The sequence below is a fragment of the Brassica rapa genome, chromosome A08 (genome assembly GCF_000309985.2).
Source record: "Brassica rapa cultivar Chiifu-401-42 chromosome A08, CAAS_Brap_v3.01, whole genome shotgun sequence".
Lineage (NCBI taxonomy): Eukaryota > Viridiplantae > Streptophyta > Magnoliopsida > Brassicales > Brassicaceae > Brassica > Brassica rapa.
In genome coordinates this window covers 10,410,189-10,532,084 of record NC_024802.2, presented here as the reverse complement: position 1 = coordinate 10,532,084, position 121,896 = coordinate 10,410,189, and the positions used below count along the sequence as shown (strand labels likewise).

Here is a 121,896-nt window from a genome sequence, read left to right as displayed (position 1 = left end):
GACCTTTCAAAGCCGTGGGTAGTTTGTTCCCTTCCAACACGCAACTTTTATTAAGCCGTGGGTAGCAATATTGTCCAAGAACTCTTCATAAGGTGTGGGTATTTCAGTCTTTGTCTGAAGACGTTTTGTAAACTGTTGATCGCTTTAGCCATTCAACAGGTTCACATGAATTTATCTAAGCCGTGGGTATCACACAATCATTGCCTCAAAGACCACTTTTTTCTTCTTGTCTAAAGACATTTTGTTTATTGTTGATCGTTTTATCCATCCAACATATATCTGTAACCTTTGTCTAAAGACATTTTTGTTCATTAGCCGTGTTCGTTTCTTAGCCGCAAGACGCAGCGGCAGCAACCAAAAATTAAACGGGAATCACGTCAACACACAACACCCATGACCGCAGCGGCGATTAACAACACGCAACACCGATGACGCAGGAGCAGTAGAAGGGACGCTGAAAATTTTAGCGGCACCGGCGTCTCGTTTTTTGTGTCTCCGAAAATAGTTGGCGGTTACTTTAACTTAAGTTTCTATTATTTTGATCATCATCACCGTGCTTTTTCTTGCCGCAGCGGGAGCGTCTTGCGGTTAACAAACGAACACGGCTATTGTTGATCGTACTATCCATCCAACACAGTCATAATCTTTGTTTACAGAGACTTTATTGTAAACCGTTGGTCGTTTAGTCCATCCAACAAATTTACAGTCTTTATTTTCAAGTTGTTGGTCGCTTTCGTAATAAGCCGTGGGTACTATCCATCCCCAAACGCATGCACTACCAACCGACGGGACAAATAAGACCAATTCAGACATTGTCTTATGAATTTTTCTAAGCCGTGGGTATCACAATCATTGTCTCATCAAAGACCTCTTTTTAAGCCCTTTTTTTATCGCTTTTTTCCATTCCAACAATCTCATGGCCTTTTGTCTAAAGACATGTTGTTGTTCATTGTTGTTCGTTTTATCCATCCAACATGAACATATCTGTAACCTTTTGCTTAAAGACTTGGTCACAAGAGTCTTTGCCTTATTTTTTTTAAGCCGCTGGTCATTTTCTTAATAAGCCGTGGGTACTTAAAGTTTCATCCCCAAACATCGCATGCACTACCAACCGACGGGACAATGTCCCCAAATAAGAATCTAGCACAACACTATTAGATTAGTGTCAGCCTATATGATCTTTTTGGGGATTAAACTAAAACCAAATGTAAGAATCGGTAGAGCACAAGAGTCGTCTCTACCTAATATCAGGCGATAGTAGAGCTTCAGTGACTCTGTTCGGAGTTGTGGATGTAATGGAACCCTGTCAAGAAAAAGAGGAAAGCAAGAGACTTTATTACTTTAAAAAGTTGAAAATAGCTAACTCAAAAATAAAAACAAAGTAGATTCGAGTATATATATACCATTGTTGATCTACTTTGTTCGCTTTACATCAAGTAGCCCGCAAAGATTTGTTGTAGACAAAGACGTGCCTCGACGACGGTGGTTGGTTTCATGTGGAGTCGGGAAAGAAACCCTAAAAACAAAATTAAACACAGATACATGATCTAGAGAGAGATTGAGACAAGGATTTTCGAATCACAAAGAAGACGAGGAAACTTAATCCATCGCATCACAAAAAAAAAAACGAATTTAGGATCTAGAGATGTGACGAGGATTAGAGAAACCTTTGAATAAAATCGCAAATAAGAGGAAGAAAACTCAATCGATTGCGTCAATTTCATGATTAAGAACGGAAAATAAACAAATTAACGATCGGCAAAAAGAATACTCACTGTTGTATGAGTCGTCGTCGTCCAAGACATTTGGGGAGAAAACCTTAAAAATCCCTTTGGTATGTGTATTGTTGGATCTTTAAACCGTAACGGATATATGTTCAATCGGACGGTCACGATTTGTCTTCGTCCTCTTAAGTATTTTCAATCGGACGGTCCTCCCTCCTCCTCCTGTTAAAAATGTAAAGCCCCTTTAGACCCAATAAAGCCCATTAATTCATTTTATAATTTCCAAACTCAAAGCATAGGTATATACCTAGTAGACAAATATGACTTAATTCATTACTTTATGTGTTTAAATTAGGGTTTTTGAGTGAACAGTTTTCTTCATTTAGGAGATTAACTCCATATGCCCCATACCCCCTTAAATGAATTCTTACTGCCCCTTCTCTATTCTTCCTACCCTTTTATCCTTGCACTCCCCAAACTAGCCTTTCATTTATTCTCCAATTAAATAAACCAACCATAATTCAACAACCTATATGGCCCACAAAACAACCTTAACCAATCAGATTTCTCCTGACCCACATGTCTCCTTCTTCATCGTACAAGCTTCTTCCTCTCATCCTCCATTAGCGTTTTTTGAAGCTCAAAAAATAGGCAATTCAGGTTCGTTTTCGATGATTTTTTTTTGTGATATTACATTTAAAAATCGTGTATATGATAGGTAACGTTAAAAAAGTAAGATTTGATGAAAATTTGAGAGATTAAAAACGATTTCAAAAACTGTGTTTAGGGCTATCGGGTATTTTTAACGTCCGTTTTGGATGAATTTTTTTGCTGAAATGTTATTAAAAAAAGTGTATATCTCGGCTAGTGTAAAAAAAAAGAAGATCCAGTGAAAATTATGAGAGATTTAAAAAGATTTTGAAAACTGTGTTTATAGATTTTGGGTATTTTTATGTGTGTTTCGATGATTTTCTGTGTGTAATTTCATTTAAGATGAATTATACATCATGGTTGATGTAAAATACTAACAATAGGGTCCTAAAAGCGAATTAGTTAGTTCAAGGATAAGTTCTGGGTATTACTGGTATAACTAGTTTTACTAAAGAAAAAAGGTTTACTGGAAATACTAGGATTACTATATTGATATTTCTTACTGTAATTTCTAGTATTACTATGTATAGTACTGAATTAAATTAGTATTAGTAAGAGAAGATTGTACGGTGTGATAATTAATTCTAAACATCTTAATAATGAGAATTCTAATGATATTCTATTTTATTTCAGGAAAATGCAAAATCCGAATTGCACAATCATTTGTTTTGATTATGGGGGATATTATATGAAAGATGGGGCTGAAATAAAATGGATCTCAGGAGGTGGTGAAGGAGAAGATGAAATCCACACGATTGTGTTGAGGAAATCAATGGAAGATATCACTTACTATGCTTTGGTTGAGCGTATTTGCAGAAAGATAAGGGTAGATGAATCTAAGGTGCAAGTGAAGATTAGTTACTTTCCAATGGTATTGTATTCGTACAAGCCATCATACATCTGGAATGATGAAGACGTTTTTGGTTATCTACTGCAAGTAAATCATGAGAAGTGTAGAAGTGTTCTACATGTGGAGTTCATCAATGAAGAAGTGCAACTTTCAGAAGAGGATGATGAAACTGATAGATATGCCGGTTCTGTTTGTCTCAACCCGAGGCTCAGTGTCATCAACTTTGGGAGTTCCCTCTGACTGACTCCCATGTGGTGGTGTTGGAGTTTCACCGGTTCTGTTCGTCTCAACCCGAGGCTCAACCCGAGGCTCATTGTCATCATCTTTGGGAGTTCTCTCTGTCTGATTCCCACGTGGTGGTGTCGGAGTTCCTTTTTCTATCTCTGTCTCCCGTGCTTCAGATTCCACCTCCTCAGTCTCATTTTTCTCCTTTTCTTTCTCCCTGGTTTCAGACTCCTTTCCTTCAACTTCTTCTTCTTGATCCTCTTTCCCTCCAACCTCTACTTGATCATCTTCTCCTTCAGCCTCAGATTCCACCACTTTTTCTTCATCTTTCTCATCATTGTTCTCATCCTTTTCCTCACTGGTTTCAGCTTCTTTCTCTTCACTTTCTTCTTCATCATGTTTCCCTCCAATCTTTTCCTCATTCGCAATTTCCTTCCACAATTTAGCAGCTTGTCTTCTACTTCTCTCCTTCATTTGCTTCAACTCTTCACTTTCACTCTCACTGTCTTCTTCCTCATCAGCCTCACTATTTTCCTTCTCTTTCTCACCCTCTTGCTGAGCATTGTCATCAGCCTCTTTCTCACCCTCTTCCTCAGTATTCTCGATGTTATCCTTTTCTTTTCCAGCCTCGTGCTCAGCATTAGCTTTCTCCTTCTCAGAACAAGCTTTGTCCTTCTCTTCATATGTATCATTGTCCCACTGTCGAAAATCCATGTCTTCACCATGACTCGGCTCCACTTTACTCTCAATAGAAGTTAGCCTGTCTTCTATTTTCTTAGCCCTTCTTCTCAAAAGCCGCTGGTTCTTTTCAAGAACACTCATCCTTGAGCTTTGAGCCTCTAACATTGTCTCCACCGTGACGTGAAGTCCAGCAAATCTTTCTCCCATGAACTCCAAAATCCTCTCTTCCAGACCTTGCAACCTCGAATCTAATCCAGAATTAGAGGATGATCCTTCTGCAAACGTCACCTTCTCTTTGTCTTTCTTTTTTGGCAACACTCCTCGTGCAGCTTGATCCAACTCATATAGCTCTTCCCACCAAATATTCTTCTGCTTCACATTTAACCAGTAGTTCCAAGTATCACTTGGGCTGCCCTGACGGTCATACTCTCGCTCCTCATCAATGATACGAGCCAGCATAATTTGCTCACCAATAGTTGGAACTAAGACACTGTTGATAACCTGAAAATAAAACAAATGTTAGCTCAAATGAGTTTTTTGTTCTACTAGCTTCTACTATACATTTATACATGTACCTTTGTTTCTCCAACAGCAGCATATATGTCTTCCAAAGGATAACCCCTAAGACTGGACTTTGTAAACCGGCTCTTACACATCCTTGGACATTCTTCACTGGCGTCCTCTGAATAGATTCTAAACGTCTTCCCCAGATCCGGAATACACTCAAAAGCCAGAACCTAGAAAATCCATTGTCACAGTGTCAAATTTGAATTATAAAACAATTAAAATTTTTCTAAACTATATGCTTTACCTCTAAAGGGATGATGAAACCAGGAAAGGCGCATGCCTCTTTCACTTCACCCTTCAGATGGTTCATCACGTGCTTAATCTCCTTTATTGCATCCTCAAACGTTAGACGACCCCAGGGAAATGATCTGCAAGCATCTAAATCGTCCATCATCCTTAATATGAAGTCGTCTAAATTTCCAGCATCCTTCGGCTTTCCTCTGATAACCCGACCAAGAAAAAACAAGACTGTCATCTTCAATCTATCTGGACACGGCGGCATAGACAACATCTTCTGCTTCACATCAGTGATGGTGATCTTCTTTCTGTCATGGAAGTAATAATCCACAAACTTATAACCTCCCAACTTCTCATAGTTTGGTGGATAATCACCGCAGTCTAACCCAGAGATGAGGGCATGCTCCCTCATAGAATAGCGGATGGGTACACCATTAACCGCAAACCATGCAACATCATCTTCTGGAGTACAAATGGTGCGCAGTAGTAACATCCACATCCCCTGAAGCTTCAGGTTATCTTCGTCTGGCATGTGGAAGAAATGTCGAAACTGAGGATGGCTTGTGAACCACGCAGCCTCAGGCTTATCCCTGATGAGCTTTACTGTCCTGGTCACGAAGCACTTAGTTTGTATCTTCGAACTATGGGGGAACTCGCTGCTTTTGAAGTAGAACTCAAGGGGTTGATTCGGTTGCATTTCCTGCAATCAAAATAAATTTATACATGTTAGTAATGCTAGTAATACAAAAAGTACTTGTATTACTGCTAATTACTACTCAGCATTTCTCACAAACAATAACAATGAATACAAAATATATACCTCTCTTTCAGACCCCTCACTATCGGACCCCTCTCTTTCGGACTCATCTGAGACTGAGAGCGATTCTACACTCGGTGCTCTCGCTGGCTCTCTCACTGGCCTACTCTTCTTACTCTTCTTACTGCTTTTCTTGCTCTTCTGAACTCTCGGTTCTGGTTTTTTTGCAGCCGAGTCCGGTTTCCTGACTCTAAGAGACTGACGACGACTTTCATTGGGGACTACCTTTTGATTTTTCTTCATAATTTTCCTGTACAAGACATTACAACACTCAATCACTCTAAATTCAAACCGCAAAACAACAACACAACATCAACTAAGTTTCCCCAATACAATTTTATTAACAAAAGTTAAATACAATTTATAACTCAAATCGGAAACAATAGATTCTATGTAATATATACCTAAACAATAGATTTACCAAGTTCTTATCCAATTTCAAAACCAATATCTAAACATAAGACACATTCAAAGTTTTCCCCAAATTTGTTTTCAAATCTACATACAAATTCGACCAAATAACAACCAAATAAAGGGAAACTAATCACTTACCACAAGGAACAAAGATGGAGCCTCGATTTCGACAAAGGAGGATGAAGAAACGAAGCGGTCTCGACTTTAGGGTTTCAGACAAGAGAGACAAAGAGATAGTTGAGACACGAACCAACAAGGAAGAAGGAAGATGGATTTTCGATTTAGATAGAAAACAAACAAGGAAGAACGAAAATAGATACTCTAGGGTTTCAATCTCCGATTTTGCAATAGAGAGTGTCGCATGAGGAGAGACAGACCCGATGATTGAAAATTTTGGAGAAGAGAATGTTGAGTGATACAAAACGACATCGTTTTGGTTTAGATGGGTCGGGTTTTAGGGTTTGTATTGTATGGGTCGGATCTTTCTGGTTGGATCTTGTAAATAACTAAATTAGTTTAGGGCAATCTGTCTTTAGCCACGTTTTCTATTTAAAAAAAAATGAAAAAGAAATTATATTATAATAAAGGGATAAATGGGGATTTTTTTGGAGGGTAGAGGGCATATGGATTAATCTCCCTTGATTTAATCCCGACTGGTGATAATGTGTAATTAGGATGTGATCAGAAGCACAGTGATTCGGTCTTCGGGTCATCTCTCAAGATTAAGACTTTTGAGTTTGATGAACATTACCTAGGTCATGGCAGCTAGGAGTCCTAGTGTTCGTCTTCTTCGTAAAGCTTTTTACAGAAAGGACTTGAGGTTACATGAAAGTCAAACTATGAGACTTGTGTTTTATCTTTTTGTCACTGTAGTGTGTGTTTAACGTTACATGTTCTACATGCTTTTGTTATTACAGTGAGGATCCTCCCAAATTCCCCAACACGGTAACCTTCAAGATCACGAGTTTCTAGATTGGCTATGATCTCATCACTTCCTCACAAAGCTTATGGTGGTAAGTTGAGGCCAAGAGAAGTGAAAGCAGTTCCCACAAACAAGAATGCAACTCCAAAGTCATCACAAGGAATTAACTGAGGCATAAGAAGAGTCCAGCAGGGTTTAGGAGTTGTTGCAAAGGCTTTTGGTGTTTCATTCCCCAAAGAAGCTGGTTAAACTGAAGAGAAATATAGACGATCAACTCCAGGCCGGAGAAGATCCTGCTGTAATAAAGGATACATCAAAGCAGACGAAGGAAGCAATGACAAAGAAAATTCTTCAGCCTTTAAGAATAACAGGTGTGGAAAATATTGTTTATTTGCTTCAGTTATTCTTTTTTTTTCCTACCACCTCACCAGATATACTTTGTTTTGTCTGAATTTCACAGGAATGTCGACCAAGCAGCAACCTACCCCCTGTTGAAGAACAATGTCTTTGGCAATAAAGAAACTTGCAAAACCACTCAAAGGGTATCTCAGTTTCTTTGTGTATACTTTGTGTTTCTCCTATGTATCTATCTATCATGTGTTGCTCATGTACTTGTTACTAAACCAGGCAATGACAATACGGATAATTGTTTTAATGGCAAGACAGTTTCGGCTACTTCCCGCGTCAAGTATACTAAGCCTAAGCTCACGAATCCAAAGCCCTTTCAGACTAAGAACTGATGTATGATGTGCACTAGTAGTATGCAACTCTTGTTTGTTCTTTTCTTCTGAGGGAAGAATAATTTCATGTTTTTTAAGGAAAGAAGAAGAAACTACCAACATTCTTGGCTTCCATGGTGAAATCTTGGGTCCAAAACAAGAGCCAGCTCCAGTAAGTTCTCTCATATCCATGTATGGTCATCGTGGGGCTTTTTTCTTTCTTTATGTGACATACTAATTTCAACTGCAGCTTGAGAAGAACACAACTTCCAGGTCAAAATATTTAAGAGGAACATCCACAAAAACACTTGTTAGACACGATGCCTCTGAAGATATGGTGAACTGCAAGAGGTAGAAAACTGTTTTTTTTTTTAATCAGAAAACAAAGTAGTTGCAGTGTCTCACTTGAGAGAACCACGCTTGTTTTCCACATATAAACAACTGTTACCTTAATATCAGCATGTGATCTGATAATTTTATGCATTTCCTCAGGGTTGCCTCAGGTACAAAGAAGCAAGTGGGATCAAAAGAGTTGTAACCTCGATGATCAATGGAGAATCTAAGGAAGCTGCAGTCGTCGTCAAAAAACCTTCTGTTTGTGCTGCTGCTTCAGGGGAGAAAAGACCTTTAACTGTCCCAAAGGGACCAAACTTCCATTGCATTCATGTACCTAAGAGCTGTTGTTGTACAAATAGAATGGCATCACATGTCTATAAGTCTCCGGTTTAGTTCTCACACGAGAGTGTCTTGTAATTTGGGTTGATCTTTGAGAAGTAACAGAAGCGAGTTTGTTTGTTTTTACTGTTGTATAAAAACACTTGCTAATTTTTACAGACTGGTCAATTATTGTTAGTAGTATTAATGAGTTGAGAGAGAATTTGGGGCTGGAAAAAACATGTACTGATGTGTGTTACCATCACAGAAACTTCATCGACAAAGAGAACATGTACTGCAACATAATGTAGCTGATAGAATGTACAAGCTATTTGCTTGCAAACCACGGTATGCATCTCTTCTTCATGGCTGGACTTCCCCAAGAACATCCCAGCCACATCCGTGTTCTCACTTGCAGGGCTTGTAAACAACACCAATCTCAAATCCTACAAATATGTTGTACACATTTGACAGTCCATAGCTAACAAACAACACGCCGTAGGTTGATGATGTATCTACATTTATATTTTTACTAACCCAAAAAATCTGAGGCTTGTGGTCCTACGCCTACGCCTCATCAAACCTTGGCAAAAATGATTGACAAGAATGTTTGAAATCATCTCAGATTATTGACGCAATCCGATAATAATAGATTTGGAAACATTCTTTTATGTTGGTTTGGTAGCAGACGGTATCCTTTTGTATAGCTTATAACAGTAAAAACCATAGCACCTATGTACCACATGGCTTTTTGATGAATAAAGTTAACATTCATTCAAAAAATGATTTAAACATAGCACCTATGCACCACATGGCTTTAGATAAATAACTAACATGACTTAAAGACAATTAAACTGCGTTATGATTTCTAATAATACACATTGGAAAATGGTGGGGGCAAATGAAAAAGACAGTCATGTGAACGTCTCTTTCTTTTTAGCTGTCCTCTCGAGTCCTGCTTTATCCCTATTCCCTACAATTGTTATTCACTACCTCTTTCATATTCTTCCCATTCTTTTTTTGAATTTTCTTAATTTTCTTACAAATTCAAATCTTGTACATGTATTATTCCATGAAATAAAATAAATGTAACCTTGCTCAAAAAAATAAAAAAAATAAATGTTTTTTTTATTTTTTATTTTTTAAAATAAATGTAACCTACACAGAATTAAAAATAATTTATTCTATAGAAAAATCCAAGATGGCGACCTCTTTTTCTTTACATATGCGATTCTTATGACACACAGCTTGCAATTTTAGCTTTTTGCTTTATTCGTATTCGTTCTAGAAAGATAACATTTCTCACTAACGTATTTTATTTTATTTGCTACAAATAGTTACCTCAAGCTTGTTAAATATATACACATTTATCTCTTTTTTTTCCTTTTCTTGTGAACCACCATATGCATTGATAATTTGATATCATCCAACTAACAACGAGATATATATTGATAATACTGGTTATTGATAGTTCGTCTGTGAAAATTTGGATAAAAATGAATTTACATCACATGCATCAAATAGAGTCAACGATAAACTTATTAAGCAAACAAATGTCTGAATCGTACCATATCAAACACAAACCCAAATATATGATAAAACATGAAAACTAATGGCTCGAGAAAAAATGAAAGTAAATTACACAAACACGACGCTGGCCAATTTAATAATAATCTCAAACTAGGAGCAAATGAGCTGCAACAAGGAACGAAATTGCTACGACGTCGTTTCTTACATTGAATGCTCCGGAATCTGGAGAGGCCATTGCCGGTGGCATGGGTCCCGGAGAAGGAGAAGAATCCATTCCCGGCATCATCGGTGGCGAAGCCATATCAGGGACTGTTTCTGGACTTGGGGCCATAGTAGTTGGTGGGCTCATTGGACTTGAAGATGGAGCCATTGGCATCGGAGCCATGGGCATTGGTGGTGGAGTCATAGGCATAGGTGGTGGAGCCATAGCCATAGGTGGTGGAGCCATCATTGGCATAGGTGGTGGAGTCATCATTGGCATAGGTGGTGGAGTCATCATTGGCATTGGAGAGCCGCCGCTAGGCATTGGCGGCATGGACATGGAGCCAGAAGGAGCCATCATGGGAGATTGAGCTAAAGAGAAATGAACTAAAACCATAGACAATGTGAGCAAAAGGAAAGCTTGTGAAGAGGCCATGGTTATGTGTGTATTTGTGTTGTGAATAGTGGTTTATGTTAAGTAATATATAGAGAAAAAGGATGTGCAATGTGAGTTGTAAAAGAATGGGAGAGAAAAGTGAAGGTTCTTTGTGCTATTGGGGATATATATATATATATATATTAGAGTTTATTTGTTTTAAAAATTTTGACCGTTGGATATATAGTGTGAAACGTATCAGTCGATGGATAGGCATGAGATGCTGATTTATTTTCCTCCACATATCTCTTTGTAAGTACAGGTAGAATAATCAATAGACATGGAAACGGGGTTATTATTGTTATGGTGTCTTTTATTTTGATTCTTTATATTTTTGATTCAATCCGATTCACGGGTTGGTTTTAAGGGACCATCAAAATTATTAGCAAGGACATTAATGATGTTTGTTAGCCATTAATATAGTAGAACGATGTTCATATATATATATTTTGGGTTAGACTATATTATAACCAAGTCAAGTCAATATATATATAATTATATATATATATATCCTATAATATCATAATACGAAAATGGTGGAGTGGAGCATGTAGAGAGCTTTACAAAACGATTTGTCTATATATAATATCATTAAAATGCATTTATCGTTTTAATCAGTTAAAAAATTTCTAAAGTGAAATATGTTTGATTTAGTATAATTTAAGGGTGAATGATATATCAGAAATAATATTTAACGTCATACCGCATACGAATGAAAGAAAAACACAAGAACAGCACTAACTAATTAGAAAGTCACTAAACGAGTCATTTGAGTTAAAAAAAAAAAAACACAAGTCATTTGAGTCTTCCAAAATTAATGAATCAGCCATCTGGATCTGGCCATTACAAAAATCTAGTAGAAAAGGATAAAATACCATAATGCTAGGTTACAAAACAAACAACAAAAAGGGACCATACGTGTTGTATTAGGTAACGCATCTTAATAAACTCCACGGCCAAATATTATGTTCGCACTCACAAACCGCCATTTATGGTTGTCCCCATACTATTTTCTTTGTCTCACACCAGTACTCTGTGGCCCTCATTTACTATTTAACCATCTTCTTACATTAGACCATCACAACAACGCACATGTTCCATATATACTCTCGATCATCTCATATTTGCATAAAAGTGATTTGAATTTTAATCGACGAAGCTTGTACATTTAGTCGATTCATGAATTGCGACCGTTATTACACTTGAATGCTTGATCAAATGTATTCTCTTAAATCCTAACTCATTATAAGTCTATAAAATTAGGTGAAGTAAGGATAGGACAACACTTGAATTAAGTTTGATATCTTATTGTAATCACTAATCAGAATATCTAGGTTTGGGCATACGGTTTTTCAATTATGGATTAATTTATTTTCTGGTTTTTCGTACTTCTCCATATCATTTTAATTTTTATGACGGTTAATTATAATGGTACTCACAATTACTTCAAAATATTATATCTAATCGTCATTATTAAACCTTATTTCTTTATATTCTTTTCAAATAACATATATATAAACATTTATTATAGGAAACAATTATTAAATTTAAAAACAAATTATACATTATACATAATATGATTTATAAAAAAGGGAAAGTTCATAGAATGCTGATTAATAATTATCTTAAATACAATAATATAAATTTTAAATTAATAAATCTATTTTTATATCAAGCAATTTTCTCATATGACAAAATTAATTTAAATAACAAAATAATTTAAATAACACTTGATGAGATCGGTGATTTGAGTCTAGGTTAGTCTTATACCTGCTTTTGCGTTAGCTTTTTTGGTCCCTTGATATGAAGAGTGAATATTTAATCAATCGAAGTGAAGTTTTAAGTATGTTCTGCTTGAGAATGAGTTGATTAGCATTTGTCTGATTCCTGAATTTACTTGCAGTGAAGAAGATAATATGAAATATGGCTTTTTATTAGTTACATTAACCTAAACTTTTCTTATTTGATAGATTTTTAAAATATCTTAGGTTACAAGGGGAGAGAAGCGAGAGATTACGATGGGACCGACGAAATTGGCAAAGGTGTTGTGGGAAGGAATTCAGGTAACGGTCTCTTTTTTGTTTTTGTTTTTGTTTTTGTTTTTGAGCAAACAGGTAACGGTCTCTTAATCTTCATTACTAATGTTTTTGTGCATAGGAGGAGGAACTATTGGTCTTTTTTCATGTTGCTATTGCATCTCCTGATTGGCTAGTGTCACAAATTCCCAATAAAGTTTGATGGGGTGGTTAGGCTTAGGCTAAGCGAATATAAATGGGAAGATTTACGAAAGACTCTACCTAGGATTGGCTTGGGTTGAGATTACTAAAACTACTTCATTCATATATTTCCCTTTTTTTCTTCACATTCAACATCAACTAATGCATCTTTCATTTCTGTTTCCAGCTGCTTAAAGATCTAGTGTATATGGATTTGTCAGGATGCGAAAACCTGAAAGAAATTCCAGATCTTTCAGAGGCCACCAAACTCCAGAGATTGGAACTCAACGATTGCAAAAGCTTGGTTTTTCTTCCATCCTCATGAATTCGTAATCTAAATGAAATCAAGGTGTTGCGCATGAGTGGATGTATAAGACTCGAGTTTCTTCCGTCAGATGTCAACTTGGCATCTCTCCACTATCTTAATCTCACTGGATGCGCAAGGTTGAGAAGTTTCCCTCGGATTTCAAGTAACATTTCAAGGCTCTTACTAGGTGGAACTTCCATAGTAGAAGACGAAGACTGTTTCTTCATTGGCATTATTTCTAGGCTCACTGAACTTGTTTGGAGTGACTGTCCTATGAGATATATGCCTTCTGATTTCTGCGCAGAATATCTCGTTGAACTCATAATCCCAGGTAGTAAGCTTGTGCAAAGAATTGTGAATCTCTCCGGGTTTTATCTCACCCCTTCGTCAATCCAATGAGTCGTCTTGAATTCTATAACTGCTTCAATATGGATGAAAATGCGCGGGAACTCATTCTGCAATCAGATTTCGACTATGCCATCTCACCCGGTAGAGAAGTGCCAACATATTTCATGCATCGAGCTGGTGGAAGTAACCTAGTTATCTCTTTACCTCAGAGCTCTCTTTCTCAAAAGATTTGGGGATTCAAGGCTTGCATCATTCTTGAACCCCCAACTGACCCCAAGGATCGTTCTGTAAACATCGGGGTGCGCTGGTACGTCGGAGGCAAAAGCGGCGTGCATTATTTCTACCTTGACGTGGACTCATGTAAGATGGATCATCTGGTTATGTTCCACTTCGGGTTCCCGCTAGGAGAAGTCTATAGTCCTCCATCTAAACTAGGCTACAACCATGTGGAGTTTGAGTTTTTCCTCCATAACTATGCCTGTTCTTGCGTGAGATTTGGGCCTGGCTTGAACGGTACACGCAAACTTGTCCCTTGTCTCTGGAGAGGATAAAAGGATGTGGTGTAAGAGTCTTGAATCTCTCTCCATCACCAGGTGGAGCTGAAAGTGAAAACAATGGAGATGTGATGAAGCGACTGAGAGAAGCAAGAGGCGAATGCGGGTAAGCTTAAGTTTAAACTGATCAGTAAATTACAAAGCTACCCCTTTATTCCTTTTTCGATCTTTTCATTTTTAATGCAGATGACAGTAAGAACATCTGAAGAATCTTCCCACTTACTCTGTAGCCAAAGAACAGAAGAAAACGCATAATTGACGGCTCCAGGTCTGGATCTTTCATTAGGGGAGGGAGAAGCTTCTGCACAGGGTTCTTTTAGAAGTAGGAAGATACCGTCGTCATCAGTTTCTTCTAGCAACTTTCATGGCAAAGGAGCATCGTTGAACCTTCCACTTTCTCCTTGTTATCAAACCAGTCTCCTTCGCCAGCTTCTCCATCCCATGACCAATGAAACTCGACAGAAACACCAACACACCCGCCAAAGCCATGTTGGGATTGTGAAATCCCGTGTCCAACTCTATCTTATCTTATTAGTACGATATTGTCCACTTTGGGCCTTAGAGGCTGGCCCGCATGGATTTACTTTTGGTTTCCTTCCCAAAAGGCCTCATACTATTAGAGTTGGACATCTCTTTATATATTAGACACTCCTTGTCTAATTATCCAATGTGGGACTTTGATTGACATCTCTCATTCTCCCCCTCAAGCTAAGGACCACACACCTTGTGCCCTTTTTCCTCTAGCGAATCATCTCGGTGCCTTGTCGCATCTTCGACATTCGACACCCTTAGTCGCAAGGTTACTTTGAGTTGCTTTGAGAATGTTCTTCCCACAATTCCAGGATCTTCTGACTAATTTCTGCCGAACCTCCCTTTCCACCTTGAAGGGTCCCATTCCTACTCGAAGGGTATTTTGGTCTTCTTGCAGATTTCTCGTCAACCGCTCTGATACCAATTGTTGGGATTGCGAAATCCCGTGTCCAACTCTATCTTATCTTATTAGTACGATATTGTCCACTTTGGGCCTAGGAGGCTAGCCCGCATGGATTTACTTTTGGTTTCCTTCCCAAAAGGCCTCATACTATTAGAGTTGGACATCTCTTTATATATTAGACACTCCTTGTCTAATTATCCAATGTGGGACTTTGATTGACATCTCTCAAGCCAATCCTGTTATCCTCCTCCCTTTCATCAGAGCCGCTCCTTCTTTAACCGTATCTTTCTTCTACTACAGAGACGACAAGGCCAAGCCCTGTTATAGCCATTATGTATACGATCTCAATGCCGAGACAGAGAACTCTGATGAGGTGACGCAGTGTAGGTGTGTAACCGAAGAGAGCTGATAGAAATAAACATGGGAACTGGTGAGTAGAGGAAGAGGAGACCGTAGACAACAATGGAAGTTAATGTTACTCGCATCCACGAGGACTTCACTGAAGCAAAAGATGACTTCAGAGATGGGTTTAGGCCCTGGTGTGAGAAGAAGAAGAAACCAGGTCGCTTTACTTCAGCCATGATTGTCTTCAAAACTGAGTCGATATTTGTTTGAACTCTGAAATCTAATATGAGTAGGAATTGGTGCTTTCTTGTCAGATTAAATCACAGGTTTATCAATACGGTTGACTTGATTACGATCTAATCTAAGATTCCAGACAAACCTGGAAGATTTCTTGGAAGGATAGATTTCAAGTTTAACCACTTTATATGTAAGTAGTAACTCTTTGCTGGATTTGATTTAGATCCCAATTTATTTCCTTTTTTGTCACCAAATTGAAATATTATTTATTTATTTTTTTCTTTTACCCCAAACGTATTATATTAATCATAATAGTTTTCGGTTGACAAAAAAAAAATCATAATATTTTTCTTTATTAAAGAACAACCCCAATGGCACAACCTATAACTGGGTCCCAATCAGATTTCGGTTTTATCCAATAGAATCTCAATTTTTTGGATATATCAAAATTAGTTTCATTCGGATTATACAAAATTTTGGTTCGAACCGGTTCAGATTCGGGTTGGGTTAGCATAAAACGAAAACCAAGTTATGATAAAAACAAAGTCTAAAAAATCTTCAAACTTTAACCATCACCTTCAGCCATCAACTTTCATGTAATATATAATTATTTTAGATGTTCAATAATATTTGAGTGTACTTAGATACATATTATGAATTGAAATCATGTTTGGTACAAGTTTTTTTTTGGGATTTTGAATGTTTCGGGTTTTATCGGGTATTCGGGTTCGGTTTGGATAACACCCATAATCCGAAATACCATAAAACAAGATATATTTGATATTTATGTCGGGTTCGAATCAGTTCGGATTCATTTTTTATAGGATCGAATTCTGTTCGGGTTTTCAAGTTCGGCTTGTTTACCCATCTCTAATAAAGTACTATTATTTGAGTATACTCAATATGAGTATCTAAATAACAAAGTACTATTATTTTAAATTTTATTTTATTAACTAGTTAAATTTAAAGTATTTAAAAGAAAGTAACATTTGTTTTGTGGGTTTCTAAAAAGATTTTGGAAATTCTTTATGCAGAACCTGTATCTCAGTCATTTTTTCTATAGATATTTTTCTGAGATACTTTGGTTAAAAACCTTTTAGTGGAGGTGTTCTACAGAAAGTGTGTCTTATAGCATAGGGAATCATAAGATAATAAAAAACTTTATTCTCTTTGATTTAATTTAATTTAATTAAAACACGAATCCATATAACAATTTTATGAAATGCTCAATTAATAAAAAATTGTAAGACATACAAACTTTAGATTAGTGATTCGCTGAAAATGAGTTTGTATGTCTTACAATATTTGAGTATTGACGTAGAAATAGTATTACATAGTGAAATTTCACATTTATAACAAAATAATGTTATATAAATGAAGGCTGGTTTGTCGAAAAGAAAAAACAAAATTCAAAAAAAGAAAGGAAAAAAACATTTGCGTGGCGCCAGTCCTGGCAGTAAAAAGTTGGTTCTTTCCCAAAGGAAACAAGTAACAGCCTTTAGCTTCTTCAACCTCGACTCCTTAAAAGACAGCCGCTGACAAAAACCGAGATACATGACTGGTTTAGACAGAAAAGAATCAATCACATCGAACCAATTAAACCAAGCACGAATGGTTTACCTGAACGAGAGAAGAGCCAGAGGATTATAACACAGAGGAGAAGAAGAAGAGGGATGAAATGGACGACGTATTCAGCAGATCTCGACCGTGACTTCTCCTCTCTCTTACCCGATTGAGAGCTCGGGTCGTACCTTGGCAAATGCAGCTCGGCATCTTCAACAAGTCTAACACTCTGAGATCGACTCATAGACCGTGAGTGTGACGGCTTCGCCTGGGAAAATTGATCTGAAACTCTTGAGCCACTCGCGGATCTACGCATCTTCCTCTCCTTAAACGCAACTTGTCAAGTCAAAAGTGTCGAAACTTTTTAACGCACATGAACGCATTTAAATACTCTCGTCTCGTCACGTCAGATTTGTCCAGTAGAGAGTCAACGCTCTTCTCCTTTTTTTTTTTTAATAATAACAAGTAACCGACACAAGAGCAACACCCATCTATGAAATGGTGAAACCATGTGGTGTCTTTCACTATGATCTCTCGTCTCTCTTTCTCTGATCGTGATACAATTGATTACTATATGGCAATCACTATTAGATTAATTTATCAGGTTTTTGAACACTAGTCCAGCATGGTTACAGTCCAGTAAAACCGTAACAAAGATCCATATCATAGGCCACACTATCTATCTTCTTCTTCTTCTTTTTTTCTTTTAAAGAAAGAAAAGTGTTTTCAACTCTTTATCAGGAACTTTTGCATTTGTTAAATAGTCCTTTCCAGCGCGGATAGAACCCGAGCAGCGGAAGGCTACTAGCACTTCCGTCACCACAAGGCCAACTCTCAGTATCTCTCTTTTTCATTTTCTTGAAGTGTTTGAAAGCGTCACCAAGTTCTCCTCAACATTTGCACTTGCAGTATATACTGATCTGACAAAGTTTTATATTGTTACACGATGTAGATTTGCACTATCTGTACTGCTGATAACTCGCAGCATCCGAGCAGTACACTGCCCAGTCCAGAGGAGTAAGAACCAAATGCCTTCCTCTAGCATTGCTCTGTATAGTTTCAGTCCATCTTCTGGCCGAGAAAATTTCAGACATAACTGATGCATTCCAAGTTACCAGATTTGTCTTTGAAGACTTCAGCTAATTTAACCTTATTTCCTTTCATGTACCTTGTGATAATCACCGACCCACGGACGCCTCTAACCAGAGCCGTTTGGAAGAAACCTGATGCCATTTCCAAATTCCCGTAACCAGAGATCATGGCATTCCAAGAGATCAAAGTATTATAGATCTTGTAACATATGTAAGAGCAAATAGAGTGAACCCAAAGAAGACCCAAAGCATATAACATTAGAACTGTCTGTCTTTTCACAAACAACTATAAAGACTAAGTGGTAAAACCAAAATAGAAAAGGGTATTATTGTTCCAAACGTTAAAAAAAAAAGACCGGTCAGGCATAAGTTTTCAGAAACTCTAAAAACTGACAACAACTAACAATTTACACCTGACAACAACAGACCAGCAAACACTCAGCATGAAACACTTCAGTCATGATGAGGAAAACTGAAGGAGACAGCAGGAGTGTCCAAGGTTGGATCTTACTTTCCCCCAAGAGATGGGAACTGAGCAGTATCTCCGATGGCAGGCGCAGCTTCACTACGGTAACCATCAAATCCACCACCAGAAACAACTCCACGGTCACGACCACCACGTCCCCTTCCACGACCACCACCACGGCCTCCTCCTCGGTAGTAGTTCTCACCCTCAGCTGGTTTCAGAAACTCATTAATGCTCACAGCCTGCAAAACATAGAACACATCCATAGGTAAACTTATTAGGCTTCTACAAACGGTTTGATCCGGCACAAATGATGTAAACCTTCTTAGCCTTCTCTTCTTTGTCATCTTTGCGTTTGTCCTTATCAGAACCCTGGGAGATATATCAAAAGCAAGGCTCAGAACCGGTACAGAGTGTTTCTAGTCGACAAGACAGGGAGGTAATATGTCTTACCAGCTTGATGAAGATTTCATCGTTAGACTTCTTCTTGTTTGAGAGTTGTTGCATTGATTCAAACACTTTAGTATCAACTTTCCTCTCAGAGGTGGTCTGAGACTGAAGAGACTTTTTCTTTTCCTCGAGTATTTTCTCATACTCATCCAGAGTCATCTCCTACAGAAGCACAAGCCATAATAATGAGAATTTAAAAAAAAAAAAAAAAAAAAAGCGACAAGTGTAAGTTCAGTTCCATGTCCTATTATAGCAACTTAACATCTCTCTTAATTCCTCTGCTTACCTTATCTTCAGGCTCTTTCTGCTCCTCGACTTCAGCAGCGTTCTCCTTCTTAGCATCAGCAACAACCTCATCACCAGCAGGCTTCTCAATCTCAGCACCAGCAACTTCTTCAGTCTCCCTATAAGAGACAAATAGCTTCTTTTTTTTATTCCAAATTCACAAGCACTACTATCATAATAAAACATCAGAAATGCTTACACAACAAGAACTTCTTCTCCTGGTGTTCCCCAATTTCCACGACCAGCTCCTTCCCTTTTGAAGTCACCCCTTCACCAAAAAACATAAAGCTTAACCTTAAAAGAGACTAATGTATCAACAACAACAACAAAAACTGACTGAGGTTAGGACAGACCCTCGGCCAGTTCCACTACGACGCTCGAATGTCCTTCGAGGACGTTCACCTTCACCAGCTTCACCACGTCGACCACCACCACGAGGAGCACCGCCATATACACTACGTTTCTCAAAGAAAGGCTTTGAAACCCCTCCTTCCTCAGAGGGCTTATTGTATCCTCCACTGTTACCATCACCGCCTCTAAAATCACGGTTGTAACCACCACGACCACGGCTAGATCCTCGGTCTCCACCACCACCACGTCCACCGCCGCGTGGAGCATCACTCCTAGCCTCCCTCACTAATCAACATCATTTAAAAAACAACAATCAGATACCACGGATGGAATCAAATAGAGACGAAAGTTTAATAACTTGCTAATCGTGTGAAGCGAATCTCACCAGGTTGAGGAAGCTGCCTCGACGGAGCAGATGACTTAGCGGAAACAGGTGCAGGTTTCTTGGGCTTATCAGCAGAGATGGAGACGGCGATCTGGCTCGGATCCTCTGCGTCGTCACCCAACAGATCAAAAGGGTTCAAAGTTGCCATATCTTCAAATCAATCGAATTGATTACAGCCCTCGTTTTTTCTTTCCTTACCAAAATTATCACACAGACAGAACAGAACTAGTAATTATGTGAAGCCATGATGAATCAACGGACAGTACAGATCTAGAGGAGTAAAAGAAAAAAAAGACCAAATGGTATTTAGGACAGGAACTTAAGTTGGTGAGAGAAATGTAATGAATGAGAAGATAATAATAGGTGGCATTTTTTTTTGCAGTGGCGGCTGAGCAGAGATAGTTCAGTCTTTTACTAACTTTTCTTTTATTTACAGGTGATAAAAAGCTAAAGCCCAGCAAATCTTATTAAAGCCCAACAGCTTCTCAGTGTTAGCTAATTTAGTCCTATCATTTTTGTGGACCCCTCCTATTGTACTTTAATCAGTTTGGATTCACTAAATTTTTGCTATTGGTTTATCGTTTAAATATGTTTGTACTTCCTTATTCTAATTTAGGGTTTAGATTAGAGTTTAGTTTTTCTTCATATACATTCTTTTGAATGTTTTATCGTTTTCAATATGGGCAATTGTCAATAATAGCACCTTTTGAAGTTTATGTCTCAAAAATAGCACTAGAAGGAGAAAGTCACAAAAATAACATTCATTAAAGGGTAAAATATCCATAATACCCTTGGTTTAAAATTAAATAAACAAACAAAAATAAATAAAAATAAATAAAATAAAAATAAAAAAATGAAAAAAAGAATTTTTTTTTATAGTTTCAGATTATATGTTTTCAGATTCGAAATTTTTATAATTTTTTTTTTCAAAATTTTTTTTTTTTAATTTTTTTTTTCAAATTTTCTTTTTATATTTAAAAATACTTTTTGAAACTGTTTTTAAAATTTTTATTTTTTATTTTAGTATTTTTTTTTATAAAATTTTAAACCCTAATTCCAAAAACCCATCACTTAACTCTAAACCCTAATGTTTGGATTAATTAACCCAAGGGGTATAAGTGTATATTTACCTCTTTAATGAAACCTATTTTTGTGACTTTAAGCTTTGAGTGCTACTTTGGGAACATAAACTTGGTTTAGTGCTATTTTAGTCTTTTTCTCTTTCATTATTATCATCTTATTAATACAGTATGTTTCGAATTCACTCATTTAAATTTCAGATTTAATTTTTCTATATATATATATATATCTTCTATATGTATATATATATATATATATATATATATCTTCTATATGGATTGTCTAATTGAAAGTATTAATCAATTTAAGTTAACTAATTATGTACCATAATTTATGATATTTGTTATTCTGATGTTCAGTTTAAAGTTAACTAATTACGTACGAGAATTTAAGAACATCTTTTATGATTGTCTAAAAGTGTTGTTTATCAGAGAAATAGGCTAGTTGTGAACATATATTTATGTGAACTGGGAGTTGTTTTGGTGAATAATAACAATCAATTAATAATGTAACACCTCTCAAAACGAAACTGCCCTTTGGATTTCAACTTTCAAATGTTGTTGTTTATCATGTTTTCAACTTTTATTATTGTAAAGCGTTAGATTTCAGTTTTTTTTTTTAAATGTAAATTATATAATTGCTTACAAAAGAAACAAAAATTAGCAAAATAAATAAATAAAAAAAGGAAAAGAAAGTAGAAAAGGAGAAAGAGAAGATGGCGTGGCGATGACTCAGTGGCTTGCATCTACGCCTCATCCTCTCTCCTTCTTCTCCGGCACATCGAGCCTCTCCGATCAGGTTCCAGAGCTTCCCATGTTAGCTAATTCAGCTCTTGATTTCACTTTCTTCTTTTTAGGTTCAACTCCGGATCTGTTTAATTTTGATTTCAATTAATAATCCTAATTGCAGAAGATTAAGAGATCTAGCAGCTAATTGAGTAGAGGAGAGAGAATGTGTAGGCATAATTGTTGCGCGAAATCGTCACAAGAGGAGGAGGTGGTTTCACCACCTGATGAGAATCTCTTGATCTACTGTAAACCTGTTCGTCTCTACAACATTCTTCGCATTCGCTCCCTTTTCAACGTAAATCATTTTCTTTTAGCTCTGCTGATGATACTGCTTCATGGCTTGACTGTGATCCTCTTTAACTTTTGTTTCTTTCTTTGTGCAGCCATCGTTTCTTCCTAGATGCTTGAGTTACAATATTCGTGCAAAGGGCAAAACAAAGTAATGATTCTTTAATCCTCCTTTTCTCGGGTCTAATTATGGAAACTCATGAATGGCTTCTTCTCTTTAGGTCCGGATCTGCTGGGATTGTAGTTTTTAATTATAAGGATTGTAATAACACATTGCAGAAAACTGAAGGTGTGTGTGTGTGTGTGTTTTATTATGTTCTCTCATGTCTATTTCTCTCTACTTTTGTTTTTATTTCCTGAATTTTTTCACGCAGTGACGGAGAATTGTTCTTGTCCATTTTGCTATATGACATGTGTTAGCTTCAAGGTATGTGTTTCCTTTATCTTCTCGCTCTCTATAAATGGTTATCTGATTGATTGAGCTTACAGTCCATTGTTATTTTGTCTGCGCAGGGGCTGCAACTTCATTTGAATTCGTTCCATGACTTGTTTGAATTTGAGTTCATGGTATGTTGTTTTTTTTTATTCCAACTCTCTTGTTTTGCTATGAAATTCTAGTTACAACAAACATCTTTTCCTATTGTAGCTTTCAGAAGATGATTACCAGACAGTTAATGTCTCTGTAAGACTTGATGCATTCGAATCAGAGGTCAGTTACTTTAAACTTGGTTAACTTGGGAGCTGGTAGAAATTGTAGTTGATATTCATTCCTTCTTTGTACCAGGAAGAAGTCAACCATCAAGAGAAATATGAGCTTATCTCTTTTTGGTAACTTTCACAAGCCTACCTTAATAAGTTAAATATATATACATTAATAATAGCAGCAACTCCTTGTCAGAACATCTCTATTAACTAACCCCAACCAATAATGTTCTGCAGCTCGAAACCTCGTAAGCGTAGACAAAGAGGTGGTAAAAATAACGCCAGGCGACTAAACGTAACCTTTTTACCCATGGATTCACCTAGTTTAGCCAATGGCACTGATAATGGAACCTCCCTACTGAGTAATGGTAAACTCTCTTCTTCTCATGTGGGTGTCTTGATTATTCTGTTAATGTACTTGTCCTCTGATTCTTTTCAAAATATTTACCATGACTTATGTACATAAATGAATGGCATTCTACAGGAAACCATAGTTTAGGATATCCCGTGGCAACACAATTTGGGATGAACAATTCTTCACCAGCCATAGCTCAATGTTCGCTGGACTCGAATGCCAAAGCTGTGTTAGCAAGCGAAGCTGTGGTCTCGGCTGCTAAGTCAAGAAAGTTATCTGCTGAGCGATCAGAGGCTAGAAGGTTTGTTATCTTGTTCCAAATTGTTCTTCCTTATTATGAACTCTACTTCCGTATTGACTCGAGAATTTTTTCTTCCAGCAACCTACTTCTTCAGAAACGCCAGTTCTATCATTCTCACAGAGTTCAGGTGATTCAATAAGCTCTTTAACAGACTTAATAATGCTATCTCCATGTTGTTGTCACGGTTTTACTGTCACTAACCAAAAAAAACTACATGGGTTTGTGTGATAAAGCCAATGTCACTTGAGCAAGTAATGTCTGATCGAGATAGCGAAGATGAAGTGGATGATGACGTTGCAGATCTGGAAGATCGCCAGGTATTACCATGATTTCTTTCTGCGTTCATTAATACATGGTATATTGATGTAACGTGGTAAATGGATTATGAAATACTTAAAACAAAGCTGCAGATGCTTGATGATTTCGTGGATGTGAATAAGAACGAAAAGAGATTCATGCATCTTTGGAACTCTTTTGTAAGAAAACAAAGGTAAACTACTTTTCTTACAAGTTTAATGCGACATTTATGCCAACTATAAGAATAATTGATCTGGTAATATCCACCAGTAGCATGTCTGAATGATGGAACATTTTGTAAAATTAATGAGTTTTTGGTTACAGGGTTGTGGCGGATGGTCATATACCATGGGCATGTGAAGCTTTTTCCAAGTTTCACAAGGAAGAGTTGCTTCATTCCTCACCACTCTTCTGGTAAATTCATCTCGTAATTATACACAATAACAAGCATTTGTGTTTGGTTGTGTGATAAACCATAAACATGAGCAGGTGCTGGAGATTATTTATGATAAAACTATGGAACATTGGACTTGTAGACTCGGCCACCATCAACAACTGCAATATCATCCTCGAGAATTGTGATAGTAACTCAGACAACAAGAACAAGAACATGAGTGCGGACGTTGGCATCGACATTAACAGTAACGCCATGGATGTTGACGACGATGTCAATAACAGCAAAGCCAAGTGATAGGAAGATTTTCCTGACTTAAAAGAACCCGGCTGCAACCTTCATCTGTTTTATTAGTCTGCAAACTGATTTCATTTTTTTTTGTCATCAACTGACTCCAATCTATTAAATTTAAGTTTAGTAGGAAGAATGATAATTCGGATAGGTAATTTTTTTTTTTTTTTGCCAGTTGAGCATGCTCATCGCAAACTACAGTTAAAAAATAGATTCTGCTAAATTTTATCAGTAATAATTTAAGACTAAAATATGGGAGATTTTCCCAGATAAATAAGAGATATAACTAATTGTTTCTTTTTATTTTATTTATATTAAATGACCATTATATTGTTCAAATTTGAATTGGTTCGGGAAACCAAACTGTAGCCGGTTCCGGTCTATTCGGATTTTTGGGACTAAAAATTTTACAATGAAACTATGTCATTTCGATTTTATATCATGATTTAGCAACTTAAAAGTTAATTATAGTTATGAAAAGTTTACATTCACGTGACAATCCTATCTATCTTCAATATTTTTCATATTTTGTGTCGTTTTTTTTTTTTTTTTGGTTATTGCTCGATATAAATATTGATTTTTGAGTTTATTCTCATTTAATTATTTTGGTTTTGGCCTGAGATTTAGAAAATGTTTAAGATTTAAAATTATTAAAGAGATACATACTTAGATCAAGATCCGCGCCTTGTGCAGTATAAATATTTATTACTTATTTTATGGTTTTCTGCATATTTTGAAATAATAAAATAATAATTATATTAAATAACTAAGAAATCAGTTACTATTATGTAATAAATTGGCGTGCACATATAAATCAAACGACCGCTTTTGTTTATTCGCAATCATTTTAAGGTAAATAAATAAAAATAATCAATATCTATCGTATATGATATATAATTAAATTTAAATGATATTTTAACATAGATATAATATACTTTAATATGGATATTTATTAAATGAGGTTTCTACTCATATGATTTTATGATTATTTGCATATTTTTGTAACAAAATTATACACTAATGAGATTTTTTACTGTGGAATGTTTAGTGGTTTCAATAATTTAAAATCATTTAAAAGAAACAATGAAGATGTCAAAATTAAAATATTAACTTTTTATATATGTTCAACACATATCAAAATATAAGTATGTATATTCATATGATGTATAGTTTAACTTAAACGATATGAAATATATATATATATATATATATATATATATATATATATATATATATATATATATATATATATATATATATATTAACATAAACACCTATTAAAATAAAATTATTAAAATTAGTTATTCATATGATTTTATAATCATTGTATGTTATTATATAATAAAAATTTAAACCTTGATCACAAAAGTTTATATGAGACTTATAACAGTTTTAGTAATGTATACTCGTTTTGAAAAATTCAAAATACAACATATAGAAAAAAAAAATCTAACTTTTATTATATGATTAATGTAATAGTGTAATTTATTTTAATAATAAATAATTAAACATAAATGATATAAAGTATACTGATTTTTAGCAAATCTTTATTATTTAAAATCATTAATTATCATATATATCTTAATCACATTAGGTAATTCCGTCGGTTTTAGTTAATGAAATAAAATATAACAATTTCAATTTCATAAATGAATGGTCCATAATTGACATACTATATAATATAAGATTCTCTAGCAATTTAATTTTGGACTAACAAAATTCTCAATTGATTCTCAAGCCGCCACGTAAGCAAAATTAGCATTACAATTACTTGACAACTCAGCATGATACTTTTTTGATTAGTACAAACTGCAAGTTATAAATTTTTAAATGTTTCTCTATTAATATATAGGGGATATTTGTATATATTTTCAGGTATTTTTAACAATTTCAAAATATCCTTCAAATTTTAGATTTTTTAATTTATAAAATCTAAAAATAATTAATACATCTAGGTATATAAATCTTTTTTGGATACATACAGATATCCAAAATATTTATGTTCAGATTCAGTATTATTTTTTTTGGATCGGTTCGGTTTTTTCGGATTCAGATTTTTTTGTTGGACCCTAGATGGGTCAGTTTGCTTCGGTCATATATACTATGTCGTTTTTTGGTTAACAACCTATTTTATTATTGTTTGCTTAAATATCTATTGTTCTATCTTACAACATATATTTACTATTTGATTCATATTTTTTTATTCATAAATTTGTTTTAAAAATACAAAAAGTTAAATCCAACCGAACCGAACTCGACACAAAATACCTGAAAATCTGAAATACTCAAACCGAACGTGAATGTATATCCCCTATATATTATTTGAGAAGCATTGCAACACTTTTTTGTAGTCACGTGTCATCACTAGAATGATTCTTAGAATCCTTAGAGAAATATGTTAGTTCATCTAAATATATAATAAGCTTTTTATTAAACCATAATAAATACATTATTAATGTGCTTCATTATTTCTTTAAATAAGATTACGGAATTACCTATTGTGGCTAAAGTATATATGACAATTAATGATTTTGAAGAATAAATATTTGATAAAAATATGAGCGTATTATTATTATATTTTTTTTTTAATTTTAAGCTATTAAAATCAATTAAACAATCATAGTAGGGCAATTGTCAATAATAGCACATTTTGAAGTTTATGTCTCAAAAATAGCACTAGAAGGAGAAAGTCACAAAAATGACATTCATTAAAGGTAAAATATCTCTAATACCCTTTGTTTAAAATTAAATAAATAAACAAAAATAAATAAAATAAAAATAAAAAAAAGAAATTTTTTCTTAGTTTCAGATTATATGTTTTCAGATTAAAAATTTTTATAATTGTTTTTTTGAAATTTTTTTTTTAAAATTTATTTTTCAAATTTTTTTTTTCATATTTTTTTTTTATAATTTAAAAATACTTTTTGAAACTGTTTTTAAAATTTTTATTTTTTATTTTAGTATTTATTTTTTATAAAATTTTAAACCCTAATTCCAAAACCTCACCCCTTAACTCTAAACCCTAAGGTTTAGATTAATTAACCCAAGGGTATAAGTGTATATTTATCTCTTTAATGAAACCTATTTTTGTGACTTTGAGCCTTGAGTGCTAATTTGGGAACAAAAACTTGGTTTGGTGCTATCCTAGTCTTTTTCTCATCATAGTAACCATATAATAAAAATTAAAAAAAATTATTTATATATTATATTTTGAAATTTTAAAAACGAGTATAAATTACTAAAAGTGTTAAAAGTTTCACATTTAAATTTTGTGAACTATGATTTAAAACTTTTGTGATGACATGATACAAATAATTAAAAATAATAGAAGTTGAATGTCTCATTTAATAAGTATCAAAAATAAAAGATATTTAAATATATGTATCATTTTAAATTAAACTATATGCCATATAAAAATACATAAATATCTTAATTTTAAATTTACTTTGAACATTTTTTTGATAAAAAATTTGAACAAATATTGACAACTTAATTTTTTAAAATATTATAAATTTCTTAAACAATTAATCCCACCGTGAAAATTTTGTTATCACTAATTTAGACTTTTTGCTATAACAGATACAAATGATAAAAAAAAAATATGAGCAAAAAAATCATCTAATAAATATTAATATTAAAATATATCATATATATGTTAGGGCAATTGTCAATAATAGCACCTTTTGAAGTTTATGTCTCAAAAATAGCACTAGAAGGAGAAAGTCACAAAAATGACATTCATTAAAGGGTAAAATATCCCTAATACCCTTGATTTAAAATTAAATAAATAAACAAAAAAATTAAAAAAAATTAAAAAAATTAAAAAAAGAATTTTTTTATAGTTTCAGATTATATGTTTTCAGATTCGAAATTTTATTTTTTCGAATTTTTTTTTATTTTTTTTTTCAATTTTTTTTTTTATAATTTAAAAATACTTTTTAAAACAGTTTTTAAAATTTTTATTTTTTATTTTAATATTTATTTTTTATAAAATTTTAAACCCTAATTCCAAAACACCACCCCTTAACTCTAAACCATAAGGTTTGGATTAATTAACCCAAGGGGTATAAGTGTATATTTACCTCTTTAATGAAACCTATTTTTGTGACTTTGAGCCTTGAGTGCTACTTTGGGAACAAAAAGTTGGTTTAGTGCTATCCTAGTCTTTTTCTCTATATGTTACTATCATTTAAATTTAATTATATATCATATCAAATAGAAAAAATATTTTCTCGATTTTATCAAAATTATTTATATGTTCGCACGAATTTAATTATATAAGTAGTAGATAATGACTTTTTAATTATTCAATATATATTTATTATTTCATAATATACTATAAATATATAATATAAAAATAATATATAATATTTATCCCGTGCAAGTTTAATCTAGTTTAAATGTGTATTCGAACGCTCACACCGGTTTTATCGGAGCACCAACACATCTGCTGTTATGTGCTTCCAGATAATTTATATTCATCGTGTACCAAAAAAAAATCAAATATAGATATTGGGAAAGGTGTGTTGATCAATTTTGGTTTGCGAGCAAAGAGCCCATTGATATTAAAAGGCCCAGTATCATAATTTTGGTTTTCCGCTTCTCAGGAAAGAAGCGCGGGAAATCATAAAAATTGGAAAAAAGTAAAATAAACATCTCAGAATCCTGAGTGAGGAAGAAAAGCAAAGAGAGCAAGAGACGTCGTAATCTAATGGAAGAAGTTCACTCAGCGGCGGTGAGAAATTCATTTCTATCCTTATTTTTTTCTAATTTTTGTTCCTGAATTTCTGGGGAATTAGCGGAGAAATCGAGCTTTGTTTGAGTGTGGCAGGAACCTATTGGATACTCCGATTCTCCATTTACCATATCCCGTGAGTTATTTGAATTGAATGCTGCGAATTCTTCTAATTGCAATTTTCAAGTCTTGTTGTTGACATTTTTTATTTTTTATTTTTTTTTAATTTACAGAGCCGCCAGATATTACGAATTGGTTTTCAAGTTACGTCTATGAATCTCTTGCACTGAGTTCTTCAGGCAAGGACGACGGTGAAAGAGAACCGAACGGGTTTTCTGTTAGAGAGGAAGATAAATACATTCTTGGTGCGGACAAAGATCATAAACCTATGAACAAGAATGTGAGTCAGGTTACAATCGATTCACTCTTCTTTGATTTGTTTTTAAAATTCAATTTTTTTTTTTGTTTTTAACTTTTGTGGCAGATTCAAGAGACAAATAATCTCTATGAGTCACCACTCCTTTCTGGTATATACTCCTTTTGATTGTTAAACTTATGGATGAACGTGGAAAGTCTCTAGCTTTTTTTTTTTTTTTGATGGGTTATGTTTGTAACTTTTTATGTGTGTGCTTCTCAGAACCTCCTGATATAGGCAATTGGTTTTCTAGCTATGCTTATGAATCACCGCCCGTCCTGGATACAAATGATGCTCTTTGCTTTTCGGTTGGTGGAGAAGATAGTGAATGTGTAAAGGAGACGCAAGCAGAAGAAGAGACTAAAGACATTGAAGGAAAAGATGATGTTTGTCCTAGTTTGTTTGAGCAACAACTTGTCTCTTCTTCTGCAAAGGTACATAATTTTCTACTTCCTATGCCTTAGTGTTAGATTATCTTATATGAATCTATGTTTCTCTCTTAGCTCTCTGATGCTTCTTGCTACTAGTTAGGTTGCAGATTTCTCTCAGTCTCAGCATCTTCTTTCAGGTTGGTAAAAAACTAGTTTATTTGGTACATAAGTCATTACTGTTTCTGTTTTCTTAGCAATCTTATTTCTTTTATCAGAGCCTCCTGATGTTGGGAACTGGTTTTCAAGCTATGTGTATGAATCTCCTCAGCTTTCAGACACTCATGAAATTGAAGTTTGTTCTTCTGAGAAATATGATCAACTAATCATTGAGGAGAGTGACACTGAGGGAGAAAATAGTTCTGGTATTTTCCGAAAAACTAAGAGCAAGCAAGAGACTATTATTGCTCCTGGCTGGTTAAAATCAAATGACTGCACGGTAGGCTATCTTCTTGAACCTTGTAGTTCAAAGAAAGAGACTTGTGTGGGATCACTTTGAAAATCCATTGACACTTTCTCAATTTTGTACATGTTAGGAGGCCAAGGAGGTCTCTGCATATTCAAACCAAGAAAGGGAAAAGAAGTCAACGGTTATATTGTTCAATGCTTCAACCAAAAAAGAGGACAAAGATTCAAGCTTCAAGCAAGAACCATTGTTCAGTGAAACGAAAGAAGAAGCAAACTTTATCCCCAAAGGCTACAACCCAAAACCACAATCATTACAGGAGCTGAGACCAAAACATATCCAAGAAACCATTTCCAACAGGCAAATGTCTCCAAGAAAAGCTGCTCAAAAGGCTCGTCCAGAAGAAAATATGGAGTCAGTAAACCAAGAATCAGATGACAAGGAAAATGTTGACGCTGAAACTGGATTTGTAACTATGAAGAAGGCAAGATTTAGAGAATCAAGAGACCAAAGTTCCATGAAGAAACCAATCAGAGGAGTTCTGGGGGAGTGCTCGAGAAGTAAAAAGCTAAAGAAGATGGCCACAGAAGAAGATGAAGAAAGAAAGAAGAAGAAGAAGAAGAGAAGAATTTTGGGTGAAATGTGGAATCATCAGCTTTCTGGGGGAGAGGAGATTGCAGGAAAATGGAGTTGCCCTCAGAGAAAGAAAGGGAAATCAGGACCGCCATTGAAACAGCTTCGACTTGATGCGTGGGTGCATAAAGTCTGAGTCTTTTGAGGAGGAGGAGGAGGAGGCTTCACCAACAAACAATGTACTATTAACACTCTCTTTTCTTTTTTTTCTTGTTGTATTCTTCCTTCCATAGTAAGAAGAAAAACTCGGTAAATAACACAAACCGGATCAGACCGGATTCAATTTAGTTTAAAAAACCGAACCGGAAACCCAAACCAAAAAGAAAGAACTTGGTTGGATAAGCATTGACCACTACGGACTGACACAACCGGAATGTAAAGCCTGTCATTTTCAACCTAACAGGACTAAAAATCAAAACTTTGGAGTCAGAGACGGTGAAGATGAGCTTCGTTAAGTATCTCCGCCGTGATAGTTTGCTCCAGTTAGCCGGAAAACAATCTCTTAGCCGAAGTTTCATGCTTCAAACCTGCCGGACTCTCATTATTGAAACCGCTCTGCCTGAATCTGTCAAGCTTAACCGTCTCTCTGGTTCCGATTCTGGTAATTTTTGGGTTCTATTGTTAGGGTTAGTTAATACCGTTGTTGGATGTGTTATTTGCTTCTCTAGTTAATCCTTTTTTAGTCACCAATGAATCTTGTCTGAATTTGATATTGTCCTGAAAATCTGAGTCACGTTTTGTTTCTTATTTGTGTGTGTTTTGGATGTCTGAGCATTGTTACTGTCGGATTAATGTCTGGTCTGGTGACCTTTTTGTGTGTTGCACAAAAATATTCAAAAGGAAAGATGGCAAATGCAGCAGTGCTTAATGTGAGTTTGTGATTGATTTACAGGGATTGTCGAGGTCAATCTAGACAGGCCTGTGGCCAAAAATTCCATTAATAAAGAGATGCTCAAAGGTCTCCAGAACACATTTGAGACCATACATCAGGATAGTTCCGCTAGAGTTGTGATGATCACAAGTCTGGTTCCTGGAGTTTTCTGTGCAGGTGCAGATCTCAAGGTAGTTTTTCTGGAATGTTCGTATTCAATAGGGTTCGTCACCCATGCTTGAAACAATTTGTATGTTTTATTTCTTACTTATTTATTGCCATGTCAGGAACGTAGAACTATGAGTCCATCTGAGGTTCATACATATGTCAACTCTTTGCGCTACATGTTCTCCTTCATAGAGGTATTAATCCCTATTCAACAAACTCTTTTTCAAATCGACTACATTTGTAAACTTACTTTTACTTTATCAAGATATGGAAAATTTATTAGTCTTCGAACTTATATAAAAGAGAAGAGGAATGTATAAATAGTGACTTGTGTATTCTAGGCATTGAGTATCCCAACTATTGCTGCAATAGAAGGTGTGGCACTAGGAGGTGGACTCGAAATGGCTTTATCCTGTGATCTTCGAATCTGCGGTATTCTATTTTCACATGTCATCATTTTTCTTATTTAGAGTCTTTCTGCTATAATCTCCAGTTCTTGCTCGATATTTCAGGCGAAAATGCAGTATTTGGTTTGCCTGAAACAGGACTCGCTGTAATCCCTGGGTATATATATACTATAAGCTCCATCCATGACTCCCCATTTTATCAATCTTCTGATGATTTCTTCTTTCTCTCGGCTTCTATTCAGTGCTGGTGGGACACAGAGACTCTCAAGGCTGGTTGGAAGATCAGTTTCAAAGGAACTTATATTCACTGGTCGAAAGATTGATGCAAGAGAAGCTGCAAAGAAAGGTCTGTGACTATTAAAGTTGAATTGTGAACTTGTTTTTTTATGACATATACACCCACCAAATAGAGGATGATTCTTAATACCTACGTTACATGGAAACGGAAGCGGAAACGCGGAAGCGGAATCGTATGGAAGCGTAGAAACGATTTTTTTCAAAAAACTAGGAAGCGGATCCGTATTGGAAGCGTATATATATATATATATATATATATATATATATATATATATATATATATATATATACATATCATATAAACCCACATATAAAATAAAATTCTGAAAATTAAAAGTGTAAACTTTAAACCACACAAATCCAGCAAAGTATTAAATATCAAGCAACACAACTAAAAATAAAAACGTTCAATGTCAAAGATCAATTGTTTTACTCATCTTCATCTTCTCCATCAAACACAACAGCCTCTAGTTCTGGTTCATCAAGGGAAAGGTCTTCAAATTCAAGTCTTCCTATATTAATACTCTCTTTTTTGTTGTTGTTGTTGTCGTGTAGGGCTAGTTAACTTTTGTGTTGCGGCGGGTGAGGCTCATAAGAAAGCAATGGAAGTGGCTCAGCAGATAAATGAGAAAGGTCCAATGGCGATAAAGATGGCGAAGAAAGCGATTGATGAAGGAATAGAGACGAATATGGCTTCAGGATTAGAGCTAGAGGATATGTGTTATCAGAAGCTTCTAAACACTGAAGATCGTCTGGAAGGATTAGCTGCGTTTGCTGAGAAACGTAAGCCTCGTTACACTGGCAAGTGAAGCTCTTTTAGTTTCAATAACCGGGGGGAGATAACCATTGTATTGGATGTTAAGAACCGGGATGGTTTAGGATTATAATAATGTGTATGACACAGAAACCAAGTAAAAATAAACATTTGAATATCACTCGTTCTATTTGTGCATTCATTGGCTGTAATAAAATTAAATTCGGATGCAATCATGCAAGTTAAAAGCAATGGTTATATACATTGTGCGTATGATTTAAGCAAATTCTCTTCTTCTTTTTTTTCTCTTTTATCTTTTGCTATGAGTTTAAGCTAATGGTTTTAAATCAGACATTAACTTAAACTTGGTTTCATCTATACGTCATCTCTATTAGTTGCAGAAATGTTTCCTCGAATTTGAAGTATAGAGTAAAAGGAAAAAGCTTGAGAGATAATAAATGTAGCCGACCAGTGAGTCCACAGCTAGAGACGTCAATTGAACTGCCCAAATCCAAATGGGTTGTCCAAATGGACACAACAGTCCAAATGGACATTATTTTTTTAAGCCCAAATTGTATCAGACCAAATTGTCCAGACCAAATTGGCCCAAGTCCAAATGAACCTTCAAAAATGACCAAACTATATCAACTAAAGTAACTAACTAAAGTAATATTTTAATATTTTCATCTTCACAGATGTTAGGAAAGTTTTTCTGGTAAAAAGATTTAGACCATTTTCAAATCGTTTCTATATTTCTGTCTAAAATACAAAGATTATATATAAAAACATATAATAAAGTAAATCCACTTCTATAATATAATTTATTTATTTTAGAAGAAAATATAAAAAAAATGTAAAGATGGGTTAGATATGTTCTTACTAATAAGGTCGACTAGTTGATATTCACTTTGTACATGTAGAAGTCTTCTAAAAAAACACAAGTGATGCACTCAACAGTAGACCTGGGCATTCGGGTCCTCGAGTCGGGTTCGGATCGGAGTCGTTGTGGGTCCGGATCCTTCGGGTCTAAGAGTTTAAGACCCGATAGGGTAATTTGAAATTCTCGGTTCGGGTCTTCTCGGATCCGGGTCGGGTCGGGACTTAGATAGTTGGACCCAATAGGGTAATTAGAGTTTGTCGATTCGGCTCGGTTTCGGATCGGATTCGGTTCGGGTCATGTCGGGTCCAACAAAAAAAACCTAATACACACAGAAAATACCTGAAAATATTTAAATATGAGTAAATATGAGAAATGTTTTCTAAAATTTGATCCAAGGACATGAAAAATATCTGAAGTTTTATCTGATTATCCGAATTATATTTTTGAAAATCTAAATTTTTATCTGAAACCCAAAATCATACCCAAAAACTAAAATTTGAAACTTAAACAATACCCAGAATACCAAAAATAAAATGAAACACCCATATATACTTAATATATACTAGAAGTTTCAGGTTTCGAGTACCCCCAACTTGAATCAAATGCAAAAGTAACATAAAAAACTAGTGAAATTACAAGTATCCCTTATGACAAAAATAGACAGAATGTTCTTTTACGAATATAACCCCTGGAAGTTTTCTGGAGGCTTTATAAGTCTTCTCGGAGAAGATTTCTAGGAAGTCTTCTCATACTCTAGATCTTAGAAATAATTTATAAATTTTATTAAAATTATTTTGATGGGGGAAAATTTGAAAATATGGAAGCCTTCTGAAAGAATCTTCTAAAACATATAAATTTTGTTTTCAAGCTTATCTTCTCAGAAGACTTAAATTTCAAGCGGAAAAATAAAATGTAAACAGGAAATTTAAGAGGGAAATTAAAATTTAGGCGGAAATTTTAAGTGAAAATTAAAACTTTAAATCTCATGAAAATTAAAAAGTATATTTTATGATCTAAGAAGATATATTAAACCATTAAACTTGATAATATTGAAGTTACTTGACACTTTTGAAAGTTAAAAAAATATCTTAAAGTTACTTAATAAGTTTACAAAAAAAATGTGAGAGTCTTCTCGAACTAGCTAAAAACATTCATAAACATGAATGTTGCTAACCTCATAATTAAAATCAATTAATTTATGTATTTTATTCAGCAACCCTAATATCGATTAATATACATGAATCAACAAGAAAATTTTAAAAAGCATTTATAATTTTTGAGAAAATGAAAGTTTATGAAACATTGACGTAGAAGACTTCCACAGAAGTCGTCTGCCGGAAGACTTCTAGGAAGTCTTCCATTTAGGTCATTTTTGAAATTGAAAATTTACAAAGGAAGACTTCCATAGAAGTCTACTCTACAGCAGACTTCTTTGGAAGTCTTCCTTTGTAAATATCAGCTTACTTTTGTTTTTGAAAAAATCTCAAAAATATCAGAGAAGACTTACCGATAAGTCTTCTAGGATAAACATGTTAGTTTTGCAATTGACCGAACTATGTGAGAAATTTGATTTTTTTCTAGAAGACTTACATGGAAGTCTTCCACTAGAAAAACTAAACTTAAAGATTACATTTATCAAGACGACTTCTATGTAAGTCGTCTCATGTCTTTTGCAATTGACAAATAAAACTTAAATATTTAATTTTAATTAGACGACTTCGATGTAAGTCTTCCGGCATAAGATTTACCAGAATTTCTTCTGTGATAACCAAGGTTTGACCAGAATCTTGGAATAAATTTCTGGAAGACTTTCGTGTAAGTCGTCTCCCGGAAGACTTACATGGAATTTGTCTAATTAAAATTAAATATTTAATGTTTTACTTTTCAATTACAAAATAAACCGAGATGACTTTCACCGACAGTGAGAAGACTTCCACCGAAAGTCCGAAAGACTTACATGGAATTTGTCTAATTAAAATTAAATATTTAAGTTTTATTTTTCAATTGCAAAAATAACCTGAGACGACTTTCATCGACAGTGAAGAGACTTCTACTGAGAGTTCGGAAGACTTACAGGGAAGACTTCCGTGTAAGTTATCTAGAGAACATCAAAATTCTGTCATAATCCGGTCAATTGCAAAACTAACTTGTGTATCCTAGACGACTTTCTAGAAAGTCTTCTCTGGTATTTTCGAGATTTTGGTGTTAACTTCCAAAGAAGCCGTCTCTAAAAACACACTTAAAGTCAATTGCAAAATTAACCTATGTATTGAAGATAAGATTTCCGTATAAGTCTTCTACGACGAGAAAACTTAGACGGAAGTCTTCCGACGAACAAATCTGGAAAAAAATTAGTTTCATACTTTCAACCAACGAGATAACTTAATTAGCTTCTTCTATCACATATTATTTCACCATGAAACAAACCCACTTGTTAATGACCAAGAATTATGAGTTTGAACTTTACAAAGTTTAGAATCAAAATCTTGGTTTTTTTGATGAATATAGAGAAAAAATGAAAGAGATGTAATTTGTATGCATAAGTAATGAGATATGAAGGGTAAAAATCGAAACTTTGGTGCATTAAAAGCTTCAAATTGGTTGTTCATGGTGGATTGGTACTGATTGCAATGGTAATATTGTAAATACATGATGAAAATGATATAATAGAGTAAAATACTCATTTTCGGAAGAAAAAATAATAGTATTTTCGTGAATAATCCAAACTTTTGAAATGAATATGCCAAATGAAAATTCCAAAAAGAATCATGAGCTAGTTTTGTGGTTCACTTTTTGTTTTAAGTCATATTTGAAAAAAAAAACAAACTGCAAACCTTCAATGTAATCAACATTTGGATGTTCCGTTCCACAGAGCGATTCTCCAGTCGCTGTCAACCATCAAAAATAACGTTAGAATAGTATCAGAAACCCAAAAAAGTAAAGTTGGGAATGAATTCACACATCAACTTGGACATCAGATCTTGTTCTCTTCAATCTCTTTCTTCTTCTCATATTTTTTTCTAAACACCAAGAAAAAAAAAACAGAACTTAACCTTGAAGTCTTAGCACTTCCACTAACTTTGGTCTTTTAATCGTATTTTCAAACCATCTTTCATCACCAACCTAAAGTACAACTTACTTTCTCTCTAATGGTGGAAACAACAAGAAGCTCGAAGAAAACAACTCAATCGGGTGACAAAGAAGCTCAAAACCCTAGAAAATTCTCCTCTCGATTCCTCTTCAAAGCCCTAATCCTCGCCCTGTTATGCTCCCTCGTACCAGTCTTCCTTTCTCAGACGCCTGAGCTCGCTAACCAAACCAGACTCCTCGAGCTTCTCCATATGATTTTCGTCGGCATCGCCGTCTCCTACGGCCTCTTCAGCCGCCGGAACTACGAAGGAGGAGGAGAAAGCAATAACAATACTCATAACCCTCATCCCTATGTGCCTAAGATTCTCGAAGTATCATCCTCTGTTTTCAACGTGGATCATCACGAGAGTGGATCCGATGATTCCTCCCTCGACCACCGTAGGATTCAGACATGGAAGAACAAGTACCACACGAAAATTCCAGAGACCGTTCTGCCTCTGCTTTTGCCTGTTCGAAGCTTGAACTACTCTCGCGGTTCTGATTCCGGCAGATGGGAGAGAGTGAGATCAAAGAGACAGCTGTTAAAGACTCTCGTTGATGATAACAGCAGCGATGCGCTTCCTTCTCCGATTCCTTGGAGGTCAAGATCATCGTCGATGGAGATTGAATCTCAGCCGTTGATCAAGACGTCTTCTTCCTCTTCTTCGACGCCTTTACCTAAGCCTGGAGCTGAGGACACCGTGAGGAAGAAGGAGTTTCACACATCAACGTCACCTCCTCCGCCACCGCCGCCGTTGCCGGCGTTTTATAACTCGGCGCCGAGAAAGGATTATCCTCCTCCCCGAAGCTACAGAGAGTCAGTTCAGAAGAAGAATTATACTCCTCCACCGCCTCCGCCACCACCACCACCTCCGATGGACTACTATAAGTCGCCTCCGAGTAAACTCAGAGTAAGCGGCGAACGGAGAAAACTGTCGGAGCAAAAGATGAAACTCGATGAACGTTCAGCGACAAGAAACTCTCCTACAAAAGTCTGGTGGTCTGAGCCAATCGCGGAAACGAAAGAAGATATCAGAGAAGACATGAACAAGAATGATGGGAGAAGTTTCGTGGGGAGCAAGGCAACTGAAGAATCCGAGGATAAAGAAGATATGATAACAGAAAATGTAATCCACGAAGATGGTGAACATAGTGAGAAGAAGTTAGAAGAGGAAATAAATTGTGGGAACATCAGTGACGTGGACAAGAAGGCTGATGAGTTCATTGCAAAGTTCAGAGAACAGATAAGGTTACAAAGAATCGAATCCATCAAGAGATCTGCTTATAAGATCTCTACAAATTCATCGAGGTAGAGAACGTATTGACTGTTCTAATTACAGACGAAATAAATAACATTTTTTCAGTTTACTCTGCTTGTCTTCATAAACTTGTAAAAGACTTTTGTGTTATAGTTATTCAGGCTGAAAAAGATAGCAACTGGAATGCTGATTTATGTGAATATAAACTCAGATTGATTATACACACTACCATGTGTCATACTGATTATATATTTCACTACCTTGAACAATGTTTCCAATATCCATCTCAAAACTGGAATACAGTTTTGGACAACAGCATATGATAAAAACTACAAACCTAGTTGCCAGTTTACTGTTTAGTAATATGTTGTCACTTGTCAGTACACTATTTTTGCAAGGAGTCCCTGGTTGTACGGTAGCCATCTCCTTTGTTTATTCAAGATCTCTTCGTATAGGTATGCAGTCTAGGCCAAGCAAGTTAAAGTCTCATAAAACGTTTTCTCAAAACTATTTGACATCTCATCTCGGAGAACCCAGCAAATACTACAAATTTTTTCCTTATTGGATCATTCCTTTTTACTTCTTAATTACCTTAATGCATGTTCAGAATAATACAAATCAAGGTTCCAAACAGTTATAAAATAGGGCCCTTGAGACTTAACACCTAGCTCCTACAGAGACTCTCTCCTTTTTTTTTTATTCAAATCTGTTTAGGATGATTTTCTGCTTAAATCAGATTTAAAAAAAAAAAAATTATTTTGGGTTTAACCAATTTGCCGCCTACGCCGACTATAGAACATTGACATCAAGAGATGTGTAGTAAAAATAATTCCTAAAACTGTGTCAAAGCCTTCACCATCGCATCCGACTTCTCTATATACCCTTGCCTCGATGAAAATGATGTCTTCTACCGGAAGAAGTTTACTTTCTCTATTATTCGTTGTAGAAAAAGAGCTGAGCAATCTCAAAGGCATGATCAGCTAAACCTTTGCGATAGAATGCGTTACCATTCCAATAGCTCAACGTCTTTGAACGTTTCTTTACGCACATACATCGCTGGAGCAAGGGTTGTCTATAAATCTCATTAACTTGAAAGACCTAACTTTTTTCAATTATACATGGATATCTTGACCCCACAGAAGTAGTCAAGAATATATGTCATATTTTTTAATATTATTAAATAACTTTTTTCATCCACGTATTTGTTTATTGATTTTTGGTTTTATAATAAACATCTAGCTTATTTTTTCGGTACAACCAATTACAATTTTTTCTTTATATTTTAACATCTATTTTATACATTTAACATAATTTGTAAGTTAAACTTATGGACGCAAAAGATGTGGACAAGAGAAATGTCAACAAGAAAAAATTGAAAATATAGACAAACAAACCATAGACGATAAAAGAGTAACACATTTGAGTCTTAGACTAAAATGAGTAGACATTTGGTTTGTTTCTTAAAAGTTTTAGTGCTTGAGCTGAGTGAATTATGTGCATATGACTAATATTGTGGATATGGATGAAAAATTATCGACGAACAGGATATGGATATCAGATTTGTGGACATATATCATGTGGACACAAGTTATGAAGATTAGGTTTTGTACACGTTTAACCTAAGCATTCGGATCCTTACGTATGGTTCGGGTTAGTTTCTAGCAAGATCCGAACAAATCATTGCAGAGACAAACAAAATCATGATAAAGGATCCAGCTTTTCACGGTTTCCATCAACTTTGTTTGACGACTTCGAATTGAGGCAAGATCAGCTCTAAGACATTGTCTCTTCCGCCGTGGATTTCGTGTCTTCTCCGCCACTAATTTCATGTTTCATCCGCCGCGGGTTTCACCGGAGGTGAAAATTTCTTTAATTTGGTGATATGAGATGGTTGGTGGTGATAGATTGAGATGGTCTTCTTCTCTTAGTTTTTTTTTTTTTCTAACAAAGCTAACAAAATAAGATGGATTAGAAGGAAATAATATTTGAACAAAAAAAAAGAAGGGAAGGGATTAGGATATGAAGATTTGGGAAACTATATTGGAGTTATAGGAGAGAGGGTTGAGGTGGTTGTAGATTTGATTGAAAGGGAAGAACAATTGTGTGAGAGAAAATAAAGATGAGTCGGGGATCTAGAATTGAACTAATGTGAAGATGTTTGAGTTTTTGGCGGATTAGGGTAAAATTCACACACACGTGTGAGATAGTGTGTGTGTGTGTCTTTTGTGTGTAGTTGAACAATGAAACTCTAGTTTGGTTAGAGCATGAGCATTGGTGAACCCCACTTTGGGGTTCACCAAATTTTTTTAATATTTTTTTTGTGGGTCCATGAACAGTTATGAACCCGAATTTGTAGTTTTCTGCATCAGTGAATCCGAAGAAGGAGTTCATAGGAATAAAATAATAATATTTTTTTTTATTTTTTTTTTAAATTTAAAATTATTCAGAATACATGAATAAAATATTAAAATATATTATAAAATTTATGAAAACATTTTATTCAACCTATGTTTTAGTTTTGGAGTTTAAGTTTTGGTTTGTGTTTTCAAATGTATAAAAGCTATGTTTTAAAATTTTATGTTGTTTCTTAACTTAAATTCAATTCATAGAAACATTTTGTTCGATGATCAGTCTACGCATTCAACAAAGGAATTAAGTTCGAGAATGTTTAACTTAGGATAAAAGTTCACATAGAAAAACCATTCAAGTTTTACAAACCGAAATACATAAGTTGATAAGTTGCTAATGAAACAAAAAGAAACAAGTTAAGATGATAGAGAGGAAAGACCGCAAAAGAGCCATCTAATTTCGTGAGGTAGAAGCAATGCTACCTGTAGAAGAAGAGAACACAAGTTAAAGCAGAAGCAAAGTAGTAACATTGAAGATATAGACAACACAAACAAGTCAAATGAGAAGACTTACCATCGATTCTGCTGAAGTGCTTGATCAGTAGTTCAGTACACTCCTTCCTTTCCGGACATACACACAGTAATGGAGTTGTCGTCCCGTCTCCAACCACGTTGAACACAAACAAATCTCCGTTGGTGCATCTGTTATCACGACAAAACTTTCTCCACCCTCTGCTGATGTAATATGCGCCGTCTGATTCGCTAAATCCGAAGCGCGCAGTCCATGACTTTCCCTCCTTGTTGACAAGTTTGACCTCTTTGCATTGTTGGTTCAAAGCACCACACCTCATAGCTTCCACAGGAAGAAACTACAAACACATACATAACATCAGCCAAGAAGCAGTACTAGAATCACACAATAAATAACTAAATTTTACTCACCATTTTGTCGTCCTTTTGATTTGTAGGAGTAACCTCAGCCAAGAAGCAGTAGTCGTATGAGAAAGTAGGAGCATCATCCGCGTCGGACCACAGAATCTCACAACAGCTAGGACCAAAAGGAGTCACATGAAAGACCATGTCTCCTTCGTGTTTGAAGATGACAATGTCACCGATTCGAAGATCATGTGCTTCGGTGAACTCTTTCCAACCTTTGGTGAGTGTCCTGCCTTCTCGGATCACCTCCCAAATTTGATCCGAAGCGTCCGATCTTAGCTTCCATGGTTTATTGATCTCAGCCCCTTGTATGTGTTTTGAGTAGAAGTCAAGTGGTATTGCGACGCCACTTTGAAAACCAGGAAGAAGAGGCTTGAAGAAATGAGGTTCTCGGGGAGTTTCCATCTGCAACAATCGAGTTCCAATTACATGTATTAATCGAGTTCCAATTTAAAAAAATCGCATCAAACTACTATAGACCACACAAGACCACAGAACAATTCTAAAAGAGCCAAGTCCGGTTATATTCATGTCCTAAATTAAAACCCCCTTTTACATTTCGAACCCTTACACGAAACCCCCAAATCGAAATGAAATCCATGATAAACGAACCCTAAAAAGAAACCGTATGTCGATTTTGACCAAGAAATCGAAACCCCCTTCTCGATTTCCCACCCTAAGACGAAACCCCCAAATCGACTTCCTTAACCTAGAAACCTCTCGAGATCAAATCGAAGCTATCTCGTCCTCGGAGTGATTGAGACTCACCTGAGAGCGTTTACGAGTGACTCCGACGACGAATTGATCGAGAAAATCTCCGGCTCTGGACCCCGACACGAAATCGCCTCACAGACGGAGAAACCCTAGATTTCGAAGAGAGAAGGGAAAATGGGATCTTTCACGCGAAACCCATTTTTTCGCAGTCAACCCGCGCGATCGCGTAGCCACTCCCTCTGCGCCGCGTGGCATGACCCCGTATCATACGGGCTCACTTGGAAGACCCGGTTCACGGGTTGAAACCCATTTATTCATTTCTTTTAATCGATAAGGCCTATGATACCGAGCCCATGACTCTCTCATAAGTCATAAACCCCCGATGCGGGTGGTCTTAGGATCATACATTTTTGTGTCTTTACTCATGTATATAATGTGTGTCAAATATTAAATGTGTCTCCAGCAGTAATTGATAACTAGTAATTGATAACTGATAAAGTGTCTAGAAAAATAAAATTTTCAGTGATTAATGACATTGAATAGTTGAAATTTTCATATACCAAAAATTTCCATCGGAATTTTTGAAATTGTTATATTCAATTCATCTGAATTATAGGAGTTATTATATTTTTGTTCTAATGAGATATGAATAAGTCCAAAATTATAAACGACAACTTTTTATAATAATAAGTAGATATAAAGTAGGATTCTATTTTAACAAATGGGCCTTTAATTAAAGCCCACTTCTACAATCAAAACGACGGTCAGGGCGAAAATAGATTATGAAATGGAGACGTCACTTGTACTTCCTTTCATCGATATCTCTTCGCCGGAAAAGATATCCACCGCACAGTTGATTCGTAAGGTTCGTCTTCACCGTCGTTGTCTCTCTCTCTCTCTCTCTCTCTGTTTCCACAAGAGTAGAAACCTCTGCTGCTTCTTTATTATAATATACTAATAGCTCTGCTTGGTTGCTTGAGAGTTGAGACAATTCTCTCTGCTCCAGTTCTAAACTGTTTTGATGTTCTTTGTGTGTAATAAGGCATGTCTCGAACATGGATTCTTCTATGTCAAGAACCATGGCATCTCTGAAGAATTGATGGAAGAGGTTTTTAGGGAGAGCAAAAGCTTCTTTAATCTCCCACTAGATGAGAAGATGTCTTTACTCCGCCACGATCTTCTCGGTTATACTCCACTCTATGCTGAGAAACTTGACCCGTCCTTGTCCTCCTCCACAGGTGATGATGATGATGTGCTTCTTTTCTTGCTGAGTTCATCTCAAAGATTTTTTTCTTAGGTGATTCGAAGGAAAGCTTTTACTTTGGCTCTTTGGAAGGAGCTCTGGCTCAGCGTTATCCAAATCAATGGCCTCCTCAAGGTACTTATATATATATATTTCTTACTACCTGTTTCTCTGTTTTCATTTAACGGTTTCCATCTTATCTCTCACGGGTTGTGTGTAAAAGATCTCTTGCCATCATGGAGGCAAACCATGGAATGTTACTACAAGAATGTTCTGTAAGCATATATGTATTTCTTCTGCAAAGTGAATCTTAAACAAATACTGTCTTCTTTTCTTTACAACTTAAAAGTTGAAATATAGGTTTCAAGTTAATAATAATATATCAACAACAGTTAGTTTTGACAAATAGACTTGGTTACAAATGTACAATATTAGGTGTTCTTGATCAGTTTGCTAGTTGTGCCTGATATATTGATTTGCTGCCTCTAAGATCCGTCGGTCGAAAGTTGCTCGGCTTGATTGCCTTGGCGTTGGATTTAGATGAGGGTTTCTTCGAACAAATTGGAGCCTTGAATGATCCTACAGCAGTTGTTCGCCTCTTACGCTATCCAGGTATCTCTATGTACATCAATGAGACTCTCTGCACTTGCTATGTTGTATTAGGTGAAGTGATCAGTGGAAAGACCCATATTCAGGGAGTTCCAGTCTAGTTTTTGATCTCTACACTTGCTATGGATTTGATTATATAGGTGAAGTGATTTCGTCGGATGTAGAATCATATGGTGCTTCCGCCCACTCGGATTACGGGATGGTCACTCTTCTTTTAACTTATGGAGTCCCAGGACTTCAGGTAAAACATTTCTAAATTTCTATTTTAACTCTCCTCATACTCTTCTCTTTTGTTCTTACACACGTGTCTGAACTCTTAGGTTTGTAGAGACAAGTCAAGACAAACACGTGTTTGGGAAGATGTGCCTGGAATTAGAGGGTAAGTCTATCTTTTAGCTACATGATTTTTAGAGTCCGTTGATTATTAACAGCGGGGACTTTCTGTAACACTAGGGCGTTTATTGTCAACATTGGTGATATGATGGAGAGATGGAGCAATGGATTGTTCCGGTAAGCTAAACTCAGTTTTCTAGTAAGGAATTGAGTATGGTTTATGCGTTGTGTCTGAATCAAAACGTTTTGTGCTTTCTTTGTAATGGGAGTTTAGGTCTACATTGCACAGAGTGATGCCTGTTGGAAAAGAACGTTACTCGGTAGCTTACTTGTTCTTTCACATTTCTATACAAATCGATGGTAATTGGTAAAGAGTAACTCATATAAGTATTAGTTCTTTTTTTTTTGCCCAGGTGGTTTTCTTCTTAGATCCCAATCCAGATTGTAACGTGGTATGTTTGGAGAGTTGTTGCAGCGAAACTTGTCCACCAAGGTATGTAAGAAAACTTGACGTTTGATAAACCTTTTAGTCTTGGAAGGATGGAAGAACAAGACTTGAGTTCTTTCATATTACTTGGTTACTATTCGGTGCAGGTTCCCGCCTATCCTCGCCGGCGACTATATTAAGGAGCGTTTCAGGCTAACCTACGACTCTTAGTTCTAGTCTGTATGCTTCTTTTTATTTTGTTACGAAATGTAATATATATTAGCCCACTATCCCTTTCTCAAAAAAAAAAAAAAAATGTAATATGGTATTCAACATATAATGCATGAATTTATGGTATGAAAATAATCCTTACTAATAAAAAGGACCTTTTGAGGTTCCATAGAGCGTCCACATCAGCAAAAAAAACATCTCCCGAAAGATGACACGTGGCATAAAATATAGTTTTACATTTTAATATTACTAATTTTCAAAAATTATAAATAATATGTAAACATACAGCATAAAAAAAATAGAAAAACTACATTAAACATATGTAAGATTATCATTTTTCACTTAAAAAAAAGACGGCTTATCTCCATAATGTAATATTACCGTTTTATAAAAAACAAAAAACATTATACATAATTTGGAAAATAATAAATATATGTAAACATACAACATAAAAAATGCAAATACTACATTAAACATATGTACGATTACCATTTTACATTTTTATTTTAAAAAAATAATATGTAAACATACAACATAAAAAATGAAAAAACTACATTAAACATATGTAAGATTATCATTTTTCACTAAAAAAAGACGACTTATCTCCATAATGTAACATTACTATTTTGTAAAAAAAACATTATTTATAATTTTGAAAATAATAAATAATATGTAAACATACAACATAAAAAATAAAAATACTACATTAAACATATGCAAGATTACCATTTTACACTAGAAAAATAGAAAAAACGGCTTATCTCCATAATGTAACATTACCATTTTATAAAAAAATAAAAAAACATAAATATAACTATTTGACTATTTTTCCAAGTTCTTCTATTAAATATTACCATTTTACATTAGAAATAGAAAAATACATTAAGACTTAAATATAAAATATAGATATTAACTAAATATAAAGTATAAGAAAGAGAAATACTCAATTTATAGAAAAATAAATAATAATTAAACATTATAAATATATTAATATACGAATTATATATACAATAATAAGTAAATGCATAATTTAAAAAAAATGGAAAGAGTACATTAAATATTAAACATCTATCTTAAAATGTAAAATATAGATATTAAGTAAATAGAAAGTATAAGAAACAGAAATACACAACTTAAAAACAATGGAAAAAGTATATTAAGATTTAAACATCTATCTTAAAATGTAAAATATAGATATTATGCAAATAGAAAGTATAAGAAAAGGAAATACACAATTTGAAAAAATGGAAAAATTACATTAGTATTTAAACATATATCTTAAAATGTAAATCTATCCAAAATTATAAAAATTTTAGTAAATAGAAAGTATAAGAAATAGAAATACACAATATAAAGAAAAATAAATATTAAGTAAATATATAATATAAGTAAATCCCCAATTTAAAAAATGGAACATTAAATTAAGATTTCAAAATATATCTTAAAATTTAAAATATATATATTACGTAAATAGAAAGTATAACAAATGGAAATATACAATTTAAAAAAATGGAAAACATACATTAAAATTTAAACATCTATCTTAAAATATAAAATAGAGACATTAAGTAAATAACAAGTACAAGAAATGGAAATACATATACAGGAAAATAAATAATAAGTAAATAATGTAAATATATAATATATGAATTATATATATAATAATAAGTAAATACACAATTTTTTTAAAAAAATGGAAAAAGTTCATGAAGCACTAAACATCTATCTTAAAATGTAAAATATATAATATAAGTAAATACACAATTTAAAAAAATGGAAAATGTACATTAAGATTTAAATATCTATTTTAAAATATAAAATATAGATATTATGTAAATAAAAATATAAGAAATGGAAATAAACATTTTAAAAATTAGAAAAAGTACATTAAGATTTAAACATCTATCTTAAAATGTACATCTATCTTAAAATGGTAGTAAACTACATAAAAATGGAAATACCACATTAAACAAAAAAATGTATAGTTTTACATCAAGAAAGTCCCTATAAAACTCATTATTCCATCAACATCAACCTCACACTATCAAGGAAAACTTCAAAGCACTCGAGCAAAAAAATGGTTCCACCATCAACTCTTGCCGTCCCAAAAACCTTTAATGACCTTAAAGGAGATTTTTTATAACAACGAACTTTTTGTTTGATGGATTCATTGTTGGGAAACCCGCAACTTCCAAAAGCAAACTTATTCATGGTAATTAAATTGCTTTTCATAGACTCAAAGGTATTCTTACAAATTTAAATTAATCTAATCCATAATTTTATTGTTAATATTCATACTAACTCTTTCATGATCAAACCATTACTGTTAATAATCATTCAAGCGTTTATCCCGAAACACTTCCTTTCTCGACGAATCAGGTATTGGTTCATGTTAGTTTAGTATTGCTTTTGGTTTATTAACCGGTTTAGGATGGTCCTATTGTAAATATAATTTAAGTTGGTTTAGCATATATTATGCTTAAAATAACTTAAATTAAATAATAGTAATATTATGCTTAAAATACAATTTTAGAGAGTTTTCAAATATAGTTTACAGAACATTATAGGTGATGAATTTAATTTATTAAATTTGTTTATTACTTAAAACTAATTTTTTTTAAACATACTGAGTTATAGATATCAATGATGGATTGGTGAGTATAACATGAAGACAAAAATATAAATATTTGATTACAAGATAAGAAATTCAGCTTTTATTCGGTTACTCAATATATAATATCTTAAATTATTATTTTTTAAAATATAAATAATTTATATATATATATATATAAATCTTCCAAACTTAAACTATTATATTATATATGAATAATGTTTTTAAATAAAAATAATTTCCGATTTAAAAATAAAATAAAAACAACAAATGGTATTTTCAAATAATGGATGTAATTTACATTATACTATCATTTAATAAGTATTAGATATATTTTGATATATCATTATTTTCTATTACCAGAAAATAATTAATTGTTAAACATCAATATCATCTAGGTTAAGTATACGAACAACACAAATTCAAACATCACAAAAAAATATTTACATAAACATTATAATACAATGATTTAATCAGAAAATACAATTCAAAAACACGATATTCAAAAGAATAGTTATATACTTAATATTTAAAAATCAAAGATATTTTTGCTAAAATTGTACTTACATGGCTAAGGAGATCGAGCATCTTTTTACAGATCGATCGATTGTTGAGCATGTGGTCGATCCGAAAATACTCTGCAGTTTGATTAAATATCTAAAACATTTATTCCAACACTCAACATATAGTTTTGCTAAATATGATAACTGGATAGCCAATAAAATTCCAAAAAATATTTAAATAGTAAAAAATATGTTAACTTAATGTGTTAAAATTTAAACATAAATTTTAATTATGACATGCATATTAATATTTATATAAACATATATCATAACCTAAATATAAATAATTTAACAACTTAAATTAAAAATAAAAATAAAAATCCCGGGCGTAGCCCGGATTAATTCCTAGTCCATACTAATAAAAGGGACCTTTTGAGGCTCCATAGAGCGTCCACATCAGCAAAAAAAAAACTTCTTCCGAAAGATGACACATGACATAAAATATAGTTTTACTAATTTTCGAAAATTATAAATAATATGTAAACATACAGCATAAAAAATGGAAAAACTACATTAAACATATGTAAGATTACCATTTTTACTTAAAAAAACGGCTTATCTTCATAATGTAACATTACCGTTTTATAAAAAAAACAAAAAAACATTATATATAATTTCGAAAATAATAAACATATGTAAACATACAACATAAAAAATGGAAATACTACATTAAACATATGTAAAATTACCATTTTACATTTTTATTTTTAAAAAATAATATGTAAACATACAACATAAAAAATGGAAAAACTACATTAAACATATGTAAGATTATCATTTTTCACTAAAAAAAAGACGGCTTATCTCCATAATGTAACATTACTATTTTGTAAAAAAAAACATTATATATAATTTCGAAAATAATAAATAATATGTAAACATACAACATAAAAAATGGAAATACTACATTAAACATATGTAAAATTACCATTTTACATTTAAAAATAAAAATAATATGTAAACATACAACATAAAAAAATGGAAATCTACATTAAACATATGTAAGATTACCATTTTTCACTAAAAAACGGCTTATCTCCATAATGTAACATTACCATTTTATAAAAAAAGAAAAAAAACATAAATATAACTATTTGACTATTTGTCCAAATTCTTCTATTAAACATTGTCGTTTTACATTAAAAATGGAAAAATACATTAAAACTTAAACATCAATCTTAAAATATAAAATATAGATATTAACTAAATATAAAGTATAAGAAAGAGAAATACTCAATATATAGACAAATAAATAATAAGTATATATTATAAATATATAAATATATGAATTATATATACAATAATAAGTAAATGCACAATTTAAAAAAAAATGGAAAGAATACATTAAATATTAAACATCTATCTTAAAATGTAAAATATAGATATTAAGTAAATAGAAAGTATAAGAAAAAGAAATACACAACTTAAAAACAATGAAAAAAATATATTAAGATTTAAACATCTATCTTAAAATGTAAAATATAGATATTACGCAAATAGAAAGTATAAGAAAAGGAAATACACAATTTAAAAAAATGGAAAAAGTACATTAGTATTTAAACATCTATCTTAAAATGTAAATCTATCTTAAAATATAAAATTATTATTAAATAGAAAGTATAAGAAATAGAAATACACAATAAAAATAAAAATAAATAATAAGTAAATATATAATATAGGTAAATACCCAATTTAAAAAATGGAAAATTACATTAAGATTTAAAAATATATCTGAAAATTTAAAATATAGATATTACATAAATAGAAAGTATAACAAATAGAAATATACAATTTGAAAAAAAAATGGAAAACGTACATTAACATTTAAACATCTATCTTAAAATGTAAAATAGAGATATTAAGTAAATAAAAAGTACATGAAATAGAAATACATCTACATGAAAATAAATAATAAGTAAATAATGTAAATATATATAATATGTGAATTATATATATAATAATAAGTAAATACACATTTTTTTAAGAAAATGGAAAAAGTTCATTAAGCATTAAACATCTATCTTAAAATGTAAAATATATAATATAATTAAATACACAATTAAAAAAAAGGAAAAAGTACATTAAGATTTAAATATCGAGTTTAAAATATAAAATATAGATATAACGTAAGTAAAAATATAAGAAATGGAAATAAACATTTTAAAAAATGAAAATGTACATTAAGATTTAAACATCTATCTTAAAATGTACATCTATCTTAAAATGGTAGTAAATTATATAAAAATAGAAATACCACATTAAACAAAAACAAATGTATAGTTTTACATCAAGAAAGTTCCTATAAAACTCATTATCCCATCAACATCAACCTCACACTATCAAGAAAAACTTCAAAGCATTCAAGCAAAAAAATGGTTCCACCATCAACTCTTGCCGTCCCAAAAACCTTTAATAACCTTGAATGAGATTTTTTATAACAACGAACTTTTTGTTAGGTGAATTCATTGTTGGAAAACCCGCAACTTCCAAAAGCCAAACTTATTAATGGGAATTAAATTGCTTTTCATAGACTCAAAAGTATTCTTACAAATTTAAATTAATCTAATCCATAATTTTATTGTTAATATTCATACTAATTCTTTCATGATCAAACCATTACAGTTAATAACCATTCAAGCGTTTATCCCGAAACACTTCCTTCCTCGCCGAATCAAGTATTGGTTCATGTTGGTTTAGTATTATTTTTGGTTTATTAACCGGTTTAGAATGGTCCTATTGTAAATATAATTTAAGTTGGTTTAGCATATATTATGCTTAAAATAACTTAAATTAGATAATAGTAATATTATGCTTAAAATATAATTTTAGAGAGTTTTCAAATATAGTTTACAAAACATTATAGGTGATGAATTTAATTTATTAAATTCGTTTATTACTTAAAACTAAGTTTTTTTTAAAACATACTGAGTTATAAATATCAATGATGGATTGGTAAGTATAACATGAAGACAAAAATATAAATATTTGATTTTCAAGATAAGAAATTCAGCTTTTATCCAGTTACTCTATATATAATGTCTTAATTTTTTTTTAAATATACATAATTTATATATATAGATTAATCTTCCAAACTTAAACTATTATATTATATATGAATAATGTTTTTATATAAAAATAATTTCTGATTAAAATAAATAAATAAAAACAATAAATGGTTATTTTCAAATAATGGATGTAATTTACATTATACTATGATTTAACAAGTATTAGATACGTTTTGATATATCATTATTTTCTATTTCCAAAAAACAATAAATTGTTAAACATCAATATCATCTAGGTTAAGTATACGAACAGCACAATTCAAACATCACAAAAAATTTTACATAAACATTATAATACAATATTTTAATCAAAAAATACAATTCAAAAAAAAATATGTTCAAAGAATAGTTATATACTTAATATTTTAAAATCAAAGATATTTTTGCTAAAATTGTACTAACCTGGCCAAGGAGATCAACCATCTTTTTACGGATCGATCGATTGCTGAGCATGTGGTCGATCCAAAAATACTCTGCAGTTTAATTAAATATCTAAAACATTTATTCCAACACTCAAAAGATAGTTTTGCTAAATATGATAACTAGATAGCCAACAAAATTACAAAAAAATATTTAAATAGTAAAAAATATGTTAATTTAACGTGTTAAAATTTAAAAATAAATTTAAAGTATGGCATGCATTCTTAACATTTATATAAATATATTTCATAGCCTAAATATAAATAATTTAACAACTTAAATTAGAAAAAAATAAAAATCCCGGGCGTAGCCCGGGTTAACCCCTAGTATTTTCAAAAGTTTACTTTAAAGATCGATATTGCGAAGAATTTCGATTCTACGAGGTGAATTTTATCTGGATTATATCGTGTATCAGTTCTCTTTTGTTTCCGGCCAGAATCAATGGGACTACATCGGACCAACCAACAGGTTTCCAACAAGGAGACCTTATATCTCCTCTTGGAGTTCAAACTGTGAATATCAAATCATGTGAAAGAAAGACAGACCAAGAAGATAAAATAGTTTATAACAGTTTAAAAAACAGTTCAAATAAAATAAATTACATATTTAAAATCATGTTATTGTAATTTTAAAATCAAAATTTGAAAACACTAGTAATTAACGAAATACATAAATCGTTCATTAATATATATTTAAACCACAATACTATATATTTACGTAATCCTTTATATATTACAACAATTAAAGCATACATATGTCCCTATCTTTATTTAATATTTCTTTTTTTGCTAGTCATAATTTTTTTCTAAGCTTTATTGTTTTTTTCTCTTTTTTTGTCAACCCTTATTTTTATAATTTAATAATAAACTTTTAAAAATTATTATGATACAAATTTATAACTTAACTTTAGTTACCGATTAATTTAAACAATCAGACCTAATAAGTATTAATATAGACTAATTAATTTTCTTCTTTCTTCCAATCAATTTAATTGATTAAACCTAATATTAATATAATTTTTATATCTATTAAAATTAAACCGGTGACCTAAGGAGACTTTAATATTTGAATATATAATATAATTTAAGTTTAATAAATTAATATTCTGTAAACTAATAAATATAGTATATTAATAAATTTTATCAGTTTTGAGTTTTGTCAATTCAATAGGTAATATAATATACTATATATATATATATTATTCTCTCTTTGTGATCCCCAAATTAACTTTCTAATTTTTTTAACAAAATTTGCAACCTCATTACAATATTAAACTATGAATTAAATTTATATCAATATATTAAAAATCAACTGGGTCCCATAATAAATTTTAACCAATGTAATATCTCTGTCCATTTCTCTTTTTTTCTTTAACGTGACCTTTTCCCTTTTATTTTTCTACATGACTGAAACTTCATTAACTGTTTAAAAATAATTTATCCATTTTTAAAATTTATAATATCTGTTTTTTTAAAACACAATTATATAGAATATCATTAAAATAAACTGTATATCTTGGATAATGTAAATAATGTTTACTGAGAATTTCAGAGGATTGAAAATGAGTTTTAATTGTGTTTTTTAGGTTTTAAGATTATTATGTTCGTTTTTGCAGAAATTTTATCTGGAATATAACTAAAATGAAGTGTATATCATTAAAATGTTTTTAAGAACTGTTTTTATGGGGTTTGGTTTATTTTACTTCATTTTGAAGTATAGTAAGACTTTTATATGGTCATAGAATATGATAATAGTGGTTTAATAGAAGGAGAGGTACACAACAAATCGGTGCAACTATTTTGGCTCAAGATTATTCTGGTAGTTTTGACACACACGATTTTCTTTATTAGGTTTTCATTGTGTGTAATTGGACTACTACGATTATTGAGTTTATTGTGTGTAATCAGAAGATTACAAGATTTATTGTGTGTAATTCGAACTATTAGAATCACTGAGTTTATTATGTGTAATTTGGACACTAGGATTACTTGGTTTTATTATGTGTAATTTAAAACTTCTATATATTGCAAGTACTACGTATATTTAACATATATAACTCATATATTTTCTATTAGTAGACTATGTATATAGTCAGTAAGACTATTAAAACTATTTAGATGATTATTTTCTATAGTTTTAAGAATATTTATCATTTTTTCAAAATGATTCTCTAACTTTCATGGTTGTTATGTGAATCATAAGGTTATAGTGAGAAGAATCTATAAAAATACTTATTTCTGATAAATTGTTTATGTAATACTCTTCCTTAATGACATTCATTATATAAAATCATTGCTTTTATTACGAAGTATTTCACTTGGACATGGTTTTACTAATAAAAATTAAAATTTGCCAAAGTATTACTATGTATAAGTTAGTATTATTACTATCTTGAAGATTACCAAGAATTATTAAGTGTAATTATAATATTAAATTTATGTATATAACGGATATATGTTTTACCTGAGTGCTTTTTAAATTATTATTTTAACATGTGCTATGCATGCATTTTTACATGATTGTTTTTTATATTATTATTTTAATGTGAATAAGACAAAACGAATTTTATGAAACATTAACGTTTTTAAAATCTAAAATAAGAAGATAAATGTTTTATAACTTTTTAATTATTTGTAAATGATGGAAGGTGTAATGTGATATATTACTTAAACTCAACATTTACGGACAAACAAAATGTGTTTCGAAAAGAAAATATTAACATATATTTAGATCTTTCTCTATATTTAATCTGATCTGATTACAAAATGTATGTGTTTATTTCATAATCTGTTCAGCTTGCCTCTGCACTAAACAATGGGGAATTAATCAACTTGTGTTTAACATGTACTATGCATTTAACATGTTATAAACTGTATGTGTTTATTTCATAAAAGTTTTTTTTTACATTATTTAATTTCATAATATTAGAACGCAGTGCTAGGAAACAACCGTCTTTCGTCGTTTGCATGGATGCGGAGTTACCGATTTGGTTTACATAGTCAATATGAGTCTGTGAATGTCTTGTTGTCAAAAAAAAAAAAATTCATAATTAATATGTGTTATCCGTTTTTGGTATTATCATTTTTTTGCACATAATAAACCAAATAAATCCAGTTATCCGTTGCCAAAAAAAAAATCCAGTTATCGAAACCTATTTAGCAACATATACCATGTTTTTGACATCCAAAGCACAAATTTTTGTACATGTAATACATATCAAGAATGTTACTTTGGTTTTCCAAACATAACAACAAAAATAAAATCAATAATATTTTTGTCAATACAATAATTTTATACAAAAGCTAATTGATAAAAATCATCAAGAAGCTCCCAACGTTTCTCTGGTCCAGGACAAGGATCCAACGAAGATAATGCCCCAAGAAGCTCTCATTCCTTCTTTATCATTCAAACAACTTTGTGAGTTGCAAACTCTCGAGAGCCGGAGAAGACCTCATCAACTTTTCTGGTCCAGCACAAGGATCCACCTTTCTTCTACAAGACGAGATTCTCAGCAGGTCTGTGGTCACAACATTTCCCAACGCCTTTAATGCCATCAAAGCTACCTTCACAACCACTAATCTCAAGCTTTCACAAGTCTCTTACACCATGTTGCTAATATCGTTAAAGTGAAACGCAGAGACTCTCAGGTTTCTATTTGTAAATGAAGAACACACACACACACATTCAGTGCAATGCAATGCAAGATCCAAAAGAATAAATAAAGATCTAAGGCTTGTTCTTACACAACTTAATTGGCTTATGACTTGTCAGTTTCTTCCATAATTCCTTGCTTGCTTTGTTTTATCAGCTTCTTCGGCATGGGAAACATAATTCTCTTTGATAGTCTTCTTTGTCTACTTCCAAGCTCTGTCTAGGCAATGAAGCAGACCACCAGCTTGAGGGTTCTAGCTACAGAGTTATTTCTAGAAGCCTGACCAGAAGAAGCTAAGGAGCTTGAAGATGAACCAATGTTACCAACAGGCTGCTACAACCACTTCCTTCCCACCAAGACTCCTATCTCTCCTAACTACCAACTTGGGTCTCCCTTGTAAACAACCCTTAAAAATACAAAAATCCTAACTGAATGGAGAAGGATAAAAGAGGGGCTTTGGTGGTGAAGAATCGCGGGGAAGATGGAAAAGAACACAAAGTGGTCATTTGTTTTGTTTTGCGGACTTCGATGAATTGAGTGAGTTGAAGAGGTCCAGTTTGGTTCTCGTTTCGCCGTCGCAAGAAAGAGAGGGAGAGTTGGGAAGAAGACGTGAAATCAGAAAAGTGACGATTGAGAAGGGAACGCCGTCGTTTAGTTAGAGCAAGAGCATCAGTGAACTCCCCTTGGATTCATCTTTTCAATTTTTTATTATTAAATTTTTTTCTTATTTTTTTGATTTAAAAAAAAAAAAAAAACTAGACCAATCGCGGACCACCACGACACGTGGGACCCGCGCTACATGATGAATTTTAGAAGAGAGGGATTCAGTCGAGCTTTAGGAGAGAAGGGTTCATATGATTGAGTTATTTTTTTTTTCTTGATTTCTGTGTGAACTCCCTCCATAAATCCTCAATGGGGGTGCTCTTAGGATCCGGGTTAGGATTTGGATTGGATCATTGTAATTAAGCTATTTCATTAAGGGTTATTTAGTCTTTGGCCACACTTTTTAAATTAAAAAATAATATCAAAAAGAAAATGTATTATATTAAAGGGAGAAATAAAAAAAAATTAAAGAGAGACAGGAGCATATTGAGTTAATCTCCTCTTAAAAGAAAGAAAAAAAAAGCTAGGAATTCATTTGAGATTCAGTAACTGAATTGTAGACAGCGATATGTAAGGAGAATCTCAGATAAAATATTTTTTTTTTGTAGAAAAGATAAAATATCCTCTTCATCATTTTCAGCTTTTATTTTTATTTTTTGTTGAGATAGTAAGAATTTTGCACTGAGGATATTCTGTGTCAGTTTACAAAAAAAAAAAAAAGATATTATGTGTTTGTTTTAATTTTTGTTCACCAAAGATATTTTGTTTATATTTGTAATTATCCATCATATTGTGTGGATATCAATATTTAAAAAAAAAAATATAGTAGTCAATTGGAAGCAGAAAGAACAGAAGATAGAAAATACAACAATGGTTGAGCTGATTATTGTATATATTTTTTTTGAACATTGTGATTATTGTATTTTACAAGCTCTTAATTTTATTTTCTTAACTACATAATTCACAACTTGAGGAGGGAACTATATATGTCTGCACTCTCACCAATATTATGAGGAGGGAAATAAACTAATATTATTTGTCTGGTTATGGAACAGGGTAGACGAGCAAGGACCGGACATGATCGACGGTCTTAGCCTTTTCGGGACTGCCATAGCCATCACCGTACTGATAAATGCACTGAGCCACGCGTCCGAGGTTAGCTGCCGCTTCTACGAAACCTTGATGTAGCCAACAACTCTTCCTTTCCAAGTTCAAGTCTTCCCAAGCCACACCGATCATTTCTCGAATGTACGCACGTGACTCTGCCTCTGGAGATCCAGTTTCATGCATGTGACATTGTACGGACTTAACATTGTCGCCTCTTGCCAATTCCTTCTGTTACATTCTCACATATTTACCAAAAGAAATAATATATAAATACATATCATATGTTGTGCATAAAACCGCTATATATTTATATACCGTCTTGAACGTGTGAGCCACTGAGCCCCGATAATTTGTTAGTCCATTTAAAAAGACTAGTTAATTGTGGGAGGGTCAAAATATATTTTTCTGTGCAAGAATAAAGACGGAAAATACATATTAATAATCTATGTTTCCAATATTTAATAAAGATGTTTATCTTATAATCTATCTGTATTTAAGAGATTAGTGTTTTAGATTTTTGTTTTAAAGGATTGATGTTTTATATTTTAATAATGAAGTTACGAGTTAGTGACAAATATTTGTATACAAATAACTAAGCTGTGTCTTATGTATAAAAGTAGAAAGTGGTGTTTATATTTTACTGGAAAACCAATAATATATGTGAAGTATGTGTGAAATAGTCAAATCACAATATATATATATATATATATGTGTGTGTACGTAAATGTACATATATATTAATTATAATTATTTTATACATTATTTTACATATTACGATTTGTTTGGGATCCCAACTATTTAAGGACATTCAAGTATATACTTGAAGAAAATTTAATTAATGTAAATTTCTTGTAGAAGTTGTCATTTATTTTATTTTTTTCTTATAATTTTTTTTGGTTTCTTTAATAAGTCATTAGTTTGCAATTGTTGTTTAAGACCCTTTTAGGCTTTTACTATCTGTTAAACATTTGTAAATTTTGTAATATGTACTAATAATACTATCAAGTTGTGAAACCATGACTAACCGAAGAAGTGGCGAGATCGTTAGCGAGACGGAGGATTGTGGCAGAGTTTCGAATAACATGGTGGTGGTAGGAGACAAGAATGTCTAGGTTTTGGTCGGGGAATAGACATAACAAGTGGAGAAGTATTGTAGGGACAGAACTTGAGAGCCAACCATTTTCCATGTACTCTTCGAGTTTAGGTTTGTAACCTCTTTTGTACCACTTTGCCTCTTTTAAAAAAGTTGTACACATATCTGCCCACTAAGTAGAGAAAACAAAAATGAATTTTAAAAGTGATTTTGGAGAAAATGTATGAATATCCATATTAGAAAAGATTAATCTAGTATTCATTTGTTTTCGTAAAATCCATTGGGGAAAAATATTTACTTAATCGTGTAGTTGGCATTTTGAATGCCAAGCATAGGTACATTTGCATGCACATTCAGTTGAATTAAGTAATGACATCTACACAGCGAGAATACGTACGGATTTTTTGAGGTAAGGAATCGCATTAAATCCTTTGTCTCTTAGAATTATATATCCAATCTGATTGATTTCGTTGATGAGACATAGAAAACACAACTTCATGTACTTGGGAAGTTCTTCGAGACGATTCACATCCCATCTGCATAATGAATATATTAAATGACAAAAAAAAGGTATCAGGTTAAAAGAAAGAAATAAACAAAAAAATTTATAACCATGAAATGAATCTGGCTTATAAATATTTTTGAATACTTTTCAACAATGGCTGTGAATAGTTGGAGCTCCTCCAGTGTCCCATATATATCGTATATATCATCGATAGTGGTAATAAGCATGAATACTTTTGTAAGCATTTGTCGATGATGTGCAAACTCAGGCTCATAGATTACTCCAACACTCGAGAAATAACTCTCCGTTATTCGATCTCTTACGAAATCAAGGATTTTTGTTAATCCCGTCTTGCTCCACCAGCTGCTTCATACAGATAATTGATGAAACAAGAATTAATGTTTTTGAATGTTTAAAATGGCTGTTGTATGCGTCTACGGTCTACATAGTAACCTATTATGTACATTTTTAGAAATGCAACCATTTACTTTTCTATGATTTCTAATATTAAAAGTATATATAAATTGCATTTAATCTCTAAAAAAATCTTAACATATATACCGTGACAAATCATGAATTTTCAACTGAAAACAATTAACAATGAATAAATAGTTATGTGTCATTTATGTCTTAGTCTGGTTGTGTTCATTTTTAATATGAAATTCTTAATATGTTTCTTGAGATGATCATGTATACTCTTCCGTTTCATAATAAATGTTATTCAGACATATTTCACGCAGATTAAGAAACTAACAAAATATACTAATCTATCATTATTTATTATATAACTATTTAAATAAAAATAATTTAACAAAATATCTATTGGTCATATAAAAGGGAAAGAAAGTGTTTAATGTGAATAATTACATTGGAAACGTGGAATAACATTTTTTAAAACAAAAAAAAACTAAAACAACATTTTTTATGGAACAGAGAAAGTATTTTTTGGTCTTTTCAGATTGACTGACTCCTACCTTCTTGGATCGGTTATATATAAATCCATTAATGTTTACTAAAGTCTTATAACTAGAGAATAATCATGAATCTATAACTCAAAACCAGATAACCTATTCCTTGAGGTTTTATTTTAAGTGTCGTTTTGGGTTTGTTCACACGGATTAAGGAAACAATTAATTTTGTATATTTTTATACAAAAACACATACATCTAACTATATTTCAACCAATAGAAAAATAAATCGCTGAATAAAATTAATAAATTTTGCATTGAAAATCGAAAACGACACTTATTTTGGAAGGAAAAAAATTATTTACAACGATACTTAATATGAAACAGAGAGGCTATATTCGCTAAATCTCAGTGTTCGTTTTTTTAAACTTATACATAAAACTAGTAATTCCAACATTAACATAAACGAAAAACGAGTTTCAAGACGAATCATGTATTGTTTAAGTTAGATTACCTAGAGAGAGATTTGAGCTCGTCTTGATGGATAACTTGTACGAAATTGAAATCAAGTTTCGCCAATTCTAGTAAGTTAGGGTTCGTGTCGTGTCTCTCGCCATACACGTCTATGTACCATCTTGCTTCTAGTCTTCGCACCCTCCGATGGTATGGCATTTCTAGCGCACGTATCACCATCTTTCGAACATAAGATGTGGTCTCATTGTTCTTCATTTCCACGAACTTTTTAAGTCGTGTTGTTGTATAGTATATGGTCTCTTTCAGTTTAGTATCGAATCTGGTCGAGAGATATGAAGCTTCGTATAGTGAAAGAACACTCTTGATGTCTTCATCATCCAAGCCATCTCCAAAAAAGCAGTAAAAAACATCTGCAGTGATAGTAAACCACAATTTTATTTGATTATATATATATATGTATATAATAAAATAAAACAACATGACTGATATATTCCAAATATTTTTTTTTTCGTGCAAGTCCAGAATCAGAAATATATAGTTAAAATTTTCAAATCAACATTCATTTTCTAATTTATAAATTATAAATGAACTCTAAAAATAGATTATATGTCAATATTCGTTTGTATTCTTTTAAGCAATGTATATATTTATTTTTGCTTTCAAGTTTCAACCTTGTGCGATATTCAAACCATGTTGCCTTAGGAGTCGGAACATAAGGGCAGTCGCATATAAGTCTTCAGATCTCTTCCGATCTACCCTCTTTCTGTGTCTCACATGTCTTACGTGAACATTCGTTAGAATCTTCTTGATTTCACGTTCGAAATGGTAAGAAATTCCGAGTCTTTGTAAATTGTCAACGAGCTCTAGCTGTTCAAGTAAACCCTCTGTTTCATCAAGCATTCTACTAACTTCTTGCTTTAATAACTTAGCTCTCTCGATTTTGTCCTCTTTCTGCATATAGTATAAAATATTATCACTATACAGTAACTTCCTGAATACTAATATATCAAATAGTTTTATATGACACGTTGTATATATAGATTTTCATACATATACCGCATATTTGTTCCCGAGCAAGAGGAGATTCTCGTGCTTCCAAAGAGACGGTCGATAGTTTGCAGAGCGACGGGCTTCAAGAGGCTGTGACTGTGTTTTCATTATAATTTTTTGCTTTTTCTAATGATTATATTAAAGAGCTCAAAATTGTGATGAACTATTCTTTAGACTTTGCAACGTTAATTTATACTGTCTAACTAAGGTTTGGGATCTGGACCACAGATATCATGGTATTCTCTTTTCGTTAAAATAAAAAATTATTTTATTTATATCAACTTTTAAAATATCATCGTTGTACATATGATACGAATAATACTTAGCATCAGCCACACCCACACGATTTGGTCGCTAAAGCATCCGTTTTCAAAAAAAAAAAATCTTGGAGAATCATGAGAAGTAATGGCTAAAACATGTGGGAATTATATATCTCCACGAAAATTTAGCTATTTATTGATTTCAATGTCTTTTGTTTAGCTATTGCTTTCAAAAATATCTGCAACTTCGATGTTTTGAAGTTCAAACGTGTATAGCGTTAATGTTCTAAAACATGTTGTTCGTTTTCAACCCTAATATATATAACGATAACAAGTTTGATTTTAAATTCAGTAATTTTAGTTTTGGAGTTGTATAAATTTCAGTGTTAATTCTTATATCAAATTGAGTTTTATTTTTAATCATGAGATTTACTTACATATTTTCAATTACTTATTGGTATATAAGATATATACCTTGTTGGGAAACTCGTTAGGCGTTTCTGGTACGCTCGGGTTACGCCTAGCGCCGAATGAAAAAATCTGAGATTTTATGGGGATTAATCGGCGATTTTGTTTGGTTATATATATAATACATTTGTAACAAATTACAATCATGATTACATAGTTCAGCGGTTCGGGGTTCCCCTATCGTGATAACAACCCGAGTTCGAAGCAAGGAAGAGACCCTTTTGGATGTTTTTAATGTTTAACTTAAATGAAAGGTTATTTGGTCATTTCCTCATTGTCTTCCTCTTTACAGTTTTAGGTTTTCTGCAAATTTATACTGGACGACTCCTTTTTTTGACGAATTTTAGCCAAGTTCCTTCATTTTTCTGCTGTTTTCTTGCAAATATCATAAATCTTATGAATATTAATCGATTCACTGGGAAAAACAAGCAATAACTTCAGATTTTTTTTAGATTTGATTTTTCCACCGATTTTCTATAACTCTTCACGGTTGATGGCAGGATAACGTTTTTCCAGCGACTTTACGACCCTCGGTGGCGCGTTTTCGAACATAGATATATGTAACCACATTGTGGTGATCTAATGGTTTTCATTGGATGAGGAATCGCCATATTAGTTTAGGGTAAAAACTGATTTCCCTATAATGTAAAATTGCTATCTCTACATATCACTATCAATTGAATCTTAACCAGTTTCTTCTTTTAAAAAAAAAAAAAAGATTAACCAGTTTCTTCGTACTCCTTTTGTTTGTTTTAATTAGCAAAGATTAATGGATCGCTTTCCTGTCATTAATGCCACACGTAATAGGGTTATTGCTATAGTCCATTTGAATATGAATATTTGAAAAGAATGTATTCGTGGGATATATTTCTTTTTGAAAATTAGTCTAAGTCGCTTCAGATACCCACACCTTATAAAAAGAAGGGTGAATTAGCCAAATGACCAAATTTGAAAAGGAAATTAAGTGTATAGCATTGATTTTGACATAATAAAGCCCATAACAATTATGTCAACTTCTATCCGGTAATACCTTTTTTTTGTTCAAGTTGCCAGTAATAGAGAGAGAAACTGATGACATCAACAATTTGACACCCCACAATTAATTATCACACGTAATTCAATCAACACCACACTTTTATTTAACACATAAATATACATCTAATTTTTCTATACTATATTACTAAAAATAATAGGATTCAAAATCCACTCACACTTAATAAATACTAAACTTTAATCCAAACCTCAACTCCAAAATAATAAACCCTAAACTTTAAACATCACCCTTCCATCTAAATACTAAACTTTAAACCCTAATTACTGAACCCTAAACCCAAATATAAACCTTAAACCCAATTATAAAAATCTGAAAATAGTATATAATATTATATAATATTAAACTAAATCCAAACAAAACTCCTCAATGCTAAACTCAGACCTAACTTTTGAATACTAAACCCAAAAATGCTATCACTAAACCCAAACCTAAACTCCTACCTTCCAAATACTAAACCCTAAATCCTAATCACTAAACCCTAAACCCAAGTATAGACTATAAACCCAAATAGAATGGAACAAAATACATAGTATAGTATAAATTGGTAAGCAAAAAAAAACACTCTTTTTTAATCGTCAAATGGAACATACATAATACGGTCACTAAACCAAAACATCAACCCCCACCTTCCAAATACTAAACCCTAAATCTTAATCATTAAACCTAAACCCAAGTATAAACTCTAAACCCAAATAGTATAGAACAAAATAAATAGTATAGCACATATAGTTGTAAACAAGAAATTGATAAATAATGAATTTATCAAACAATCGATGGTACAATAATACAACAACCGTAGCATACTATTTAGTTTGGTACTTGCGAATTGTACAAAAATATAAGAATCGTACTATACTATAATTTTCTTTCACTACATATAGTATAGTCGACGAGTTCATCTTCTTCACATCTTCCTCTTTTTACAGACATGGTGATACACACATTCACTAGTCCAAAGTAATTATTCTTCATCATACCATATCAATACAGCATACTATAACAATTTAAATAACAATGAAAAAAATCAAGATAAACAACATTGAAAAAAACTAAAAAAAAAAGAAATTGTGATGTCACCTTGTTGTTGTCTACGGTGTCATCTTCTCCTCCAAACTCAATTCCACAAGCCCAAAATCTATATTATTTCTTAATCTAGTGGTTTGTGTTCGTATGTATAAAAAAAACAGAGATTGGAGGAGAAGAGGAAGAAGAAGAGAAAGAGATGTGGAAGAATGATAACCACAATTTATTAAATTATTTATTTAATATTTCTTTTGATAAATATCTCTCAGCAGGTCACACAGGTTGAATTGAAGGGTAATATAGCATTATTACATAAAATACATGTACTGTAGATGAAAGTTAGGGGTTTTAGTTATGTAATGAATTATAATTTGTTTGAAGGTTATACAGCACAATTTCCCTAAAAAGAAAGATATATATATATATATATATATTATTTTTTTTTAAAGAAAGATATATGTTACTTAAAGGACAATATAAAATAAGGACAGCTGTTCGAAAGTGACAAGACAACATCAAACATTCGGCAAATGTCCTCGATATGCATGCATCGCACACATACAACATTTCTTGTGGATGTAAAGGTTTTGAACGTACATTTGTGTGAATTTAAGCACCATGATCATACCAAACTATTAACAGAAAACACAAGGGACGTTTTATTCACGTGCAACTTTAGTAAGCATCTACTCTATTAGTTTAAAGTCCTATATTCTACTATTAATAAATTATAATAAAATCATTTAGTTAATGTAATATATTTGATTATCTGCATTAAATTTTATTAATCAATAAAAATATTAATAATAAATCAGTTTCAATTAGAAATTTATATTTTATTTTTAATTGTAACAAAATCTATCGAGAAAAAAATCTGACAAAATCGTACCAAAAATTTTAATATTTCTTTATAAAATAATACATTATAATTGTTGATCAAAAAAATAAAAAAAAATAATACATTATAATTGTATAATTAGTAATGTAAAAATATTACAATTGTAGTCTATATTATATTAAAATAGACATGTTCTGTAAATTAAATATGACAAAATTATATTTAATTAGTATATTGACAGACTTTTTTAAAGCAATTTCATTTAAATAAATATCATGCATCGTTAAAAAGGGTTAAAATTTCGTAAACTATGTAATATTTTACAAAAAAAACTAAGATTATTAACATATGTTAAATTTTTATATCTACAACTATATATTATCATTTTATTTCTTTTGAAACTCACAGCAATATATTATCTAAAAAATAATAATATAAAATATAATAGTAAATAACTAACATTTAGTTCATGTGTTATTTTACAAAATTTGTTACTACAAAATTTTGAATTTCTGATAATTAATTAAAAATTAAATGGCAATTAATTTTTACTTATAAATTTAATGTTTACTTTAATTACAAACAATCTGTTGAGAAAAATATAAAAAATCTTACCAAAAATTCAAATATATTTTTATAATATATATAATTAATGTAGTAACAAAAAGTTCGAAAATCATATAATCCTTCAAACTAAAAAATATTTGTGTAATTGTCCAAATTTCCCTTGACCAAGTATACAATTTTCAACATAAAATTAAAAAATCAAAATGATAATATCCAAAATTTATAAAAGATAAAATCATAGATGCTAAAATATATTTTTTTTTGAAATAACACAAAAAAACAAATTATACTGTAAAATAGAAGTAATATAATATTTTGAGATCTTATTTTAATAAAAAAAAATCAGAAAACATAATACCATAACATCCAAAATATCAAATATATTAATTTTGAGTCCTAGTTTATCTACATTTACAAGTCATGGTAAGATCATTTACTTAACTACTTAATATGATATATTTTATTATTTGCATTAAATCTTAATAATCTATAAATATATTAATAATAAAACAATTTTAGTTTTAATTATAAATTAACATTTCATTTTTAATAAAATAACACATTATAATTTCGTAATTATTAATGTAATTTTATTAAAAATTAATAATAATTAAAACATTTGTCACAAAATAAAAATTATTTGATATTTTATAAATTTTACAATTATAGTCTATATTATATTAAAATATACATTCACTATAAATTAAATATGCAAAAATTATATTTAATTAGTAGAATAACAGATTTTTTTAAACGGTTTCATTTTAATAAATCATCAATCAACGTCCAAAAACGTGTTAAAATTCATAAACTAAATAATATTTTATACAAAAACTAAAATTATTAACATATGTTTAACTTTTATATCTATATTTATATATTATCATTTTATTTAACTTGAAATTCACGGCAATATATTATATATAAATAATTATATATAAAATATAATTGTATATAACTAACCCTTAGTTCATGTATTTTTTACAAAATTTGTTACTAGAAAATATTGAATTTTTAATAATTAATTAAAAATATAAATTACAAATTAATTTTACTTATAAATTAATGTTTATTTTCATTATAACAAAATTTGTTGAGAAAATATAAAAACATTTACCAAAAATTCAAATATATTTTTATATAATACTGAACTAGTTTAGTGACAAAAAACTTCAAAAATCATTTAATTTTCCAAACTAAAAAATTAATTTTGTAATTTTCTATATTTTTCTTGACCAAATATAGAATTTTAAAATAAAATTAAAAACTCAAAATGATTCCAAATTTTATAAAATATAAAATCATAAATGCTAAAATATAATGTTTTGAAATGTAACACAAAAAATATGTTGTAAAAATTAAAAGTAATAGAATATTTTGTTATATTAATTTAATAATAAAAAATCAGAAAACTCAATACCATGACATCCAAAAAGATCATATATTGATAACATTTATTAAAATAATATGATAGATACTTGTATTTATACAATTTACTAAAAATAGAGCTATATTATTTAAACATAACAATGTATTTACTTATAAAATCTCGCAAAATACCAAAGTGATAAATGTTAAAGTATTATTTTGTAAACACAACATGGAAATATAAATTATCATAAACAAATATCTCTCTACTTTATAACTAAATAAATTTTAAAATGTATTGTATGCAAATTATATAAATTAAGATGATATAGCAAAGGAGATTATATATTTGATTTGATCAGATTATAATTTATGTATCAAACTCAAAAATATATGAATAAGTAATAACAATTAATAAGAATATGAAATGTATAAAACAAATCACTCTATAACAAAAAATAACAGATCACTACAATGTATAACACCCTAAATGTAAGTTATATATTATTTAAAACCTTTATGACAACATCGAAATTATATATTTATAAAATGAAAAATATTCACACGAATGTGCAGATCAACCTCTAGTATATTTATGAACAGTGTCTCATATTCCACATAGAAATCGGCTGAAATCTATTTATAACCTATTGGCTCCAAGCCCATGCACACAGCATGCTTCAGCTAGCAGCTTCTACTAAGGACCAACTCTCCACGTAGGTCAAATCATAACTATTCATCTAACTATGAATATATCGTTGACAAAAGAAACTAATATATATGTTTCTCTTATAGATTGCAAAATCACGTACCTATAGTTTTCGTTTTACACATTTTTATTGTCCATATTTAACATAAGTTTTTATTTGGGATTAATTCTATTAAAGTTTTGGTATATATGATATTTAAATTACGCTATCTTTGATGGCTTAGGAATAGAAACATTTCGAATATTCAAAAAACTTCCAGTACCCATCTCTAATTTTATTGGATCTTCAGTTTGATTACCGGATCCAGATCAATTTTTTTGGATATCCAAAATTTAATATCCATAAAAGTAAGAAATATCTTATGGATATTCAAATCTGATATGAGATAAAAACAATTAAAAGCATAACCATCATATTTTTTTTATAAAACAAACAAATAAGATGGAAAACGTGCAAAATTGATTTAGATTTTTCTTAAAATAAATTGGATATTAAAATAATTGATTTTAAGAAATAGATAAAATTCCCACTGTTAAAGTTATAATCCAAGTTCACATGTTACCAGAGCTGCGCATCCATTGTTAAAAATGAAGCTTTCGCTAAGGGCATCAGTTTTTACGAAATTTATAGGGCACCTTTTCTTGGATCATCAGGGTAACTTTCATTAATTATTAATCTGATTAAATCATATCTTTTATTAATTTTATTTTTTTAATCCTACATAATAGAAATATATATATGGGTTATGTCAGTAATTTGGGTAAGCTTAATACAGACTAGATGAAGAGAATCATAGATGTCGATTGTTATGGTTATAATATTCCAATGGCTACCTAATGACATTCTCCTAGTTTTAATAGTAAAATAACCAAAATAAATAAATAAAAAGTTGTTAATCTTATAAAACTTAAGATAAAGAAAAAGATTAAGTAATTTTGGTTAATTTTTGCACTAAAAATGATTCAAAAACATTTGATTTTTTTATTAATTTTACAGAAAAGAAAATTTTATAATTAGAAATTTAAAATGAACATTTTAATTGTTGATTTTTTAAAAACAGATTGCTATGTAACAGTAGTATTTTGTAACTGTAATTTAAAATTTTGGACATTTTGTTCTACCCACGCTTCTGTTAGTCACAGGTGTTCGCACGGCTATGCATGTTACTAACATAAACATACCTTTAAACTTTAATCACACGGTTCCTCTGATAATACATTTGGTTTGAGAAGAAAAATTGTACACTGTCAAAACTAAGATTTAAGGTCATATATTACTAAAATTAAACTCTAAAATGTCACACATACTCTATGCTAATTAACAAAAAAAATTGTCTTTGAATGTTAGACCATCTCCAATGGCTTACTCTATTTTTTACTCTAAAATAGAGTAACTCTCTAATAGAGTTTGAGTTTGCTCCAATGGTACTCTATTTTAGAGTAGAAAATAGAATGATGAACAAAAAATAAATAAATTACTCTATATTTGGAGTAAATCTATTTTTTACTCTATTCTAGAGTGAGAAATAAAGTACCATTGAAGTATTTTTTACTTTAAACTATATTTTAGAGTGAAAAATAGAGTGATGTTAGAGATGCTCTTACAGAGAATGTGAGGAAAAGAAGAGAAAGTAGATATCTCTGATGATTGTCTTAACAATGTGGCTTATTGATAATAACTGATTTAAGAATAAATAAATTAAAAACTTATGTTATTTGAGAGAATTTATCCTGGAAAAACAATATTTAAATATTCATTTTTTTAGAGATGGGTACATCTTATATAAGATCGTTTTGTTTCTGTCTTCCGTGAGAAATGACGAGCAAATTTGTTGGACCACTTAACTAAGAGAAGTGGTTGTAACGAGTAAGCACATGTGGGCAAAGACGTCACGTTATTATCTCATGGGACACTCAAGGCCCTATCAGTTCTGTCTTCTCTATCATTCACATCTTATAGTTTATACATTAGGTTTCAGTCGAGATCGTAAAAATAGACGGCACATTGAGCGTCCATTCTCTACATTGAAATTGAAGATGGTGATTGATAACTTGATTTGCAACAAACTTATCTCGGTCCGTTCATTGGAACACCATAATTAAATATGGTAACTCCTGAATCCGACAATTTAGTACCTGCTGCTTTAAATTTGACCAAGATAAATATATTATATCAGAGCATCGCAGAGTTTCCATAAAATAATTCTAACATTAAAAAAACATTGGTCGTTATAGTGGATATAAGATACGTGTGCTAGAAGTTTATCATAGAAAAACTAGTGTTTCAAATGAACTTCTCCTTTCGCTCCGTCTCTTTTCTTTTTCCTTATTATTTTTTTTTCGTAAAGACTCACTAAATTTTGACCTGCACGCCCGCGCAGATGTATTTTTCAAAATATGTTAATATTTGGTTTTCATGTCAATATTAGGGCTTGATAAAAAAATCCAAATTTGAAAAATTGAACCGAACCCAATCCGAAAAAGTAGTCCAAAACCGAATATAAATTGATTAAATATCCAAATCATTCAAAATTTTGATATTTAAAGATTCAAAATCTGATCCGAACCGAAGTATTTCGGATACTCAAATGTATCCGAAAAAGGTTTACATACTTATACATATTAATTATTTTTAAATTTAATGTATATAAAGACATCCATAATACAAATGATACTTTTAAGTTGGTTTAAATACTTGAGATTATCTACAAATAGTCAAAAATAAATATCTAAAATATTTAAAGTATACTCAAAATACCAAAAATATTTAAAATAATTATTGATTCTCGATCCAAATATTTAAAACAAACCAATTTATATGTTAAATTTAGGTATTCTAACATATGTTATTCAAATTTATATGTAATATTTTATTTTGTTTACAGATTTTGAGAAATTTAAAGTATATAATGAATTTAAATTTTTTAAAAATAATTTAAATAGGTTATCCGAACCCAAACCCAAACCCGCAAAGATCTGAAAATAATTCGAACCAAAATTTAGAAATATCTGAATGGGTCTGAAATCTTTGACCCCGGAAACCCGAAATCAAACTAATCCGAACCGAATCCGAATGGATACCCGAAATCCTACCCCTAGTCACTATTATATATCATATATATGTCATCATATAATTAATCGTATTTTATATGTACCATCATATACTTAATTATATAATTAATAGTATTTTATATGTTTCATCGTATAAAATAATATATAATATTTTAAAAATTTAATGTGAAATATAAAAACCATAATTTAAGTTGGTATATGAAATTGGACTTTTTATTGTATTTTAATTATATATATTGAAAACATTATTTTTATAATGGTTATTGGAAAATATTTTAGTAAAAATAAATTTTTGAATATATGTATATTTTAAATCATTTTTTTAATATAAATCACCTTTAAATTATTATTTTGATTTGAAATATGTATATAAAGTTTAAATTTTATTTTATGATTATTTTAGACAAAAATAATGCTTGTTGTTACCATGTTAAGCTTGATGGCTTTCAACCTAAAACCAATTGGTAATAAGTGGATTGACCCATCTATTTTATATATTAGTTAGGATCTCTTCCAACTACCGATAAGTAATACTTTGTGTCTAATAAGTATATACATTGTACCACACGGTTAAGATCTGCAGCGGATGCACAAAACCACGAGGAAGAAAAGAAGAAGTGTGTGCCGTAGTGAAATCAAAGTTTACGACGTCCCACCGTGGGTTTCCCACGAGTCGCTAATCTTACTTATACAAAATATAAACTACTCAACACTGATATGCAAATTTAAATTAATAAAACAAAAAAAAATCTCAATCTAAAATCTAACCCTTAAAGATAAAACATGTTAGAACATTTTGTTGCTAAACCATAAAAAGTTATCTAACACATGGTTACCGAATCAATATATATTTTTTAAATTGTTAAATTATATAAAGTTAATTAATAAACTTCATACTAACCTTTATATTGATGATTAATTAAAAAATTTACAAAAAAAAATTTTCTTACATTTTTAAAATTAATTTATGGGTGAATTTGCTGAATAACCAACTTTGGCATCAAAATTAAGTGAGTGGCATTGATTTTGACGTAATGTAATAGCTATCATTTATGTCAATTATTATCCGGTTCTGCTCTTTATTCCTGTAATCATCCGGTAATATTGTATTGTTAGATATGACTTAGTTAAAATAACATAGGGTGAAGATTAAATTAAGAGTATTTTATTTGATTGAAACACATGCAGCCACATACCAATTTAATCCATCTAAGAAATTTATATTGCTGGTCAATAATGAATCACTATTATTTACGAACACATCACTTAAAATAACTCATGTCACAAATTTATTTACAACATATTTATATACTATATGCAGTAGAATGAGTGGATAGAAACATAAATTTTTTAAAAATAAAAAGTGTATAAACCCTAAACCCAAATATAAACACAAAACCCAAACATAAATTTCAAAATACTAAACCCTAAACCCTAAACTCTAATTACTAAACCCTAACTCAGATATAAACCCTAAATCCAAATATAAACACAAAACTCAAATAGAATGAAACAAAATAAATAACATAGTACATATTGGTGAAACTATAAAATCTCTATGAGTGCATGAAAGAAGTTAATGCTCACCCCACCATACCCCCTTACCTTCTAAATACTAAACCCTAAATTTTAGTCACTAAACCCTAATCCAAATATACCATAAACCCTAAACCTAAATAAATAGATTAATCTAAACGCTAATCAAGGAAGTATAAACCCAAATAGAATGTATATAATAAGGTTTACTATATCCAAACATTTACTTAGTAAATCTAAACCCTAGGCAGGAACCTATAAATCCAAATACAATCTATAAATTGTTTTCCAATATTAAACACTTGAAAGCACATTTACTTGGTTAGCATGTTGCATATCTTATACTCCATATAGTCTAAGTAGTATAGTAAACGAATATTTCAAATAATCAAATTTGTCCAACACTCGAAAAATGAATTTCATATTACAATCAATCACACAAAATGACAAAGAAGAGACCTATCAAATTTAAAAACATGACATATTATTACATTTTTAAGGAGTAGTATAGAAATATGTCTCAAATAGTATGGTAACCGTACATAGGTAGCTATACTTAAGAATATATACTATACTATTCATTTCACCAAATATAGTATAGACGGCGAGTTCATCTTCTTCAATTCTATTCTTTTTAGGCAGGCTGATACACATTCATTTTGTTCACCATCATTATTCTTCACCACCATATAGAGATCGTCTTCATCTCCTCTCTTTTTCCCGACACGATGATGCTTTTACCGAATCGCCGTCGTTGTTCTTCACCACTGGATCTGTAAAACAAAAACAGAAACGAAAACATAGTATGTAAACAAAATCATGATTGTGAGAATCAATTGATTTGAGAAAAAAATGAAAGAGTTGTTGTGTGTGCTCACCGTCTACGTTTTCATCGTTGTCTGTTCTTCACCAGTGGATCTTTAAAACAAAAACATAAATAAAAACAAAAGCATGATTGTGAAAATCAATTGATTTTAAAAAAAAAGAAATAAAAGAGTTATTGTGTGTGCTCACCGTCTATAACTTCATCGTTGTCTTTTCTTTAGAACAATTGATTGTTCTTTTGGTGAAGTATTGAAAGAGAAGAATTATGTGACAGAAGAAAATGTATGATTTTGTTGATAATCTGAAGAAGAAAGAGAAACACTGGAAAGAGATGGTGGAGTAGAGACGTGGCGGTGGTGGTGATGGATTAGAAGATGTGGCTAAAATTTTTTTATATATTTTTTAATTATTTTTGTTAGTAGGTTTCACCGGTAGGTTGAAAAGGGTAATATGTCAATAATCTATAATGTGTACAGTGTATTTTGAAAAACCATGATTTTTAAGTAGTGGATGAATTATAATTTGTTTGATGGATGTATGATGCAATTCCCCTTGATTTAGTAGATCAAATTATGATGTAGACTATAAAATAAGTCTACCAAGTAGATTTCTCTGAAGGTCTACAGATATTTAGATTTTTTTGGTTACGTGTAGACTTATGAATTACAGAATCATAAAATAATTTTTTATTTTTTATTTGGTCATAAGAATTAAATAATATTTTACCATCTTTTAGGTTGATTTTGCATTTTATTGAATATGTGTGCTACTTTTTGATTTAAAATGAATATTTAGGTTGTTTTTAGCAAATTCCTCTCGTTTAAAATTGGATAGTTACAATTTTTTTACTGATTTTCTTTAAAATATACTTGTAATATATGCCAAAAAAAAATATTGTATACCAACATTTTTGTATCCAATTATTTCTATCAAAAATTTCGATTGAGATTGTACTCCTATAATTCAACACTCGACGTTGTTTCAAATTAGTAATGCTGATTTTATTCTTTTTTTTAATCTATACTATATTAAAAGGGATATATAATCAACAGGGAGAGTGTCCACGTCCTCAATTTAAATCAGCCAATAAGAATTATTCTTTTTACCACGTATGCTATTTTAGCCCAAAACATGGAAACCAACTTCGATTGTGATTCATCTTCCTCGATTCCAACTGTTTTTTTTTCTTCAAGTTTTCATTCTTCAACGCCTCCTACGGTCCTACCTAATTAGGGTGTGGAAGAGCCGTCTATTCTCTTCATCTCTTCGTCTCTTTTTTTTTTTGCTCAAACATCTCTTTGTCTCTATCTCTTCCTCTCTGTCTCTCTCTCTATGTCTCTCTTCCAATGATGAATCCACAAGGCCATCCCGAACCTGATTCCGAACCTCCTCCGACGATACCTTCGAGTCGGTGGGTGTTGAGATGAGGAATGGTGAAGAAACTAAATGTGTTTTTCCCTTGACGAGTCTCCTTTGCGGTTTGGTGGGTTGATTGAAAAGTTAAGGTCTTTTGATCCTGTTTTGTGTTCTAATTCTCTGTAGTTAAGGCTTTTTACTGAGAAAATCTTTTGGGTGATGCAGATCTTTGATAGTTTTCAGAGAAGTATCAATTTTTATTGAATTGCCTTTGTTGGTTTGTGAGGTTTGTTCCTCTGTTTCGCCGCCGCAGAAGGAGAGGTTTATCCGAGGAATAGGAAAGTTTGATCTGCGGCAACGAGATGGAAGAAGCTTGGTTTCGTCTGTGTTATCTCTCTCAAACTAGATTTGATTTTGAAATGGCTTGAGGAGATGAGAAAAGAGGACGAGGAGAGGAAGGTTTATATAAAAGGAAGGACGAAGGGTGAGAGAAAAGAAGTAACTTCGAAATTGTCATTCACCCTCCAAAAACGACTACGTCAATTATGGCAGTTGAGCCGCTCATTTTCTCTTTAATTATCAATAGGGTGACACAAAGGGATCAGCAAAAGGTGGGGATGCAAATTCAAAGAAAGAGGTCAATCAAGCCAAAATGGCCAGGTACAGACACCTGGTCTTCCCTATACTCGAGTTCCTTCAAGAGCATCAACTTTACCCTGATGAGCAGATCCTCAAGTTCAAGATCGAGCTTCTGAACAAGACCAACATGGTTGATTACGCCATGGACATCCACAAGAGTCTCGACCACACAGAAGACGCTCCCCAAGGTATAATAATCTCTGTGAAAGTTTGCCTCTTTCGTCTTTGTTGGTTGATTGGTTTATCATGAATGTTTCTGGTGATAGATATGGAGGAAGCGGCTGCATTGCTCGTGACGTTCCTTTTGAACCCTAATGCTGTCCAGGAGCTAAGAGGTGATAAGAAATACAATCTCCAGATGCTGAAAGAACGTTACCAGGTTGTGATTTTGTGTTGTTTCGTTTGTGTTTAGTATGAGGAACTCAGTTTTGATGTATAATATTTTTTTATCAGATTGGTCCAGACCAGATTGAGGCGTTGAATCAGTACGCCAAGTTTCAGTTTGAATGTGGGAATTATTCAGGTGCCGCTGATTATCTTTCCAGTACAGGACTCTTTGCTCTAACCTTGAGAGAAGTATGAGTGCCTTGTGGGGGAAGCTAGCATCTGAGATATTGATGCAGAACTGGGACATTGCGCTTGAAGAGCTCAACCGTCTCAAGGATATTATTGACTCAAAAGTCTGCTTCTTCTAGCTTTTCCAACCTTTTGAGAGATCCCTGTTGATGTGATTTTATAGATACTAATTGGCAAAGATTTTGTTTCAGCTGCTGTTGGGTTGCAGAAGTCACGATTCTGGTGTGAGCCGCTTGGTGAGTTTTGGTTGCTTGTGTTGTTGTTTTCCTTTCTCTGATGTTCGTAGGAGAGATGCATCATTCTTCATGATGATTCTTTCTCTCTCTACAAAAGCTCATCTTTTCTACTTACCATTCAGTTCCCAGATGCTCGAGGAGACACTATATGTAAAGAACTCACACAGACACCGCAATCTCATTAAGTATCTAAAAGACTATATTGACTTCATTTCCACAAAATATCCTTTTTGGAATCGAACTTCTGGAGCTGATCATTTCCTTGCCGCCTGCCATGACTGGGTAACGTCTCCTCCTTGACATGAGAATGTTTTTAGACATTTCTGATATATCTATTGAGTTATGTAGATGCAATCTTTGAGACCATTTTCTGAAACCGTAATGTCTTTTTGTTAAATTACTCTATGTAAGTTGTAAATATGTGAGTTTTTGAGAACAAATTAGTATATGGTCTTTTGTGACATTTTATCTATGCGAGGTTATAAAGGTTGGATCACTGAGATCATTGTCTGATACATGTATGTCTTGTGACATTATGCTATGGAGTTGTAATTAAGCTTTGGGATCATTTTTATGAAGGTTGGATCATTGAGATCATTTTTCTGAGATCTATGTGAAGTTATGAAGGTTGGATCATTGAGATCATTTTTCTGACGAATGCATGTCGTTTGTAACATTTTGGTGGCATTGTAAATATTGTGAGATTTGAGATCATTTTTTTAGAATATTATATGGTGTTTTGTGACATTTCGTCTATATGAGGTTATAACGGTTGGATCATTTAGATCATTTACTAATAAATGTATGTCGTTTTGTTACATTTTCAGGTTCCATCGGAGACACGCAAGCATTTTTCCAAGACTATAAGGGCGTTGTGTAACTCGGATGTTAAAGAAGGCTTTGTCTTTGGAAAGGACACATCTCTACCGGAGACATACGTTAGATATCCCAAGAAACCACTAAGTAACATCGGTGGCAAGTCTGCGTCCAAAAGGCCAACAGTAGCTTTCTTTAATTTGCTGGTCAACCCGATCACGGGTACGTTAGGCCAATACTACTCTCTTACTGGGGTGAACAACAAAGATCCTGACCTGAAAATTTTCGGGAAGCTTCTGAGGTCTAAAGGAAACAAGAACTATCTTCAGTTCATGAAGACGAGCAAATACTATTTTCTATGGTTGTGTTCCAGTAATCATATCTGATAACTTTGTGCCACCTTTCTTCGAGGTTTTGAAGTGGGAGTCGTTTGCGGTTTTTGTGTTGGAGAAAGATATACCCAACTTGAAGAAGATTTTGATGTCTATATTGGAACGTAGGTATAAGCAATTGCAGATGAGAGTGAAGAGAGTACAGAAGCATTTTTTTGTGGCATGTGAAGCCTGAGAAGTATGATATGTTTCACGTGATTCTTCATTCTGTTTGGTTTAACCGAGTTTTCCAAATTTCGGTTTAGAAGTTCTTTATCAAACAAACAATTCATTTATACATTTTTTCACAGGATAAATCCAATAGGAGTTTTAAATAAAAAAAAATTAGTGATACATTATATTGTTTACTACATTCACGAGCCAAGCAGAGTCGCATGTGAACTGAAACTGCAATGATCAGAAAACCAATCTCAGTCTCAGTACGTAATATTTCTGGAGTTATCTTCCTAAAGCCTATCTTCTTTTTATGAATTCATGGTAATTCATGATCAGATGGTGGTGTTTGACGTGACTGGAGACATTTTTCTTTATCATATGTTTTGTCTGTCTCTTAACATAAACCTTATCATTTCTAACTTTCAGTGTTTTTAACTTTTCACCAAACATATACATAGAAATGTATTTTCTATATCTGTAGACAACGCAGCATGGAACAAAGGAGTCGACGGAACTAGGATAAGAAGTTTTTTTTTTGAGAACAACTAGGATAAGAAGTTTAGGATAAATATTAAATAATTTACATGGGTTAAAACTTTAGATTACCTAATTGATATTTTAAAATTCACGCACATTTAGGTTGTATTAGGAAAAATTCATTTCCAAAAAATTAATTTAAATGAATTTAGTTTCATTTTAAAAAGATGTATGGTTTACTCAAAATTATCACTTGCATCATTAACATTTAAATTAAATTATACGGGCTCAAAAAAAAATTATCATACAAAAGAAATTGCATTTCAATTTTACTGAAATTAGCATTTCCCCCTTTTAAAAATATTTGAATTTTTCACATGTGGTAAATATTCCCTACGAATTAGAACACAATAAAAAAAACTTAATCAACTGCAACAAAATTACACTGTGCAAAAATTACAGCTTTCTTTTGTAAAAATAACATCCCTTATATATTAATTGAGAAACTTTATAACTTCTTTTTGTAGCCACATGTCATCATTATGATGATTCTTAAAATCACAAGATAAATATATTGGTTCATCTAATTATTAATAAGTTTTTTATTAAACTAACCATAAATTCATTATTAATGTTCTTTATTATTTCCTTAACTAGAACTTATGAAATTGCCTAATGTGGCTAAAGTATATATGACAATTAATGATTTTGAATAATAAAGATTTGATAAAAAATACTTTATCGTCTATCTTATTTGTTTAATTTTGAACTATTAAAATAAATTAAACAACCACATTAACCATATAATAAAAAATAAATTTTCTGTATATGTTATATTTTAAATTTTTAAAAACGAATATAAATTATTAAAACTGTAAAAAATCTAACATTCAAATTTTATGATCCATGGTTTAAATTTTTTTTATAAACAAATACAAATTAATGATTACAAAATTATAATATATAGAAGTCTGCTGAAAGAGCGAGTTAAGTTTTGCTGCACGTGCAGCTGCTGAGCTTTCAAGCAAAGAAAGGATGAGGATGACGATGCAGAGTTTCACAGAGTCGCCGAACTCATCCTCTTATGATAATATAAGAAATGAACCTTCACATAGACATAGTAGATCAAATGTGCAAAGCGGAGGTTTTGTTAAAGAAGAAATGCCAAGAAGCAGTTGCAGGGAAGAAGAAGATCAATCTACTACCAGGGCAGAGCTTTCTAAGAAAAATGTTGATGAACAATCATAACATGCTTCATGGAAGAAAGGTCATTCTCGAGATAACTCATTGGAGATGAGGCAGAATGATTCCTTTGCTAAAATAGGCAGAGCAAAGCAGCAGCCAATTAAAGATGATGTCAACGATAGCTGTTCAGCTCAAGAAACAGTCAAGCTTGGCTTCATCGCGTTCACACACAAGCTATGTTTCTGATGACAATAACGTCATCTTTGAGGATAAACGATTCCAGAGCACTATTGAAGATACAGAGAGAAATAGTCGTGGTCCTGATGTTGCTCCAGTCATGGTCACGGCTGACAAAAATATATTATCAGTTTTTGTTTTATGCTGCCTTAGTATCTCAGTTAATATTTTAAAAATTAAAAGTAAGTCTATAAATATAAAGGTTACATTATTTATGGATTGGGTTTGAATTTATGAACCTTTAAAAATATTTTATAAATGATTTTATACATTTTTAAATGATTTATAATGTCAGTTTTATTTTTTTCAGAAATTTAAAGCATTTATGAAAATAGTTATATCTTAAAGATAAATTTAAATAATGATATCAAATTTGGGGTAAAAGCTAAAATTAAAATTCTCTCAGAAATCATAACATACATTTGTTTCTCCAAAAATTCTAAAAAAGGATGTTCTTGTCTGATTGCAGCTTCTAATGTTTTTTCCTTCCATATATTTAAATTTATATTTTCAAAAGAAATTTTGGTTCATACACTATTATGCGTTGTAATTAATTAGAAAAAAGTTTATCCATATATAATTGTATTTCAATTTACAGAAGTCCAAAGCCACATAAGACTTATTTACTATAATGTTATCAAAATTCTATTAGAACAAATTTACAAAAACAACATTTATACACTCTAAGAAGAGTTTTTTTTTTGTTTACCCTAGAGCCTGTCATATCATATTTTTTTTTTTAGAAAAAGCAAAATAACAAAAATTTGCTAAGTCATATTTTGTTTTTAAAATAAAATAAAAAGTAAAATTTTTTTTTAAAAAAATAGTACAAGCTGCAAAAAATGAGTTTTTTTAAAACATTATTAACGCTGTCAGTAAAATTACACTAAACCCTAAAATCTAACCATTAAACCCTAAACCTTTGGGTAAATCATAAATACTAAATCGTAAAAACTAAACAATAAATCCTAAACACTAAATTCTAAACGCCGTCAGCAAAACTCTAAAACTTAGCCCTAAACCCTAGGGTTTAGGATTTACCCTATAGTTTAGGATTTACCTAAGGGTTTAGAGTTTACCCAAGGATTTAGGATTTACCCAAGGATTTAGAGTTTACCCAAAAGTTTAGGATTTACCTAAAAATTTAAGGTTTAGTTTTTAGGGTTTAATGTTTAGGATTTAAGGTTTATTGTTTTGATGACGGCGTTAACAATGTTAGAAAAGGTTTGTACTATTTTTTATTTATTTTTACTTAAAAAAATATATGATATAATTTGGCAAATTCTATTATTTTGTTTCTTTTTTTTCAACTACTGAATATGAGCTTGCAGACTTTTATTGGTTGGTGAATAAATAATATTTCTAAGAAATATCAAAGTACGGATCAATAATTTTTTTATAATTAAATTATTGGTCACTAATAATAGTATTTTTACGTCACTTCTAATTAATATTAATATTATTTTATAATTTAATATTTTTACTATTTAATAATGCATAGATAAATTTTAAACAGTTTCAGTTCTAAAACAGTTATCAATCATCAATTTTATAAAATTTACGTAAAACAATAATAATAAATGCAGGTGCATTATTGAACAAATTTGTTTGTTCTGAGCCTCGAGAGGATCCAACTAGCGCCTAATGACCGTCAGGTTACTCTTTTTCATTTCATATCATTGAAACTTATTTGAGATTAATATAAATAAAATTTTAAAACGATAAATAAAATTTTAAAACTAAATTTCCTCATTTATACAAAATATTTACCATAAAAGTAAAAATAGTAAGTTGCAATTGATTAAATAAAAAAACTTAAACTAAAATTAAGATAATAATTTACATGTGAAAAAAATATGAAAAAAAAATTAAAAGTATATTATCCGCGCGTAGCGCGGAAAAACGATCTAGTACTAATAATCCTACTATATAAAAGGTACTAAATTTGAGACTCATAGACTATGCCACATCAACCAAAATATTTATATCCAATAAAAGTGCCACATCATCAAGATTTACATGTCATCATCTAACCCCATTAAATCTGTATCTATTCATTTCTCTAACGTTTCCAGTATAGCTCCTAAAGACAATCCAAAAACCTTAAAGACAACCGTTCAGCAGCTCCGTAATGACCACTTAGATTCCTGAAAACCTTATTTAATAATTAAACATTCCAATGTCAGATGCCCCTTCGATTTCCCCAGCAATATATATATATATATTCCTCGGGTTATCGATCTTGCACTACTCCATAGGCCAGCAAAAAAGATTCCAGATTTTATGGCTTCAAAATCAACCTTCATGGTTCCATCGGCAGTTTCCAGTGAAATTTGGGACGCTCATTGGCATTGAGCTGCTCTTCCTTGACGATAAGGTACAGCCTCATATTCTCAAACCAATAAATTTGTTCCCCTTAATTGCAATTGATATGAATTAGTGAAAATGTTCTTGAAATTATTTTTGGTATGTGTTTAAATTCCTTGAGATGCTTCATATGTTATCATGACTCTATTCTTGGTAATGATATTATCGTGACACTTTCTGATGGACCTTTTGTTTTTGCAGGCAAAACCTTGCAAGAGTTTCTGAGTGGGCAGAACAAGCCTGAGTGTCTCAAATGATGACCTGAAGGTATAGTTTAGTAAATTTAGAAATCGAGGATTTAGGTTTCTCTGGAAACACACGACAGCTTTCGTTGATTATTACGAGATTGACGATGCCCTACAGACAAGAAGCACGAATGTCAAGCAAATGGGTGGTAGTTACTTGCATGATTTTCTTCGACCACAAGCCCCATATAGTAAGATCTCTTATGACATAACTTTTGATAATCAAAAACACTATAACAACATATTTTATTCTGAAATAAAGTTGCATTTTATTTTACCTTTAAGAACAATTAGCTGGCTCTTACGATAACATGCATTGTGAATTATAAATCGCAGGTTAATTTTAAAGTGTTTAAAGTAGTTTGTCTCATGTTGCTAATGATATGTATCTGTTATAGTTGTTTTGATATTTTATTATATGCTTACAGTATCCACACTGGTACGAAGATGCCAAAGGAGATGACCACTCAAGTAAGGTTTTATGGATTCTTTTTAGGTGAGATCAAGAGGCAAACAATTTTTTTCAGTGGTGTCAAATCAGACTAATGCAATGAAAAACTGGATTTGGGAGTCATCTGTTTATGGAAAGTGCAGAATCAAACAAAAGTGGTTTACTCATCTTGCTCTAATAATATTAGCAACAACAAACATGTATGCAACTTCTCCCTTTCATCCCTTCTCTAAATAATAAACACATTAACAACTAATGTAGTTTCCATCCCAAACATTGTCCACGCCTTGAAAGGCAACTGTTACTCACGTGCCTGAAACCAAACTTCTTATACAGTCTCACCAACTTCTATGCAACCACTCAAGCAAAGACATGTTCAAGTCCCATTCTCACTATATGATTCATTGACAAAATCATCTTTAAATGTAGTATCTAATTAATGATATTTTAAACAATTTCTCAAAATAAGCTACCAAAGAAATCAAAAGAAAAATATTTAAAAAAAAAATTTTTGCTAAAAAAAATATCTAAAAAAATAATAGATATATATATATATACTAACTTATCGAAACTAACTTCAAAAGAGTCCAACAAAACAACAAAACAATGTTAACAAGTTTTATTTTACTGTAGATTACATGATAATCATATTCCCAAACTAAATTAGAAAAAATAACAAATAAAAAACATCAATAAGAAATTTAACTTGATATGGAAGCTCTTTGAAAAAGAAACATGAAAATGTTTAGCTAATAGTTTTTTTTTAAACATGTCTTAAGGAATGCACAACTTAAAAATAATCATATTTATCAAAAAGAAAAAATCAATGTAAAAATAAATTAGAAAAGGAAAATACCATCTAAAATTAGTTGATATCTATGCTAAATTTTTGAAGAAATAACATGAAATATTTTTAAATGAATCAAAGATTATGTCAAACATACGGAAATTGAATATATCAAAATAAAATAATAGTTGTCAATATAATTAACCTGATAAAAGTGAAAGAGAAAAGAAGATACATGGAGAAAATATTGAAAATAAAACAATAAAAACATCAAATTATTAAACAAATAAATAAAATTTTGAAATACAAAATCTATCAATATAACAATGTTTTAAAAAGGGAAATACCAAAAATACCACATTCCTAATACTAGGTTTTCGGAATATGGAATTTAGGATTCGAATAAATATATAAACGAATAATTATTTAGAAAATTAAAAAGTAGTTTCCAAAAGATAATTAAAAAACAAATTCAAAAAAAATTTATTATAAAGTTCAAATTTGAAAAAGTATAATTCAAAAACATAATTTTTTATTTAGTTAAATAATTATTTATTATATATACAAAGCAAGGTCTTTTGATTCTTAATGAAGATGGTATTTTTGAAAATGTCTATTTAGTGAAAGTAAACATGAATAGTGATACCAATAATGTAGTAAACGTGGAAAATTTCTTTTTTAAAAATATTTTTTTATTGAAGGTAAACATGCATAATGTACCAGGTGGTAAATATGAAAATTTCCCTTTAAAAGTTATAATGAAATATTTCATCTATAATCACCTGCATTATTGTTTTAAACATTCCAAGCTTTTTTTCTCTAAATTAATTCAAAATAATTTTAAATATTCAAAATAATTTAAAAGCTAAATTTTTTATAATATAGAATCCGCGCATAGCGCGGACAAGGATCTAGTTGTTCATAATAGCTATTCTCTCCGTAGTTGTTGCCATAATAATCCCAAAACAATATAAAAACACTGGGAACCGAAACTCAGCAGAATAGAGTCTTGAAAAAAATGCTGGCAAAAAACTATAGTTTGCATTTTGCAACACCAAGATCTCCCAAAATCAAAAGTGCATTGGAAAATGGATCCAAGGAAACAAGAGAAAGAACGCCGAATAAATATTCCAAGAAAAAAAAGATGGAACACCAAGACACAGATTATTCTAATCAGTGTCATTTAGCTAACATGTAAACGTAAATAAATATCTATCACGAGGGAACCGAACCATCAAATCAACCATGCTAGTATACTTCTTGCTTTTATATGGTTTAATCCAAACTTTCAAGCCCATACATAATGGGCTTTTATATCATTAATCAGTAAGCCCAGTTTCTTTAAAACCCTAGTCCTTTTCTTTAAAGCCAGGGAGAAACTCTTTGTTGTGCGGCTCTGCGAAAACTTCGAAAATGGGTAAATCCTTCTTCTCATCTTTCCCTTTAGATCGATTTAGCGTTTCAAATGATGTGTTGTGTTATGGATCTGTTATTACGAGCTAGTTTAATAATTTAGATGGATTTTGGTGAACGCTAGGTGCTTACAAGTATGTGTCTGAGCTATGGAGGAAGAAGCAGTCCGACGTCATGAGGTTCGTGCAGAGGGTTAGGTGCTGGGAGTACAGACAGCAGCCTTCGATCGTCCGTCTCGTCAGGCCTACTCGTCCCGACAAGGCTCGTCGTTTGGGTTACAAAGCCAAACAGGTGATTTTTAGTTCTGCTTCCAAAATATGTTTTGTTTTTCTATAAAACATGACTTTTATTGGTAAAAGGAGTGTAGATAATTACAACATGTTTTTGATATTCCTGTGAAGTTGCCTTGTTAGTGGAGAGATATTGATGTTTATTGTGTTTTTTAAACAAACATTTATTCTTACTCACTCGCTGGATTTACACTTGTCTGAAAATCTAGCTCTTGTTCTGATTGGTACCTTAAACTCTGTTACTAATCGTGTTGGGATTTTAATGAATGACAGGGGTTTGTGGTGTACCGTGTCCGAGTGAGACGTGGTGGACGCAAGAGGCCAGTGCCAAAGGGAATTGTGTATGGTAAGCCCACAAACCAGGGAGTCACCCAACTCAAGTTCCAGAGGAGCAAGCGTTCCGTTGCTGAGGAGCGTGCTGGAAGGAAACTGGGCGGCCTCAGAGTCGTCAACTCCTACTGGCTCAACGAGGATTCGACCTACAAGTACTACGAGATCATCTTGGTTGACCCGGCGCACAACGCAGTGCGTAACGACCCGAGGATCAACTGGATCTGCAACCCGGTGCACAAACACCGTGAGCTCAGAGGACTTACGTCTGAGGGAAAGAAGAACAGAGGATTGCGCGGAAAAGGTCACAACAACCACAAGAACCGCCCGTCTCGCAGAGCAACCTGGAAGAAGAACAACTCTCTCTCCCTTCGCCGTTACCGTTGATTGCTCTTTTGCGATCATTGTTACTTCTATCTTCGTCTAGGTTACATGTTGTGTTACTGTTTTATCTCTTGCTTGATGATGACTTTGTGTTTTTTGCAAATTTTGGAGACTATACAATTGCCTTCGGATTATGGTTTTAAACGAATACCTTTATATTTGCTTGCGTTAATACCTTCAGTTTTAGGTTCAATCGTGAAAGTTCTTGTTTATCAACCCAATTCGCAACTTGATCTTATATTATGAATATATATATATGGGCAATCGAAATATATCAGCGATTACTAACTCCATATAATTTTTAACAAGTATGTAAATTAGTAGAAAAACTCAGTTTTAGATCAATACTGTATTTTTCTTCTAGTTGTAACAAAAACAACAAATTAATGTTTATCAAACAAGGTTTTGCTATTTATGAAAAATATGAATCTGTGTTACATTGTCCAGAGTTACTCTTAATACAAAACACTTGGTGTCTTTTGAGTTTTGACATTTTGTCTGCTCACTGAGTTGACAAGAGCATCGAAAACTCGTTGTTCCTACAATCACAAACACTACTCTCTTAGCATTCTCATCCTACCAAACAAGGTGCAATTCTTACTCCAAATCTTTGACATGTTCTAGTTAACAGATTTTTTAATTTGACCTATATTCCTACCTCTATTGAAACACTATATCTACTATTTTAAAGCTTTGAATATAATTCTAGTTTTAACACCGCAGAAAAACAGAAGAATCAAATTACAAAACAAGAAAGTACATTAAAATGAACGAATCTCAATATCAAATATCATCTTTCCACCAAAGACAAGAGGTTGTGTTACATAACAGATCTCGAATATAACCAGAAAATCAACATTTTCTTAGGTTTATGACTTTTACAAAATCGTAGATATCAATATGTCATCATCATCCTAGTCAAATCCGCTTTCTCTGTATCAAAGCTTTGTTCCTGAAAAGTAAAAGCCAAGACTGTTAGTAACAATCGTTGAGGATGATTAAACTCTCAGAGTTACTTGACTAGCAAGCAAACCTTCCTCTACATAATAATACCCTAAACAAGCGTTAAAGAAAAGAAAAAAAGGGCAGACAGACCTACGTCTATTTAGAGTAGGAAGACGAGGAGGGGACGCGCTTGTTGCGGAACATCATGTAACCAACCGGTAACACGACGCCGATCATCATAACCGCCGCTCCGATCAAGTACCGGAATATACTCCGAGGCTCTACTTCTATCACCATTCAAGTCGAAAATCAACGGAAAAGGAGATTTGAAATCGGGAATCAGATAATGAACTACTTATAATGGGCCTTTACTTTACGGCCCAATATATCCTTACTACAATTTCTTAGTGAGCCGAAACCTAATTAATGAGCCTAATAGTTTTGGATCCCATAATATAATACTGCCTCATAAATGTCTTTACAAGATTTTTTTTTATGTCAAAAAAAATATTTATTATTTATATATTCTATTAATTAAAATTATGTTATTGAATCACTATGAATTTAAAATTAGTAAAAATATATTTTAAAAATAAATGATGAATTTTTAATTAATCTTTTATTTTAATATATTTGAGAACTTCGTGACAAAAAAAAAAATATTTGAGAACATAAAACATCTATTAATTCGAAATAGAGGAATTTTTTGTTTCAGTATTCATGTATTATTAGATTTTTTTTTTAATTAGTCTTTTTCAAGTTCACTATCGAAACATATTCTAACAGTCTTTTTTCTTTGACGACAATTTTTATAAGAGAGACGGTAAGTTTGGTCCCACGGGTCGGAGAAACAGGTAATCGTTATCCCCAACATGTGAACCAAACCACGTTCACTTTTGGTGTTAAAATTAAGTGGACTAAACTTAACTTCAAACATCTACTCTCTAGAGTAAGTGTGTGAGTGACTGCGATGGGAGGAGACGGGGGTGATGAGCCAATAATTCACTTTGTACTCGTTCATGGAGCCTGCCACGGTGCTTGGTGTTGGTATAGACTCACCACTCTTCTTCTGTCCGCCGGATTCAAAGCCACCACCGTCGACCTCACCAGTGCCGGCATCAACCTCACCGACGCTAACACCGTATTCGAGTTCGACCATTATAACCGTCCTCTCTTCTCTCTCCTCTCCGATATCCCTCATCACCACAAGATCATACTCGTGGGACATAGCATCGGCGGAGCAAGTGTCACCGCAGCTCTCTGCAAGTTCTCAGACAAAATCTCCATGGCCGTTTACCTCGTTGCTGACATGGTTCAACCCGGAACCACATCTCCTCCTCATTCAATAGTGAGTGACTCTTTTCTTGACTTATCAGTTTATTTAACATGGTTTATGTAGGACGAGCCCATAATCATTTAAAAAACATTTGCACTAATTGGTTTTGAATCTTTTGATCAATGTCTAAAAACCTGTTAAGTGGTAATCAGTGTCCAGGGGCCGTCTTGAAAAGTTAGTTTACATATTAACCTAATTTTATAACACTGGTTTTGATAATGACATATTTTAAATCTATGTATTAAACTATTGTGAATATTTTAAAGATGTCTGTGGGAGAAGAGGAAGACATATGGGAGTTTACATATGGTGAAGGCGATGATAGCCAAAGTCCTCTTGAGGTTACTCTCTTACTTAATTCTCTAATCATGTTTCAGTAATTATAATGCGGTGATCAGATATATATATATATATATATATATGGTTGTTGTTGCATTGTTGGTAGGATGTAATTTTGGCGTCTAAGCTGTTGCGACCGTCTCCGGTAAGGGCTTTGCGAGGTATTGATAAGCTGCCTCCAAACCCTGAAGCAGACAAAGTTCCTCGAGTTTACATCAAGACTGCTAAGGATAACCTATGTGACCCTATACTCCAAGACCGTATGGTGGAGAAGTGGCCACCGTCTCAGTTGTATACACTGGAGGAGAGTGACCATTCTGCTTTCTTCTCTGTCCCAACTACCTTGTTCACTTGTCTCATCCGTGCTGTATTTTCTCCTGAGCTATAATTTCAAACTTCATTTTTTTGTTTGACCATGCCTCATTCTCTGTACACTCTGTTGATTCAGTGGTAGGAATGGCTTGGGGAATAACTATTGGGAGGTGATTTGTTGTGAGATTATTATTTTATCAAGTAGTTTCTCGTTTAGTATGCGTCTCATTTGAGTTTAAATAAGCTTGAAAACAAACCATGTCACAGTGCTTCCAAAGACTCTTGAGATAGGACCAAAATAAAATAATCAAACTTGAATTGACAAAACCAACATGTTTCTTTGATTCCAAAGAAAAAAATACAAACAGAAAATGTTAGGGATCAGAGAGGAAAACTTGATTTTACACTTCAGGAAATCTAGGAAATACAAAAAAAAAACAAACGGTTGAAGACAAAAAAAAACTAGATTTGAAGTAATAATATAAGACAAAATACAAGACAAGAGATAGTTTAGATGGTTCAAAACCAGTAAAGAAACAAGAGAGAGGTGGGTTATGTATGCCTATTCGATAGAGTATCTATAAACACTTTGAAGCAACAAGTAGCTACATGGGAAGCTCCTATATACCTCTCTCCTCTAAATGTGTTGTTGATCAACTCTCCTTACACAGCTGAAACAAAATAACACTTGTAGTTAAAACCTTGTAGATTCTAATGGTAGTATGCTACAGTAAAATCCAACGAACCAATCTACTAGTCTGGAAAGACTTCGTCGCGCTCACTGTCTGCTGAAGACAAATGACCATGTCCAGAGCTGGTGTTGTTGTGGACCTCTTCTGGTATGTCTTCTTCTTCATCATCCGTTGAGGTTTTATCGTAAGAGAAAGGTCTCTGACAAATGCAAGCTTGCGGGTACTCGTGGAACTCACCGCGTCCTGGTTTGAACTCATCAGGGTCACCCATGAACCCTCGCTGACAAGATTTCACTTTCTTGGCGAATGTTTGCCACTCCATCTTTTCCCGGTCCATGAACAATGCACTAAGCTTCTTTGCATTTGGCCTTATAGTCCTCTTATGCCCCATGTACCTCCTGCGATCACATACTCAAAAGTGGTTATTCTCATGTCTGATGATTAATAATATACTCCCTCCCTCCAACACAAAATAGATTTTTTTAGTGCTTTCACACATTGAAAAAACACATATTATTGTCAATAACTTTTAGTTAATTATTTTTCTTGAAGTTTACAAAACACACAAAAAAATTCTATCTTTGTGAAACAATTTTTTTCTAAAACATCTATCTTAATGGAACGAGAGAGTATGTGTTAACGCAAGAGCTCTAATGGGGGAACAAGTAGGAAGGACTGTTACCTTCGGCCTGCAAGAATCTTGGCCATATTTCCATTATTATTAGTAATAAAGACATCACTTTCGTCGCTGACTATGTAGTCAATGGCAGCAAGGCGTGAAGAGAAGGGAAGCATAGGCTTGAGCTCATCATTGGCAAGCATTTCCTTTGTGTAAAAGTTTGGAAACAGCTCTCTGAGTGGTCTCAGTGTCTTTTCACCGCCATATATCTCTCCAGAAGCAACATATATGTATGTGTTATTAGCAAAACCAAGAGCACGCAGCATTAAGCCCACTTCATGAGGGGTAAGTGGGCATTTCCCACGCTTCCTTTCCTCTAGAGGGTCCAGATCCTGCATTGATTTGCTTAGTGAGATGTTTACATAAGAAAAGGATTTGGGATTGTAAGAAAGTTATGCAGAAGAGACTGGTGAACTCACAGGCAAAGTGTCCCATCGTTTTCTTATCTCTGCCAGCTCAGCTCGCTCTTTTTCACCGCCCCCAAAGTCACAACCAGAGAAGGCTAGCATGTCAGGCTCAAACCTGCAATAAACGAATGTATGAATGAAGTCATCACATGAAGGAAAGACCATTAAGAAGAAAAATCTAAAATGGGAGAACCTCAAGTGGACAGCTATAAAACGTTTGGCCATCTTTCTCATCCTCTTGACCACTTTCATTCCAACTGATTGTATGCGCTTTGTGAATCTTAAAGCGTTATAGTTGACCCTGCACCGCAACTTTTGCATGTCTTCGTCTAGATCATTTGCTAGTCTGTAGTCAAACTTTGTCAATTGTAAAACCTGCAAGAAACATGAATAAGCTCCACAAAACCATAGAACTTTTGGTGACTGCATAAACAAATAGATTCTTAGGGTGAAGCGGAGTCTTACATGTCTTCTCGAGAGAATTGGCAATACTTGGTCGAGATAATACTCAGGAGTAGACTTCCGAGGCACACGCATGGTGTAAGGAGGTTTCTCCATGGACCGCATGACTCTGTCAGGAACTCTCTTTACTATGGTCACATCTTTTGTGAGGGAAGAGATGAACCAGTTAAAGTCAAAAATGTCATTAAAGTCACTACACAGAAAACAAAAAAACAAACTCAGATGATGCCTAATAGGTTAACTGAACATCTCCATTTGGCAAAACTTGCTTAGAGTTTTTTACCTGTCATCTTTCCAATAAGAGTGGTGATCCAACTCAGGTACAACTAAAGTAGCATTAAGAATCCGTGCAACAACCACTGCATCTGTTATCTGATCATAAAGAAAACATTCAGTTTCGAAAAGATAATGAGCAATACAAACATGTATACTCTTCTATTGGGCATATCCTAACACATTTAATCTTTGAGAAATAACGTCACTTACTCCTGTTCTTTGCTGGTTGAGACCTCCACTGGCTGCAATCAGCAAATACCCATTAGACTTATGCTCCTGAACAGCAGCTGCATGATGAGAAAACAAATTAGCAAGTTGTGCCTTTTTTAAAACCAAACTCAAAAAGGGCAGAGCCAAATTTGCTAGTAGATCAATAAAGTCACAGACTTTCTCCAACTAGAATCCAAAATCAATTTGAAAAAGATCTAACACTTACGCGGGAAGCTCTTTCCTCTCTCACTGCATCCATAGAAGAACTTTGAATACTTCGACTTCCAGACATCAATAGGTTCCTTACGGCTAATATCCTGAAGACATCCAATCTCAATAATCAGAAAGAGAAGAGTGAGTGATGAAAGTAAAGAAAGGGTATACCAGTAAGCTCCGTTTGCTTAGCTGCTGAGCCCACTCGAGGTGGGAGACAACGTGGCCGGTGAAGAGAGAGATGACACCCAAGGAGAAAAGCATGACACCGCAAACCCATTTCCACATTACGGTCCTCTTGGGCTGCCCCGAGAAAGATCTCCACTTCCATAACCCCCCGCTCTTGAGCTGAGCTACCCCCATTGATTCAAATGACTTCTCACCACCACTTTCATTATTACTGAAATGCCATCCTCCCCCGAAACCCACCAAGAATCGGGAATGTTCTTGATCTGAGGTTGTGCAGATCGGAGGATTAGGGTTTTGAGGAAAGCGAGTAAAGTATGTGTAAGGATCTCTCTCTCTCTCTCTCTCACTCTGTAAAGTTTTGAGATTTTTAGAGATGGTGAAGAGACAGTGCGTGCAGGCGTAGCCTTTTTGTCCGAGCAAAGTATTTGTTTTCTTTTCAGAAAGCGAGCAAAGTATTTATTCTTGAGAAAATTATTAATCACCTGAATTAATTAAATTAGTTAACTACTACTCACGATAACCAAATCAACACAATCACGCCGAAAGTGATATTGATGTTAAAACCGGTTTATACTCCACTTACTAGTTAAGTTTGGTTTAAAAGGCTTGTTGGTTAAGTTTGAACCACAACTCAACATCTACTGTATATGATTAGATTAACTTTTCTAATATTTGATTTTTAGCATTCTACATAAAATTTAAAATATCTATTTTATATTTTCAAAAAATAACGTTTAACCTAATAGCAAAATAAATTATAAAATGCAAATTTGTATAACTTACAAAATAGACCAATTGGTGCACAACAACAAAAAAATACAAAATAGACCAATTTTACATTAGAAAATAAAAATGTGATTTAATTTGAAACAAAAAAAATCTTCTAAAATGGAATTAGGACTTTTATCTTTTATAGAAACAATAAAGAAAAAATAGTAATGTTTCTTTCTTTCGTTTTTGGTCAAATAGTAATGTTTTTTCATTCATGGCTTTTTGGAAACATAACAAAAATAGATTGAAGAAGAAGAAAGCACAGATGTACATGAGATTCTGGAAATTTCAGTTGTGAATTTAAAGGTAGTTGTAATGAGATCACGTGATACTCAGTATCAACCCACGGGTCAGTCGCAAACCCACCGGCAAGTTATGATCATACGATAACCAGGCCAAACCAAATTGAAAATTACTCTTATGTACCGTTTTCAACACCAACTAGGCCTTTTTTAGTATATCAAGCTGGTTTTATTTAGTTGCATGATAGGACCACTGATCAACTTCCTGATATTTAGCTTAATTAATATGGTCACGTTACGTAGCGCAATGATTAATTAAGTTAGCAATTAATTAGCGTGGATATAATTCTTTTGTCAGAATATTGGTGGCATACAATCACTGCCAAAGGAAAGTCAAATGTACTTTTTATAACAACAAATAGTCAACTGTTTAAGAAATGGTGCTGTAGTTTTTTTTTTTTACCTACACTCTCTCTCTTTTCCCTCTAAAAATACCAGATCTAACAAACAAGTTGAGTTTTGATCAACTATGGTGGCTCCGTTCGCACCAGAGCTGAACTCCCTTTGTGATTTACTTTTTTTTAAACGGCTATGCACTGTTTCGTCTTCGGGTAACGAGGCCCATCAACGACATCATCGAAGTGGACTAGTTATGTTTTTGGTTCATTCGGGTTGTCTCCATTTTCCTTTATTGATGATGGGTTAGAGATCATCTTCTTTTTATTGTCGGTTTGTGCCTAGTTGCAGCGGTAGTTGTCGGTGGTCGTTGCTTCTGCTGGTTTTAGATATGGTTGTCAGATTAGTTTTGGCTGCTCTTTGGAATGATGGTATATGTTGTTTTCGTTTCTCTTGCCTATGAAAAATAGTACTTTGGAATGGATACGCTCTTCAAAAAGCTATTTTGTTTTCCTTCTCTTGTCGTCGATACCTTCTCCATTTATCCTTCTCGCAGTCATCTTTGTGGGTTTCTCTCTGTGTTTGCGAGGGTCCCTCTGCGTTAGCCGGTTGAAGGTTTGGAAATTGCGAGTTCTGAGATATCTCTATTTTCCTAAGGGTGAGTCTTTAATTTGTTCTCTCTCAGAGATGTTCGAGTTTGTGTTGATTAGTGTTGTAGCTTCGCCGGATTAAGAAAGAGCATCTTGTCTTCGTTGGTGGTATGCTTTTGTGACATCTGCTGAGTGAGATGCTTCGGTGTCGAAGCCTTCTGCTCCATTGGACTTCAACATTCTAATCTTATGTTTTGTTTAAAAGATGATGTTTCTCTAACTAAGTGCTTTGTTCTGTAATTTTAATCATTTTGTTTTTCTTGTTTTCCATATGTGGACTTAGACTTGGGGGATATTTATGTTTCTGTATGCTTAATGTCTCTATTTGTTCTTGTTCATCTTGGTTTGCTAATGAAATTTACATAGGAAAAAAAAGACGGTGAGTTTTTTTGCTAAAGAATTATTTTCAAATATATTTAAAACAATGAATAAAAGTTGCAAAAAAAAATATTTTCCAGAACTAATATATTTTCTTTCTATTTATGTGCTGTAGATTTACTTTCAAAGCTAAAACATGATTTGGTTATAAAGATTCCAAATTAAGTACTTACCACTCTTTTCAATCAACCTCTTAATATACTAAAATATTATTCGTTAGATTTGATTCCACTAATAAATTTGAATATCCGTAAAATTTTGAATCGCATTAAAATGTGATATCTTAAAACCCAAAACAAATCACAAATATTATTTAGAAAAAGTAGAATATCCAATCTTGATTTGTGTACGTATATAGATGTATAATGTAATTATGTATATGTCATTATATTCATATGTACAATTTTTGTCCATTTTTAATTGTGTGTTTTAAATATATATTTTTGGATATTCCAGACCTAATTTAATTTATGTGATTAACCTAATTTTAGAACATGAGTTTTTTATTAGGCTCGCTAATATTAAATTGTTTGTGTTTGCTTTATGATTTCTTAGTTTGTTAGTCTAATCATTTTATATACCTTTACTATGATGTATGATGGCATATGTATTTAATTTTTACAGTTATATTTATTTTCTTTTAATTTATTTAATACAAATAAAGTATTAAATCAAAAAATCCGTCAATGTATAAAAAATTATGACTATCCGGATTTTCGATCCTAATTTTTTTCGGATCAAAATGGGCGCAAAAACAATTATTTGATTGGAATATGGTGAATCATGAATATACCGACTTTCAGATATCCACTATGTGCCCATGACCACAGTTAAGAGCAATTAAGGTTTGGGCCTTTTGACAAAAAAAAAACCCAGAAATTTGAACCGATCCTAACGAATTCAAAAAGAATGAGGTGTTATTGGTTTATATATTTTGATTGATTTGGAAATCATATAGTATTTATAAATCCAAGTAAACTATGCAAATCCGGAGGTTTTCCTTCGGATTTGAGTCTTTGTATTTTTAACAAAAAAATCCAAACAAATCCATTCAAATCCATTATAAAATCAAATATATTAGTAAATCCGTACGATTGAATAACACTTGATTTGATATAGAATTTATGAATCAATAAACCAATAACACATGATTTTAATACAGATTTGAAAATCATAGAACCAATAACACTAGATTTAATTCGGATTTTCAAATCTATTAAAATACAACAACCAATAACCCCTACTGAATCTGAAATAGAAACCTAAAATGGATCTTACTCCACAATATTTTGGGTTTTACAAGAACATGTAAACCAAACAGATATCCAGAAAAACATAAAAAAAACTTCAGAAAACCCAAAAAGACACATATAAAACTCAATCTCGAATATGTATCCAAAACACCAAAAAACTCCATAACTAATTGATATAACATGAATAATTAACTTAAATACTCTTCCTAATGTATATTTTTGTATTTGGTCAAATATTGATGTTTTATGTTTTGATAATTGCTTTTGAAATTTATTTATGATAAGTGTTTCTAAAATTTAAACATTATTGCTTTATTTCGAGGTTCAAATGATTTCTAATTTTTAAATAGCTATCTTAAACTTATTTATGTTTTTCTCTTCTTTAAAAATCACCTAGATGCTACAAAAATTTTGTTAGTGCACATTATTTAAACTAACCAAGTTTATAAACTAAATTATGTATTTCAAGTCACGAATAGTATTTGGATCATCAAAAGTTCAAAACCTAAGTTAGAATCAAACCCGGATTTAATATGGATTCAAACAGGTTTGTGATTATATCCGAACCAAATCTAAAAAACTCAAGAGGCTAAATTTTATATAAGCCCATTAGAAATAAAAATCGTTGGTAAAGGAAAGAAGATAACAGAATAAGCCCATTAGATCTAACTTTATCAACCCAGCCCAAGATGCGGAAGATTGATTGATTACTCGAAATTTAGAATGGAAGGAAGAAACAAAGTTGGTTTTAAATCGAACCAAATCGGTTTTCAAAATTATATAAATTAACTCGGTTCGGTTCGGTTCGTTTTTTCCCCAGACCTATTTAGTAATCGCTTATAATCCGTTAATCGCCTCTCTCTCTCAAAGTTGTGAAACCTCATAAACCCTAGCAATGTCCGGGGCCTTCTTCTACGACGCCGCTAGCGACGACGATCTCGACTTCCTCAACCACGAAGAGGAGAGCAGCGACGAAGATGTAGCAGAAGAGCGTAAAGCTCGAGCAGAAGCTGGTGGAGAAGACGAAGAAGATAGCGAAGTTGAGGATGAAGACGACGATGAAGAAGAGGAAGATGAGAAAACTACAAAGAAAGGAAGCACCGATGCTCAATCTCCTTGGGATTTCGCGTCGTATTCAAGCTCCGTCGGGGAAGAACACGCCCGCCGTCACACAACCTCTATAGATGAGAAGATTTCAAAAGCTATCAAGCATCGTCCTCTTCCTATCTCCGCTGAGGAAGTAGAAGAAGAAGAAGAAGAGGAAGATGAAGAAGATGTCTCCGAGGCTGAACCTGACAAACAAGTATAAACACTGAATTGATTGAATCATTTTGTTTTCTTGAGAAATTTGAACTTTGAATTTGATTCTCTCTTTGAAGGAGGAGTATCTTTCGGAAGACGAAGAGGCAGCTGATTCGAAAGCAGACAATGTTGCAGCCAAGCCGTTCTTCTCTACCGTGGATGGAGTTTCGTTTCATGCCAACTCTTTCATGGAGCTCAATCTCTCTCGTCCGTTGCTTCGAGCTTGTGAAACTCTTGGATACAAGAAACCTACCCCGATTCAGGTTCAGTACTGAGTTTTTAGTTTCAGTTACTATTTAGAGAGGTTGTTCTGAATGGTGGAATGTTGCAAATGCAGGCAGCGTGTATACCTTTAGCACTTACAGGGCGTGATCTTTGCGCCAGTGCAATCACTGGATCAGGGAAGGTGAGAGCAGTAATAATAACTAGAAGGTTTTGTTAAAACTGTGGAGTTTTTTTTATTATGCTGATTTTAGTTTTCTTTCTTGTGATAGACTGCTGCGTTCGCTTTACCTACTCTTGAGAGGTTGCTGTTTCGTCCTAAGCGGGTCTTTGCTACTAGGGTTCTTATTCTCACTCCAACCAGGGAGCTGGCTGTCCAGTAAGTAGCCTCTCGCAAAAAGACTAAACCTTTAAGGTCTTTTTGATTCCTGTTGACGAAAAGCTTATTTGTTTTTTTTTTTAATCTGTTTCAGGATTCACAGTATGATTCAGAAGCTTGCACAGTTTACTGATATCAAATGTGGATTGATTGTAGGAGGGCTTTCTGTGAGGGTATGCATTCTATCTGTTAGGTGTCAGACTTCTTGTGTAACCGTTTGTGTTTAAATGTTTGAGATTTATAGATCTCATTTTACATTATTTGATGTTTGAGAGCAAGCTTAAATCCTCTCTAATAAATGTCTCTTACAATTCAAAAATTGGAATAGTATCAACTAGAAAGCTTGCTTAATCCTTCATGTTTCTTGTGTTAGGAGCAAGAGGTTGTTTTGAGGTCTATGCCAGATATTGTTGTCGCTACTCCTGGACGTATGATAGATCATTTGCGTAATTCGATGTCTGTCGATTTGGATGATCTCGCGGTTTTGATTCTCGATGAAGCAGATCGTCTTCTACAGACTGGGTTTGCCACTGAAATACAAGAGCTGGTATCTATCCTATTTCTTTACATTTTATGTTTGATGTTCAGTTCTCATGAACATATGATATTGAACTCTTGTGAATTTGTCTTATCTTTGATAGTTTCTAGTCGGCAGACTTGATTAAAGAGTTTATGTTAGGTATTCGTCGTTTGATTTTAAATATGAGCCTATGTCTACTTACAGGTTCGCTTATGTCCCAAGAGAAGGCAAACAATGCTCTTCTCAGCCACAATGACTGAAGAAGTTAAAGAGCTTGTCAAACTTTCCTTGAACAAACCGCTGCGTCTCTCAGCTGATCCATCGGCTAGAAGGCCTCCAGGCCTTACTGAAGAGTATGTCAGCTTCTACTCATCAGCTTATGATCTTGAATATAAATAACATATGACTTGCAACTAACTCGTGCTTTTAACTGTAGGGTGGTAAGAATACGCAGGACGCGTGAGGCAAATCAGGAAGCTGTTCTTCTTTCATTATGCACAAGAACTTTTAAATCAAAAGTCATCATCTTTAGGTTAGACTTCACTTGAAATGTGATACCTTTCTAATCCAAGTTCCACACAGTGCTTGTAAAGTTTGCTTTTTTTTTTGCGCATTTTCACTTACAGATTTTCTTTTTCTTCTTGTGCCAGTGGAACAAAACAGGCTGCACATAGACTGAAAATTTTGTTCGGACTAGCTGGCCTCAAAGCAGCTGAGCTCCATGGAAACCTAACTCAAGCACAACGTCTTGATGTAAGAAACTTGTACCCATCAGCTTTTTGTTCATGAATAACTCTGTTTCCCTCTTTGCAAGAGCTTATTGGTATCGTTTTGCAGTCTCTGGAACTTTTCAGGAAGCAAGAGGTTGATTTTCTCATTGCTACTGATGTGGCTGCTCGAGTAAGTATAAGAAGCAGATAACTTATTTTCCAAATGATCTCACAGTTGCTCTGCTTATTTTTTTTTTTCACTTCTTGAACACTCTTGTTTGAACATTCTAGGGGCTTGATATTATTGGTGTCCAAACTGTTATAAATTATGCCTGTCCTCGGGAAATAGACAGGTAACTACGAGATATTCTCTGTATGATATGATTGAATTAGAAAGCTCTCAGCTTTATTCTTAACTGATGTGAGGATAAATTTTTCCTTTTATTTTGCAGTTATGTTCACAGAGTTGGTAGAACAGCTAGGGCTGGAAGAGAAGGTTATGCTGTAACCTTTGTGACTGACAATGACCGATCCCTTTTGAAAGTCATTGTAAGCGATTCTTCAGATATAAATGGATCTTGCTATTGCCCGTTTTGATTAGCGCTTTAGTTTTGACAATTTAATTGAAATTGTTTTTCGATTACAAGGCCAAGAAGGTGGGTTCAAAGTTGAAAAGCAGAATCATCCCAGAGCAGTCAATCGTTAAGTGGTCTCAGATAATCGATGAAATGGAAGATCAATACTCTGCTGTTATTCGACTAGAGAGGTTCCATTTCACACCAATCAAATAATTACGTTGTTCATTGATCTGCATACTTAAGTTTTGAGGTGCTTTCAGGGAAGAGCGAGCTCTAAGGAAAGCTGAAATGGAATTTGCAAAGGTAGGAAGCTCTGGTTATTGAATTTGATAAGTTGTATCACTGGCTTAATATCTCATAGCTGATTATGGTTTTATTTCTGCAGGCGGAGAACATGATTGAACACAGAGATGAAATATTCGCACGCCCAAAAAGGACTTGGTTCATGACAGAGAAGGAGAAGAAGCTCGTGGCCAAAACTGAAAAGGTGTCCTTTTAATTAATTCACTCTCATTCATCAGAACTTTAACAGAAACTTTCTGAAATTGTTGTCTGAATCACTCTGGATACTTTGTCTGAACAGGATTCTGCTGGAAACCCTTCTGGAAACGAACTAATTAGTGCTGATATAGCAGAGGATCTCAAGATGAAGGAGAAGAGAAAACGCGAACGCGAGGTTCGTTTATCAAGAAGCTCTTCACTTTTCAGTTGCATAATCTTTTTCTTGGATTCTCATTATCTTCTTCCTAGAGAACTTACAATTCACTTGATCATGCAAGCACAGAAGAATCTTCCAAGGAAAAAACGTAGAAAGCTTGAAGCTGCCAGAGAGATGCTAGAGGATAACGAAGAAGAAGACGAAGAGGAAGAAGAAGGAGACGATGAAAAACGAGGAAGATCAAGAGTAAGTATCTTACAGTGTCTCTGTGATAGGGATCAAACATTGTATTGATTATCAACGTGTTTGTGTTTCAGGGGAAAGACAAGAAGAAGAAGAACGAACCAGAGAAGAAAGGATTGACACTTGTGGATCTTGGTTACAGACGAGCAAAGGCGGTAAAAGCAAAACAGAGAGCAATTGATTCGGGTAAGATGGATAGACCAACGCCGAACAAGAAACAAAACCTAAACCGGACTAAACCAAAAACGCAGCCTCGAAATGAAGAGATGAAAGATCTGTTCAAGAGTGATATGAGCGACAAAAAACAAGGCAGAGGCGGAGCTGCGGCTTCAGCGAAACCTCGCGGGAAGTCTAAGAACTCTTTCAAGAGCAAAGGCCGGTAAGTAATCCTCACTTTCATTCGCCAATTCTCAAATTCATTCATAATCATATATAATCATGAATTTTAAGGTAAAATAATTCTCATGCAGATATAAGCGTAGGTAGAAAAGTGACGAGCTTTTATTGAAGATATCGAAGGGCAATCCACCAGAACGAAAAAATACATTTTTGGCTAAGGGTTTAAACAATTTCATTATTATTGTAATATGATCAGACACGAGAGGTTGAATGTTTTCTAAATTTTGGTTTTCCCAATGGTTTTATAATCTTTCATGAAGCGTATTAGAACTTGGGTTTGGTTACACGTCTGAACCTGCATGTGATGATTATGTTTCCATCTGCATGTTTTTACTTTTTATTCTTCATTTTACCTTTTATCATCTCAACACCATTAAGGAGATCAAAGAAAAACATATTCTTTCTTATTATGCTCTTCTTCAAAACGTCAACTATCTTTAGCATTAGTTCAAAAGAAAGAAAAAAAAAACACTATTCAGCAATAACATGGGTGTTTACAGAAGTTCAAGAAATCCAAAAGGAGGCTACAAACAAGACCTTAAACAATATTCACGGTACATTGTTGTCCTTGCAAATCGAACATACCAGTCGTGGTTCAATTTTGCGGCCCAGATGTAAACCTGCAAACAAAAAAAATGAAATAACAACACTAGCTAGGTAGGTCAGTAATTAATGTAAACCACAAGTTCAGAAAGACTTACAAAGATGTACTCTGAAATAATCAACGTATGTGTCTGCCTTGCTCAAGGCTATTGCATGTATATTCATCACGAGTGGATAGGCAAAAAGCTCTGACCAAATTCATGTTAGATTTTGTATCTGGTAAGGTCCAGCCTATGAAGTAAAACATTAAAAATTAAAATCTAGACAATTATAAAGTAAGCACTAGAAGAAAACATGTCTATAACGAGGAATATTTTCAAGGATATGGGGTATCGTAAATTGAGAAGAGGTTACAATGGTATTACAAGGGAAAAGGAAATCGTTGTAAATTTAGAAGTAAATTTACGAGAAAAATATCTTCTCGTAAAATACTTGTAACTTTACAACAATTGTACGATGTAAGAGAAGATTCCTCGTAAAACAGTTGTAAAATAACAACCAATTTACGAGGGAAGTGTTACAATTCTTTAACAACAAATGTACGGATAAGCTGAAATAGTAGGTGTATGTAAGACTTTTAGCAATAAGTAATTAGAGAACATGTGTGAAATGTTAAACATATTTATATGGGCTCTTACAAGAGATTATTGAAGTGTAATTCCCTGGGTTAGTGAAGTTGAAATATGTCATGTTCAAATGTGAATGGTTTGACCTCCTCCTCAACAGAGGTGTTCGGTTTAATAAATTTGGACTTGTTGATGTCAATTTGGGACGAAGATACAACAAATTCGAGTTTGATCCAGATAACTGTCAATATGGAAATCTTCTCGACGATATGATAGATGAAGTAAATGAAGACAATTTTGATGAAAGTGATGATCAATGTAGTGATGATAACTTGAAAGATGAATCTGAATGATGTAATATATTTTCATAATTATGTTTTTATGTTCAAACAATTGTTTCCGTCAAATGAATTTCAAACTTAATCCATGTATTTTGACAAGAAAAAAAAGGTTAATACATGAGTGTTGAGGTTTATAGAATCATGTTTAAGGACTTGAGTTAAATGCACAACGCATTATTGGCATATAAGATAATCCATCACTTAGGTGAAAACTTTCCAGAAATGGGGTGTGTTGTGTGGTAAAACATATGTGCTAATAAAGTGGGAAAACATTTTTATTTCTTGGTATCATAATTAATAGCGACGACAATTATCCAGTTTTGGCACAAACATCCACAAGAGAACGACAAGTTTCAACAAAACACTTGTGATGGGGACTTCTATTGTAGGAAAAATTGGTGTATCTTCAATAGCAAATCTCCAGATAAATGATTAACTCTGTCCATCACTCAACAAAACCCTAATTCCTTATTATCCTGAGTAAAAATACCAAAGTTGAGGTCAGAATTGTTTACGAAGCTAGGGACATGTGTGCCCTATTCATTAACTAATTAATTAACATGACGTATCAATAAGATTCACTCACCAAGTACGCTCGAGAAGGCTCTTAACCTGTGATCCTTTAAGAAACCCTAATATGATCACAGCCCTTCTTCCTTTAGAGTTTTTTACTTGAGGTAGAATATATCTCCACCAGAGTTTTTTTTTCTCTAATAATAACATCTTTACATGTTTATATCTCAATAAACATATTTTGAAAAAATAAAAAGAGGAGTTATAGATCTTCGTAACTAGTTCCTTAATTTAAAGGTAGCCAATATTTTGGAATTGATATAAACTAAGAAAGTGTCAAGTTTAATTGAACATATTGGGGGTTAAATTTTTCTAAGACATTTCTTAGAAACTTATCCATCAATTAAATTTGTTGGAAACTTATGTTATCATTTTCTGAGAAGAAACTCTTTTATTTAGTAATCTGCCATTATATTTATAAAATTAATAGATACAACTTATATATTTATATATATTTATGTAGTTAAGGATTTAGTAACATTCTATAGTTATGGGATGGGGAAAATATTTTGTATATGATATGTTTTGCAAGAAAGCGATATATGCAGTGTGGAGAGAAAGAAATAAGAGATGGTATGGTGATTCACATATGCATGTTAAGTTCTTCAGAGAACTGCATAATAGAATGTTAGAAATAAAATGAGTTTTTCATGACCAAAAACGGAGTTAAAAAAACTAAGTATTTTGATCTTTTGGTTTGGTAGTAGATAAATAATTTTATAGAGTATGTATAGTGGTATCAAATTTGATTACCTGCTGCATTTGATGTAAAAAATTTTTTTTGATGAATAGAAATTTTACATTCATTCAAAAAATATTTCATTTCGAATTCTTTTGTCTAAGAATTTTGTGGCTTTGATAGACGTTAGACTCAACTAAACTACAAGGGCCAAAGATTTTGTGGAGTGAAAGTATTTTAAGTTATCAAACGTGATTCTGCTTATCATCCATCTTTTAAATTAATACTATGAACTAAGCTTGCTAAACCATAGAATTTGCTCAAAATATGTTAGTGATATATAAACCCAAAACATTTTCCACAGAATTTGCTGAAAATATGTTTTTTTTTTGTCAACGCTGAAAATATGTTTAGTGATATATAAACGCAAAACTTGTTTTTTTTAAATAAATGTTAAATTTATTAGAATAAAAATGCATTTTTACAAAGAATGTGATATAACATTCTCACTCTAGAATTTTCTCCAACCTCTTTCTAAAAACTTCAGATAAAAGATATTTGCTCCGGTGGCCGGAGGCTCTTAGCCGCCGGTCACCATAATCTTTAATTTTATCTTTTTGGGTTTGTATTATAGTCTTTTCGCGGTGGCGATTATGTTTTCGTGATGGCGATAATAATATTCGCGGTGGCGAATTTTTGGTGTGTATTTCAATCTTGATTGAAGCTAAACTTCAAGGTTGTGTTCTGTGTTCTTCAAGTCAGATTGATACTAGTATCTATGTTTCTCCTCTTTCACGGGTGGATTAATAAATCCCGTTTGTTTTATGGAGTTTCTTTCTCTCTCTTGGATTAGCACGTACCCTTTCTTAAGGGAGTCAATCTTCATTCTGTTTAAAGATGGAGCCGATGAGGCTCTTGAGTGAAGTTTCCTAGATAGAAAGGCGGAGGTGGTGTTGGAGTAACTTTGGTTGATTCGATGGAGATTTAAATGAATCGGCATACTCCCTATATCGGAGATGGTCCGATAAGATCTTCAATTGGATTGATTGAGTAATCCATGGAGTTATTATCCACTGAAGTTTGAAGGAGACTCTCATGGAACCGACGGTTGGTTGAAAGATAGGAGATTGAGGAGTTCAAAGCTTGTTCGGAGACCATGCCAGTACAGCCAGTTATCTACCAGCGGCGGGATGCTCCGATCTGCTCTCATCCCACGCGGTGGCGCGTCAAGTGCGTGTAAGATTCAGAAGGTTGAAGATTGATGTAAAGGAAGATGAAGACGCGTGGCACTTTTACTCCACGACGAAGATGCGTGTTTTGCCTGCGTGGAACTCGAAGAAGATGACTACGTGATTAATAATATCTTGTTAAATTCGAGTTATATTGATGAGATATGGGTTTTAGTCTCCTCTTGTAATTGCCCATTGGGCTCTTTCTAACGAAAGAAACAGTTGACAAAAAAAAAATACAAAGAATGTGGCTATTTGAGTTTGATACATCAAACTAAGGTTTTTGAGACCTATAATCTAATAGCGAACCATACACCCGTCGCTTTAGCATATTTTCCCTTCCCAGTCTCTCTCTAAGAGAGTCAATCGGTTCCGGATCATCTTATCAATATAGTTTGAATACTAATCCGTTGATCAGAATTATAATCTTAATTAAGTTTTTTTTCTTGAAACAAAATGATCGCATTTGATGTGGGGGGCAAGACAACCGGCCAAAAGAAAGACGAGCACGCGCTTCACCATCACAAGTCGTGGGAAAATGAAGTGGAAGTTGGAGCCCACATAAAGTGACGTGTAAGCCTCCCAACTTTCCTCTTTTCTTTTCTTGCTTACACTCCTCTTTTATTTTCTCTCTTACGCTTCACTACAAAGTGTTTTTGCACTCCACAACTCCATTTCACATCATCTCTATTACAAATTATTTTATATAACCAAATACTTAATTTAATAGGCAAATTATTCTATATAAACAAATCGTTATCAGACTCATATTTAATTTCTTTTGGGTTAAAATATGTCATTAAACGGTTTTTTGGGTGGGAGGAGGCCTTTTATCTCAACTAATTAGCTAATCACTAAAGAAATATTCAAACCATATTAGAAATAGAGCTATCTCAGACCTGAACTGATTTAAGGATGAAGAATATCTACATTAACATTTAGCTTTAGATGTGGGACTTACATCTCCCATAATCTTTAGGATAAACCTGAATGTAAAGTTTATGAAGCTATAAATCCATTGATGAATCACAATTAACATTTTTAAACATGATTCTAAGACTTTATTAATAATAGATCTAACTCCAACCCAAATAATTAGTTTTAAAATATATGATTCACACAATTGTCACACACAATCTAATCTTTAAAAGCTAAACAAGACCTTAGTTTTCTTTTTTACACTCCTCTTTTATTCTTCTCTTACGCTTCACACCAGTTTTTTTTTTTGCACTCAACAACTCTATTGCACATCATCTCCTTTATAGGCCAAACCATATATTTATATTACCAAATATTTATTAGACATAATTAATTATCTTGGGTAAAAATATGTCATTTGATCATGGACTTTTTCTGGGTGGGAGAGCTTTTTTGGTTGGAGACCTTTTCCTCCCAAGAAAAAAAAGGAGAAACTAAGTGTCCGAATGGAGCAACAGGATAAGTGCAGATCTCTTGCACATACAGTTCTTCCGTACTGCATTCACCATTCATCATTTTCTTTTTACAAAAGCAGTTCAAGCGGAAAATCTGCATGCAGTTTAATATTTTTTTGTCTTTTTGTAGAAAAAGCAGGAGATCTGCATGCAAATCTCACCCGCCAACATTTGGTAGTGTTGATCTGCTTTTTTTTTTGTTTGGTCAATAAATAACTTTGTTACAACACATAACTTTAAAAATATATTTATCTAGTTTTATGAATACAATATTTTTATTTTATTTTATTTACAACTTTAACAATACAAAATTATCATTCTCTACTTATTATTTTTTGTCATATAATTTTTAATTTTTATAAATAAGAAAATAAAAGAAGTATAAGTATCTTATAAAATATTTACAGGCATTTCGGCCGATCCTATAACATCTAAGATATTTGTTTAGATATCTAATTATCATTTTTATTGTTTTAATATATGAGTTATAATTTTAAACTGATTTTGTCATTCATAAGTTATAATAAATTATTTGATCAGGTTTTCTCCTGCATGATCCAATTAATCTGCACTTGTCTCGCTTGATCTGCACTTGTCATGCTTGATCTGCATGATCTGTTTGATTTGTCATGTTTGAACTGCTTTTATCATTCGAAGCCTAAGAGATTGGTTTTGTGTGTACTATCACAAGAAAAAAAGGTACATCTATTGATCCTATAACAAAACGGAAAACAAGAAAGAAAGAGGTTGCATGCCACACCAAAACAAAGACAAATTATAGTGAACAGATGTTGACATAAAACGAAAAATAGAATAGGTGGTGGTACACTGTCGTTTTGTTTATCCAAAAATAACAATACAAACAACACTACCTAACAAAGTCCTGAGGTTCCCCGTATCTGACGGAGCTCATTGCATGTCTTTTTACTTCTTTTCCCGGTTGTATCTTTCCTTTCCTGTTCGCCATGTTTTAAATTTTGCTTTGAAAATAGTACAATTACATAATGGCGAAATAGTTTCATCTTTCTTTGTCACGAAATAATTTCATCATTACATGAATATGTGTGACGGAGATTCACGATCCAGCAAAATACGACTTTACTTTTTAGTGAAAATCTTACAGCACATTAATAATTACACGTATCCATATTGTAAACAAAATTAAATTTATATATTTTTATGCAGAATTGTTCATCAGAAATATGATGTGTCCAGTTACAAAAAAAAAAAGAAAGATGTTTCATTTAGATTATACTGGTTTATCATATTTTAAACACACACAAAATTGTGTTAAAGTTTGAATTCACCGAATCTGAATGTTTCGGTTTGGCTTATTGCACTTTTAGTCTTTTTCTTATATATTTGAGAAATATCCAATAAATATCATAACGTGCAAATACAAATAACTACACTATATATATATATATGTCTGGTGTGATAAATAACAGAATTTAGGCCACAGATTTTCAAAACTCTCAAATCAACGTCTGATCATATGAGATGAATTTTCATGATATAATTCATATTTTTCAAAACAAAAAGTCAAATTTATTGACAGATTAACCCTCTACCGGATTTTGAGCGTCTTATTTCACATGTCAAACAAAAATATTCATCCCGTTACACCAAAATTTAAGGACTCTTGTATTAAAATAATACTACTAGTAAGAGTTAAAACTTAAAAGTCTAATAGATAAATAAAAATATGCATTTCCCAAAGGAGTTATAATGGCGAGACCCTCCATAAAACCAATGCAGTGCATGTACACATGTCTTCGAAAGGGAAGAAGTGAGATTTTATAGAGAGAAAGTTTCAACTTCAAGTAAACGCATTCCCATAAGAAATAAAAGCTCTGAAGAGATAAAGTGTCTCTCTGCTTTTTTCAGTTCCTCCACGAAAATCGAAAACTCGTGTAGTGTTCCAACTGATTCCGCTGTATTGTTCCTTTTGTTTTCTCAAAATTTCTGTGTGTTTTTTTGGTGACAAGTGATGAAGAGAGAGACGTTAAAAGAAGTTGGAATAGTCGGAGGGTTGGTCGGAGCTCAGGTGATTTACGCTGGAAACTCGGAGGTACTGAGCCAGGTCTTGTCTCTTGGAGTTGATCCGCTTCTTGTTGCTATCTTCTGCACCTTTGCATCATTTCTTCTCATCAGTCCTCTTTCTTTTCTCCTTGAAAGGTAACTTTTTTTATCACTACTCTTTAATTCAACTAAAACAAAAGTTTCAAATTTTATTTCTGTTTCATTTTTTTTAATTGTGGATTGTTGAAAGTGTTTTTTTTTTGGTGGTTGGTATCTGCAGGGAAGTGTGGCCCAGAAGCCTAAGTTTCAAGTTGAAGACAAAACTGGTTTTGGTTTCTCTTGTTGGGTAGCGTCCTTTTGATTCCTGCATGTTTTTGATTGCTTACTTATGATCATAACATGTGATTAATTAAGAGAGAATATCTGTTTGAAACAGAGTAACTCTGTTCCAGTGGTTATTCTTTGAAGGAATGAAACACACCTCTGCATCAATGGCTACAGCTATGCCTAATCTCGCTCCTGCTTTCATTTTCCTCATCGCTTGGGCTACTGGGTAAAACCCTTTTAATTTTCTGTTCATTTGTTCTGTTAAATATATAAAAGTTGAAAAAAAAATATATATATATATATATAAATTGATTACCAAAAAATAATATATATATATATGTATATATATTAGAGTTTTAATTTATGGGTTTTGAATTTGACATTGTCAAGGATGGAGAAAGTGAAGCTAAGTTGTATGTACAGTAGAGTTAAGATGGGAGGGACGGTGTTATGTGTGATGGGAGCTCTCATTATGAGCTTAATGCACAGTACTAAAGCCACATCTAGCTCGCTCAAGGCTCTGCCTATTGTCCCTGACGACGTCGCTTTGGACAAAGAGAAGATCTTAGGTTGCCTCTGTCTCTTCCTTTCCATCTGCTGCTTGTCCTCAAGTCTTGTCCTCCAGGTTTGGCCTCATGCCTCCTTCTTAGCACAAGACACATTGTATATATTATTCACAGTTGATTCTGATCTATTTGATCGTCCTAATTAGGCATCCATACTGGTCGAGTTCCCGGCGCCTGTCTCTATGTTTTCAGTGGTAACTTTGATCGGTGGGTTCACCACGGTAGCTTTGCAGTATGTTGTTAAGGGGAGTATGGATATGGGAAGTGCATCAGTTATCGGTCTCAAGAACCTTGTGGGATACGCAGTGCTGGTACATATATTCCTCAAGAATCATATATCATGGTGTGTAACATTTGAACATGTCTAAAAATGTTATAAGAATTTGTTTGTAGGGAGGGTTGGTGAGTGGAGGAGGTTTAAGTTTTAATGCATGGGTGATTAAGAGAAAAGGACCAGTGGTTGTGTCACTCTTTAGTCCAATTGCAACTGTTGTGTGTGTTGTTGTCTCTGCTTTCTCCAGGGATGATAGTTTCAACCTCGGAAGGTACTTTTGCAGCTTTTCTCCTTTCAAAGTATGATCTTTTTGGACATGAAAGAAAGTCATTTTATCTTGTTTCTTGTATTTGTATTTGTGAATTTAGCTTTGCGGGAATGGCCTTGATGTTTGGAGGACTCTACTTCGTTCTCTGGGCTAAAGGTAAAGAGGAGTCTGGAGAAGGAGATGAATCAAAAGAAGATGAAGAAGAAAGTGTGCTTAGGACAGAGTTTGATCTTGAGAAGCCTCTCTTGCGTTAAAGTCTTGTTTTTTTGGTGTTCATGTTAATTTGGTTATGTTTTTAAAGAAGTAAGATCAATTTTACTTTATAGATTAGAATTATGTATTTTATATTGGGACATACAACAGAACTATTAATTACTTATATATTTGTCAAGTAATATGGGTTGAACAGCCAAAGTTTGTACACTATTTTTCCTAAGTATGCTGATTTAACTTCTCCCCTTCATCTTCTTGATTAAGATTATTTATGGTCTATTTTTTACAGGTTATATTTCAAGTTCTTAAATTTCCTATCCAATTGCGACTTAACGACATCGTTCCTACTACACGTTGTAGGGGTAAGTGCGTGCGTCTGACAAGTTCAGCAAACCAGAACAATGATGTGTTATACCACACGGGTTTAGACGCATACACATTATGCTACACATCTCCAATCGCTTGGTTACTTCTACGTTAGGTAATGCACATGCACCTCTTGGACAGTAGTAAACGAGAAGATTGTCATGAATCTACTTGGATAACTGGTTTATAGTGTCCTGATTAAGTCGTAGATACTTAATGAACGAAATTCACTCCCAAATACATGTCTAAAATATATTATAAAACAAACTTCTTTATTTGAAAATATTTAAATAAAATGTTTTGAGTACATAAGTAAAGCTGCAAATAATTTTTATAAAAGCAATATTTTCGTTTGTGATTAAAGGCGAGTTTTATACAGTGTGTAAACATTTTTCTTGGATCATGCTTTCTGTTTAGAGGAAAGTGATGGGTTTTGTTGTTCCCGTCGGTTCCTTTAAATATTGGTAAGCATTTTCTTCCAGTTGATTATAGATTAATTTTTATTAAAGCGCACAGAGTTTTTTTTCTTTTCCCGCACTGAAGAGTTATGTATTGGGTGAAAATTGAGATTGAAGCAAAGCTAAGTAGTTCACACTATATATTCCTTTGTGTAAGCCTCTTCCTTACTCAACTATTTATTAAAGTTCCAACAACTGAAAATCTCACGTAAGATGTTTTAGTTTTTTTATTTGTTCTACAAAGATAGATTTTATATATGTTTAAGGTAATTTTTTTTATTTTTAAAAAATATTAAATGAAAATATTTGAATTGATTAAATTTCATTGGTAAAAAATTATTGAAAATTGTATAATAAAATTAAAGAAAAATTAAATTATAAACATCTATTGAATTTTTAATAAACGTGAACACTTAAAAAAAATCTTACGTTCTCGAAAGAGTACGTTCTTTGGTCAGCTTTATTTTTTTTAATAAAACCATGATTACAATGCGTATAGTAAATAATTTTGTCCATTCTCGTCTACTGCTTTACCTGTGCGCGTATGTGTAGTGTATGATGACTATGCAATATTCGATTTTTATGTACATGATGTTTGTGATCTCTTAATGTTGTTTATTCTTACTATCATTAGTAGCCATATTTACTATTTGATATCCAAATGATCTGTATGGAACAAACAATCTGTGACTAGTCATTACGACAAATAGTTATCTTCTAATTGAGTACAAATTACACTTATAAACCATATCTATTTTGAATCCGCAAAATGTGTAAATTGGAGAAAACACGGGAAGCGAAATTAATTTATATTGTCGGTATTCAAACTCGTGATTTTGAAGGGTCGAGCTTATACACCGATGCAGCTATCGTTGCCGGATAGAATCTTGTCATTACAATCTAACATGATGATATATATTAAAAATTCGCTCACATTTGTTATAAGAATTGTGATTTTAAGAACCAAACAAAACCAAGAAACCAACAAAACTATAGCATCGAACCAATGGTAATCATCTTTTCTGTTCTAATATTCAATGCTAATACAGTGCTTATCATGAAGACATGAACCATTTACTTTAAAAAAAGTGAAAAAGAGATTTCAGTCTTAATACGTTACATAAAACTGCAGTCACAAAACAATATACATCCCCGGGTCAAAAATTCAAAATATTAAGACACCACTAATTTATAAAACAAGCTGTTTGAATAGAGGAAATATCGTAGCCACTTGAGACTTAGCTTTAAGAGGATATAGCCATGTGTACCTAGTATAGTGATCAACAAATAAGACATAATACTTATAGCCATCTACTGAAGTAGTGGGAGATGTCCACACATCAGAGAATAAAATTTCAAGGGGTTGAGAAGTGGTGAGAGTAGAGGTAGAAAATGGAAGTTTATGACTTTTATTAGTTGAACAAGAATTGCAAAATAAAACAGAAGAAGAAGGTAAAGCTGTAGATAAAGGTAATGAAAACCGAGACAACATAAAACGAAGTGTTTGAGAGTTGGGATGACCAAGGCGTGAATGCCATTGTGAAGGAGAAGATCTGTGAGACACAAAAGCTATAGGAGAAGAGATTGATGGCCACTCATACACTCCCTCATTGGCCTTGCCTTTGAGAAGAGTTGTCCCCGTGTGTAGATCCTTCACCTGAAAATCAAAGGGACAGAGTTGAACCATAACATTGTTAGTTTTACATAACTTGTTGACAGAGATAAGGTTTTTCTTCATATCCGGTACACAAAGAACATTGTGTAAGAGTATATTGCGATTTTTGGAGGGAATAGATACTGAACCCGTATGTGTGATCGGTAGTCCTGTTCCATTTCCAATCATGACATTGTCACTCCCATTATACGGTGTGTGCAATGAGAGGTTGTTGAAGTCGCTTGCTATGTGATGAGAGGCACCACTGTCTAGTAACCACCGAGAGAAATCAGGAGAGGACATTGTTGCATGATGCGCTTGTTGTTGCCATTGTGGTGTAGGTAGTGGAAGATGTGGTGCAGGCCATGATGCATGTCCACGAGGTTGAGATTGTTGATGCACTCCAGGAGCCATGTGTATAGGTTATTGCTGGTAATGAGGACATCTTCGAGCTCCATGTCCTTGAACCCCACAGATTTGACACTTCCTAAGATACGGTCGTGACTGTCTAGATCCTCCACGATTTGAGTTGGAACCACCACGGGAGGAATTGAATGAGTTTGTGGATTGATTAGTACGAACGTTTGTAGGGTTAGCAGTCACTGGTATGTTGCTATCACTTGTTGTAGTGCTCTTGAGAGTGTTCTCACGGTTGATTAGCTTCTCATGAAGCTCATCGATTGTGATTGGAGTGTCTCTTCCATTTACCATCTCAACAATTGCTCTGTAGTCTTCACCAAGACCTTCTGTGATGTAATCAAGAAGATCTTCATGTTCCAACGGTGAGCCAAGAAGAGCAAGTTGATCCGCCTTCTCAATGATGCCACGCATATACTCATTGATAGACTTATTCTCTTTCTTGTTGTGCTTTAGCTGTTGCCTTACTTGTTTTATGTGTCCTCTGGATGGTTTACCATAGGTACGGAAGAGAATATCTCATATTTCACGAGAGGTTGTAGCGCGAGCAACAATAGGTTGAATGGGAATGGACAGTGTGCCAAGTAACGCACTATAGAGGAGTTTATCCTGACGTTTCCAAGCTGTAAAGTTGGGATTAGTCTCTGATTGTCCATCTGTTGTTGAAGTTGTTGCAGGTGGTGATTGATCATCATCTGTGATGAAACAGTGAAGTTCATGAGCTTCAAGCAGAGAACTTATCTGAAGACGCCACGTTATGAAATTGCTTGCTGTCAACTTTGTTATGTTAGACATGTTGAGAGAGATGAGAGTTGATTTTGGGTCAGTGATATTGAATACCACCGTAGTTTCAGAGTGTTTAGAAGAAGAGGATTCGGTCGACATGTTAGATCAGGTAAAGAGAGAAAAAGACGAGAGTTGTATTAGACGTGAAGAAGAAGAGATTAGGTCGAAACCTACTCTGATACCATATAGAAGTATAGAAGTATTGTTCAAAGGATGATCGTATTGATATTATGAGATCTGTATATATACAACTCTGGAGCCTAATGATAAGACCGAATCTACACACGATAATGACTTCATATATTTAATCTAGTCATTATCGTATGTTGATCATTATCTATACTAATATAATTATACTTGAACCCATGACAAAGCTGTTTGGTCTTATACTCTTATTCTTTCATTCGAAATGAGAGTAATGAGTATAATCAATAATCTCGGTCTCAAACAAAAGAATGACAGCCAGTAGTTCTCAGCTCAGCTAAACTAATTGGAATTAAATGCAAAACATGTCATATCTTTTAAAAGAATGGAAAACATGTCAAATAAACTAATGAAAACGGATTCAGAAACTAACTTCAATTAGGCTTCACATTTCTATAATACGAAATCTATTTCTCCTTTTGTTTCAAAATAAGTGTTATTCTAGTTTTTTTTGTTACACAAAAAATATCACTTTACAATTTTAATACAAATTATATTTAGAGCTTGATTGGTTTTCCCGCTACCACCCGCAAACGCAGCTTTTGCGATTGGTAGCGGTTGACAGCGTTTCGAAACAATCATACAAACCGCTACAAATCGCATCAAACCGCTCCGAACCTCTTAAAATCAAAAGCTGGTTCCAGCTAGCGTTTGCGGTTGCGGGCGGTTGCGGGAGGATAATTTTTTTTTCTTTTTTAAAAAAAAACCATATAAATACAAAAATAAAAATAAAAATAAAATTTTTAAAATGGAATTATAAAAATACTAAAATATATCTATTATATTTTAATTAATATTATAAAATTTTAAAATAAAAATATTTTCTATAATTTAAAAAATTTAAAACTATAACTTTGAAAATATAATTTACATATTTATTATAATATTATGATTTTTGATATTTTTATAATTATATAAAATGTAAATATTGTTAATTTATTATTTAACCGCTGCTGTATTTGGTAGTTAACCAGTCATAAGTATCCCGCAAGCGCACCAATTTCTAACCGCATAACCAGTCGTACAAATCTCTTAAAACCGCTAGAAACCGCAACCACCCGCATCCGCAAACGCCCGCAGCCGCAACCGCAACTGCTGCGTTTGAACCAGTCAGACCCTTACTTTCAGCTGAAAATTAGTTGCAAACTGCATTGGTTTTATAAATAATTTTATTTATCTCAAATACTATTGGTCAGAAATATGTAATTAATAACAAATTACATATATTTTTACTACTTTCTTAGTCTGTGTGAAAATTGTAAAAGTGGTACTTATTCAGAAATGGATGGAGTATAACATATTTGTCTGAATCCGAACTAAAAGTCTTGTATTAATTTTCCTTTAGAAAAAAAAAATCAGAATAAAGCATAGAATAAAACAATACAGAAAACCAACAAAAGAAAAACTAAGGTGGAATGGCTCAGAACAGACGTGGACCTTTCCAACCATCATTGTGTAGTCATTTACCGTTGGGTCGACCATCGTATGTTAGATAGTACAGTACCAATCTATTCACAATTATATAGACGTGATGCTTACTTAGATCGTTTCGTTTAAATGATTCTGACTAGTATTAAAACTCATTAGTATTTAAATGTTTAAATCAAGCTATTTAAATGTTTAAACAATCAGCATTTAAATCTCAAAGTCCAATTAAATCAACGTTAAATAATACAACCGTTTGTATCATATCAACCTCGACGCTTCAACCGACTCTGCCATCACATATCGTCAAATCTTTCAACTAACCCAACAAACATTATTCACATCACACATACTTTGTTAAGTTTTTCTAATCTTAATTTTGTTTATTTTTGCAAATCCTTTATTAAGGTTCTAAACTTGTCTATGCATTCAGAAGTGTCTAGTCAATAAAAGGCAAAGCAACAACTTTCTTTTTGTGCTTTGTTGTCACCTTTCTTCTATCTTTTAAACAAACTCTTACTAAACAAATAATCATTTTAGTTGTTTTTTTGTAAGAACATGAATAATTCCAGTCACGATACATACAAACTTCTTATTAATAAAATTCCAATATTTTGGATTAATTCAAGATTCTATACTCAGTGGTTATCGTTGTCAGTCCAATTAAAAATAGTATGGTTTTCTCTTAAATGTTTTACTAAAACTAACTAAAAAAGTTATATTTACCTATTAGTTATCGTATGGACCAAAACGTCATTATTGTTAATTTTGGGGTTTTGTGAAAAAGAAAGGAATGCTTGTTACCTACTCTTTATTAACTTCTCTGCCTATCTCTCAATTTCTCTCTTCTCCACAACAGTCTCTTCAAGCAAAACTGGGACAAATAAAACTTAAAAAGTCTTCTTAAGGTTTATTTTTGTTCTCTTCTTGCCTCTTTGGAAAATGCAGAAGCACAAATGCAAGCTCTGTTCCAAGAGTTTCTGTAATGGCAGAGCACTTGGTGGTCACATGAAGTCTCACTTGGTCTCATCACACACGCCCACTCGGAAGAAACTCGGTGACTCGGTTTACTCCTCTTCTTCTTCCTCCTCAGACGGTAAAACTCTAGTCTACGGGCTGCGAGAGAACCCGAGGAAGAGTCTCCGGGTCTTCAACCCGGATCCTGAGTCATCCACCGTTTACAACAGCGAGACCGAGACCGAACCTGAGTCTGTGGACCCGGTTCGGAAACGTAGCAGAGCAGAGGTTTCCAAGAAGACGAAGACGAAGAAAAGGAGTAAGAAGAGAGTGTTTGAGTCGGGGAAGAAGCAGAAGACGAGTCGTGTTAACTCGAACGAGTCTCAAGAACCGGCGAGTTCTGTCTCCGACGGTTCTCCGGAACAGGATTTGGCCATGTGTTTGATGATGCTATCGAGAGATACGAGGGAGATTGAACTGAAGAAACATGTTCTTGCAGCGGAAGAAACGAAGCCGGAGAAGATACATTTCCCGGAGCTCCGTCGTTGTGTGATAGATCTGAATCTTCCTCCGCCGCAAGAAAGCGACATTGTCACCGTAGTTTCAGCCATATAATAACAGTTGGAGGTTTCAGAGATTACTGGATATCAAAGCATCTTCTTGATTTGGTTGATCGTTTATTCTTTTAAAGTTAGAAAACGTTTAGTGGTTTTGGAATCTTTGGACGATCTTTATCAAGCAATGTACTTTTGATGTAAGACACAACTGAAAACCCAAGAAACAAGTTCTGTTTCTTGATTTCTCCTTCAGGGTTATGGATGATAATAATTGTTTGTTGGATCTTTGTTATGACTTTGTGATATTTTGAAATTCTTGAGATGATTCTTTTGCATGAGGTTTGGATCTTAGATCTTTGATTATTAATGTGTGTTTGAAGAAACTATTTAATTTAGCTGCATATTTTTTATGACACAAGTGTGTGCAAGGCTGCTAGCTTGTTAAATAATGTGAATATTATTCTTGTCACGTATATCATTAGGTGTGTTGGAATAACTAGGACAGTGTGGTAAATACTCAAATCATCCAAGAATCAGATCATGGATATTCAATTATCTCCATAATAAATGAGATATTTAGACCCAAAAAACAACTTAGATATTTAATCTCTGAATCAGATATTACATAAATTATTGAAATATCAGTCTACACTCACCTTATGGGTTACTACATTTTACTAGTAACAGCACAATATAATCTCTGTTTCATAATGGCTACAACAATCAATGATTTTTAGTGCGATAAATTTATTTGAAATGTGTTATTCCCTAGCATTTCATAAAATGTTTACCAGTTACAATAATGATTTTTTTAATAAACAGTTTCACCATTTTCCATTTTCTAAATGAAATAAAAATAAATCTCTTACAAAATTTATCATTTTGTTCCACATCATAAACTTATAAAGCTAATCAAATGATTGAAAACTAATATTCCATTAATAATTTTTATTATGATATCATTCATTATTCTATTTTCATTACATAAATAATTATTCATTTGTTTATCCTATTATTTTTAGAAATAACCAGTTACAGGCAATATAAATTGTTTAGAAAATATATTTTATTTAAAATATAAATTGCTTTCGTATTCTATACAATTTTATGTTTATTGAATATTGTATAACTAATTATTATTTTGTAATTTTATAACATGTTTAACTATATTTATTTATGTATTTAGCAATACTTTTGAAGAAAAATATTCATTTTTAAATTAAAACAGTTTATAGTATGAAAGGGATAATAGTTACTATTTTGTGTGGTTATTTACTTACTACTTTTATTGTGGTGTAGTTTGTGTCGCCAGCTGCATCATGTGACTCTGTAGAGAGGTAGTGTTTTATACCACCTATACCGAACCATTCATGTTTCTTTCTTGACAAAGAAACAGAAACACAATACCTTTTTTTATGGGCATCATTTATTAGTAAGTTCCTCATTTATTACAGAAATATCCCTGATCCATCTTTAAAATCACGTTCATGCATGTTTACACTTACCTGACTTTCAGAGTTAAATATACCTTTATCCACTGACGAATCGACATCATAATAACTGTAATTTTTAAAGAAAAAATGAAGGGAGAAGAGTTAATTATATGTTTGTCTGAACAAAAACATGAGATGAACAAGGGTATTTTTGTAGTTCCGATTTCGTTGGTGATATTCACATAAATGTGGGGTATGTGGTCGCATCATCTTTTGTGCTTTAAGCTTCCGTTGATAGTAAATATGTGGGTTAAGTGGGACGAACAATCAACAAAATATGAACCTAAATTAACAAGTATAATGTTCACCATAACTTCGGTGAAGTTTTATCATCTTCACAGTTCACACAAATATAGTTCAGAAAAAAATTGTTCGAAGTCATAGACTCATAATATCTTTTTTTGGGTCAAAGTCATAGCATTGTTACATCTGTTGTTGATGTATAACTCATCTGCAGAAGACTGAGTGCAGTGACATTTGAGAAAACCTCACTGCAAAGCAACACGTGTCTGGTGTATCTACCCCTCCAAATCTAAAAGATTAGTGGGCCATTTATGGGTCTCATTTGGAAATCCTCGCCATTGACGAAGGCCGTTAAGTTAAAATATATTTGGCTCATTTTAGCGTGCTCAATTATGTAATTTTTCAAGATAACAGAAAGTCATCGAAAATAAGAGTTTACTCATTTATTTGAAATCTAGATTTCCATTTATGCAGCAGTTCTTTAAAAACTCAACAGTAAACAAAAGCTAGAAAATGTGAGAGATTTATTTTTGATAGGGTAAAAAAATGAAAGAAGATAGAGCAACATGTTATCTTTGCTAATCTAAAATATATAAGTAGAAACAATCTATCAGATAATCAAAATATCACTGTATTAATCAAATACAGTTTGCTGAGACCAAAAGTAATTCCGAACCTCAACCGACCGCGAAACAAAACAAATTCAATCAAAACCTGACGAGGTAGTCTGCTAACAAACACTACTAGAGCTTGACCCGCGCATCCGCGCAGGTGTTAGTTTTTTGATAAATGAATATTTATTTGTATAAGTGATAATATATATTTTAAAATTTACCCGTTTAATTTTTTTTAATATGACATTTATAAACACAATAATTTTATAGTTTATATTGAGTAGTTTTATTTTGTCATGTAAACCCTTAATTATATCATCCATTTATTTAGAATACGACCTGTAAAATCACACAAATGTATTTTTATTTTTTATGGATCAAAATTTTATAATTATATATAATGAAATTATTGTATAAACTGTTTTTATGGATCAAAATTTTATGATTATGTATAATGAAATTGTTGTATACTATTTATTATGTATATGTGGAATTAGTAAAATAATTACCGTATAATGTATGTAATTACGAAATGTATATATGGAATTAATTATTTTCAAATACACATATGTATAATAAAAAGGAAAAGACAAAAAATATTAAAAGTTAGGTTTATTAATTATTGTTGCCATGATTTTTTAGTTAGAATTTGATTTTGGAAATACATTAATTGAAGAGAAAAGACAAAAATCCTAAAAGATAGGTTAATTAATAACTTCAGTGGCATGCCGTTGTAAATATAGTGGAAAACTAAGGGATAATCTAATTTTGTACTCCTATTTTAATAGATTAGATAAATAAACTTTTTTTTTTTTTTTTTGGTAAAAATGTAAAGATACTAGTATAAAGAAACTTGCTTTTCAAATGAGAGGGTCACGGTCAATGACAAATAGTCAAGGGACACGTTTCTCATACAGTTTGTCGTTTTCCTTGTCTCATCATTGCCTTCTTTTCTTTCCTCTACATCAAATATCCAAAACGCAGAGAAGAGATAAAACACTAGTTAACTAGCTTCTAATTTTTTAGAAATCTCACTGAAAACTTCTATCTCGTCGCTTACTCATGGTCGTCCCTCTTAGTGCTATCCCTCCATCTCGCGGTAAGATCTTCTCAAACCATCCTCAGATCTAACATCTCACTCAAATGGGTCGATGAATGTTTAGTTATTTGATGTTCTTTAATGTCTGTGTTTGGTGTTAATGGATGGAGAAGATGGGTTTTACGCTATCAACAACCAGTTTCTAGCAAACGGGCCAAAAGGGTTTCAGGAGTTGAAGACGTTGGAGAACGAGGACATGTTTATTCGGGTGGACTTCCCCGGCGTTCCAGAAGACGCCATGAAGGTTGTGGTTGATGATACCAAGAAAGCTGTGACTGTCTTCGCCCTCGCACCAAAGGAGCACAAACACGACTCCTCTCCTCGGAACTACATCTACACTACCGGTCTCGTCTGCAAATGCTGCGAAATTTCAGCCGTAGCAGCACACATGTCCGATGGTGTTCTTCGCCTTCTCCTCTCCAAGACTCAAATCGCAACTCAACGCCCACGTAATATCATATCAAACCCCACATTTTCTTTTACTCTGTTTTTTCTTCTTTGTTTATTTAAATTTATATGAATATTTGTTTTATTTGTCTGATATTAAAGTTTTTTTATATATACAGCTTTTCTTGGTGTCCCAGATTCCGAACAAGGTATTGTTTTATTCATTCTCTTTTTTTTTCTTTCAAAAAGATTCAATCTTGATTTATCTTTTCTGTTTTTCTTGACTAATTAACTCTATATTGTTTGTTTTATTTCTAGTTGTGGTCAAAGATCACGCTTGGACTGGTTCTCACAAAGTTACTTATGGCACGGATCCACATGGTATCCAAATGCTTACGTGGACTTTAATTGGTTGTTGTAAAGGGAATATATAACATTTAATTTGTTGTTTTGTGTGGAAGAGCAGATTCGGTGTTGACGGGTCGGGTACTGCAGCCACACCCATGGGTGAAGCAAGGATCTTTGATGTCTTATGAGTCGAAGCAGCTCCAAAACGGATGCCTCTACGTTCGTGTAGACATGCCAGGCGTTCCCAAAGAGAGATTCACAGTCTCCGTCAAGAGTGGGATGGTGATGGTGACTGGTGACGCTCCTGCCGTTAGTCACGACTCAGGTGGCCGGTTCTACTCTGGTGAAGTGGCTATGCTCTCCAATCCTATTGACATTCCTATTCGTCAGATCAAAATAATCTGCAAGACTGGTGTCATCCGTTTAATCATCCCACCCGCTTGATTTTGGTCATGTTGTTTGTGGGTCCCTTCTTTGAGGATGATGTCGTTTTGTGAGTTAGACCATAAGGAATATTTGGATACGTTGCGGTAAAACAGACAAGATGTTTCGTCACATCAAATCAAGAAAGTTTAATGTGCTGTTTCAAGTTCATATGACATACGAGTTTAAGCTACCAAAACAGTTCTCTTAATCCAATGTTGAAACAAGATAAATAACATCAACCACATTAGTTCTAAATTAAGTTTCTAAATATTAATTACCATTAAACTAACGAACAACCCATGCTTCTCTTCTCTATACTTGAAAACTCGATAAAATTTAGGAACTGGTAAATTAGTGGTGCCTGGGATCCTCATATATCTATCACACTAACAATTTATCAAGTGCGGAAATGAATATGGCTGTAACTGGTTATCAATTTATAGAATATCATGAATGAATGAAATTAAAAAAATGGAACGTAGATGAATGGAATAAGAGAAGTTATGGAATAAAAAAAAATTGAATTCCATTCCACTCATTCCACTTATTCATGAGCTTTTTTATCCATGAATGTTTTATAACTACATTCCATTTTTTTCCAGACATTCCATAAGGAATAA

At 32.7% G+C, this 121,896-nt stretch overlaps 18 protein-coding genes, 2 long non-coding RNA genes and 1 pseudogene across 42 annotated transcripts; 14 read left to right on the top strand and 7 right to left on the bottom strand.

Annotated features, from left to right (window-relative positions):
• Positions 1-200: 200 nt before the first annotated feature.
• LOC103862707 (uncharacterized protein At3g43530-like) lies at positions 201-6,055 on the bottom strand. Of its 4 annotated transcripts, XR_004450290.1 has the most exons (7): positions 5,756-6,055; positions 4,943-5,635; positions 4,707-4,868; positions 1,776-4,632; positions 1,404-1,516; positions 1,242-1,303; positions 201-1,140 (listed from the first exon to the last, which is right to left on the bottom strand). XR_004450290.1 is itself a non-coding variant. In XM_009140382.2 (4 exons), exons 1-4 carry the CDS (start codon positions 5,993-5,995, stop codon positions 3,376-3,378), a joined length of 2,352 nt encoding a protein of 783 aa, XP_009138630.2. In that variant the 5' UTR covers positions 5,996-6,055; the 3' UTR covers positions 1,189-3,375. The 4 variants fall into 4 exon arrangements, 1 of the variants encoding a protein (XP_009138630.2); XR_004450291.1 differs by lacking the exon at positions 1,404-1,516; XR_004450289.1 differs by lacking the exons at positions 201-1,140; positions 1,404-1,516 and having other exon boundaries at positions 1,189-1,303.
• Positions 6,056-6,924: 869 nt separating this feature from the next.
• LOC117127508 lies at positions 6,925-10,152 on the top strand (annotated as a pseudogene). Its single transcript, XR_004450547.1, has 6 exons — positions 6,925-6,986; positions 7,084-7,256; positions 7,338-7,459; positions 7,549-7,979; positions 8,058-8,158; positions 8,300-10,152. The product of XR_004450547.1 is annotated as an uncharacterized LOC117127508 (transcript).
• Positions 9,929-10,724, top strand: LOC108869435 (shematrin-like protein 2). Its single transcript, XM_018653877.2, has one exon. It carries the CDS (start codon positions 10,237-10,239, stop codon positions 10,561-10,563), a length of 327 nt encoding a protein of 108 aa, XP_018509393.2. The 5' UTR covers positions 9,929-10,236; the 3' UTR covers positions 10,564-10,724.
• A 6,488-nt stretch (positions 10,725-17,212) lies between these two features.
• On the top strand, positions 17,213-24,953 carry LOC103833983 (polycomb group protein VERNALIZATION 2). Of its 4 annotated transcripts, none has more exons than XM_033277412.1 (15): positions 17,213-17,241; positions 22,159-22,323; positions 22,412-22,467; positions 22,538-22,605; positions 22,691-22,743; positions 22,830-22,883; positions 22,963-23,025; positions 23,101-23,144; positions 23,256-23,386; positions 23,503-23,674; positions 23,753-23,801; positions 23,908-23,991; positions 24,079-24,164; positions 24,296-24,385; positions 24,461-24,953. In XM_033277412.1, the coding sequence occupies exons 2-15, from the start codon at positions 22,192-22,194 to the stop codon at positions 24,660-24,662; spliced, it is 1,284 nt and encodes a 427-aa protein (XP_033133303.1). In that variant the 5' UTR covers positions 17,213-17,241; positions 22,159-22,191; the 3' UTR covers positions 24,663-24,953. The 4 variants fall into 4 exon arrangements, with proteins under 4 accessions (XP_033133303.1, XP_009108278.1, XP_033133304.1 ...); XM_009110030.3 differs by lacking the exon at positions 17,213-17,241 and adding an exon at positions 21,518-22,055 and having other exon boundaries at positions 22,150-22,323; XM_033277413.1 differs by lacking the exon at positions 17,213-17,241 and adding an exon at positions 21,892-22,038 and having other exon boundaries at positions 22,150-22,323; positions 24,085-24,164.
• Positions 18,451-20,550, bottom strand: LOC103833982 (RGG repeats nuclear RNA binding protein A). 2 transcript variants are annotated; one of them, XM_009110028.3, is made up of 7 exons: positions 20,161-20,550; positions 19,778-20,060; positions 19,624-19,692; positions 19,426-19,543; positions 19,143-19,301; positions 19,011-19,061; positions 18,451-18,931 (listed from the first exon to the last, which is right to left on the bottom strand). In XM_009110028.3, the coding sequence occupies exons 1-7, from the start codon at positions 20,306-20,308 to the stop codon at positions 18,731-18,733; spliced, it is 1,029 nt and encodes a 342-aa protein (XP_009108276.1). In that variant the 5' UTR covers positions 20,309-20,550; the 3' UTR covers positions 18,451-18,730. The 2 variants fall into 2 exon arrangements, with proteins under 2 accessions (XP_009108276.1, XP_009108277.1); XM_009110029.3 differs by lacking the exon at positions 20,161-20,550 and having other exon boundaries at positions 19,778-19,837; positions 19,879-20,042.
• A 3,948-nt stretch (positions 24,954-28,901) lies between the features above and the next one.
• Positions 28,902-31,570, top strand: LOC103833984. Of its 2 annotated transcripts, none has more exons than XM_009110034.3 (8): positions 28,902-29,391; positions 29,488-29,527; positions 29,625-29,800; positions 29,876-29,918; positions 30,029-30,240; positions 30,338-30,374; positions 30,453-30,673; positions 30,771-31,570. In XM_009110034.3, exons 1-8 carry the CDS (start codon positions 29,368-29,370, stop codon positions 31,407-31,409), a joined length of 1,392 nt encoding a protein of 463 aa, XP_009108282.1. In that variant the 5' UTR covers positions 28,902-29,367; the 3' UTR covers positions 31,410-31,570. The 2 variants fall into 2 exon arrangements, with proteins under 2 accessions (XP_009108282.1, XP_009108283.1); XM_009110035.3 differs by having other exon boundaries at positions 28,903-29,391; positions 29,625-29,791.
• Positions 31,571-31,617: 47 nt separating this feature from the next.
• LOC103833979 (probable enoyl-CoA hydratase 2, mitochondrial) lies at positions 31,618-34,006 on the top strand. The gene is made up of 7 exons (XM_009110026.3): positions 31,618-31,874; positions 32,166-32,335; positions 32,432-32,506; positions 32,654-32,744; positions 32,825-32,876; positions 32,962-33,065; positions 33,572-34,006. Exons 1-7 carry the CDS (start codon positions 31,715-31,717, stop codon positions 33,823-33,825), a joined length of 906 nt encoding a protein of 301 aa, XP_009108274.1. The 5' UTR covers positions 31,618-31,714; the 3' UTR covers positions 33,826-34,006.
• A 245-nt stretch (positions 34,007-34,251) lies between these two features.
• LOC103833978 (serine/arginine repetitive matrix protein 1) lies at positions 34,252-39,261 on the top strand. The gene has a single exon (XM_033277411.1). It carries the CDS (start codon positions 37,800-37,802, stop codon positions 39,090-39,092), a length of 1,293 nt encoding a protein of 430 aa, XP_033133302.1. The 5' UTR covers positions 34,252-37,799; the 3' UTR covers positions 39,093-39,261.
• Positions 39,262-40,528: 1,267 nt separating this feature from the next.
• On the bottom strand, positions 40,529-43,404 carry LOC103833977 (B3 domain-containing protein REM9-like). Of its 2 annotated transcripts, none has more exons than XM_033277414.1 (3): positions 43,091-43,404; positions 42,329-42,727; positions 40,529-42,255 (listed from the first exon to the last, which is right to left on the bottom strand). In XM_033277414.1, exons 2-3 carry the CDS (start codon positions 42,725-42,727, stop codon positions 41,866-41,868), a joined length of 789 nt encoding a protein of 262 aa, XP_033133305.1. In that variant the 5' UTR covers positions 43,091-43,404; the 3' UTR covers positions 40,529-41,865. The 2 variants fall into 2 exon arrangements, with proteins under 2 accessions (XP_033133305.1, XP_033133306.1); XM_033277415.1 differs by having other exon boundaries at positions 40,547-41,869; positions 41,961-42,255; positions 42,329-43,404.
• A 259-nt stretch (positions 43,405-43,663) lies between these two features.
• LOC103833976 (2-oxoglutarate-Fe(II) type oxidoreductase hxnY) lies at positions 43,664-46,005 on the top strand. 2 transcript variants are annotated; one of them, XM_009110020.3, is made up of 11 exons: positions 43,664-43,901; positions 44,079-44,274; positions 44,334-44,414; positions 44,503-44,554; positions 44,770-44,891; positions 45,029-45,129; positions 45,209-45,267; positions 45,342-45,398; positions 45,496-45,541; positions 45,635-45,714; positions 45,816-46,005. In XM_009110020.3, the coding sequence occupies exons 1-11, from the start codon at positions 43,824-43,826 to the stop codon at positions 45,877-45,879; spliced, it is 936 nt and encodes a 311-aa protein (XP_009108268.1). In that variant the 5' UTR covers positions 43,664-43,823; the 3' UTR covers positions 45,880-46,005. The 2 variants fall into 2 exon arrangements, with proteins under 2 accessions (XP_009108268.1, XP_009108269.1); XM_009110021.3 differs by having other exon boundaries at positions 45,616-45,714.
• Positions 46,006-57,606: 11,601 nt separating this feature from the next.
• LOC103833974 (tricyclene synthase, chloroplastic) lies at positions 57,607-62,265 on the bottom strand. Of its 3 annotated transcripts, XR_004450292.1 has the most exons (8): positions 61,931-62,245; positions 61,552-61,831; positions 60,921-61,290; positions 59,643-59,861; positions 59,391-59,529; positions 58,926-59,165; positions 57,717-58,128; positions 57,607-57,685 (listed from the first exon to the last, which is right to left on the bottom strand). XR_004450292.1 is itself a non-coding variant. In XM_009110018.3 (7 exons), the coding sequence occupies exons 1-7, from the start codon at positions 62,036-62,038 to the stop codon at positions 57,838-57,840; spliced, it is 1,647 nt and encodes a 548-aa protein (XP_009108266.1). In that variant the 5' UTR covers positions 62,039-62,245; the 3' UTR covers positions 57,608-57,837. The 3 variants fall into 3 exon arrangements, 2 of the variants coding, with proteins under 2 accessions (XP_009108266.1, XP_009108267.1); XM_009110018.3 differs by having other exon boundaries at positions 57,608-58,128; XM_009110019.3 differs by lacking the exon at positions 57,607-57,685 and having other exon boundaries at positions 57,838-58,128; positions 61,937-62,265.
• A 9,965-nt stretch (positions 62,266-72,230) lies between these two features.
• Positions 72,231-74,658, bottom strand: LOC103833973. Its single transcript, XR_004450296.1, has 2 exons — positions 73,840-74,658; positions 72,231-73,743 (listed from the first exon to the last, which is right to left on the bottom strand). It is a non-coding gene; the product is annotated as an uncharacterized LOC103833973 (long non-coding RNA).
• A 48-nt stretch (positions 74,659-74,706) lies between these two features.
• Positions 74,707-78,003, top strand: LOC103864756 (eukaryotic translation initiation factor 3 subunit E). Of its 9 annotated transcripts, none has more exons than XM_033277434.1 (7): positions 74,707-75,133; positions 75,232-75,504; positions 75,593-75,833; positions 75,912-76,024; positions 76,099-76,325; positions 76,413-76,457; positions 76,580-77,187. In XM_033277434.1, exons 2-5 carry the CDS (start codon positions 75,439-75,441, stop codon positions 76,225-76,227), a joined length of 549 nt encoding a protein of 182 aa, XP_033133325.1. In that variant the 5' UTR covers positions 74,707-75,133; positions 75,232-75,438; the 3' UTR covers positions 76,228-76,325; positions 76,413-76,457; positions 76,580-77,187. The 9 variants fall into 9 exon arrangements, 6 of the variants coding, with proteins under 6 accessions (XP_033133325.1, XP_033133324.1, XP_018514151.1 ...); XM_033277433.1 differs by having other exon boundaries at positions 74,707-75,155; XM_018658635.2 differs by adding an exon at positions 77,285-78,003 and having other exon boundaries at positions 74,708-75,504; positions 76,580-76,739.
• A 1,097-nt stretch (positions 78,004-79,100) lies between these two features.
• On the bottom strand, positions 79,101-84,533 carry LOC117127338. The gene is made up of 2 exons (XR_004450288.1): positions 79,928-84,533; positions 79,101-79,876 (listed from the first exon to the last, which is right to left on the bottom strand). It is a non-coding gene; the product is annotated as an uncharacterized LOC117127338 (long non-coding RNA).
• Positions 84,534-84,790: 257 nt separating this feature from the next.
• On the top strand, positions 84,791-86,145 carry LOC103847702 (60S ribosomal protein L15-1). The gene is made up of 3 exons (XM_009124783.2): positions 84,791-84,987; positions 85,108-85,274; positions 85,547-86,145. The coding sequence occupies exons 1-3, from the start codon at positions 84,984-84,986 to the stop codon at positions 85,988-85,990; spliced, it is 615 nt and encodes a 204-aa protein (XP_009123031.1). The 5' UTR covers positions 84,791-84,983; the 3' UTR covers positions 85,991-86,145.
• Positions 86,146-87,814: 1,669 nt separating this feature from the next.
• On the top strand, positions 87,815-89,135 carry LOC103847701 (pheophorbidase). The gene is made up of 3 exons (XM_009124782.3): positions 87,815-88,280; positions 88,535-88,609; positions 88,714-89,135. Exons 1-3 carry the CDS (start codon positions 87,903-87,905, stop codon positions 88,993-88,995), a joined length of 735 nt encoding a protein of 244 aa, XP_009123030.1. The 5' UTR covers positions 87,815-87,902; the 3' UTR covers positions 88,996-89,135.
• Positions 89,136-89,364: 229 nt separating this feature from the next.
• Positions 89,365-92,494, bottom strand: LOC103847700 (O-fucosyltransferase 29). The gene is made up of 10 exons (XM_009124781.3): positions 92,030-92,494; positions 91,872-91,962; positions 91,646-91,722; positions 91,443-91,531; positions 91,163-91,352; positions 90,891-91,072; positions 90,710-90,812; positions 90,294-90,622; positions 89,666-90,009; positions 89,365-89,590 (listed from the first exon to the last, which is right to left on the bottom strand). Exons 1-9 carry the CDS (start codon positions 92,219-92,221, stop codon positions 89,673-89,675), a joined length of 1,590 nt encoding a protein of 529 aa, XP_009123029.2. The 5' UTR covers positions 92,222-92,494; the 3' UTR covers positions 89,365-89,590; positions 89,666-89,672.
• A 4,092-nt stretch (positions 92,495-96,586) lies between these two features.
• Positions 96,587-101,067, top strand: LOC103847697 (DEAD-box ATP-dependent RNA helicase 28). Its single transcript, XM_009124780.3, has 19 exons — positions 96,587-97,040; positions 97,117-97,302; positions 97,377-97,445; positions 97,534-97,640; positions 97,735-97,813; positions 98,014-98,187; positions 98,365-98,513; positions 98,597-98,692; positions 98,811-98,913; positions 98,998-99,060; positions 99,162-99,223; positions 99,323-99,419; positions 99,518-99,636; positions 99,709-99,751; positions 99,834-99,935; positions 100,032-100,124; positions 100,233-100,352; positions 100,424-100,728; positions 100,820-101,067. Exons 1-19 carry the CDS (start codon positions 96,633-96,635, stop codon positions 100,833-100,835), a joined length of 2,391 nt encoding a protein of 796 aa, XP_009123028.1. The 5' UTR covers positions 96,587-96,632; the 3' UTR covers positions 100,836-101,067.
• A 6,842-nt stretch (positions 101,068-107,909) lies between these two features.
• LOC103847696 (WAT1-related protein At4g16620) lies at positions 107,910-110,092 on the top strand. The gene is made up of 7 exons (XM_033277410.1): positions 107,910-108,350; positions 108,475-108,540; positions 108,631-108,747; positions 108,912-109,146; positions 109,234-109,398; positions 109,481-109,632; positions 109,730-110,092. Exons 1-7 carry the CDS (start codon positions 108,163-108,165, stop codon positions 109,881-109,883), a joined length of 1,077 nt encoding a protein of 358 aa, XP_033133301.1. The 5' UTR covers positions 107,910-108,162; the 3' UTR covers positions 109,884-110,092.
• A 4,811-nt stretch (positions 110,093-114,903) lies between these two features.
• LOC103847695 (zinc finger protein ZAT9) lies at positions 114,904-117,029 on the top strand. The gene has a single exon (XM_009124778.3). It carries the CDS (start codon positions 116,095-116,097, stop codon positions 116,722-116,724), a length of 630 nt encoding a protein of 209 aa, XP_009123026.1. The 5' UTR covers positions 114,904-116,094; the 3' UTR covers positions 116,725-117,029.
• A 2,734-nt stretch (positions 117,030-119,763) lies between these two features.
• On the top strand, positions 119,764-121,531 carry LOC103847694 (putative 57 kDa heat shock protein). Of its 2 annotated transcripts, XM_009124777.3 has the most exons (5): positions 119,767-120,115; positions 120,229-120,564; positions 120,682-120,711; positions 120,821-120,883; positions 120,969-121,531. In XM_009124777.3, the coding sequence occupies exons 1-5, from the start codon at positions 120,079-120,081 to the stop codon at positions 121,292-121,294; spliced, it is 792 nt and encodes a 263-aa protein (XP_009123025.1). In that variant the 5' UTR covers positions 119,767-120,078; the 3' UTR covers positions 121,295-121,531. The 2 variants fall into 2 exon arrangements, with proteins under 2 accessions (XP_033133860.1, XP_009123025.1); XM_033277969.1 differs by lacking the exon at positions 120,682-120,711 and having other exon boundaries at positions 119,764-120,115.
• Positions 121,532-121,896: the final 365 nt, after the last annotated feature.

Coding starts and splice junctions, on each gene's coding strand:
- LOC103847700 (XM_009124781.3), bottom strand. CDS start 92,221: ATGGGGGTAGCTCAGCTCAAGAGCGGGGGGTTATGGAAGTGGAGATCT. Junction 91,963..92,029: donor TAAGCAAACGGAGCTTACTG/GTATACCCTTTC, acceptor GGATGTCTTCAG/GATATTAGCCGTAAGGAACC. Junction 91,723..91,871: donor GAGAGGAAAGAGCTTCCCGC/GTAAGTGTTAGA, acceptor CTCATCATGCAG/CTGCTGTTCAGGAGCATAAG.
- LOC103862707 (XM_009140382.2), bottom strand. CDS start 5,995: ATGAAGAAAAATCAAAAGGTAGTCCCCAATGAAAGTCGTCGTCAGTCT. Junction 5,636..5,755: donor GTGAGGGGTCTGAAAGAGAG/GTATATATTTTG, acceptor TTTTGATTGCAG/GAAATGCAACCGAATCAACC. Junction 4,869..4,942: donor GTTTCATCATCCCTTTAGAG/GTAAAGCATATA, acceptor TGGATTTTCTAG/GTTCTGGCTTTTGAGTGTAT.
- LOC103847702 (XM_009124783.2), top strand. Junction 85,275..85,546: donor TGGGTTACAAAGCCAAACAG/GTGATTTTTAGT, acceptor AATGAATGACAG/GGGTTTGTGGTGTACCGTGT.
- LOC103833982 (XM_009110028.3), bottom strand. CDS start 20,308: ATGGCAACTTTGAACCCTTTTGATCTGTTGGGTGACGACGCAGAGGAT. Junction 19,693..19,777: donor CGTAGTGGAACTGGCCGAGG/GTCTGTCCTAAC, acceptor TTTTTGGTGAAG/GGGTGACTTCAAAAGGGAAG. Junction 19,302..19,425: donor AGAAAGAGCCTGAAGATAAG/GTAAGCAGAGGA, acceptor GTGCTTCTGTAG/GAGATGACTCTGGATGAGTA.
- LOC103847696 (XM_033277410.1), top strand. CDS start 108,163: ATGAAGAGAGAGACGTTAAAAGAAGTTGGAATAGTCGGAGGGTTGGTC. Junction 108,748..108,911: donor CTCATCGCTTGGGCTACTGG/GTAAAACCCTTT, acceptor GACATTGTCAAG/GATGGAGAAAGTGAAGCTAA. Junction 109,147..109,233: donor CCTCAAGTCTTGTCCTCCAG/GTTTGGCCTCAT, acceptor CGTCCTAATTAG/GCATCCATACTGGTCGAGTT.
- LOC103847701 (XM_009124782.3), top strand. CDS start 87,903: ATGGGAGGAGACGGGGGTGATGAGCCAATAATTCACTTTGTACTCGTT. Junction 88,281..88,534: donor CATCTCCTCCTCATTCAATA/GTGAGTGACTCT, acceptor AATATTTTAAAG/ATGTCTGTGGGAGAAGAGGA. Junction 88,610..88,713: donor ATAGCCAAAGTCCTCTTGAG/GTTACTCTCTTA, acceptor CATTGTTGGTAG/GATGTAATTTTGGCGTCTAA.
- LOC103833976 (XM_009110020.3), top strand. CDS start 43,824: ATGGAGACGTCACTTGTACTTCCTTTCATCGATATCTCTTCGCCGGAA. Junction 44,275..44,333: donor GTCCTTGTCCTCCTCCACAG/GTGATGATGATG, acceptor TTTTTTTCTTAG/GTGATTCGAAGGAAAGCTTT. Junction 45,715..45,815: donor AGCGAAACTTGTCCACCAAG/GTATGTAAGAAA, acceptor TATTCGGTGCAG/GTTCCCGCCTATCCTCGCCG.
- LOC103847697 (XM_009124780.3), top strand. CDS start 96,633: ATGTCCGGGGCCTTCTTCTACGACGCCGCTAGCGACGACGATCTCGAC. Junction 98,693..98,810: donor TCAAAAGTCATCATCTTTAG/GTTAGACTTCAC, acceptor TTCTTGTGCCAG/TGGAACAAAACAGGCTGCAC. Junction 100,125..100,232: donor AGAGAAAACGCGAACGCGAG/GTTCGTTTATCA, acceptor ATGCAAGCACAG/AAGAATCTTCCAAGGAAAAA.
- LOC103847694 (XM_009124777.3), top strand. CDS start 120,079: ATGGTCGTCCCTCTTAGTGCTATCCCTCCATCTCGCG. Junction 120,116..120,228: donor TGCTATCCCTCCATCTCGCG/GTAAGATCTTCT, acceptor TGGATGGAGAAG/ATGGGTTTTACGCTATCAAC. Junction 120,565..120,681: donor AATCGCAACTCAACGCCCAC/GTAATATCATAT, acceptor TTATATATACAG/CTTTTCTTGGTGTCCCAGAT.
- LOC103833984 (XM_009110034.3), top strand. CDS start 29,368: ATGGAAGAAGTTCACTCAGCGGCG. Junction 29,392..29,487: donor AAGAAGTTCACTCAGCGGCG/GTGAGAAATTCA, acceptor TGAGTGTGGCAG/GAACCTATTGGATACTCCGA. Junction 30,241..30,337: donor TTGTCTCTTCTTCTGCAAAG/GTACATAATTTT, acceptor GCTACTAGTTAG/GTTGCAGATTTCTCTCAGTC.
- LOC103833978 (XM_033277411.1), top strand. CDS start 37,800: ATGGTGGAAACAACAAGAAGCTCGAAGAAAACAACTCAATCGGGTGAC.
- LOC108869435 (XM_018653877.2), top strand. CDS start 10,237: ATGGGTCCCGGAGAAGGAGAAGAATCCATTCCCGGCATCATCGGTGGC.
- LOC103833977 (XM_033277414.1), bottom strand. CDS start 42,727: ATGGAAACTCCCCGAGAACCTCATTTCTTCAAGCCTCTTCTTCCTGGT. Junction 42,256..42,328: donor ATCAAAAGGACGACAAAATG/GTGAGTAAAATT, acceptor ATGTGTTTGTAG/TTTCTTCCTGTGGAAGCTAT.
- LOC103833974 (XM_009110018.3), bottom strand. CDS start 62,038: ATGAAAACACAGTCACAGCCTCTTGAAGCCCGTCGCTCTGCAAACTAT. Junction 59,862..60,920: donor GAGCTCAAATCTCTCTCTAG/GTAATCTAACTT, acceptor TGTATGAAGCAG/CTGGTGGAGCAAGACGGGAT. Junction 59,166..59,390: donor TTCCTTACCTCAAAAAATCC/GTACGTATTCTC, acceptor TTCTCTACTTAG/TGGGCAGATATGTGTACAAC.
- LOC103847695 (XM_009124778.3), top strand. CDS start 116,095: ATGCAGAAGCACAAATGCAAGCTCTGTTCCAAGAGTTTCTGTAATGGC.
- LOC103833979 (XM_009110026.3), top strand. CDS start 31,715: ATGAGCTTCGTTAAGTATCTCCGCCGTGATAGTTTGCTCCAGTTAGCC. Junction 32,507..32,653: donor ACATGTTCTCCTTCATAGAG/GTATTAATCCCT, acceptor TGTGTATTCTAG/GCATTGAGTATCCCAACTAT. Junction 32,745..32,824: donor CTGTGATCTTCGAATCTGCG/GTATTCTATTTT, acceptor TCGATATTTCAG/GCGAAAATGCAGTATTTGGT.
- LOC103833983 (XM_033277412.1), top strand. CDS start 22,192: ATGTGTAGGCATAATTGTTGCGCGAAATCGTCACAAGAGGAGGAGGTG. Junction 22,744..22,829: donor TGACATGTGTTAGCTTCAAG/GTATGTGTTTCC, acceptor TTGTCTGCGCAG/GGGCTGCAACTTCATTTGAA. Junction 24,165..24,295: donor TCTTTTGTAAGAAAACAAAG/GTAAACTACTTT, acceptor TTTTGGTTACAG/GGTTGTGGCGGATGGTCATA.
- LOC103864756 (XM_018658635.2), top strand. CDS start 75,439: ATGAGAAAAGAGGACGAGGAGAGGAAGGTTTATATAAAAGGAAGGACG. Junction 75,505..75,592: donor CGAAGGGTGAGAGAAAAGAA/GTAACTTCGAAA, acceptor AATTATCAATAG/GGTGACACAAAGGGATCAGC. Junction 76,025..76,098: donor TGCTGAAAGAACGTTACCAG/GTTGTGATTTTG, acceptor TTTTTTTATCAG/ATTGGTCCAGACCAGATTGA.